This window comes from Dromiciops gliroides, chromosome 6, assembly GCF_019393635.1.
Source record: "Dromiciops gliroides isolate mDroGli1 chromosome 6, mDroGli1.pri, whole genome shotgun sequence".
In the NCBI taxonomy this organism is placed as follows: Eukaryota; Metazoa; Chordata; class Mammalia; order Microbiotheria; family Microbiotheriidae; genus Dromiciops; species Dromiciops gliroides.
Genome location: NC_057866.1, coordinates 71,530,309 through 71,674,487, shown reverse-complemented (window position 1 = coordinate 71,674,487; position 144,179 = coordinate 71,530,309).

Sequence of the window (144,179 nt, the reverse complement as noted above, 5' to 3'; positions counted from 1 at the left end):
GAAATGGCAAACAAAATGATTTCAGAAAGACCTGGAAAATATATGAAGTGATGTATAGTGAAATGAGGAGAAACAGGAGAACACTGAGCACAGTGACATCAGTATTGTTTAATGAATTGTGAATGACTTAAATGTCTTCAGCAATACCATGATCCAAGACAATTCCAAAGTACTAATGATTATATATTTATTATGTATCTATATCTATAAACACATAAACAAATAATATCATCATATGATAATGATAATAGTATGCTTTACCATGCTATCTACCTCCAAAGGAAAAAAGAAAAAAACAACAAACCCTGATATTAACTGAACACAGACTGAAGCATCCTATTTTTCACTTTCTTTCATTTTTTCCTTTTATTTGAGTGTTCTCATATAAAATGATTAATATGGTAATGTTTTACATAATTGCGTATGTGTAACCTATATCTGATTGCTTCCTGCCTTAGGAAGGGCAGAGGATGGAAGGGAGGGAAGGAGAGACAGAACTTGGAACTCAGAACATTAAATAAAAATGTTTATTAAAATTTAAGTAAAAAGATCCCCCCCTCCCAGAAATGAATCATCACAGTAAAATAAAGTTGCTGCCCAGGTCAGTGCAGGGAAAAAAACAGAATTCTGGGGAAATTGAGGTTTTACTTAGGACTGGATGCATGGATACAATCCAACACAATGACTGAATAAACACCTGCCCACCCAAGTGCAGCAGGGTATAAAGAAGTCCCTGTTCTTACATAGAGGGTCCTGATCTCATGTAGGGAGCAAGAACAGGTGCCAAAAATATTCATAGCAGCTGTTGTGTAGTAGCAAATAGCTAGAAGGGGGCATCAAATGGGGAATGACTGAACAAATTATGTTAATGAATGTAATGGAACATCATTGTGCCACAAGAAATTATGACAGGAATGGTTTTAGAATAATTTGGGAAGATTTCTATGAACTGATGCAGAACGTAGTAGAACACTTTATATAACAATATCCCCCTCCCCCTCCCCCCCCCCCCCCCCCCCCCCCCCCCCCCCCCCGCAAATGAACTTCTTTGAAATACTTGAGAAATCTCTTCACTATGACTAACCATAACTTCAGAAGACTGATGAGGAAAAGCACTACCCACATCCTGATAGAGAGGTAATTCACTCAAAATAGAGAATGAGGCATATGTTTTCATATGACCATTGGGAATTTGGGTTTTTTTTTTTACACTATGAATAATTCCTTTAAGAACTTACATTTCTCTTATTTTTCTTTTTCTTTTTTCCATATAGAAAGAGAAAATAAATTATTTCAATTAAATATATATTATGTATGTATGTATGTATGTGCCTATATCTGTGTATATGTGTATATAGATAGACATCTCCCCACCACACCACACCCCCAAGCCCTTCCATTTCTCCTAGAAACCTGAATGAAGAATTAGCATCCACCCTCTGGGGACCTGATTTGACAAAGCTAGTGAGAGCCTGGACTGTAACTCCAGAGCATGTATCACATTACTTTTGCAAATACATTTCCCTTTTAAGCCGAAATCTTCTCCTTATCTTCCCATTCTTATTTCTAACCCTGCCCTCTGGGGCCAAACAAAACCAGTCTGATCCCTCTTCAAAAGAAAAACATCCTTGCCTTCTTGTGTTCCCAGTGCTTAGCAGAGTGTTCCTCTGATTAGTTGACCTCTAACTTGCTTTCCAGGTTTAAATTCATGATCCTGCCTTTAAAAGCAATCAATAAAAACAACTCAAACAACAATAATAAATTAATTTAGGTAGTTTTATTGTTTATATTATATTGGCATGACCAAACCATGAGCCTTGGATTCTCTCTTATTTTGTGTTTTCCTCTATATATGAAAAGAATATTTTGTGCTTGTATTTATAGAAATCTTATGAGTGAGTTAAGTACCATGTAATGCATGCCTTTTATAATTCTTTTGAATGGAATTTCTACAATTAACATTTCATCCTATTTTTGTCAGTAGTGTATAGAAATACTACTGACTTGTGGATTTATTTTCTATCTTGCTACTTTATTGAAGTTATTTTTCTTGGATAATAAACATTTTTACTTATTTAAAGTTTGTAGTTCCAAATTCTGTTCCTCCTTTCCTCCCTCCCCTCCCCCCCACCCTGAGGCAGTAAAAAAATCAGATATAGGGTATACATCTGCAATTATGTAAAACATTACCATATTAGTCATTTTGTATAAGAAAACTTGAATAAAAGAAAAAAATGAAAGAAAGTGAAAAATAGCATGCTTCAGTCTGTGTTCAATAAATAGCAGTTCTTTCTTTGGAGGTGGATAGTATACTTCATCATTAGTCCTTTGGAATTGTCTTGGATTATTATGGCTTCCTCAGTTTCTTTTTCCTCCTGACATTGGGTTAATATCTCTATTTCTTGTTTCATTAATTTGGGGTTTAATATTTTTGTGAAAGTAACTAGGCTTCTAACCAGACCTGGGGCATTTTGCGTGCTTTTGCATTTGCAGAAGACTGTGTGACTTCAGAATCATGGAGAAAATGCTGGTGTGACTGTAGACCTATGTGAGGGGTAGAATTTGTGTCAGTGGCTTCAAGGAAAGCCACCATATGGTTTGAGACATTTTTATCTATCTATCTATCTATCTATCTATCTATCTATCTATCTATCTATCTATCTATCTATCTATCTATCTATCTATCCATCCATCCATTTATCTATTTATTTATTTCTTTGTTTACTTATTTTTGCTGGGCAATGAGGGTTAAGTGTCTAGCTCAGGCTCACACAGCTAGTAAGTGTCAAGTATCTGAGGTCACATTTGAACTTAAGTCTTCCTGAATTCAGGGCTGGTACTTTATCCATTGAACCACCTACCTACCCTCAAGACATTTTCACTTGAGAGTCTCAAAAAATACGTTGAAAGCTTAAGATATATAGGGAAAGCCAGCTCCATTTTTTCATTTCCAACTTGCTTCCCAGTACATTTCTTTCTTTCTTTCTTTCTTTTTTTTTTTGGTGAGGCAGTTGGGGTTAAGTGACTTGCCCAGGGTCACACAGCTAGTAAGTGCCAAGTGTCTGAGGTTGGATTTGAACTCGGGTCCTCCTGAATCCAGGGCCAGTGCTTTATCCACTGTACCACCTAGCTGCAAGGGGCAGCTAGTACATTTCAAAGCCTTTCCCTTTGGGTGAGTTTGAATCTTCTCCCTGTGCACTGAGATCTTGTCTCTGGGCAATATAACTGACTCGTGTGTGTTTTCTGGTACATTCTAATCTGTATGACCTTCATTCTGTTTGCTCTTTGCTTGAATAAGTGGATTTACTTGGTATACATTATTTGTGATGGTCTTTTGTGGAACTGGCATTTGGTATAAAGGGAAGAATTTGGATAGTGTAAACGTGGGGGTTATCCTCCTTTCAGAGCTACCACAGAAGTGACTTTTGTTTTGAATCCCTAAACTCATACTACTCTAGACCATAAATATTGGAGAGTGGTAATTAGCGACATAAACCCAAAACTCTAACCTTTTTGGAGATAGGTGAGGGAAGGAGCAAGGGCATAGCCATGGCTTTTTGTTTTTTCCCTTCAAGGTTAAAAAAAATAATTATATCCTTTGGGTAAGGGTGGATCACATTCCAGAGATACCTATCTGTTCTCACACTTCCTCACAGGGCCTTGTCTTTGTAGTTAGAGCATCCATGTGAATACATATATCTTAAAATGGGCACAGATCCTACATCTATGCTAATCTTACTGTGAGTTAATTTTGTTGGGATATAGTATGATGTGTAGTAGTCTCTGATAATTCGCATTATTTCTCCTCTAACATTATTTCACCTTCTTCACTTTTTAAATTTTGGTAGCTTAATTTTTCTCAATATTTTCTTATCAGGTTAGCTAATAGTTTATAAACCACATTAATCTTTTCAAAAGACTAAATTCAATCAATTCTTTTTTTTTTCAGCAACAAACATTTATTTTATTTTCCATTTACATGTAAGGGTAGTTTTCAACATTCATTTTTTTTTTAATTTTTTTTTTAATGTATGAGGTATTTTATTTTTTCTGTTACATGTAAAGATAGTTCTCAACTTTTGTTTATACATGCTTTACAATTTCAGATTTTTCTCCCTCCCTCCCCTCCCTCCCCCCCTCCCCTAGACAGCAGGTAACCTGATATAGGTTATATCTATATATCTATATATCATATCCATATCCATATCGATAGATATATATACACACACACACACATATATATATATATATACACATAATAACATTAATCCTATTTCTGCATTAATCCTGTTACAAGAGAAAGAATCAGAGCAGTGATGCAAAACCTCAAAATAGAAAAAAAAACAACAGCACCCAAAACAAAAGAAATATTATGGTTCAATCAGCATCTATACTCCACGGTTCTTTTTTTTTTTTTCTTGGATTTGGAGATCCTCTTCCATCATGAGTTCCCTGGAACTCTTCTGTACCATTGCATTGGTGAGAAGAATATAGTCCATCACAGTAGGTCAACACTCAGTGTTGATGATACTGTGTACAATGTTCTTCTGGTTCTGCTCATCTCACTCATCATCAGCTCACGTAAGACCCTCCAGGTTTCTCTGAATTCCTCCTGCTCATCATTTCTTACAGCACAATAGTATTCCATTGTATTCATATACCACAACTTGTCCAGCCATTCCCCAATGGATGGGCACCCCCTCAACTTCCAATTCCTTGCTACCACGTAAAGAGCATCAATCAATTCTATAGTCTTTATTTTCTCTGTTTTTCTTCTTTTTATTGTCACGGTTGTTAATTTTTAAAAAATTTCTATTATTAAATTTAATTGTTGCTTTATTGGTATTCAATCTGTTTTGAAAGGGATAAATTTTACTCCAAGGTCTGTTTTATCTATATCCCATAAGTTTTATCAAACCCCATCCTTCTTTCCACTATCTTTAACATAATTATTTATTGTTTTGTAATGAAATTCTTTGATATGCTCATTATTCAGAAGATCATTAACCTTCATTTCAGTCTATATCTTTTTCTTTTATTCATTTATTATTATTTTTAGTGCTATGGCATTTTGCTATTTTTGTCTTTTTATCTTTGTTTATGTTATCTTTATACCCAAGGACAAAATCAGGTATAAAGGTACTGTGGAATACCAAGAAATATTTGTATTCTTTAATATTCCCATTTGATAATTCATGTATCATTTAAATCTAATTTCTTCCCACCAATCTATTTAGTTCTCTGTTTTCCCTCTTGCTTGTCTTTCTTTTAGAGTCATCTAGCTTTTAGAAACATGAAAATTACTAGATTTTATTATGTTATTAACAATGTCTTTGAAATTTGCCTGAGGTCTTAGTTATTATTATTTTTTTTTGTAAAAATTACATGAAGGTGACTTACTTGATTTTTCTTCTTCCAGAATAATTGTTTTTGTTGCATGGCTATGTACCTTTCTTGTTAATTTGAGGTAGTAAGGGAAAGTGGAACCCTTGGTTATATCTTACTCTGGCATCTTCCCAAGATTCTTTACATCATGGATTCTTAATAAATACATGCTGGCTCTCAGTAACCACTTGCTCCCTTTCCAAAAGATTACAAACCATTCATTTAATAATGCCTTCTAGAATTTTGCCAGGGGTTTACAACAAGCTGATAAGCATATAATTTGAAGAACTAATCTACTCCTTTTTTTTTTTTCAAAATTGGGAAAAAAATTTGCCTATTTCCAAAACGGCAGAAATTTTCAAACATCAAAGGCTATGATTTATAAGTGAATGTTGCTCCCAGGGTCAAAGTTCATTGGAGCCAGGTGACTTAAATTCATTGAGAGAAGTGATGGGTTGCTCTTTAACCATTTATTTATTCATATTGGATTTCAACTTTCTGTAATTTTTTTTACCTATTCTTCCCATTCTGAAAATCATTCTATTTGCTTAAGAAAAGGGAAATAAAATAGGAGCTGGGAAATACTGATTTCTCTTCTGTATTTATTAGCATCATCCCATCCATACAAATAGTGGTCCTATCCCTTAATTTTTCTTCCTATTTTCCCAAGTATTTCAAAGGTATATGATTTCCTCTGTATGGTTATACTTACCATTCATGTAAATTGTAACCTTAGTGGATTATCTTCGAGACTGGTGGTAATCAAAATTAATTATCCTTCCCTAAAGTGGTATTCACTTCCTTCCAATGAAGCCCCTTATACTTTTAGAGGGTTCTAATAATTAGAAATTTTTTTCAGCTGAAATTTGCCTCTTTTAAACTTTAATCAATCACTTCAATTTCTTCTTATGGGGAAAAGACATAAAATATTTTTTTCATATTATAACCTTTTGCATTGACATATTCTCAGGTCACTGGGCCCCTTTCCAGTATGGCAGCACTGAAACTGGATTTGCACACAGATTATTGTGAAGTCAATAGACTACATGTACTTCTGGGAAAATGTGTTCCAGACATTTGGAGGTATGTTGCTTTCATTTTTCTTTTTTGCTAATTGCATCACTTTAGTAAATATTCCTTTCCGAAAACTACTCAGGAGTGGCTGAAAAAATTATTTTCAACTGAAAATCTTGCAAAGAAGCCAATTTGTGGGATATCGAGTTGATGGCATTTAAGAATCAACTCCTAGGGCAGCTAGGTTGTACAATGGATAAAGCACAGGCTCTGAATTCAGGAGGACCTAAGTTCAAATATGGCATCAGACACTTGACACTTACTATCTGTGTGACCCTGGGTAAGTCACTTAACCCTCATTGCCCTGCAAAAAAAAAAAAAAAAAAGAATCAACTCATAGAAACCTGAAGGGGAGATGATTCTTCACTGAGAGTAGGAATTAGGATAAGGATTCTCAGAGGTTATGTGGACTACATAGATATGTATTCCTGTACTAATAGATGCACATTATGAAACATACAAAAAAGAAAGTAAAAAGAATGAGATAAAGATAAAATATTTTATCCTAGAGTTATAATAAGTTTATTGAATAGGGGAGTGAAATGGTCAAACTTCTCCTTTAGGAAAATCATTTTTGGTAGAAACTTTAGGCAGAAGGTCAATTAGAAAGCAGTTAGTAGTGCAGGTGAGAGGAAAGGAATGCCTGAAGTAGGATGATAGCAATATGAGTAGAGAGAAGATGGATTACAGAGATTTGGAGGTAGAAATGACAAGATTTTGCAGCTGATTGGTTCTATAGAGTGAGTTAGAGTGAGGAATTGAAGATGATACAAAGAATATATACCTGGATAACTGGAAGGATGGTGGTACCCTTAAAAAAACGGGGAAGTTCAAAAATATATTAATGCATAATGTTTTGAGAGTTGTGATACTGATTGCATCTCATCTAATCCTATTCATCTAATCTTATTGATTTATTCTGTCACACCCAAAAGGATTTCAACATTTTAATAATTATTTTTTCAATTAATACTAGAAAGAGCAGACATCTAAATCAATACAGAACATTGTTTGCTCCTTCAAGGTATTTTAAGGTCTGGCTCTTCTAGAAGAAGCATTTGCTTTCCCCTCCCCATTTCCCCCTTACTGGAGAAAAAAGAATAAGAAAAATAAAACCCCTGCAACAAATACTTAGTCAAGCAAAACTAATCCTCACATTGACCATGTCTAAAAATGTTTGTCTTATTCTGCATATTAAGTCCATCACGACTTTCAGGAGGTATTTCCTACCCAAAATAAAAAAAAAAAAAAGGTGTGGGATCTTACCAGGCCCTGACAAAAAACATAAAGCCTGGAGCCTGCTGCATCCTTGAAGTGATCTGAAGGATAGAGTGTGTGTATGCTATAGGGGAGGTTGGAAAGAATAATTATGATGAGTGTATGGGTAATAGTTTGGGTACCTTGAGAGGCCAATGCCTGAACACAGTCATTGGAGACTACTAGTGGGAGAAAGTGGAGTAGAAGGTTGAGTGAAAATTAGTAAAGGGTATGATATAGTTCAGTTGGAGGCAAGTCTATGATGGTGAGAAGGATGGAATAAGACCTGGCTTCCCACCCTCTGATGGATTCATCACATCCCCAGGGTCTGCAAGTGGAGAATGTTCTCCTTCATTGACTTCTTTCAAATCTTGGACATGGAGGTTAGGGTGTTTGTATGGTGTGTATGTGCATTATGTGCACGTGTGTCTCTCTGTATGTAAATTTGTCATTACCCGCTTACAGTATGAGATTTTACATCCAAATATTCGATTCAACCAACATTATTAATCCTCTATTATAGGCAAGATATTTCTTTCAGGAAAATGCAAAATTTAGTTTCAATGAAAGCTCTTATACTGACTCTAAATACAGCTTTTTGGACATAAATGGTCCCTCATCTGGAACTCTGAAAGGCCAGGAGATAGGCTACTAAATCGTTGGTTGACTGTTTAATGGGTATTGGACAAGCTCAAAGGATTTTGTAATTACTTAATCAATCCTCCCAACCAGCTCTTTGAAGTAGGAGGTTATTATTATAGTTCTCCTGCTAATAGAGAAACTGAGGCACTGAAAGGCACAGGGTTTTTGCTTTTAGCACTGTTATATGTCTTCAACAAAGGAAACATCATTTCTGATTACTTTTCTCCCCCAGAACAAGTTCTTTTATAGGGGAGAGTGAGAATGAGAAATGAGGGAGAGAATATGAACCACTAAGGAAGCTAATATGGATTTCATTGGTCTGAGCCTGGAGTCAGAGATAGAGTTTCTTTGAGAAAATCCTTCTATCATCACAGTTATATTTATAACCCTTGCCTAAGACAGGAGAATTTACTGAAATGCTAAATCTTTGAATCATGGTCTACTTTAGGCGAGAGAGAGAGAGAGAATGTATGAGGCAGGTCGGGGATGCAAGCACAAGTCAAGATCTTATATTGTCTGAAAAGAACAAAGGAGGTCTTGACCCAGTTCTTAGAGACTTCTCTTTGGAAGAACTAGCTTTAAAATAGGGACAGATCGGGGTAGTTAGGTGGCACAGTGGAGAGAGCACTGGCCCTGGATTCAGAAGGACCTGAGTTCAAATCCGGCCTCAGACACTTGACACTTACTAGGTGTGTAACCTGGAGCAAATCACTTAACCCCTGTTGCCCCACAAACAAAACAAAACAAAACAAAAACAAGCAAAAAAAAAATAGGGACTTATTAGCAGAAGGAGAGATGGATTGTGGACTGAATAGAAAGGTCTCATATAATCAACCAACAGGCATTCATTAAGCTTTTACCTTGTGCCAAGCACGGTGCTAAGTGATTGGGATACAAAAAATTAAAATAGCCCTTCCTTACCTTCATTCTAATAGGGGCAGCAACATAACTGAAAACATTCAAGATACATGCAAAGTATATGGAAGGTTACCTTAATGGGATAGACACTAGCCATTGGGGAGTTCAGCAAAGCTCTCCCACATGTGATGGTGCTTGAGCTAAATCTTAAAGGAACCCAAAGATTCTCAGAAGCAGAAGTGAGGCAGGAAAACATTCCAAGTAGAGGGGCTAGCCAGACCAAAGTCATGGTGATGGAAGATTTTTTTTTTATGTGTGGGTAATAAGTAACACTGACTACAAGGCCTTTGAGATGTATTACTTATAAATCTATGATTTTCTGAGTCATAAACCCAACTATGAGACTAAGCAATTACCTCACCACCATAGGATATAGCAGCTAAATGATTGGGTGCATGACCAGGTGGCATCACCATAGCTAGGTTTGTCAGGTGTTACACTATAGAAAAGATCAAGACTGCAAAAGCAAGCAGATAATTCCTTCTAGGAACTGCCTAGGAGCCCAAATATACAATTACAGGCTCATGGCTATGCTAATTTGTAGCATTCCCAACTCTTTAGCTAAAGTTTGAAATGACCATGTTCTGAAAATAGATACATCAATTCAACAAATATATTACTGACTACTTTATTCAATGTGTTATTTCTAGGAATACAAAGACTAAAACAAAAGCATTCCTAGATCAGTCCCTGTGCTCAAAGGTGCTTAAAAACCACTGTGAGATTTAAAAAAAAATGAAAGGAAGGAAGAAAAGAGGCTGAGCAGTAAAAGGGAGGAACAGAGAGCTTATTTGAAGAGATGTTTTAAAATTTTATTTTCCTGTGTGTACTAAGTAGCTTATATGGTAGGGGTCCCATGCCCTGGACAGTGTGTTATCTATTTCTAGAACATCTAGATGTATTTAGAAATATAAAATATTAGCATGGGAAAGAACTGGGTAGCTAGATTGCACAGTGGATAGAGTGCTGCCCCTGGAGTTAGGAAGACTCCCCTTCCTGGGTTCAAATCTGGCCTCAGACACTTATTAGCTGCATGACTCTGCACAAGCCACTTAACCCTGTTTGCCTCATTCCTCATCTGTCAAATGAACTGGAGAAAGAAATGGCAAACGACTTCAGTGTCTTTGCCCAGAAAACCCCAAATGGAGTTATGAAGAGTTGGACACAGTTGAAATAAGCCAACAGCAAAAAGGGAATAGAATCTTTGTGGTCATCAGGCATGTCATAATGGGGATTATTTTGGAGTATAGATTGAAGTAGATGGACACATTCTATAATTCTGTGATCTAGAATATTTCCTCATAGCCTTCTGAAATTTACAAATTAGCAAATTAAACCAAGAAAAGTTATGACTTTCACAAGTTTACATAGCTTGTTAGGAGCAGGACCATGGCCAGAAACCACTTCTCTTCACTTCCCAGTTCTGTTGTATTTCTGTACTACTATGCCACCTCTAACTTTGATGGGAGAATTTAAACCTGCACACACTTTTCTTAGCTTACAAACTCATCTTTGCTGTATCAAATGAATCAATTTGACACTTCAATACCTTTATCTACTTTTATCCAACTTTGGATCTTTTAAGGAAGGTATAAGATAGATTGACGTCAGACTTTTTTCTTTATAAATACCACTTGAAAAGCCTTATTTTTGATGAGTTCAAAGTAAACATCTAACTTTCACTGACATCATTTCCTGTCTATCTGCTATTGGCTCAAGCTTCTTTGCAGCAATGCCAAGGAACAAGGCTGATTTCTGGTTCTAATCCATTGCTTCTTTGGCTTGGAGAAATAACTGGCAGTCTTGCAACCATCTTTTACAGCAGGACATGTAAAGTATTGACTCCTCAGTGCAATCAGATATTTGCACTCATCCATGAGAAACATTTGTTTCTGTGTTTAGAAGCAGTTGTACCATGTAGCTCTGTCTTTATCTGCGTGGCTCTATCAAGGTTGTGTGTGAGTTGTAGAAAATAAAGATGTGATTCCTAACTCCCCCAACTCCTCTCAGCCTTAGCTTTTGATAAGATTTTGAACTTTCTATTTCTTAAGGTCCTCTCACAATTATCTCAGGATGCTGAATGTCATAAAGACATGTATTAAACAATATGAATGCTAATTTTGTTCATATGGTTGGGCGTGGGGGAGAAGGAAATGGATTGTAGAGTTTTCATTTTAAATCTCTCCATTTTGGAGCAGTGGATAAAGGGTTAGGGTTGAAGTGAGGATACTCTAGGTTCAAATACCACCTCTGAACACTATTAGCTGTGTGACTGTTGATAAGGTACTTGAAATGTCTGGGCTTCAATTTTGTTCTCTGTAAAGTGGGGATAACTAATGGTAACAGTAGTACCAATCCTGATGAGTTTTTGCAAGGTACACAAGTAAACTCTTACAAAGTATTTTTCTTTGTATTGCCATATAAATACCAGTTACTGTTATTTGTCATACAAACACATTTTAACAGTTAGATATTATTTTTATTTTGGCTTTATATTAATTTTTTTTCAAAAGAGAATAAGTAGTGTGGCATAATGGAGAGATTAGTAGATTTGAGGATAGAAGACCTGGACTCAAATATTTTCTATGATGCTTACTATGTGCATGTCTCATAAACCTTCTGGAGTCTCCTAATACTTCATGGGATCATAAGTTTAGAGCCAATAAAGGCCTGAGAAGTCATCAAGTCCAATCTTTGCACTTTATAGATGAAGAAACTGAGAGAAAGAAATTGTTACCACAGATTATATAGCTAATGTGATAAAATAATGGGATTTGGCAGATGCCCAGGGGTCCCACCTGAGGATTGATTTGGAAATGATTTAATTGGGTGAGAAGCTACTTAAGGGTGATTGGATGGAGACCACACCTGGTTGACACTGAGTGACATGTTGTTCTCAGAGGCTGTGGACTACTGACGTAAGCAGGAGACCACTCTCAACCAATCAGTTTGAAGGACCTCCCCTTTTGGGGAGGGAGACAGGAACTAGGAAGTGGAGGTTAGCTCTCTGGATCTTCCTCTTTTCTGTGGAAGAACTGGCTTGGTGGCGGTGGACAGAGGGTCCCCCCTTTCAGGTCTGGACTGTGGGCTGCTAGGAAAGGAAGTTATTTTTTTTTTCTCCTTGGCTATACTGAATAGATCTATACTAGGATTTTTCATGCTATAAGGAATCTGTTCTCAATCTCTCTCTATCTCTCTTCCTAATTTTTTTTTAGAGGCAATGAGGATTAAGTGACCTGCCCAGGGTCACATAGCTAGTAAGTGTCAAGTGTCTGAGGCTGGATTTGAACTCATGTCCTCCTGAATCCAAGGCCAGCACTTTATCCACTGCACCACCTAACTGCCCCCTCTTCCTAATTTCTAATACACTTTAATAAATCCTTAAAAGCCTAAACTGTTGATGAATTTATCAGTAATTTTAGCCAGCTCCCCCCCTCCAAAAAAAAAAAAACTGGGGGGAGGGGCAGATTAGAACTCACATTTAGATTTTAAACTACACACTACTAAGTATCTGAAGTATGATTTGAACTCAAAACTTCCTTCGGGTCTTCAAGTCTAGCACTTCATCTATTAGTCCACCTACCTCAAATTAGATAAAATATGGAAAATCCTTTGAAACTTTTGAGACCTATATTAACATCAACTTAAAAAGCAAAATGATGGTTGATTTTAAAAACTAATATTACTCATTGATTTGTATCATGAAATTTTATACTTTTGAAAATCATTAGGTCATGGCTATAGATATCATTTCAATAATACATTATATAAACACAAAAGCAGTTCTTACTGATAAAGAAACTCACCATGTTGGTAGCCTGGTATCATTAATGAAAAAGATGAGGTAGAAGGTGTTTGGGGACCTAGATCATTGGCAGCAGAGTTTGCAAGATCAGATTTTCCTCTGTTCTCTGGCTGACTGGCTTAGCAACTATGAGCAATCCATTTAACCTCCTTATGCTTTTGCTTTCCAGACTAGAAAAATGGGGACAATAATCCTCCTTTCCTCTTTCCCTAGGGCATTGTGAAGATACATGAATTTGTGTCAATTGGGCAATTGGGCTTCCTCAAATGAAAAAATATATATATTTTAGAAGTCCCACAGTGTCATTATACAGATTTGCTTTAATTGGGAGGAAGAAGAAACTCAAACAGTCCCTCCTGAATGGCCTAAAGTTTTGATTTAAGTTGTTCTGTTTACTCAGCATATACTAATGTTTTCTAGTAGATATTCCAGAAGAATTTAAGCTTCTTAAGGGTAGGAACTCTTTTGTTTTATCATTGAGTCTTAGATGCCTAACAAAGAAATTGGTATATAGGAGGTGCTAAATAAATACTTTCTGGGTAACAACATTAGGGGGTAATTTGAAGCAATGGGAAAATTTCCAGTTATGAATCACTGAGAATTATGGGGAAAATCAGTAAAAAGAAAAAAAAAAGTCAGAGGCATTAAGAGAGAAACCCAAGTAATCTTAGGTGATGGTAAGAAATTCAAAAGTCAAAATTGAGAATGGGAAAAGAAGGATTAATCAGTAGAAAAATATTTATTTAGTACTTACTAAATGCCAGGCAGTATGCTAAGTGCTAGGGATACAAAGAAAGACAAGACAGTCCCTGTTTTCAAGAAGCTTACAGTCTAGTGGGGGAGACAATATGCAAACCGTGTAAAACAAGCTATGTACAGAATAAAATGGAAATAATAAACAAAGGACAGGCACTAGAAATAAGGGAGATTGGGGAAGGCTTCCTGTAAAAGGTAAAGTAAAAGTCTAAAAGAGACTTGAAGTATGCCAGGGAAGCAAGGAGGCTTAGATGAGTAGGGAGATCATTCCAGGCATGAGGGAGAGCCACTGAAAATGAAAATGCCTGGAGTTGGGAGATGGAATGTCTTGTCCAAGTAACAGCAATGAAACCAGTGTCACTAGATCACAGAGAGAGGAAAGTCAAAGCCTTTTTCAAGATAGTTGGCATCAGTCTTCATATGACACAGTGGATACAGTCCAGGCCTGGAGTCAGGAAGATACTCATCTTCTTGAGGTCAAATCTGGGCCTCAGATACTAGCTCTATGACCCTTGACTAGTCACATAACCCTATTTGCCTCAGTTTCCTCATCTGTAAAGTTAGATGGAGAAGGAAATGACAAACTCCACTGTCTTTGTTTTGTTTGTTTGTTTTTGCAGGCAATGGGGTTTAAGTGACTTGCCCAGGGTCACACAGCTAGTAAGTGTCAAGTTTCTGAGGCCGGATTTGAACTCAGGTACTCCTGAATCCAGGGCCAGTGCTTTAACCACTGCGCCATCTAGCTGCCCACTCCACTGTCTTTGACAAATAACAAGGAAAGGAAAGGAAAGGAAAGGAAAGGAAAGGGACAAACGGGTCACAAAAATTAGACATGACTGAAACAACTGAGTGAAAAAAATAATCAATCTTCAAGAGTACTACTTAGTTATTCAATAGCCTCTGCTGACTTTTATACTTTGATATCTCAAGCCTATCTTGGGATTATATACATTCATGGTCAGCTATTTTAGCCTTAAAGAGATCCAGTCCTTTGGTGGGTCAGGTAAGTAGTTCAATGGATAAAGTACCAGATTTGAAATCAGAAAGACTTGATTTTTGAAACCTGCCTCAGACTTTAATTAGCTGTGTGACTTTGAGCAAGTAACTTAACCCCTCTCAGCCAGTTTCGTCATCTTTAAAAAGTAGGTAATAAAAGCACTCACCTTCCACAGTCATTGTAAAGAACAAGTGAAATAAAATATGTAAATCACTTTGGAATCTTAAAAACATTACATCAATGCCAAATATTGTTATTATTGTTGTTGTTTTAATTTTGTATCCAAAGAAAGTGCTAAATCTTGGCACTAATGAGGGTCTTGCAGAGATCCCAGAATTCTTAGTGGGATGGGAGGGGGTCACCTTAGTCATTAGAGAAGAGTAGCCTGGATTTCATGGCATCCTCTTCCTTGTCATTGAAGCTATTTCATTTCTTAAACCAAAGAATGTCCTGAAGAATAGGGAACTTGAAATCATCATATATTTATATTGCATCGAAGTTATGTACCTGAGAAAAACAGGATTATCAAGGGATAGTGCAGACCCTGTGGGAACAGCATTACCACCATCCAGACAACAGAATTCACATGGGCATCCCTTAAAAATTGAGAGTTTGACATTGATAGATCCCATACCACTGGCAGGTTTGGGCTGTCTATTGTCTTAGGGAGGAGATAAATAGGTCCATCAGCTGTTACTAGACAAAACTGTTCACAACAGATCAAATTAACCCTGAAAAGTTGCTGCATTTAACTTGATGCTACAAAATGGGTGGGTTTTCATCTCTCAGCTGTTGGCAAATATTTACCTCTGGAAAGCAAAGAAATTGGCCTTAGCTATGGGGTCTTCAGTTATTTATAATCATTGTGCCTAGATCTGTTTTCAAAGATTCTCTTTGAAATAGTAAATAACTTACCACCTTCTTCAAGAACACAGTTCAATGACTTATTTTTTCAATTGGTCTTGGGGCAGAGGGGACCATATGGGAACCATTTAGCAAAATGACTCCAATCACTCTAAACATCTATCAAGGTAAATATAAGTCTAGTAACTGAAGATCACACTCCAGGCCTCCATGAAATCTATTATACACCCCTGTGTGGCTCCAGGGAGCTAAGTAGACACTGTGTATTATTAATTCCTAATTCCTCTGAATTCATTAATCTCTTTAACAAGCATTTATTAATTCCATGTTGTTTGTCCTTTGTTTTCAAAAAAGAACAATGGTATGCTACCACAGTCTTGGGTTCTGGGGAAGCACAGACAAAAGCATTCCTAAAGGAATGCCCATCAATTAGGGAATGGCTAAACAAGCTGTGGTATATGACTGTTATGGAATATTATTGTGCTATAAGAAAGGACAAGCATCATAACTTCAGAAAAGACTGGAAAGACTTGTATGAACTGATGTATAATAAAGTGAGCAGAACCAGGAAAATATTGTGCACAGTGACAGCAATGTTGTTTGATGAAGAATTGTGAATGATTTAGCCATTCTCATCAATACAAAGATCCCAAAGGACTAATGATGAAGTAAACTATTCCAAAGAAAAAACTGATATTTATTGAATACAGACTGAAATATGCTATTTTTCACTTTCTTTCATTTTTATAAATTTGAGGGGTTTTTATACAAAATGACTAATATGTTAATGTTTTACATAATTGCACATGTATACCCTATATCTGATTGCTTACTGTCTCAGGGTTTGGAAGAGGGGAGGGAGGGAGGAAACCATAAAATTCAGAACTCCAAATTTTAAATAAAAAATGTTTATTGTTTTAAAAATTCTTACCTTCAAGGAGCTTATAGTCTACTGGAGGAAAATATCATGAATGCATCTAAGGAAATACAAAATACAGAGAAAGTAATTTCAGAGAGAGTGAGGTATCAAATTGGGGTATTGGAAAAATCCCCATAGAGGAGCAGATGGTACTTGCCCTCAAATTAGAAGGTCATTAGGCATTGCAAGAGGTAGAGGTGAGAAGAGAGTGCTTTTGAAATACTGAGGACAACCTGTGCAAAGCCACAGGCAGGGGAGAAAAACAGCCATGTCCTAGGAATTTCAAGTAATTCAGTTAGGCTGAAAAAGTAAAGTGCATCAAGAATAATATGTAATGTTATAGGATTGAAAAGAAGCTATTGGATTTGGCAACTAAAATATCAATGGGGAGAACAATTTCAGTTGAATGATGAGGTAAGAAGCCACATTACAAATGGTTGAAGAGTGAAAAGAAGTAGAGACACCTATGTAACTTTTTTCTATAATTGTGACTGTGAAAGGAAAGATATAGGACTATAGCTTGGAGCAATAGTAGGATGAAATGAATATTATTTTAAAGTGTAGGGTAAACTTGGGTATATTTGTGGACAGCAGGAAATAAACCAGTAGACAGGGAGATAGTGAAAATGACAGAGGAAAAAAAGAGATTAGTCAGATTAAGTAGTCAACTTTCCTTGTGTCAACTCTAGCTAATAGTGTGAGTAAACTGGATGTATTCTATTACTAAATTTTTGATTTTTTCTGATGCTACCCACATTGTTTGGAAAGCACTGGTTTAGAAGGCAGCATTACACCGTGGACCTAAAAAAATTTATCTTACACATCTTCCTCCAGAGTGTCACAGAGTCCTCAGTAGTAACTGTGAAAATGACATGTCCCATTCCTAATTGTTCATCGAAACACTGAGACTACTGGATAAGCCAGATAAGAGAATTTACATAGTTCTCTTTATTTTGCACTCCATTATATACACAGAAAATAAAAAATCTTTAATAGCATTGGCAACAGATTTTGAATCTCTGAATCACAGTAGTATAACTGAGCCTTGTATCTCCACTAGGAAGAATGCTATCTTGCTTTTATTCTTTCTCTGGTAGAACAGAGCAAAGATGCCAGGCAACATTTCATTGCAGTTTGCTGGCTCTCCAATAGATGAAGAACTCACTTAGCAAAAAAGCATATAAAAACCATAAATGGACTTTGGGGTTCACCCATTGAAATACTGCTCAAAACAGCTGGAAGAAGATGAAGAGGGTGAGTTATATCAAGTAAGATGACAGCCTGACAAAAGATTGCTAACACCACTAAAACAGATGATTCTGTAGATTTTCGAGCAGATGGACATTCATCTTATATTTTCCTGAGGCTATTGGCAAGTGACTCTAGCTGAACAGTTAGAAACTAAGGTGAAAAATTATTCTGTTAGAGTTAGGCTCCGACTTCAGCATTGCTTTGTCCCTTCTAAACAATCTTATGTTGAGAATGAAGAGAGCCCTTCAGAGATGTATTAGGATAGTGGAGTCCATTTATACTCCATCCCTAATCATTATTTTGACATTTCTAATTTACATCCTTTAATATTAGAGCCATCATTGTGGGAGCACAAATTCTTGTGTTTTCAGTTCCACCAACTGAAGACAATTAGTCATGCCTCTATATCTCTGTATCTCTTTCTATCCCTCATATACCCACATTCACACATTTTCTCTGACTTTTTCCAAAACCTGGAATGCTTTCCTTCCTCAAATTCACCTATTGACCTTCCTGGCTTTTAAGAGCTAACTAAAATTCCATCTTTTACAGGAAGCCTTCTCAATTCTAGTGCCTCCCCTCTGTTAATATTTTTATGGTGGAAATAGCTTACGCTGTATATTTGTTGTATATCATTTCTCCCATTAGATTATAAACTCCTTGAGGCCAGGGATTATCTTTTACCTTTTTTAATCTCTAGGATTTAGCATAATAACTGGCATACAGTAGATGCTTAATAAATATCTATTGTGCATTCTTTCTTTCTCTCTCTCTCTGTGTGTGTGTGTGTGTGTGTGTGTGTGTGTGTGTGTGTGTGTGTGTGTAAATAATTACTCAGGGAGGAATTGGAGCACCCCAGAATTTGACCTACTAGATATATAAGACAATATAACCCAACTCATTCCCATAAATAAATTCCTCTACAACATCCTCACTAAGTGGTCATCCAGCTGATTCTTGAAGTCCTGGAGAACTCATTTTATCTCAAGGAAGCCCAGCCACCTTTGGACATCTCCTTTGCTTAGGGAGATTCACCTTACTTCAAAGCTTCATGTACGACCATACTTTCACATTAGACCTTGTGGTGCCAGCAAAAGAATTCCAATTCCTCTTGTGCATGACACCTAACACTTCAAATATTTGAACAGCTGTCTTCCCTTCCCCTGTTTTCTCTCCTCTTTAGGTCAAACAGCTCCAGTTCTTTCAAGAGATCCTCATAGGGCATGGCCTCCAGTCTCTGTAACATCCCAGGTGTCCTCAACTGGGTACCTGGGGTGAAGCTTTTCTATGTCCTGCCAAAAAAATAGAGGTTATAATAAGAAGCCTTTGTTGTTCTCTAGTTTCTTTAATCTTGCTTTCTCCTTCTTGATCTCTTAACATACTCCAAATCACTGGGAAGAGAGTAGCCTCCCAGGGAAATCATCTCCCTTTCTGAGTACAAGAAAAGGATACAAGTGTGAATCTCTCATTCTTGTGGCACTAGTCAGTGACATTAGACTCCAAGAACCCTGTTCCTCAGAGAAATTCTAATGTAGACTAGTGGTACCAAATTCAAAGAGAAATGGGCCCTCCTAAACTAGACATAAAGAGTCCTATGTGCAACATTTCCTGAGAAAATCACATATTAACATCATCTATATTTTATTGTATTTTAATAAATATTGTATTTTGTTAAATATTTCCTAATTACATTTTCATTTGGTTCTGGCCACACTTGGGACTGTTGTGGGCTACATGTGACCAGCATGTTTGAAATCTCTAATCTAGAGTATAAAAGTATATTACAAAGAAGGTGGAATTTAAAGTAAGAAAATGGGGTTCAAACTTATCTCTGACCTTTATGTGTAAAGTAGAGGAAATCATAGTTGTGTTTACTTGCCTCACCTAGTTTGAGGGCATTTGTATACATTGAATTTCTTCAGAAATTCTAGTTTTTATTGTGGTAGGCTGGTTTTCCATTTCTGTTTCTAAATATTCTCAGTAAGGGTGTTTCATATAGTCTACTTTACACAAGTGTTTCTTAACCAAAATATATCCTAGGCTGCCAACCCACTGGTGATTCTGCTCACAAATGGATACCCCTTTAGTTGTTGTTGTTGTTTGTCCTTCATTTTTTTTGGCGGGGCAATGGGGGTTAAGTGACTTGCCCAGGGTCACACAGCTAGTAAGTGTCAAGTGTCTGAGGCCGGATTTGAACTCAGGTACTCCTGAATCCAGGGCCGGTGCTTTATCCACTGTACCACCTAGCCATCCCCTGTCCTTCATTCTTGAAAAACATGACATTGGGATGATGTCATGACATGCAGTGAATTGGATTTAATTGAGTCAAGACTGCGAAAGATCACCAACCTTACCCTCTCCTCCAGAGCTATCTAGGTCTAGTGGCAAGATACATATCAGGACGACTAGAGATGACCCCAAATGTTCAAGGAAATTGGCAATAAGTGAGTTGCCCAGGGTCACACAGCTAGTAAGTGTCTGAGGTGAGATTTGAACTCTGGTCTTCAACTCCAGGGCCAGTACACTATTTAATGCATCACCTAGCTGCAACCCTTCACTTACAAAATTAGAAAATATGTATAGGCCAACGGGGCCTCACAGTCATATTTTAACTTATGGGCTACAGTGATGAAAAGAAAACTCTGTCATGAACCAAGATTAAAGCTTCTGACCCTAGAGTGGGCTTGTGAAATTGGCATATTAAGGGAAGTAGAGACAATCACTCTGCAAGTATAGTCTGGATGCATGGCCAACACACTAGGTAAATTTAGCAAGCTGAGATAGCAAGATCTGTGGAGCTGGTAATCAGGCATGGGACCTAGGTGCAGACTCTTCTAGCACCTGCCCCGAGGTGACTGGACAGGCCACACTGTTTCTTTAGGCTCTACTGGGAGTCAGAGCTGACCTGCCTGAAGCCCACCTCCAGGGCAGCTATCACTAGAGGTGCTGACACAGGAGACTAGGCCAACCTCAGGCCCGCCTTGCCTTTTTAATTAACAGAAAGCAAGGCATAGCCAGAACTGGCAGTAAAAAAGACCAGGGAAGGTATCACATGCTCCTGGGCCCTTGTCCTTCCACACAAGCTAGTGTGATTATAACTAGAATGACAACCTGATATGTTTAAAGGGTGCAGAAGGGAAGCTGTCATCAAAATCTTCATTTTAAGTTATACGTGATACACCAATTTGGCTAAAATATTCTGGCGTCTGTCACCACTACTCTGGGTAATTAGATATCTAAGGTAAGAGGACTTAACTCATCAAGAGAAAAAGAATGCCAATAGTTTATAGATGAAGGAGTCTGCCTTTCACTCCAGTGCAGACCAAGGGATGTCCTTACATATAAGTGAAGTAGGTAGTAGCCTACAAGATAGGAGTGCAAAAGAATCTTTAAATGTTGTATCCTTTCAGTAGAAGGCACTGGAGGGCAGACTATTGTTTGGTTTATCTTTGTAATGCCCAGGGTTTAGCATAATTTCTTGAGAATTATAAGAAGTAAATTAGTGTTTCTTAAGGAAAGGAAGGAATACAAAGGGAAAAGCCTCCTTTATCATTAGCACCACCCTTTAAGACTTATATTTTTATATTTATTTGTAATTTTTTTGCAGAGCAATGAAGGTTAAGTGACTTTCCCAGGGTCACACAGCTAGATAAGTGTCAAGTATCTGAGGTCCGATTTGAACTCAGGTCCTTCTGAATCCAGGGCCTGTGCTTTATCCACTTCGCCACCTAGCTGCCCCCTAGCACCACCCTTTAAAAAATAGTTCTGCCTCGGTGTTTAAAATTGCCACTATTATAGAGTTACTCCTTTTTATTAAAATCTTTCAATTTGGGGGTTTCCATTATTATTTATTCTTTCCATTAATCAGTTGGCCTAATGTGTATGTGCCATCAGATCCCAGGCTCTATACTAAGCCTTGAGGATAAAGAAAAGAAGGCAAAACTTATATTCCCTGACCTCAAGGAACTCATGTTCTAATGAATGAATTAATTAACCAATCACCAAGTTAGGCTTTGAGGAGATGGAAAAAAGGATAATTATGTTATAAAGCAGTGGAGATGGGAAGTAAAGATCTTAACACATGAGTACAGGCCTAGTATCAGGAGGCGACTGCTTTCTGAGACTGATGAGTGTCTACCTACATGTCTCCCATAGTAAGCCATTATCAAAAAGAGGCATTTATATATTTATTTAAAAGAGTTGGAAGTGGAAACTAAATAGGTATCCATCAATTTGGGAAAATTTAAACAAATTTTGGTATATTAATGGCATACTATCATGGGGCAGCTGGTGGTACAGTGAGTACATAGAGTGCTCAACCTGGAGTCAGCAAGACTCATCTTTATGAGTTTCAATCTGGTCTCAGACACTTAATAACTGCATTCCCCTGTGTAAGTCACTTAACCCTGTTTACTTCAGTTTCCTCATCTGTAAAATAAGCTGGAGAAGGAAATGAAAAACTGCTCCATTATCTCTTCAAAGAAAACCCTAAATGAGGTCATAAAGAATGGGACATGACTGAAAACAACTGAACAACAACAAATTACAATCATGTCATGAAAAATGGCAAAAGGCAGAGTTTAAGAGAAAGCTGGGAAGATGTATGAATTGCTGAAGGGTGAAGTGAGCAAACATAGGAGAATAATTAAAAGAATAAAAAATATTAAAAACAACTTTGAAAGACTATAGAACTATGATCAATGAAATGACCAATTACCATTCCAGAGGTCCTCTGGTAAACACTAGCTACTTCTTGACAGAAAAATAATGAAAAAAATATTGATAATCATACATTCATGTTTTGGACATAGATCAGATGGAAATATATTTTTTGAATGTGTATATTTGTTGGAAGAACTTGTTTTTCTTCAAGAAAGGAGGTTTTGTTGTTTTTCATTCATGTCCAAGTTTTTGTGACCCCATTTGGAGTTTTCTTGGCAGAGATATTGGAGTGGTTTGCCATTTCCTTCTCCAGATCATTTTACAGATGAGGAATTGAGGCAAACAGAGTCAAGTGACTTGCCCAGGGGTCACACAACTAGTAAGTGTTTGAGTCTAGATTTGAACTCAGGCCCATGAGTCTTCATGATTCCAAATCCAATTCTCTATCTACTGTGCCAGATAGCTGCTCAAGGAGAAGAAAAATAAATGCCAGTAATTTCTGGAAATAAAATTTAATTTAAAAATATTAAAAACAAGACATTAAAGTTTAGTGACAATGCTCAGGAGTTATGTTGAAACATCAGTAACTAAGCATGAAAATATCTGTAAATACATTAAGGAGAGTCCAAAGTAAGTCAGTTAGAGGAGCTTTCAAAGCAACTGAGTAATGTCCACTGGTCAAAGCTAGGGTGAACATAGTAGCTGTCTCCTGCATGGAGGAATGATGTGAAATCTTCCATCATAGCTACAATTTGCTTCTCAGCTCTGCCAACATTTTCTGCTTTGGCTCAAGTAGATTCCAGTACGAGACATAGATGAAAGAGAATAGCTATTCAAGACAAGCTGGCTTTTCATCTCCTCTTCTGCCAAGGATGATGTGGGAGCTCAATAATAATTCTGTGGTGATGAACTACGGTTATAGTGACTAGTAACTAAACCTAATGAGTCCGGTTGTAGGAAAGTATACACATCAAGGGTGAGAAAAATAAGCAAGAAAAAAATTGGGGTCCTAGGGCTCTTCTTGGCCTGAATACTGAGAGTTTTCTACAACTAGCCCAACTCAGACCCATCATACTCCCTAATTCCCTTTTCATGTTGTAGCCTGGGTATCGTCCCTGACCACACTCTCCTCCCTCTCCTCTACCTCTAGCTCTTGGAATTACAAACCAACATGAGAGCAGGGCTTCTTAAATTTTTTTCCATACACAACCTCTTTTCACCTAAGAATTTTTTACATGACCACAGGAATATGTATATGTGTGTGTGTGTGTGTGTGTGTGTGTGTGTGTGTATAATGCTATTTAACATAAAGATGAACCCTTAGAGATATATAAAAACCATTATCTTTTGGGATGTTTTGTTTACAAATTAGAAGTTAGAGATTGAAGCTAGAGGCCTTTGCTAATTGATAAGATGATCATGGTTAGAATGGTAGAATGTGGATATATTTAATGTTGGAAACTGAACGTTCTTTGACTTTCTTTGTATCCCTGTGTCTGGAACATAGTGAGCACATCATGAATGCATGCTGACTAAATGGATGGCCATGTTAACACTCAGAATGAAGCAAAGCATGAAGTGGTCCTCAGTCCCATATAGTCCTGCCCTACTTCTGCATGGGTGGTGGAATATAGAAGAAAGGGAGACAGAAGAGGCCAAGAATTACAGTTTTTAGATCATCTATGAAGGTTAAGTTAGTTGTCACCATAAATGTAAGTTCTTTGTCTTATGGCCAATTAATGAATTTAACAATATCAATCTTGACAATCTCCTAAGAAAGGAAACCAGAAGATAAAAAGAACTTGAAATGATTAAATTCGTTCATTGGTCAAAGGACAAGGAAAGAGGGACTGCTGACAGATTCTCCTTGGAGAGACAAATAAATGATTGACATTCATTTTAATATAGTCAATTTTGTGTGTGTGTGTGTGTGTGTGTGTGAGTGTGTATGTATGTGTGTTTCATGTGGTACTCACCATATCCAAAGCCTCCTGACATTTCTTTTTTTTACAGCAACTCATTTTCTTCAATGCATTTTTAAACCATTTTCCCTTACAAAAATGCAAAAATCTTTGCATTGAAGTCACTCAGTATTAAAGTATATGTTTATTTAATTTCGAGTATCGGAGTTCTCTGCAGAATTTCTTTACCTCTTCATGCTTTGCAACAGATGTTAACACATAAGCTGTAATTATTTTCATGGTGGTCTTTTTGAAAATGCTCATCATGAACACTGAAGTAAACAATTACCAAAGGTATCATGAAATGATGTTTCTTTTGCTTCTGGTCACATGATGAAAGCAATTTCACCAGCTTACATTTCCAAAAAGAACCTGTGACCCATGTGTCCATTGAGCTGCAACATCCTTTTGTCTCCTATGTTTCATAAAATCAAGATTGATGTGATTCAATTCTCCAGGAGTATGTCCATTCATTAGTCACTAGATTATGATCTCACATTTTGAATACTAAGAATAAAGTTGTTTATAGATATATAAAAATGTATGTGATCCTTAATAAGGTCTACTCCCTTTTTTGGCAATCTGCTATTGCCCCTGCACAAACAGAAGGGTGCACAAGATTGAGTGCTATTTTGTGTTTGTCATTGATTCATAGACTTCCATCTCTCTTCCTTGGTAAGATCATCTAATTTAAAAGTTCTTACTACTTTATCTGTGTGGGTGAATTCCAAAAAAACAGCTATCTAGTTATCTCTGTTTATCTATCAACAGCTAGATAACTATAACCTTAAACTCTCTCTCAAACTTTACTCTCCTTTATTTCCCAGTGTCTAACTGGATCTCCAAATAACCATGTCTAAGACCACATTCAACGTCATCCTTCTGACTGTTCCTTATATCCCTGTGTCCTTTAGTGGTCTCACCTTTCTACATATTAGTGTTCCTTTGATTTCTTCCTATCCTCCATTCTCCAATTAAAGTAAATTGTCATTTTGCTTCCATGCCTTTAATAACGTTATACTTCTACCCAGAATGCCTTCTGCTCCCACCACTTCTAACATGATACTCTACCTGTTTTAAAACTCAGTTTAACTTCTAGCTCTTCCATTAAGTTTGATCCATAATACTCTCTGAAGCTAGAAATTATTTCTTTTAACTCTCAAAGAACTTGGTACCTGGGCCTGTCATCAGGAAGACTCATCTTCTTGATTTCAAATCTGGCCTCAGACACTAATAGCTATGTGACTCTGGACAAGTCACTTAACCTTGTTTGCCTCAGTTTCCTCATCTATAAAATGAGGTAGAGAAGGACATGGCAAACCACTCCAGTATTTTACAAGAACACACCAAATGGGATAACAAAGAGTTGGAAGTGACTGAAATGACCAAACAAAAACATTGTTTTATAATTATTGGTGTGTTTATTTCCTCTCCTAATGGACTATAAACTCCTTGATAATAAGAATCCTGTCATATTTTCCTTTCTATCCCTTAGTACCTAGGATAGTACCTTGAACATAGCAAGCATATAACAAATGTGCATTCAATGAATGAATAAATTTTTTAATTAATGTGCCTTGGAACTTTTGTTTTTATCCAACCTATTAATTCTCTTTGATCATACTGCTTCCCACCTATAGACCAAATAGATGACTACAGGATATTTTTATTTTATTTCATAGAACTCCCCAGAAAGATGGGCCCTTCAAGTTGGTGAGAGGGAAATTCAGAGATAGGAATGGCCTGAGATCACATCACATGAAAAGCTGCCTATTTAGCTTTGGTTTTATGGGTCATAACCTTGACCACATTATCTCCCTGATTTTACTCTTGGTCTCCTATTCTCTATATATCCTTAAATTATTTTCTCTCTTCCCCATTCCTTTGTGCTCCTTTCTTCTACAATCCTCTCCTTTCTCTTTAAGGAGTATAAGGAATATTAAGTATATTTTAATATAAGAAAATAGCATCCTCATTGCCTTTGATTTTTCTTTCACTCGCCTTTACTTTTTTCTCTGCCTCTTTTGATTTCCCATTATTTTGCCCGAAGTCAAATCAATGAACACCCTCTGCTCATTTTCTCTCTTCGCTTTTCTCCTTTTAGAGCCTCCTTTTTTCCCTCACCTCCCTTACCTATTCCTTTTCATTGTCTTCAGGTTGTTTATAATTCTATTTCTCATTTGATGTAGATAACATCTAAATGTAAATGTCTCCAGAAAATCAGAGTGGTAAAAGAAAATGATGCTCAGGGACCAGACTGATGTTCAGGGCATTTACAAATCAACATGAGCTACACAAATACCTACTAATAACCCCTAGACAGCAAAGACTAGTTTATTTTAATGGAAAGTTAACTTTCCTTTTTTTTCTCTAACTTTCCCTTTCTTCAAAATAGAACAATGGATTCTTGCAGATAACCAGCGAGACTTCCAACTGAACCTTATCATGAAGTGCATGTTCATGTTTAGACAGACAGAGAAAAGAATGGAGTCTTTAGAGATATGAGTTTAACTTGCAGGTAACACATCAGTGGATCAAAGAAAATGAAAATATATTTATTCTCTCTCTGTTTCTCTGTCTCTATACACACACACACACACACACACACACACACACACATATATATACATATATATAATTTTTTTCTTTCCCTTTTTCTGGCAGGTAAACCTATGAAGGAGATGTAAACTAAGTATATTTTATATGACTAACTCTTGCTAAAAGCTCTCAAAATAATGTGATTTGGGTTGATTAAGGTTGTAGGCCCCTTGCTTTGGAGTGAAACTAAGGAAATAACAATAGGTATCTTCCACTTACAGGACTACAGTGGGATCTTTAGGGATAAGTGGATGGGAATATATGTTCCTGATATTTCTGTGGACCCCATAAAACTTTTCATAATTTCTCATCTTATGATAACAAAAGTGAGGAGTCCACTCAAGTTCCCTATACCCAAGTGTCTCAACATTCACCATCCAAACTTTGTTTTGGCAGTTACTGGCATGCCAGTAAAGGAAGGAGTACTATGCAGATAGATGTTCTAGCTGGCAAAGCAGGAGAGGCATAGTAGGCACTTAGATGTTAAATATCTGAAATCCAAGAAACCAAGAGAAAGGTTAAATAGAGAATAGCAGAGGTGAGAGCTGACAGGGTATTATTAGTCATGGTACCCAATTGCCTTGCATCCCACAGCTAACAGAAGTCATGTCAAGAAACTGAGACAGATAAATAGGATAGTTAAGAAGAAGTACCAATGGGGGCAGCTAGGTGGCACAGTGGATAAAGCACCAGTCCTAGATTCAGGAGGACCTGAGTTTAAATCTGGCTTCAGACACTTAACACTTACTAGTTGTGTGACCTTGGGCAAGTCACTTAATCCTCATTGCCTTGTCCCCCCAAAAAAGTACTAATACCCTACCCCCAAATGTTATAAGGTGGACCTGAGAATGAGAAAAGTCTTGAGAACTAAATGAGATGATAGATTTTTAGATTTGGAAGGGAATCTTCACTTCAGGGGTTCTTACCCTGAGAGACTTTGCACTCTTTTTAAATGGCTGAAAAATCATAGATCAATAAAATTTGTTTAAATTTTTAATCCTATAAATTTTACACATTTAAAAGCATTATTTGGTGAAGGGGTCCCTAGGCTTCACTAGACTTCCAAACATTTCTGTAACCAAATAAATAAATAAATAGATCCAGGTTTGACTCCCTGTCAGGATAGTAAGTCACCTGAAGACATGAATAGTCTTGACTGTGTATGTAACTTACTGTACCTACCTAGAAGTAGGACTAAAGTGTTGGCCATTGAAGATAGATATTAGTCCACAGCCACTGCTGGTACCAAACAAAACTAATGTCCTCACTTCAGAAATTGAATTTCACATCTAATGGCTTGTCACTGCCTCAAATAATTGCTGATTCTACCTAGCCATATATTAGCTACTCAGGGAAATCCAGAGTTTAGATGTCTTTGTGGTTTCCAGTCTGATAGAGCTTACAACCTAGGCACATCATAGATTTAAAGCAGAAAGGGACTTCAGAGACAGGTAGTCATGGGATCATAGATCTAGAGCTCCAGTGGGTCTCAGATACCAGCTGATCCATCCCTCCCATTTTACAGATGAGGAAAGTAAGGCATGGGTAGCTTAAAGGGATTGCCCATTGTCACATAGGTAGTAAATGACAGGAGGCAATTGACTCCAAGTGCCCTTTTAACTGTTCCAAGCAATTTGAAAAATTGCTAGTCCTGCTTCCATTCCAGACTCCATAGGTGTCATCCAGGGAAGTAACCCTATGGAAATGGTCCCTGGCAATTACACCTCCAGGTGCAGCAGCCCCTGTCGCCCTAGCACTCAAAGCTATGGAGAATTCAGAAAAGAAAGCTCTGAACACCAAAGTCTTTGGACTTATCAAATGGTTCAACATGGATATAAGGTGGCATAATAGATACAATACGGGTGCTGGAGTTAGGAGGATGTGAGTTGAAATCTAGGCTCAGATACTTACTAGTTGTGGGACCTGGGGTAAGTCCCTTAACCCCATTTTTTTCAAAGGAAGGAAGGAAGGAAGGAAGGAAGGGAGGGAGGGATGGAAGGAGCAAAGAATTTGTTTCTTTCAGTGTAAATTACATAAGAGAATATGCATTAGTATTTGCTTTGCCATAGTATCTTTGCAACTGACTCAAGCCTGAAATTTCTTCTTTGCGTTGTCTCCCTCATTGAAATGTAAGCTACTTAATAGCAAAGAATTATCTCCATTTTTGCATTTCTATCTTCAGAATTTAACACAGTGCTTTGAATATAGCAATTGCTTAATAAATGATTTTCTATTATTTAAATATTTCATATCAATCAATCAATAAACATGTACTAAGCACCTACTATATTCCAGACACTAAAGTACAGATGATCAGATACAAGGAAGAAGCCAGATATTGTTTGTTTGCTTATTTGTTTTGGTTTCCATTTTAAGATTAGTCTCCCTATCTTGCCCTATCTAATGGGCAACTAGGTGGCGTAATAGATAAAGTACTGAACTTGTAATCAGTAAGACTTATCTTTATGAGTTCAAATCAGGCCTCAGAAACTTACTGGCTATGTGACCCTGGGTAAGTCACTTAAGCCTGTTTGCCTCAGTTCCTCATCTATGAAATGAGCTGGAGAAGAAAATGGCAAAATATTCCAGTATCTTTGCCACTTCCCCCCTCAAAAAAAAAAAAAAGCCCTAAATGAAGTCAGAAAGAGTTGGACATGACTGAAACAACTGAATAACATCTTCTCCAGTCTCGATACTGATCAGCTGATGATTAGCTTTAACTTGCTTTGATGTTCTGACCTGACCAGTTTGCTCCTCCTTAAGCAGCCTGGGGACCCTCTGCTCCATGGGGGTCACTGTGTTGCTGCTGGGCTTAGTGTGGACACCAATCACCTTTAACTTTTACTGCAGCTTAGAACTCCTGAATTCAAGTGATGCCTTACCTTCCACTTGTAAGCAGGATTAAGGCTAGTATCACTAAATAGAATTGTGGGAAATATTTATAAGTAAAAATCTGGATTCCTGCGATAATTAGATGGATATTAAAATCTAGTCAAGGGAGGAGAAGGACGAGATAAAGGCTATGAGTGTTTGAGACCAGCAGATTAAAAATCAGTAGATCTGAGGGTGGAGTTATTTTTCTAGGAACCTAATAGGAAATACTTTCGGGACATTTTTCCTGATAACAAAAAGACTCTGAGGGGAATGATATCTACTCATTAATACATAAGGCTACAAATGGGTGTTTCCTTTTCTTTCCCCCAGCACCTAACTGAAAGAAGTTCACAAGAGAGACAGAAGCAGGAGCAGGAACATTAGGAATTTAGGCTGGATAAGACCTACAAGATACAGGAAACAAGGGCAGGAATGATGTGGAGGACAAAGGAGAGATCAGAAAAATGAGTCAAGGAAGCTGATGAGATTAACTCATTACGGCAGGAGGATGTTGGGTTGTGGTGCTAACCCACATTTTTGCAATGCTTCCTTTTGTGGCATGTGCTAGTCAAACCACCTCCAGTTCCTTAAGGAAAAGTAGCATTGCAATATTTATGCAGTATGCTATCAGACATGCAGCTACAGTATTGCATGCTACTTTGCATTGGGCTATTTCTAGCTTCTCTATTGCTTTCTCTGGGAAGAAATCTGATTTGATTCTGCAAACATTTAAGTGTTTACTATGTATAAGGGATTGTTAGGCAATAGAAGCAATGAAGTTGGGAGGTTTCTGGGGGGAAAAAGTCAGAGTGGCATGGATAGCTTAGACCTAAATTGGCACCATCCAGCTGTGGTACCATTTTGAAGTAATTTAACTAGCCTAAAGCATGCTAGAAGTCAGAGGGCTTCAGTTGAAGTCATTGCTCTGCCTTTTATTGGGATATGTGACCTCTCTTCTTCAGTTTCTTTACATATGTAATGAAGAAGCTGAACTAGATAATCTTTAAAGTGCCTTCTAGTTTTAATATTCTGTGATTCTCTCAATTTGTTAACAATCTCTTATTAAGCAACCACTGTGTGCACTGTGCCACTCACTGGGCATTATATCATTTGATCACTTCTTTACAAGAATAATGTTTGTAAATCTGTTTGTTCCATTGGGGTTATGATGTATGCATTCATGTGCATTAAAGTATTGTTTTGTTTCTCATCTGTTTACAAGCTTAGTACAGTGATAGCTCTGTTTCTTTGAAGCTCATCTCTTCTGTGGGAAACAGGCTAAAACACTTTTGGCTTACAAAATACTTTGCTCTTTATTTCTATATCCTTAGGGAAAGATGGTCAAACATTGCTTGATGTCTTGGATGCATCTGGACTCTTAACTTCCATCTTAGAGCATTAGTAGGCTAAGGAACAGTTAGGTACTGGGGGAAAAGAAAAGGAAATGCCCATTTGTAGTCCTTTGCATTGATCAATAAATACAGATTCCCTCCGAGTCTTTATGTTCCCAAGGAGGATGTCTCATAAGTGTTTTCTATCAGGTTCTTGGAAGAACACCCCACTGAAGGAGTCCTTACCTTAGAAAACTAATTAGAAAATAGACACATGGAGGATTCTGAACCCCAGGGAAGTTTTCCATCTGGCTTGTAAGAAAAAAATACTATCTCCAAAGATGAATCCACAGGCTTCCTGCAGCTAGGTTAGTCAGTTTAATACCACAAAGGTTCCAGAACCTCTCTCAAATTCCTCAGGCCAGGTAAGGACCCTTTTATCTAAATTTTATATGTCACATAATACATTGGCACCATTGTTTGTATTCAATAAGAGCTTAATAAATTTTGATTGATTTTGATCTTGAACCCAGATATTCAGTTCTATGTTCTTCTAGTCAATAAAAATTAAGGATCCCCTATGGGCCATGAACAGTGCCAGGTGCTGGGAATAGTAACAAAAATAAATAAGTAAATCATCCCTTCCCCCAAAGAAATTATAATATATTGAGGAAAACAACAAATACACATATAAATATATTCAAGGCAAGGATAAGATAACTTGGAGGAGGAGAATAATTAGCTTCTGGGGATAGGATCAAAATATGAAGTGGAAGAGATTAATAATGTAGTGGGAAGGCCCAGGTATGCACCAAATGAGACCTTTCATCCCTACTATTCCTTTGAAAAGGTATGAATTACATAGATACAGTTATCCTTGTCCTTGAGTCTTCCCACTGATCAGGCCTTTGTTTTGACACTAACTGATGTTCAGCACTACTTCACTAACCCAAACTCTACCTTTGGATTTGGTCTTTAAAAGAATGTTATTATTGGACAGATAAATTTAATGAAGGGTTACACATAAATATGGAAATCATTCCTCAGAGGGAAATCTCACTCCAGGGAATAATAGGACTCCCCTGAAGACAAGGAACTGGTGATAGATGGGAAGACAAATCAATGGAGAGCTAAAGATATGAAAAGGGTGGGGGGAGTGTTTGTCACTAAATGGAGATGTAGAAGAAAAGGAACCATAATGAAACAGAGACCAAAAATGTGGAAGAAAAGTAAGCCCAGCAAAGAATGATGGTGTGAAGGAGAAAACCAGTACATTGTCCCTCAGTGGGGCCTTGTCATGGTATTGTAAGGCTATGTAGAGTAATGCTATTAGGACTGAAGTACTATACAGGTTCCTGGGGGAGAAGGGTATTTACCAAGTAAGAGTGTTGCCTAATTCCCTAGCAACCCTGAATTCTTTTCTCTGGTGGGGGTAGAAATAACACTGAGGGAAGTATTTAACTTCAGGACCTGGATAGATACCTGGAAAAGGTATGATCTATTATAGGGGAGAATTTTTCTACCTAATAATGGGCTTAGGTACAAGTCTTTTGTCTCTGCTGTCAGGTTTACCAAACCTATTCTATATTTGATATTTTGTTAGCCTGAGTGTTTGCATCAGAATTAGGAGTCTTCTGAGATACAAACAAAATTTGGATGTTCCCAGGAGAAACCTGAGTGGGGGCAATCTTAGTCAAGAAATGTGTGTGACTTCCAAATGGAATTATCTCATTCCAATGAGTTTAGAGTTGTGATTCTGAACAACTTATTATAATAAGAAACTTTCTATTTCAAAATATCCTAGAATTTTGTGCCTCTAATGCTGTCTACCCTACACCAATGCCCAGGGCTCCTGAGCCAGAAAATACACAGTCATTGGTTCAGTAAGTCAAAGAACAGAACTAGAATCACATGCTTTATAAGAAGAAATATATCAGAATGAGGGGCTTCCAGAGCTCAGGGTCAGAGTACAAAAGTAAACTCAGGATAACTAACATTTCAAGTCAAATCATAGGGAATGACGTGAACAGATAAATGAAAAAAAGCATTTGTAAGCTCTTTTACTATGTACCAAGCACTGTGCTAGTTGCTGTAGATACAAAGACAAAGCAAGACAGTTTCTTTCCTCAAGCAGCTTACATTCTAATAATGGGAGCTAGCGCATATAGAAGAACAGAGAGGGGGATTTGGGTTTGGAAAGTTACATGGGTGGTGATGGAGGGTGAAGTTCTGTGGGAACACACCAGATTGGTTTGATTATGGATCCCAAACTGGAAAGTTAGTGAGAAGACAGCTTAGAAGTGAAGTGAACCATGACTAAAGCTATGGCTAGAAGTATTGAGTGATTGAGGCAAATCCCAATCAGGACAGTGGGGCCACATGGTTGGAGTTGCATGAGCTGAAGGGTTAAATCCTCCAGGGCAAGTTTTCTGATCTGGTAGCTAGATTGCTCAAGAGAATATGGTTGTGGGGCTTGAAGGAAGTAGACAAGTGGTCTTGGAAGATTCCTTAAACAAAGTTCTCTTTGCCTTTCTTTCAATAAGCAATGGATTCCCACAGACCGTGAGTGGCCAGGATTTCACAAAATCATTGAATAGGGATAGAAGGGACCTTAGAAATCATGTAACAGGAACCCCCCACTCTACAGATGAGCAAAGTGAGGCCCCAAGAAACTTTCTCATCCAAGACAACTCTGAAGGACTTATAAAAAATGCAATCAATCTACAGAGAAAGAACTCATGGTATCTGAATACAGATTGAAGCATTTTTGTTTGTTTGTTATTTTATCTGAAGGTTAATTTTTGTCTGTTTTCCTTCACAACCTGGCTAATGTGGAAATGTTTTGCTGACTACTCATGTATAAATTATATTAAATTGTTTGAGTCTTGGGGGAGGGAGAGAGGAAGAGAATTTGAAACACAAAGTTTTTTTTTAAAATGATGTCAAATTTGTTTTTACGTGTAATTTGGGAAAATAAAAATTTCTAAACAAAAAAAGGAAACTTTCTCAAGACCCTTTAAGCAAATAAATTACAAAATTGGGAATAAAATGTACTCTGAAGTCCAAATCCCTTTTTTGTTCAATTATATCATAGTGATTTAAAGACACCTCTTTACCAGAGGAAGTGAAGAAGGTTCTGACAAGTCTTTCCCATTTCTTTACCTTTAAATTCATATAAAGTTTTCAGAAGCCCCTGATCTTCCTGAGTATTTTTTATTAAGAACTATAGCTATTATAGCAAGAATGTTCTTTGAGAACAGCTTTTGTTAACAAAAGGAAATTTTGTTTGGCTTCTAGGAAATTTTGAACTTTGAATGCATTTGTCCATATAAGCATTATGATATAAAGGTGGTTAGACTTTGGTAATCTATTTCAGTGTGTTCAGCTCCATTGTGGGTTTAAATGAGCTTTTGAGATGCTGGACTAACATTTTCCCCCATGTAAAGATATATTCCATGTTTCAACAAACAACATATGAAATACATTGGTAAGCTTGGAATTGCATGGATTTGGGGCTTTGCATTTATAATGGTTCTGTGGGGTTCCTAGGGCCCACAGTGCATGCACAGCACCTAACCCAACTCACCTGTTTAAAATGATAAGCAAAATATATACAGACACCTCACTTAGCAGGTAGTCAATAAACCAGCAAATTCAGCTATCAGGAGCACAGCCAAGAATCTAAGCAAAAGGTTTTTAAAGGGTCCCTAAAAAACTAAAATATAGTTTTTAAAATCCATATACTTAATTCAAAGAAGAGACCCCCAAGGTTCTGATTCAGAACTAGTTTACTTCAATTTGAGACATAGTATTAATACATGCCAACAGATCTAAAGCTGAGAAGTAAAATGTTTCTGTAGACAAACACACTGAAAACAGCAAGAAGGGTCAGCAGGATATCAAGAGAGGAGACAAAAACACTGAAAACCAGACCTTATGCTAAAGAAAAAAAAAGTTGAACAGCCTGAGGCCATTCAGCTTAGGGGCAAACAGCCCTATGGACTCCATTAGCCTCTGTTGGCCTCACTGAATTAGAAAAAAATACAAAAAGAGGGTCCTGTGACCTTGACCAAAGTATTCAATTTGAAGAAGACAAAGAAGCGTGTAATCTATTTTAGAAAAAATTCAATCAAAAGTAGCTAAAATTACCAAATTATGGTTGCTAAAGGAGTAAGTTCAGTAATCTGGAGAATTCACTTATGTGAAACAACTTAGTCCCTAAGATTGCTTGATCAATGAGGCATCGTGTACACGCATATAAAGGCAATTAATAAAAGCCACAAGTTGAGCATTTTTCTAAGCAGTAACTCCATTTTTAATTACTCAACAAATGATAACTTTCATTAGCAGTTGGAAGTCTTGCAGCGTTTCTTCAAGACCTCCAGGAGTTTAGCTAGTCACAGATGGAGGTACAAGAGCCTGCTTTTGTGACACCAGGGTCCTATCACAATCTAACCTTTGGACCAGACAAATCCAGGCCACACAGACCTGGACCTCCTTCCTCCGAGCCTCAGGACACAAAGAGGAATATTCTACCTTAATTAGATGCTGAAGATGAAGCTAACAGCTAGCATTTATATAGTGTTTTGAGGTTTGCAAAGTACTTTAAAGACATTATCCCCTTGATAATGTAATGGCAGGGGCAGCTAGGTGGTAGAGTGGATAGAACACCGGCCCTGGATCAGGAGGACCTGAGTTCAAATCTGGCCCTCAGACACTTGACACTAGCTATGTTACCTGGGCAAGTCACTTAAACCCCAATTTGCCTCACCCCAAAAAAAAAATAATAACATAATGACAATCCAGTGAGGTTGGTATTATTGTACTCCCATTTTACAGATGAAGAAATAGAGACTGGGGAAAGGTTATGTGACTTGCAAGGGCACACAGTTAGTAAGAAACTAACTCAGGACTCAAACACAGGATTTTTCATCTTGGTTCCACAATCACTATCTACCTAAGTCACCTGGTTAGGGATAATATGAGGAGAAAGATCCACAGGGTACTTATGAGGTTTAGATGCAATAATCTACGTAACGTATTTGCAAGCCTTAAAATGCCTTGACTGTCATTATTTTGTCCATTTTATGGATGAGGAAAGCAAGACCCAGTACCTTAAGTGATTTGTCTATGGGCATAGATCCAGCAAATAATAGAGTAAAAGGATTCCACATAGAACTTGTTGATTCCAAGTCCAATATATTATCTGCCACATATTTGATATTGGGAAAACCTGGGTTCAGATTTTGCTTCTGACACTTACTAGCTGTGTGACCTTAATCAAATCATTTCCCCTTTGCCTTTATTTCCTCATCTCTAAAACACAGATGACAATAACAGGTGAATCTATATCACAGTCTTTTGTTGTAAGGCTTGTGTGATAAGATCAGTCAAATTATATGCTGAATAAAGAGCAGTTTCTTGCAGCTGAAGGTCATAGTTACTCTTATGATAAGATGGTGATCAAGATGGTGCCAAGCTGTGTTGCTTCATTAAATAGCCCAGAGAAGTATGAGCTTGAGGTATCGTTATCCACTTTTTATAGATGAAGAAACTGAGTCTGAGAAAGGTTAGATGACTTGGCCTGGGGCACAGACAAACTAGGGGTGGAACTGGACATGGAATATATCTCCTAACTCTAAGACTGATGCTTTTTCAACTACACACTACCTTATATATGTGCCTAGAAACAGCTAAGGGGTACATTCTATAGAACCATGGGTCGGGGGTCAGGTACATTTGAGTTCAAATCCAGTCTTAGATCCTTACTAGTTGGCTACCATCTTAACCTCAGTGTTCTCAACCTTAAAATGGGGATAATAACAATACCTACTTCTCATGGGTGTTTTGAAGATCAGATTAGATAATATCTGTAAATCATTTAGCACCGAGCCTAGCACATAGTAAAGTACTTAATGAATATCGCTTTCCTTCTTTCCTTCTTTCCTTCCTTCCTTCCTTCCTTCCTTCCTTCCTTCCTTCCTTCCTTCCTTCCTTCCTTCCTTCCTTCCTTCCTTCCTTCCTTCCTTCCTTCTTTCCCACTTGAGAGATATAGGGGCCATGAGGTCTTATTCAATGTGAACTGGAAATATAGGATACTATTTTGTTTTTAAAAACCTCAATATATTTTAGTGTGGTTCTCAGTGTCATAAAATATAGAACAACATTGACTATATAGCAATTCCTCCCAACTTGTGTTAAGTAGTCTCACATTAGTAATTCTCTATTATACATATTGCCTTAATTGAGTAATAAAAACATGACGGGAGTATACTTCCAGGCTATTATTGCACATCTTGGGTGGTCCTATAAGGCAAGAGGCTTAAGGCCAAGTGGTTTTAATCACCTGAGAAGCATAGCTACCCTGGAGGAATTTATTAAGTGGTTTTATTTTTATTCATCAGAATCATTAAATAAAAGGGAAACCATTGGAGCCAGGAATTTTCTATGTAGTACTATAGCCTAATAAGTTGTTGATGAAACCCTTCCTGTTAACTTTTAACCTCAGAGCTTGGCATAGTGATTCATTTATTACAGGGTTGATACCATTAGCAGAATAATAGAATCTTGGAGTTCTGAGGGGCTTCAGTGTCCATCTTGCTCAATCTATACCTGAATAGGAGTCTCTGAACAGCTATTCTTTTCTTTTTTTTTTTTAAACAGGGCAACAAGGGTTAAGTGACTTGCCCAGGGTGACATAGCTAATAAGTGTTAAGTATCTGAGGTCAGATTTGAACTCAGGTCCTCCTGAATCCGGGACCAGTGCTTTATCCACTGTGCCACCTAGGTGTCCCTCTGAACAGCTATTCTTTTTTTTTTTTTTTTTGTGCGGGGCAATGGGAGTTAAGTGACTTGCCCAGGGTCACACAGCTGGTAAGTGTCAAGTGTCTGAGGCCAGATTTGAACCCAGGAACTCCTGAATCCAGAGCTGGTGCTTTATCCACTGTGCCACCTAACTGCCCCTGAACAGCTATTCTTAACAAGAGATTATCCATACTTTTCTTAGAGACAACCAGTAAAAGGGAAGTCCACTATTCCTCAAAGCAGAATATCCTACTTTTCAACATCTTTGATGGTTAGGAGACTTTTCCTCATATCAATCCAAAATATGCCTCTTTGTAACTCCCACCTGATGTTCTCAGTTCTATCCTCTTCGACCAAGTAGACCAATGATAATCCTTTTTCATTATATCAGCCATTCTTGACATTCATTCATTCATTCATTCATTCATCCATTTATCTATCTATCTATCTATCTATCTATCTATCTATCTATCTATCTATCTATCTATCTATCATTTGCTGGGCAATGTAAAGTTGCTATCTCGCTATACTTCTAAAATATCTAATGAGTGGTCGCCAATAAATTAGGAGCTTTAGCAAGAGTTTATACTTTTAAGTATTTATTAAAGAGCATTAGGATCTAATGATCAAAGAAAAAGGTAAAAATCTAACTATTTCTAAGAGACCCCATCTGACCTGCCATAGTGAGGTCAGGAACAAAAAGGATCCAATGCTTCCTTCTTCTTCCCAGAAGCCTCCTCTGAAACTGGAAACATCCCATCCACACGCGCACACAGCTCCAAGCTAATTGGCTGATAGCTTTGATTGACAGTACCCACGAACAAACGTCACTTCCTGATGCCAAGGAACTGACCTTCCAAACCACATGGCTTGCCCTCAGATGCCTTCTCCTCATTGTGGAGTTTTCCTACAGTAATTCTCCAACAGGTGGTATCACTCCAATTGTTACAGTCCCTGCTGTGCTTCAAGTGAAGAAACATGGTTTCCTCACATGAAGCAATAACATTACAGATGCTTATGACTAACTAAGTAAAGGAAATGAAAAGAGAGAAAAAGAAATTGAGTGACAAATTGACAAAGGCTAAAGGGGGCACTCCTCTATTAGCAGGTAGACATCACAAGTAGAAAAACTAGAGGGGGCACTCCCCTTTCGTAAGTGGACATTATAAACAGTGTATATAATGTGGAAAATAAAAACAGAGAAATGTCCATTTAAGTCTTTGGAAGTCTTTTCTCAGATGATTCTTGGGATGTCCTCTGGGTGTAGTCATGGAATGAAAGTCTTTTCAGGGGTTGATGTGTAGATGCTGGTAATCAGCCAGGAAAATTTCTTACAAAATTGAGCTTAACACAACTTTAAAATAGCTTTGTCAATAATCAAATAAAACAATGAGAGTTCTTTTTTTTTTTTTTTAATTTTTTAGTGAGGCAATTGGGGTTAAGTGACTTGCCCAGGGTCAAACAGCTAGTAAGTGTTAAGTGTCTGAGACCGGATTTGAACTCAGGTCCTCCTGACTCCAGGGCCAGTGCTCTATCCATGGCGACATCTAGCTGCCCCTACAATGAGAGTTCTTAAAAACATGTCTAAGGGAATTCAGAATCTTAGTTGTTACACAAGAAACATATAATAAAATCAAAATTGAAACATTCTCTAAAACTTAATATTACTACAGTCCTCTAAAACTTAATGTTACTATAGCAATCAGGATTAAGTGACTTGCCCATGGTCACACAGCTAGTAAGTGTCAAGTGACTGAGTCCAATTTGAATTCAAGACCTCCTGAGCCCAGGGCCAGTAATATACTGTGTCACCTAGCTCCCCCCTTACTAGCCATTCTTGCAGGATTATAATATGCATTTCATTTCAGTTCATATTTAATAACCAATAATTTCTTTTATTTATATATGTGGTTTAAAAAATTAGTTGGCCAATGAGTTCTCTATTCTTGGACTGGTCTGTTTGATTAATCATTTCCTTCCCTTCTTCATCAGAATCATTCATATTTGTTCCATTGGACTTTCATTCTGGATGATTTCTGTTTTGTTTTGTTTTGTTTTGTGAGGCAATTGGGGTTAAGTGACTTGCCTAGGGTCACACAGATAGTAAGTGTTAAGTGTCTGAGGCCGGATTTGAACTCAGGTCCTCCTAACTCCACGGTCTGTGCTCTATCCACTGCGCCACCTAGCTACCCCAATTCTGGATGATTTCTAATGCACCTTGCCTTGACTTCTACTAATAATAATCTTAGGACAAATATCCTACCTCTATCCTTCCACTGAACCTTTTGAAATCTGATCTCCTCAAATCCATGGTGCATGTCAATCTATGCCAAGATTTCTTCTTCATCTCTGTCACAAATTCTGAGACAGACTGCTCGCCACCCTCCTTCCTTTCTCCATGGTTCCTTAATTTCTATTTTAGTGCCTAATTCCTCTCATTGGTCAAAATTGCATCTAGAGAAGCAGTTTCCTAACACAAGAGGAAACAGTTTATGCATTCCTTAGGTGATATGGACCTGACTTCTGTAACCTCAATTCAATCCTCTAATTTTGATTGATGGCCATCTTGCAAAATATGACCAAAAGGGGTGGGAGTAAGGATCATTAGATTAGATGTATATTTCTCAGAAATAACTACAAAGAAAGTCACAGGAGAAAAACTGCTCAGAATTGTGACTTCATATTGCAGTTCATAGAGGTGAGCACTTTTAAAGGAGTTGCCCATTTTACCAAATAATACCTCCGGTATACTTGAGGTAAGGTCTCGTTGGGCCAATTCATGCTATTCCTTTTATAACAGATGTAGCTGTGATTCTCTCTTCACCTGGCACTTCCCAGGTAAGAGTCATTCTCCTTTCCAACCTGATCTTCAAAGGCCTCCCCACCACTTTTCAAGAAGCCTCTTAACTCCCAGTCTCTTCTCTTCCCCAGCCAATTCTTGAATGTTTTTAGGGGGGAGGTAGAAAGTGCTGCCCAGCAGCTCCAGAATAGCAATACTTTTGACCCCATTGCAAAGCTTCTCTCTAGCTGACACATTAGATCACAGAAAGAGTGAGATTTTTTTGTCCTGTCGGGAGGCCATTCATTCTTCTTTTCAGTTGTTAGCAGGTGTTGCCGAATGGATTCACACTCTCTGGGGAGACAGGTTGCGCATCAGTGTCAGGGTAAGAGATTTGTTTTGGGTTAACAGTGATAGCTTGACACCTACACATACTTCACTGCCATTTCCAGAATGTCCTGGCAATGCCAGATTTGCCAAAGACATTGGTAGGAACTTGGCTGGGGAGGAATGGAGACCCAGACCTTATCTATGCTCTATGCTCTGAGGGCTTTTGTACCTCAGTGACATCATAATGCAGAGGCAAATTTCATGCTAACATTGAAAAGCAAAAAATATATATTTTCTTCTCATTCTTAGTCTCCTTATGGTTTTGTGCTAATGATGCCAGACCAATTTTAACTGATTTGGACTTGCAGAGCCTTCCCATCACTACTATTTCTCACTCCCCTGCTACTGATTGCTCCAAACTGCTTCACTGGGTTTTAAGGAGTCCCTTCTGTTCTCATTTCAGTTCTATCTGACTGTTTCCTTGATATCCTAGTTTGGGGAATTAGGCAGAGAGGGGAAGAAGCAGCTCTGTTGATTATGCTTTGTGTTCTATTTGGGGGAAATCAAATGACCAAAGTATAAATTTGATTGTGAACCATCTTGAATTTTTTTCTAGGGTTGGCATGAAATTTGCCTCAGTGTTATGATGTTAAAGAGTTATAAAGGCAACTGAAAACCCCCAGAAACACTGAACAGCAGCAATTCATCAAGGAGGAATTGCATGAGAAAATCCAAAAGATTTCAATGAAATCTGCAAATATGGTTATAGCACAATCACCTTTTCCATGCATGAGTCAGGAACAAATCCCTATAAAAGCTAACTTATTCTTGGAAAGAGAACCCCAAATTCAATCAGTAAGCACATTCCCCCTAGAAAACCTAATGGTTTCCAAAAACAATTTTTCGGTCCTTAAACTAAGTTTTCATTATAAATATTGAAAAAATAGGAAGCTAAGAAGGTATTATTATCTTTTCAAACAGACTCTAGAAGCATCAAAACATGCCAAAGCTTATAGATTTCATCAGGGATGCATGTTATTTAGCAGCTCATATTTGAAAAGCCATATTTAATCTGAGAAGTCATGTTCCCTAATGGATAGAGTGATGCCCTTGAATTCAGGAAGACTTAGGGTCATTACCTTCTCTGACAACAGTTTTGTGACCCTTGACAGCCCATTTAACTTTTGTGGACCTCAAACAACTCCACTAAGCTACAGGTGGGCTGCAATCTGCATTGGTGAAAGGTATACCACACAGTGACAAAAACATACATTTAATGTGTAAGACGGTCAAAAACAAAAGAAAGAAACAAAGCTATTATGTGTTGCCCAGGGAAAGGGGATGAGGAAGCATCGTTGTTTCTCAAAATTTCATGGGTAGTACAGTGGTCACTGTTTTCAGAAAAAAGCCTTTTAGAATTATGTAGCCCTGGGCAGCTAGATGGCACAGTGGATAAAGCACTGGCCCTGGATTCAGGAGGACCTGAGTTCAAATCTGGCCTCAGACACTTGACACTTGCTAGCTGTGTGACCCTGGGCAAGTCACTTAACCGTCATTGCCCTGCAAAAAAAAAAAAAAAAGGAAAAAAAAAATTATGTAGCCCACAAGGTCATTGCAATTTTACATAGACTGGAGGGGCTACTGAGATGAGGGTAAAAGAGTTTTCTTATTAAGGCAAAATGGCAGGGAAAGGAAAAAGTATTTATATAGTGCCTACTATGTGCCAAGCACTGTGCTAAACATTTTATACAAATATCATCTCATTTAATCCTCACAACAACCCTGCAAAGTAGGTACTGTTATCCCAATTTTGCTCTTGAAGGAACTGGGGCAAACAGAGATAAAGTGACTTTTCCAGGGTCACACAGCTAGGTAAGTGTCTGAGGACAGATCTGTACTCATGTCTTCCAGACTCCAGGCTCCAGGTCTCTATCCACCATGGCACTTAACTGTCTAAGATGTACATTAATTCCTTTTCCGTTTGAGGAATTTGCCTAAAAGGGGTTAGGACTAGGGAATTTATCCCAGTCAGTAGGTATTAATAAATTTGAAAATGGATCTATGACCATAAGTTAGGGAATGGTTAGGGGAGAACAGTTCAACTCAGGTCAGAGTCAAGGAGAACTAAATACAGTCCAAAAATGATAAGAAGAGCAGAGAAGAATGACAGAATTCTAAGAAGAGCTCCAAAGGCAGAACCAATCTCAAGATAAGCTTTTGTGCTTCTTAATTCAGTTTGGTGAAGTTGAATGATACTTAATAACACCTGAATGAGAAGACTACAGGAACCTTGATAGTTATTAAGCGATTGTGGAGAACAAGCATCCTGGACAGCTACCGGATGAGTACAGCACTTCCAGTAATCAGAAGAATGAGTTGTGAGCATTGCTGAAGATAGTACTTCAGATGGGGAGTATAGATGAAGATGAAAATCTAGTAGCTTCTCCTTGGCAATGAAGACATGCATTAATTAACCAATCCAGAGGGTGGTAAAGAAGTTGGTAAAAGAGCTATAACTACACCATACTTAGTGGATTTTTTTTTGCAACATATTTGTTGGTCTTGAATGTGCCCAAGTTGCTGACCGACTGAAACAGAGAGTAATGCTTGACAGAGAGCAGCACCAGGCATAATGGGAGTAGGTCCAACAGAGAGCAGCTCAATCACATTAGTATAAGACATCAGCAGCTTGCAGCTGTGAGTTGGCTTTTCATGCATGTGCCCTCTTTAGGCATTTTCCCTGAACATGTTATGCCTCATGTGCAGATGCTGTGTTTCTTCTATGCAGAATGCCTACACAATTCTTATGAAGTTTCACTCTTAATTTTAAATGTGTATACCCAGAAACATATGCTCAAAATTCATGAGGGAAATGTTACCTTATTTCTTTATTTACATTTCTTGTTAATTGAAATACTATCTGTGTGCAGCTAGATGGTGCAGTGGTTAAAGCACTGGCCCTGGATTCAGGAGTACCTGGGTTCAAATCCAGCCTCAGACACTTGACACTTACTAGCTGTGTGTCCCTGGGCAAGTCACTTAACCCCCATTGCCCCACAAAAAACAAAACAAAACAAAAACAAAATACTATCTGTTATAAACCAAGTTGACTTTCTGTGTTACTGGTTAAAAAAATAATTAAAATAAGATGCAGCCATAGGAGCTTGTCAGCCAAGGTTTGGAGAATGAATATTATGACCTACAAACAAGCTAGAACCTGAAATAGCTAACAAGGGATCCAGATTGAAAGGGCTCAAAAGTGCCATGATTATAACAGAAGAATTTTGATTTACACAAAAGTTTCATATATGTACATACATTCATGTATATATATATGCATGTGTGTATACACACATACACAAACACCAGAAGTTATGCATATAGCCAAATAAGACTGAATTAATTTATTTGGCCCAACCTATTCAGCAGTATCTCTAAAAATTGATACTCTCTGATAAATCAGTTCTGTTACTTACATTTTGAAAATGCCTTCTTAGAAATTGACCATAATTTCATTCTATCACCTCATATTTAGGAATAATTGAGGAGAAATATCATGTTTTTTTCTATTAATGCCAAGACACATTGAAAATCCCCAATTATCTTTCTTACTAGGAGGGCTTGGGAAAAAGGAAGAAGGAAGAAGGGATGGAGGAAGGACTTAAGGGAGTGAAAATTTATATATAAGTTCTGAACAGAGCTAAGCATGTGAAGTGTATTCATGTCGTGATCTTTTGTGTATGTGTAGTTTGTGTGCTTCTAGATCGAAACTCATTACCAATGGGGAGGTGTATCTATAGAGCAAACAAATGTGACAAAATTGCCAGAGAACATAACTGACTGGGAAGAGAAGAGGAATAAAAGGGGGAAAAAGCATGAGCAAAATCTTAAAAATATAAATCTGGCAGTAAAACAACCTTATTTTTTTTAAATAAGAAAACCTTTCCCAATTTTAATTAATGTGTTTGGAATGAACTGTGGAAGACAACCACAAGGACTGGTACCATGAACATATGCAAATACACAAACAGCATTTGTGAAGAATAAATCTTGTGAGTTTCAACTTTAGGACACGAAGGAGTTGGAATCCAGAGTCATCTAGGTCAGAGGTGTCAAACATGTGACCAAATGTGGCCCAGAACATGCCTGAGTACAGCCTGAATCAGTTTCAAATATGATTCTTAACTGTTTTAATGTGTTGGTGTATTAGTAAAAAAATAAAAGAAATAGACATGTATTTTTCTAGATGAACATTTTGCCCACAGATATCCTAATGTATGGTTTAGTAGCCCCTGTTTCTATTCAACATCAATGATGTAGGCCAATCCCTACTTGCAATGTGAATCCCTCTTAAAAGAGCTGTTTTAATTTTTTGAGCTCACACAATCTGGAGAATTGCTAAGATGTCTTGCCAAGGTCAAAGAATCATAAAATATCCCGGAAGAAACCAAATGGATCATCTTGTCCAAATGCCAGTTTTCATAGAAAGGACACTGCAAAGAGATTAAATGACTTGGCTCATGTCTCGTGACTTATTAAAGAGGGAACCAGGATCAGAATCCAAGTCTCCTGAATCCAGTCCAGTGATCTTCTCACTACATATCAAGCTGCTTGAGTTTTTAATGAGTCAATTAAAATAATGTGAAATGAATATGAATTATCTTCATATCAACGGATGTTTCTAACATGTTTTAAAACTGGAAGTTCTTTTGAGTGTCTTAGAGAATTATGAGCTAGAAAGAACCCTTCATATCATATGGTCCAACTCTTTCATTTTTCAGGGGAATGACATTGTAACATAGAGAGGCTGTCACTTTCTCATGGTCAACTAGATAGTAAGCATTAGGGTAGGGAACTGAACCCAGGTCTTCAAGCTCCGAATCCTATGAGTCATTATATATGTTTAGCTCAAATGTATTCAGAGAGAATACAAAAGAATTTGGAAGATTTGAAAAGCCCATATCCAATACAAGAATCTATGTGGCATAAGAAATAGAGAACAAGGAGATTTGTTAGTTCAAATTCTCCTTCCCATACTTACTAGCTGTGCAACTCCTGGCAAGCTATTTAACCTTGCAAAGAAAGGCTTGCCCCTGGTAGATTGACCACTGTGAGGAGGTATTTGGACTAGTAGTCCATAAAACAACAATGATAAAAAGTACAAAATGACCCTATCCTTTCTGTTCTTTTCTCTTCTTCATTTTTGTTGTCGTCATTGTCGTTTTGCAATGATAATGGGAACAGCAGAAAAGGAGTCTTTACATGCTAAGAATCAGTTTTTAGAACATCTGCCCAAGTAATATCAAGACAAGGAGAAAAATTCTTCCAGAATGTTCAGTGCAGCCCTTTCTCAAGAGATATGTAGGGGAAGCTAGGTGGCACAGTGGATAAAGCACCGGCCCTGGATTCAGGAGGATCTGAGTTCAAATCCGGCCTCAGACACTTGACACTTACTAGCTTGTGTGACCCTGGGCAACTCGCTTAACCCCAATTGCCTCACCAAAAAAAAAGAGGTATGGGAGAAAGTACATAGGTGAGTCATAAAGGATAAGAAGGTATGCTTGGTTGTGTTTTATATGATTGAAAGGGAGTATCTATAAAGTCCTAGTTCCATTGAAGTATAAGGATAAACTATAGATCAACCACTATCTAATGATTACAAATCATACTATGAATCACAGAATACCACTGTCTCTGAAGAGTTAAAAATACATGTCATCCAGATGGCAATAAAGGGGCCCAAGGTGGGTTTCAGCAGGTTACAGTACATGTCAAAAAACTACAGAGAATCAGATGAAAAAATGAAATCAAAGAAATGTGTGCTTGCAACAAAAGCTGGATGGACCATTTAATGATGGATGGCTGAAGACCTAATACCATGTACTCTACTGGTATCATTAAGATGGCAAAAGAAAGTGGGGGAAGACCCTTATCTTATCAGTGGATCCTATATGGGAAACTTAGAAAAGATGGGCAAAAATCACACAGGATGTTCAAAAATTGCACGGGATGTTTCTTTCAGTGCATATCCCAAGCCAGCCATTCTTTCTTGTTTTTTGTTTTGTTTTGTTCTTTTGGTGAGGCAATTGGGGTTAAGTGACTTGCCCAGGGTCACACAGCTAGTAAGTGCCAAGTATCTGAGGCCAGGTTTGAACTCAGGTCCTCCTGACTCCAGGGCCAGTGCTCTATCCACTATGCCACCTAGCTGCCCTGTATCATTCTTTCTTAGGAATTCCTAGTAATGGCTTAAGGTCTTCACTAGAGTAACCACTTACCTTAGTGCAACCTATGACTCCACGAACATTAAGTCTCCAAATACAAACCCATTCAAAAGTCCTTCTTTGTCTGAAATGTTACTCTCTGATAAAGGATGTCATTTTCCAGGAGACAACAAAGGAGTATTTCCCATTAGAATATTAGAGATGCATTACCCTCAGGGAATAGGATGGTCCAAATGTGGGACAAATAGTAGGCTATTTATTAATTTAGACCCCAGTGAGAACTTCAAATTGAAACAGTCTTTTAGTTGAGCTCCTAAGACAAATTGCCTCCTTTATTGGACTTTCTGATGAAATTTTGTAATAAATTACACTAGACTATAAACTTCATTTGTTCTAAGGTGCAGAGTGATTTGCTATAATAACTGTTATCCATTTGCTGGACATTTGAGGGTTTTTTTTTTAAACATGATTGCTTTTGCCATTGTATGAATAGCCCTGGAATGATGTGGGTTGTTTTCATCCTGTACTAGTATCCACCTGTTAACAAATGCAAGCCAGTCTTGATGTGTTTGTGGCAACTCTCCTATAAAGAGGGTGTTTCTTTCATCATCTCTAGTAAAGAATGCACTAGTTCCTAAGTCTCCAAGGGGAATTCGCATGGACGGTGTATTATGGACAAAACAACAACAATAAAACAAATATAGTAGGGTAGGTAATATGTTGCTTATTTTCTGTAGTAATTTCAAATGAAACAAAACAACTCTCACTCCCCTCGCAATCAGAACCATTTGACAAAGTAAATTAAGAACCTGGGACCAAATTATTCTCCTATGCAAATTGGAAATCCCCCATGGAATCACTCAAGATGAGAATCTAAAGTTGCTGATTCTTTCAAGCTCTCCTAAGAAAGGAACTCTTTTCTCAGATTCTGATGCCTCTTTGTCCATCCATCTTTAAAATACCCATGGAATGATTCTGTTGTACCTTCAGAAATGAAATTCATAGGCATGGATTTTCTCACACGGCAACTTTATATACAAAGATGAGAATAGCAGAAAGGTCATTTCCAAAGAAAGTGACATTTATTCTGCATTCACTGAAAAGCCAAAAGAGTTTTCTCATTCACCCATACCAACTGAGCCCTGCTGTCTCCTTCGGAAGAGGTGAAAAAGATTTTTCTTCTATCTGCTCTTTCATCTACCGTTCAGGCTCAAGACCTATTCAGGCAAAATGGTTTCTTTCAAGGGTGAGCCTGCTGGTCTCATCAGAGTCTGTTTTTGTCTTTGCTTCAAGTTTGTTTGCCAGGCTTTATTTACTTCATTTAAGACCAGTAAGAAAATACCCTCCCTCTCCTGAAATTTCCAAATTAGTTTCATACGGATGTTACCCTCCACTGCCTTCAGTTATAAGGTGATGCATTAGCTATGCATATTGTATATATGCATATGAAGCAGATCTTTTTGTAAGACAGGCAGCCAACCCTCAGTGATTGGTACTAATGGGGGGCAAGGATAAAGGAGGCAAATAGAATCCATAAATAATGCCCAAATCTCATTTTAGCCAAGATTTCGGATCTCCTCCTCAACAACATCTTTCCCTAGTAGCAAAAGAGATTGATTGAAGCATTATCTCTTTTCCCAACTGCTAGTTCCTTCCACTCTGGGATTACTTCTCATCTACTCTGTAGACATCTTGTATGCACCTAATTATTTATATGTTGTTCTTCCCATTAAAATGTAAGCTCCTGGAGGGTAGGTACTGTTTTACCTTTCTTTGTATCTGCAGCACTTAGCATAGTGCTTGACAGGTATGCTTGTTCCTTGACTTACTAAATAACCTTATCCCACCCCTTTTCCTTCACCTTTTGGGAAAAGATCCTAATGCAAAGGGAAATGGTCTAAAGGAGACTAGCAGGAGAGGTAAGACAAGTGAACTGAACAATAGAATTAAGTATAGAATGACTTTACATATATATGCATATCAATGTCTAATGGCAGCCATGGGGGGGGAGGGAAGAAAAAAAGGAAAAAAAGAAAAAATTGACATGCTACTTTTATGATATATTAAATGCAATAATAAGTTGTACATAACAGATTACCAGTTTCATGTACAATCATTTTTAATTATGCTATGGAAATACTTGTTTTATCCCATAAATTAAAAATTAAGAAATATTTTTTTTAAAAAGTGTGCAATTTCTGTAATATTCAGGTCCTTTTAATTAGTCCCTAATTAAGCAGATGTCTGTTGCCTCACTTGAATGTAGAACTGAAATTAAACTACCATGTTATATTATTTATTATTTGTTTTTTATTTTCTTTGTGAGGCAATGAGGGTAAAGTGACTTGTCCAGGGTCACACAGCTAATAAGTGTCAAGTTTCTGAGGCCATATTTAAACTCAGGTCCTCCTGACTCCAGGACTGGTGCTTTATCCACTGCACCACCTAGTTGCCTCTTCTTTTTGTTGTTGTTGTTGTTGTTGTTTTTGGTTTTGTTTTTTTTTTTTTTTGGTAGGGCAACAGGGGTTAAGTGACTTGCCCAGGGTCACACAGCTAGTAAGTGTCAAGTGTCTGAGGCCAGATTCGAACTCAGGTCTTCCTGAATCCAGGTCAAGTGCTTTGTCCACTGCGCCACCTAGCTGCTCCCCTTCTTTTGTTTTTGTTTTGTTTTTGTTTTTTTATGTTTTGGTGAGGCAATTGGGGTTAAGTGACTTGCCCAGGGTCACACAGCTATTAAGTGTAAGGGTCTGAGACTGGATTTGAACTCAGGTCCTCCTGAATCCAGGGCCAGTGCTCTATCCAGTGCGCCACCTAGCTGCCCCATTTTTTGTTTGTTGTTTGTTTTTTTGTTTTGGACCCTTCTTTTGTTTTTAAGAAAGGGTATAATTTCAGCCCGATGTAAGCCTTGGGATACTTCCTTAAATGCCTCATTTTTCTTCTCTTAAAGTTCTGAGAAGGTGTGGGATGTGGTAGAAAGAATATTGGTTCTAGGGCTAGTTTGAACCAATTGTAGTATGTTAATCAAATCAGCTCACTTATTTTTGAGAATCACAACATGGTATAATAAAGATATCTCTGCTCTCAAAGCTAGGAGAGACCTATGTTAAAGTCTTGTCTCAGACTTATGTTATCTATGAAACTTAACCTCTAACAACTTTAGGCAACTCTCTTAAGAAGCTAAGTTGCAAAGCAGGTACTGAGCTGTGGTGGTGGAGGGGCTTTGCTAAGCTGGAAATTATCACCAATGAAAGTGAATGGTTCTTATTTTTCTAATGTTTCCTCCTTTCAAAATGAGGGGTTTGGTGTCTCTGCTAAAGACCTAATTTCTCAAATATATAGAGTACTGAGTTAAAATTTGTAAGAATACAAGTCCTTCCCCAAAGGATATGAACAGGCAATTTTCAGGTGAAGAAATCAAGTCTATCTATGGTCATATGGACATCCCATAAATTTCCAGTTCTTTTCCACTACAAAAGAGCTGCTATAAATTTTTTTTTGTACAAATAGATCTTTTTACTTTTCCTTTTTTAAATCTCTTTGGAGTGGCTTTATATTGGGAATGGCTAAACAAGTTATGCTATATCATTATAATGGAATAATAGGGTGGTATAAGAAATAATGAAAGGGATGGTGTCAGAAAAACCTGGAAAGACTTACATGAACTGGTACACAGTGAAGTGAGCAGAACCAAGAGAACATTGCATATAGTAATAGCAATATTGTATGATGATGAACTATGAATGACTTAGCTATTCACGGAAATACAATGATCCAGGGCAATTCCCAAGCACTCCTGATGAAAAATGCTATCCCCTTCCAGAGAAAGAACTGATGAACACTGAATGCAGATTGAAGCATACTATTTTTCACATTCTTAATTTTTCTGTGGTTTTCTCTGTTCTTTTACACTATGATTAATGTGGAAATACATTTTGCATAATTGCACATGTATAACCTATATCAAATTGCTTGCAGTTTCAGGAAAGGGTGTATGGGAGGGAGGGAGGGAGGGAGGGAAGGAGAGAATTTGAAACTCAAAATGTAAAAAACAAAATGAATGAAAATTAGAGACTTGGGATAATTTTTAAGGTCTCTTTTAGCTCTGAGGGTGTCCAATTCATATGTTCCCTTTAGCTTCTATGGCCAGTAAATGTGTCCTATAAATGAACCAGTTAAGTACAAGAAATACAATCATGGATCTTAGAAATCATCTCAATTAGGGGTTCTTAACCCTTTGTTCAGGGACCCCTTTTGGTGTCTGGTGAAGCCCAAGGACCCCTTCTCGAAATAACATTTTTTAAATCATTGAAGGAAATGCTAAATTTCAGTTAGAATTAGTGAAAATAAAGATGGCATTTTTTCCCCATCCAGGTTCGCAGATCCCACGTAATTTGTGCACTTTCATGGGGGTTTGTATAGCCCAGATTAAGAGTCACTAATCTAAACCTATCTCCTCCCTAATACAGGAATCCCATCTATAACTTCACCACTATATGATCATGAATCTTCTGTAAAAATACTAATGGGGATAGAGATCACATAGTTTGGGAAGTCACCACATTCTATCCTGGGAATTGCTTTCCCTCTAACTTCAATTTAATTGGTCCTTGTTCTAATATCTGGAGTTCCTTTTTTTTCCAATGTGAAAATGTTGCCAAGAAACCTTTTCCCATTAAAGGCTCATGTCCAAATCCCTGCCCTCAGTTGCCTAGCTGCAGAACTAGATCCTAGAATAATGTTTCCTCTATCGTGAATGTATGGAGAAGGAACTATTTCACCAGGTGAATTTTCATCAGACATTTGCTGATCCCTCACCCTGCTCCCATAAATCACCCCTCCCTCTGTATCCTTAAAATCCACAGAGACAAATGTTAACAAATTGTACATATCTATTAGATTTTAATTTTATTGTGTTCTTATAGATCTATAAATACAGACATGTGTGTATGTATGTATGTATATATAGTATATGTTCCCATATTTTGCTTTTGGATCTTTCTACATTCATATGATTTGGGATAAAATACTGTAGAGGAAAGGGCATCAGATTATAAATCTATTGGAGTAAAAAATGGAGACTTTCAAGGGTACTGCGTCCCAGCTGCTACTGTGCTCCCCTCCCTAAGACCCACGGAGCTTTCAAGTCAGCTCCTAACAATGGACTGCAGTAAGTTCTTTATTATCTGGCTACAAAACGATATGTTTCTCAGATGAAGGATTCTTCAACTCCCTCCACTTTCAGAGGATTCCTAAAGAATTGCCATGATTTTCCACATCCAGGCTTCTTAAAAATGACCTTCTAGTTGGAGAGTCACATCTCAGAGCTGTGCAGTAATAGATAAGCAGACATAGCTCTGAGTTCCATGATCATCAAAAACTGCATCTTCTAGTCAATCTCTTGCTCTAGGGAGACTGACTCCACCACTGTCAGGCCACTGGAAACACCCAGATAAGAATACCCAGATGCATGGTGTCTTGCCCACCCATCTGCTTTCCTGTGAGTGAGCATCCAGAAATTCACTTCTGGGAGAAGAGTTACACCCTTAAGTCCAGAAGTTCACTTGAGGCTCAAGCTCCTTGTTCACACACAAGGCAACTGGGTGGTTGCCAGTCCTACAATCCATAATTGAGAGTAATTCTATTTCCTTTTCCTTAAGGGGCACAGCTGAAACTTGGTTTTCTAATTCAAACGGAACTACAGTTACCTGATACGTAATTCAACTGTTCCCTACAGCTCTATAGGGTTCCTTTAACTATTGTTCTAATACCAGGACAGTGAAGTTGTTTAGAAGGCTTCTGGTGGTAGCTCAGGAAAACACCCTAAAGGATGTTAGGAGTTTAGACTGACCGGTAGTTGGGTAGCGAGGTTCAAGGTTGGGGGTGGCGGGAGAGAACAGAGGAGATGTTCCTTACTCAGGAAGAGTAGGAGGTCTGGGATAATAAACTCCTTTTGGTCAAGGACCATATTAGTTCTAAGTGTCATATCTTGGTTCTACCACCTACTCATGTCTGTTGATATGATCCAATACATAAGCATTCACTAGGCACCTATTACATGCTAAGCCTTAGGAACAGAAAGACAAAACTGCTTAATAAATATTTGTTGAATGGAATTTACAAAGATAACATAGCATCAGGATATGCTGTAGGCAGGGTAAATAGGGCAACAGTCAGAAGGTTAAGAGCCACATAATTGTAGTCAGGTAAGCAGGTGTGGTACTGCTGTGCTCAGTGCTATTTGAGGTCAATGACAACTGCTGGAAATTCTTTTAGGGAGTTTCACGGAGAATTTAAACTATGTCATTGGGCACCCAGATGCTTCCAGATAGATCTTTGGCAAAAATGACTTGCCCCAGTATGAAAGGGATCATATCTTGTGAAGGACCTTAGATTTTGATAGAGCCATATCTTCAGTTTTCTCAATAACAAATGTATGGTGTTTGTATGGTGGTATCCTCAGGGCAGGCAAGTAACTCCCCAAATGTCTGACCCCACTCAGTTTCCTTAAACCTCCCATTATTGAGTTTAAGTGGGGGAATTGAGGCAGACAGCATGCCCTGGTGCCTAAGATCCCTCTATTTATCTCAAAATGTGTACTTCCAGGACAGTAGAAATACTCATTTTCAAATATAAGTACAAAATCATTATTCTTTTTAAACCTACCACTATGGGTTTTCTGGGTAACTTCTCTCTACTACAGTCAATAATTAATGAAGAAGAACTGGTTATCCTTCACTTTGGTTGTTTGTGAATCATTCTTTTTTCCTTCATGTATTCCAGGGAAATAGTTCTATCATAGAAACATCCAGCTCAGTTTAGAAATGGACAAGTTTAGAAGAAACAGTGAGACCATATTGTTCAAGGGGGAACAGAATTCCAGCTGTTGAAATAATGAACACTGAAATCAGAGAATTAGCACCAGTCATTATGCTATTACCTTCTAGACATGAACCTTGCTGGAGCTACTTTCAACTTCTTTATATTTTAAGACCTGTAAATGTCAGAGCTCACTAATTTCTTTGGCTTTCAATAAATGCCAGTGACTTTGAGAATTGCTCTTTTTTCCCCTTATTGGGCAAAAGCACAAGTTTAAAGGGTATCCAAGAACATAGGAATTGCAAAGATGACCCATTCTCTTCTCACTGGAAAATGGAGGGTGTTGGAGTCAATCAATCACTCATTCTGCAATATTTTTGAGAACCTCTTATATATATATATATAGATCATGTAACTAGGTGCTTGAGTGAATGACAAAAGGAGAAAGAAGGTCTCTTCCTTTATTGTCAATAAATAAGAGAAGGAAAATAGACACTCAGTAACATCCCATGAAACTGGAACCACTGGGGTGTAAGGCACACCATGTTTGTTATTAAGTTATCCACATAACTGAAATTTACCTTCATTAAGCACCAAACACTTACTTCAATTGCCTTGATAGTCACCTTTCTGACATATCTTACTTTTCTGCCTTTTGTTTTGTACTAGCATGATTCTAGTTATAACATGTGGGAGAAAACAAGCACCATGTTGAGATCTGCCAAGGTGAGTGGGATGCCCATTTCTTTCTACCTGTAAGATCAACTGTATTTCCCTTTGTTTGGAAGCAACACCATGTTTATGCCCATATATTCTTGTTTCCTCTTTAATTGAATTATACCTACCAGAATACTTGATCCATACATAGGTGGCTTAGTTTAAAGGTTTGTTGTGTCTGCCTTTGGCCCCAATGTATACCAGTTCAATTTTTCAGACTGCAAATCTTCCTGTCTATACAGATGTATGCCAATATATACCATCCCATGTTCATGAGCTAAGAGGCAGTACAGGTCTAATTGTCATTTTCTACTATTTTATATGCATTTGGGAGGAAGGGGCTAGCCCAAATCTTTACCTCTGCTATGGACTTTCCAACAAAGGAATTGATGATGGAGATTATCAAGTATTCTCTCTTGCTCCCTAATTCCGAGGATTGGCTTTTTAGATCTTTTTTGCCTTATAACTACTTATAACCCTGATTGTGGGATAGTCCTTTGTCATTTCACCTAGACTGGAATGACCTTAGCAAAACTTATTTCCTTGTATGATAGGATGGGGCCCTTTCAGAAACAGGTCAGCAATATTGCCAAACAACTAAGGACTTTGAAGGTCTAAACACATTTCTTTTACTGGAGGAAAGAGGTGGCTGGGGAGCAAGGCAGCGTGACAGGAGGTGCAAATCTCCCAAATATAGACTTGTACTGTGGTTTCACCAGCCAGAGTAAAGTTTCCTTAAAAGAGAGGGGCAAGCAAAGGGCTTATATAAACACTATAAGTGGCAGGGGGAGGCATTTCTTTGAATTGAGGTGTTCATCTGTAGTTACTGGTAAGCTACTCAAAACTTCCGTCCATCAGTCAATAGATTTTTATTTATTAAGAACCTACAATGTGCCAAACTCTAGTGATACAAGTATCAAGAAAGGAACCATGAGTCAGAGCTGATTTAATAACTACCCTTTGAACTTTAGTCAACCATCACAGCACACATCCTTAATTAGATTTTACAGAAATTGTTTTAGCCTTTTCAGTGATCCTAAGTAACTTGAAAAAAAGGCACAGTTCTTAGATTTAAAGTATTTAAGATTTTACTATATAAATTCAAGCTTCTATATGAATCTATATGTCTAAGTTTCAATAGCTTAAACCTGTACTAAGACTTTTATCTTTTGAATCATGACCCTAACTAGTTAGGTAAACCTAGCAAGTCAATTCACTGACTCATGATTCTGGAAAGTTCATTGATCTCACCAGACAGCCCAAGAATTCCAGGTGTGAATGTATTCTATGCTAAATGGCTTCTGACTTCTGGGCTTCTGGGCTTCTTTTGTTGTTGCTTTTGTTGTTTCATCATTTCAGGCATATCCAACTCCTTGTGGCCCCCATTTTGGTGGGGCAAAGATACTGGAATAGTTTGCAGTCTCCTTCTCCAGCTCATTTTACAAATGAGAAACTGATTTAAACAGAGTTAGATGACTTGCCTGGGGTTACGCAGCTAGTAAATGTCTCAGGCCATATATGAACTCAGGAAGATGAGTCTTCCTGACTCCAGGCCTAGTACGCTATCCATTGCTTCCACCTTACTGCCCTTCTGAGATTCTTACATTTGTTTGCATTTTTTGTTTGTTTTTGTTTTGCGGGGCAATGAGGGTTTAGTGACTTTCCCAGGGTCACACAGCTAGTAAGTGTCAAGCATCTGAGGCCATATTTGAACTCAAGTCCTTCTGAATCCAGGGCCAGTGCTTTATCCACGGTGCCACCTAGCTGCCCCGACATATGCTTAAAAAATATATTGGTTTCCTTTCTTCTCCTGTGCTATCCATTGTCACTTCTGGATGCTGACCTCTAGTTATAACCAGTCCCTCATCTGGGGAAGGAAACTAGATCACGGATTCACTAGAATTGTTTGTTTAGGAAGAGTAAATAAACTCTCAGAACTTGACAGATCCTTCTTAGAGTAAACTCGATGAGCTTTCATACCTGACTTATGAAATGTACTCTGCATACTCAGTCTATGTTCCTATATCCCCCTACCTTCTTTTTTCTTTGCTCAAATTCAAGATTTTAAAATATGTTACAAAGAGCTAAGAATGTCAGATAAATGACTGCTTTAGATGAGTGATCTATTTTGCTTTTGAGGGTGCATGGACATAGAGGCACATTTTCAAAAGGCTAATTACTGAAGTTACTAGTGTGCTGGGGATGAGGTAGAATATGATTAGAAAATCTTTAGGGGGAAATGTGAGTTCACAGCAGAAGGCCAGAGACAAAAGGTAGTATGCTAAGTGAAGGTAATGGGGTGGGGGGAGAGGGAGATTGTCAGGAGAAGTCAGGATGCTTCTAGACATGCCATTAGATTGAAGGCACTAATCATGCCATGAAAAATAAACTAACTTCATAAAGCCAACACTGACTTTGACTTGGAAGGGTGAGAGAAATGAAGAGGAAGAATCACGGGTTTAGGCTAAGGAGGCCTATGGTGCTTTTTTCCTCTTTGCTGCTAGATTCATAATTAGGCTGGGGCCACTGACACTGAAATTTCGAGGCACATAGGAAGCATTTTCAGTCCTTAAATAGCACAGAAACAACTGCGATTAGCAGCTAGGTAGCAAAAATAATTAGCTAAAATAAGAAGCTACCAAGATAGCAACAAGCTCCCATGGCAGCCCCCTTCCATCCCCACACCTCAGGGAATCTCCTCCTGGGCCTAGTCCAGCCCTATTCCCTGTCTTCTTTTCTCTGCCAGGAACCTCCTAATCACTGGCCCTATGGTGTGCCAGGTGCTCTGTTACTCCCCACCCCAAACAATGGAGTGGATGGCGAATTTCATGCCACTAACCCCAGGTACACCAACCACCAGTTCCAGCTCTATGTCTTGCTTATTTGCATGGTGACCAATTCATTCGACCTCTCCACTCTAACTTGGCTTAGTTGCAAAAGAATTCTGAGGTTAGAAGTTGTGCTTTTAAGCACTCGGGTGAAATGAGACATATCATGCCTTGTGCTGCTGCTACAGAGGAAACAATATGTTATCAGTGAAAATCTTTATGCGACAAGGTATGAGAACACATGGTCTACACCCTGGGCCTATCCCATCTTCTCCTTGTGGACATGACAGCTTCACTTTTCTGAGTTTCAGCATTCCAACTCCAGCGAATGACACATGGCGCAGTAGTGATTAACGAGGTTAGATTTTAAAGGGCTTTGAGTTCCTTGGAAAGAAGGTCCCATGTAGATATATTGTAGGAAGAATGGCTTCTTAGCATCAGATAAAACACCTCATTTTCCTGAGTCAATGTGCTAGCTCCCTGGGAAATTCTATAATGAATAACAACTACCTTCTAACTCCTGCAGCATTGTGACACACAGATGAGAGAATTTTAATGTCACCATTGTGCCAACATTCCTTTGTTCTCTGTCAGACAATGGTGACTCCATTCATTGATCAATTAAAATGGGTGCAGTTACTTGGATAGCATTTTGCAGCTTTCCATCCAAATCACCGTGGCTTGTGTATAGTTCTTCCAAATTTACAAAAAGAAAAGAAAAAAGAAACTTCCTATAACTGAAAGAGGGAGGGAGCAGAATTGGTCCTTTAGGTACAAATGGCTCATTAGTATATCAGTACTTACCTTCATCACAGATCCCGGATGCTTCCTTCCATTTCACAGCAGGCCCTACACAGTTCTCCTATCCCACCAGGAATTCAATCTGTTAGATGTTAACAAAACTGATTTATTTTTATTTTGTGTTTCAGACTTCTGTCTTATGGGCAACTCCAACTCACTATTCTGATTTAGAGGTAATTTGCCACTTTAGACATACAAGTCATATATGTGTAGGATTTACAACTAACAGAGTTTTCTATTTGTCCAACAACAGATGGGAGTCTTGCTTCCATTGTCACCCATTTGATTTATAAGTGTGCCATGGCTTGAGACTGTTCCACCTCTGTATTCTGGAGGGATGTTGATATTCTCTTGTTCTCCATGATCTTTTTAACTACATTTCTTTTGTCCAATCCTTTCCTTAGTCACTGGACAAACACTTATTAAATACCTATTACGTGTAAGAGACTATTGGGTACTAGAAATACAAAAAGAAAACCAAGAGTCTCTGACTTAGTAGAACTTTTATTCTTTTAGTGGGGGAAGGGGAACAGGAGGGAGAGATGAAATATATCATGGATAAAGAAATATAAATATCCCTTTAGAGTCATGGCTGAAAGAAATTTCAGAGAAGGAAGAGCACTGACTAGTGGCATCAGTAAGAAATGGCAGGGCAGTTAGGTGGTGCAGGGGATAGAGCACTGGCCCTGGATTCAGGAGTACCTGAGTTCAAATCTGTCCTCAGACACTTAACACTTACTAGCTGTATGACCCTGGGCAAGTCACTTAACCCCAATTGCCTCGCCAAAAAAAAAAATAAATAGAAATGGCTCCCTGTCTAAGCACTGAAGGGAGCTACAACTAATAGTGATTAAGGAGGGGAGAGCATTCTAGGCATGAAAAGGACCCATACAAAGGTATGGATGTGAGAGACGAAACATACATGGAAGAAAATGGCAAATAGACTTGGCTGACTAAAATATGAAGTTCATGAGAGGGAATATCATGAAGGAAGCCTAGAAATATAGGTTGTAGTCGACCTGTGATGGGATTTAAAAGCCAAATTACATATAGATAGATAGATATAATATAGAGTTAGAGATAGAGATGGAGATGGAGATAGATATATCCATATCCTTTCATTTGGTTTGAAACAATCTTAGATTCTAGTATGTATTAGTAAAAGATTATTTTCAGTTATTCAATTCAACAAACAATTATTATATTCAAGGCAATGGTAGGTACCAGAGAATACAAAACCAATTTCACATGACAGTTCCCCAAGGCACTTATATTCTCCTGCAGGTGTGTTTGGGTGGGGAAAAGGAGAGAAACATGGGGTACACATGAAAGAGCTTTATATCTCCATCATTCTGGGTATGCCCTTTCTTATTCAACACTATGTACCCCTTATTGCTTTGTGGCCACGTGACTGCCTCCTGCTTTATCCAAGGTTTTACCATTCCCCGGCAGGGTCCCCATACTCCATAAGATTTATTTACCTTCCCCAGCCAGATTTGCTTATTCTGTGTTCTATTCCCTGAGTACCCAACTTCCTGGTCTCTCATTTAGCAAACTCCACCTCCCTAATGAGATTCCCATCTTTGTTAGGTCATTTACATTTTGAAGGGGGCCTTATTTGACACCTTAAACCTAAAGAATGGTAAGGATTTTAGACAGAGTTGTGGAGAACAGCTCTCAGGGTAGGGGAACATTTGGCCCCCTAAAAAATCACACTAAATAGGTGTCTACCTATGACATCTAAGACATCCTGTCAATTCTTTAAGGCACAACTTCCTATCACTAACTGACCTGTACTTCACAACCCCCTCCCTACCACCCCTCCTCCCAGTTGGGAGTGAGTTTCTCCCTCATTTGCTCCTCAGAAGACCTCATATTCTCCTCCTAAGTCATTGATACTTTGAATCGCTGAATCTTTGACTTCTTTTCTTTTCCTTTTTTCTTTTTTTTGGCTGTGAACTTCCTCCATCAATTCAGGTTATTATCCCTCCATAAATTCTCATCACTATGCATTACTACCATTTGTCCTCTTGTTAACTGCTCTACCACCTCATCATAAAAGCAGTAGAGGGGCCATTGAGCATCCCCCTCTGAGGGTCAGAAACCTGGTAACAATACACACACACATATAGACATATGAACATGATATATTTTTCCTTTCTTGAGTTACCATAGCCTTCTTATGAATTTATTTTCTAATTTGTACTGTCTTTTTCTGTGGATAGAGCTCTAGGCCTGAAGTTTGGGAGACCTGAATTCGAATCCAGCCTCAGCAACTGGATGGGTTACTGTGGGCAAGCCAGTTAACCTTTATCTGCCTCAGTTTCCTCAACTGTAAAATGAGGACAATAACAGCACTTGACTTCCAAGTTTGTTCTAAGGATCAAACAATGACTGTAAAGCACTTTGCGACTGTTAAACCCTACAGAAATGCAAACTATTACTATTGCTTAGGAATCAGTGCCATTGCTAGCCACCCCTTTCCATATACCAATACCTTCCAACTGGAAAACAGAGTGAAGGCTCCCTCTTCATTGTCCTTACTTCCAAGGAGCAAGGCGACCCCTGCCCAGGCTATCTGTCCTCTGAACGCTTTCGATGGGGCCAGAAGTATCTGAAGCTAGTGCCCTTTATATAAAGCAGGACACTGGCCCAGTTCAGTCACATGTCTTTCAGTCTAATTTTCACTTCAGATGTGATTTAAAATAGACATGATTTGTGCCCCTGGTGTGCTTTTCTTTCTTGCCTCTGATTCCCTCCCTTCCTGTTAGCCTTACAGGACTTCAGCTTATCCAATTTACATCTACCCTTCCAGCGATTGCATTTGGTACAGCTTTGGATTTTTATCTCTAATTTGATCTTGGGCTAATGCTGGATCTTTTCTCGACAGCTCTGAAATATATTTCTTTGTGTGCACACAAACACCACCCATATCTAAGGATAGAGATAGGGGGGTTGCCCTCACTGAGAATGCACATGTATTTTACATGGGACACATTGCCACAGCAAAGGGGGCTTTTTAAAAGAGAAGCTACTCACTTCCTGAGCTAGATGTGATGATTTGGCTTGGGAATTATTCAAATATGTCATAGAACTCTGGACATAACTATGATTTCCTAAATAGGCTGCCCTCTTTGTAGCACACAGCTTTCTCCATCATCTGATACCATGGCATTTAGTTTTTATTATTGTAATGATTATTATATATTTATACTCTGATTTACAACATATCATATTTTGTCTTATCCTATACTATGTATTAAATACCTGAAAGAAAGAGACCTTTATTTAATCTTACAGGGCAGCTATAGTCCAAAGGAAAGACTATTAGACTTTAGAGTCCAAGGCCATAGGTACCAACTCTGGTTCTGTCACTTAGAGGTTACTTACAGATTGTGACCTTAGAAAAATCAAACATTCTAAGTCTTAATTACTCCATCTGTAAGATGACAGGTCTGGACTAAATAACCTCTAAAGTCCCACCCAGCTCAAAAGCCTTTATCCTGATGATCCCAGCATCTAATATTGTTCATTGTATATGGTAAGCACTTTATAAATGTTTATATCAAATAAATGATTATTGAATCAGAGAAAAAAGATGGAGGGCATGTATGTGCACGGACTAGACACTAAGTCTATTAAAATGCCTCTCTTCTCTCTTATCTTTTCTTTCTTACCCCTTCCCTCTCTTTCTTTTCATGTTTTATCACAGAATTTGTTTTTTTGTTTGTTTTAAATGAACTCTGGCTCTGGCTCCAGGGAGATGTTTATATCCTCAAAACTTAGTATTACGGGATGCAGTTAGTGTTATGGTGAGCCATTAGCAACTTGGAGAACTGTTAGTGTTAGTGAAGCAGTAGGAGGCAGTAGGAGTGACTATAATGGATGAGGTGTGGCCAGGAAGGAGAAGGCAAATGAAAATGTCCTTGGCAGTTGAAAATGTGCAGATATTCTAAAACGATCTAAAGAGTTGAATGGAAATAGACAGATTTGCTGGTTCCATAGCCACACATGGCATAATAAAAGCAAAAAGTCTTGGGGTGGGGTGGCTTATCATTGGACCCAAGAAGCTCAAAGCAGTATCCTAGAGTCTCAGTTCTGCATTTGATTAAAATTCTAATTATCCAAAATGAACGAAGCTACAATCCAGGGTTTTTCTTATTAACGTCTTCCAGCAAAGTTTAGGCTCTTTCTAAATTTTTGTTATGTTCTGACCTATTCTGGAGATGTGTAAAAGGAGAATGCATAGTAGATATAGTCCTGGATCTGGAGTCAAGAGATTTCAATTTGAATTGTCCTTGAAACTAATTAGACGTATGTGACCTTGGACAAGTCAGTTAACCTCTCTGAGCTTCAATTCCCTCATCTATAATAATGCCTATTGTGCCTATCTTATGGGGTTGCTATAAGGTTTAAAAGGGAGAATGTGTGTAGAACTCAAAATAAATGTCACCTCTTAATGGTGTGTAGATTTGTTTTATGCTGTTAGACGTGAAGGTCTCACTGGGTAACCCCACAATAAAGCTAATCTAAATTTCCAAAAGTTCCATTTAGAGAGAAGCCATTTATTTCTTCTTTGGATTCATGGAAATTTCCTATAATTTTAGCTCCTGGTTAGAAAACTTCTGACACTGGGAAATTTCAGCAATGAAATTTCAGTAATGAGCCAAATGCATGTCTGCTTGAGGTGGAATGAAATTTAGATGAAGAGTCTCAGATTATCAAAAAGAATGAGAGAACTTTACGTTTCTGTACCATCCAGGTCAATAGATTGGATTTTCTTCATTTTATATTTTAGTGGCAGAAGAACCAAAGCGTAGATGAATGAGTCAAAGTGATGGGGATTGTCTTCATCTCACAGTGATGTCTCCCTTCTCCAACCTCATAGAACCTACTGTCTGTAACACTCATTGTACGAATAATCATGTCCTACCTTGTTACAACTCTTGGCATAGTGTCTTGAATTGTGATTTTACTTTCCATGTGTTTATTTCTCTCCTTCCTTAATAGAGTAGAAGTTCCCTGAGAGTAAGGACTATTTTATGCTACTTTATATCCACACAGCAATAAGATAATTGCCTTCCTCTTTGCTTAGTGATTATGTTTGATTAAGAAATGAATGGCAGAATTGGAAAGGGATGCCTTTTTGCTAGATCTGTCACTCAAAATTTCCCATTTGGTTCTGAAGACTGTTTTTATCCAAATCTCACTTTAGGAAAGGATATTGAGAAGGAATCTACATTTTTTTCATAAAAGTATTTTATTATTTTCCAGTTACATATATAGAGGTAGTTTTCAACATTTGTTTTTATAAGATTTCTAGTTTCAAATTTTTCTCCCTCCCCCCTCCCCAAGACAGCAAGCAAGTACCTATAGGTTATATATGTACAATAACATTAAACATATTTCTGCATTAGTCATGCTGTGAAAGAAGAATCAGAGAAAAAAGGAAAGACCTCAAAAAAGAAAAACAAAAAAAATAGAAACAGTATGGTTCAATCTGTATCTAGATTCCATAGGTTTTTTTTGCGTTGGTTTTTTGTTTTTGTTTTTGATTTGGAAAGCATTTTCCATCATGAGTCCTTTTGAACTATCTTGGACCATTGTATTGCTGAGAAGAGTCAAGTCTATCATAGTTGATCAACAAACAATGTTGTTGATACCGTGTACAATGTTCTCCTGGTTCCCTCATCGCAGTCAGCATCAGTTCATGTGAGTCCTTCCAGGTTTCTCTGAAATATACCTGTTCATAATATTTTTTATAGAACAATAGTATTCCATCACATTCATATACCAGTTGTAAGCCATCTCCCAATTGATGGGCATCCCCTCAATTTCCAATTCCTTGCCACCACAAAAGAGCAGCTATAAATATTTTTGTACATGTTGGTCCTTTTCCTTTTTTATGATCTCTTTGGGAAAAAGACCTAATAGTGGTTTTGCTGGGCCAAAGGGTATGTACAGCTTTAAAGCCCTTTGGAAATAGATCCAAATTGCTCTCCAAAATGGTTGGATCAGTTCACAGCTCCACCAACAATGCATTAGTGTTCCAATTTTTCCACAGCTTCTCCAACATTTATTATTTTCCTTTTTTATCATATTAGCCAATCTAGGAATATACATTTTAAAGGTAAATATTCTATATGCAGAGAGAGAAGCAGAATAGAATAGTATATACAGACTTGGAAGTAGAAAGAACTGGATTCAACAGAACAAAGGCCAGGAAGAAACTCAGGCAAGGAGGACAATTCTGAAAGTATAGCTTTGGACTTATGAATTTGGTTTAAAAAAAACCCAAGATATAGATAAGAGGAATTTCTAGTTTCATGCGCAGTTTTCTTCCACAATATCATATTAGGGAGAGTTGGAAGAAAGAGGTAGCCCATAGCATGGATTTATGACTTAGACATGCCCTCACTACAGTAAAGTAGAATAAGTCCTTTCGTTGTGTTAATGATTGGGGAATTAAGAAGCTTCTTAATGGGAATTGACAGGATTCACTGTAATAGTTCAGAAGATTCTGCTATGGTCCATAGTACCCTGCCAGCAATCCCAAGATTTAGGATTCCCAAAACGCTCGTTAACATCTCAGACCATAAGGTCTCCAAAGGAGTCATTAATGGTCCACCATGTTATGATCTGGGGATAATGACTGCGTGACATCCATATCTACTGAGATAATAATGCCTCCTTATAAATTGCTATGATGTCAGCAGAAGAAAGAAAAAAAGCTAATATTCACTATAACAATCTTTAGTTCCTAATATGTCACAGTGTCTGAATTATAGTGAAATTATTTTGGAAGTCTGGTTCAATAGATGCATTGTGTTTAATGCTTTTTAGTTGAAAAAAGAATCCAATCCAATCCCAATTCTACATTTAGCACTGCTGTTATATCCTCTTTTATTGCTGCATATCTGAAAGATAAGATGAGTATTATTCTAATATCCCTGAAATACTGAGTATTAATGAAATAAAGAATCTATTGGCAGAAAACTCTGGATCAAGCTCTAGGATGTTCTGAATTTATATACCTTCTCACCCCCTTAAAAGGGGAGAAAGAGGACCACCCTATTGCAGGAAAGGGAGAGGCTCACCATTCATTCAGATGACAGGCAGTAAAGTTATACTATATGTGCCAGAACCACAACCTTGGGTATATCTTGTCCTTGAGAATTCCTAAAAGAGGGGCAGCTAGATGGCACAGTGGATAGAGCACTGACCCTGGATTCAAGAGTACCTGAGTTCAAATCTGACCTCAGACACTTAACACTTACTAGCTGTGTGACCCTGGGCAAGTCACTTAACCCCAATTGCCTCACCAAAAAAAAAAAAAAAGAATTCCTAAAAGGAAGGCAGCATGAACTGGAGTAGAACCAGGGATAATTCTGGATGTGGGTGAGAGTATCATATGCATGGTGGGCATACTTCAAATGTATTTATTAGTTAAGAACAATCTATGGCATTTAGGACAGAGAATTCTTATCATCCACCCCCCAAAAAGTTCAACTTGACCAGAACTTCATGAATTTAAGATCACTCAAAAGGGTGTAATGAATATTGACTGGTAGCCATATCTTCTTTTCATTAGTACCAAACATTTTTTCTCCATATCTTTCTTTGGCTGAAATCATCAGATCATGGGTTTAAGAGCTGAAAAAGACTTTAGAGGTCATCTAATCCAACTGCATCATTTTACAGATGAGGAAACTGACACCCACTCAAAGAGGTTAGAAGACTTGCCCAAGGTCACACAGGTGGTAAATAGCAATGCTAGTAGAGGAACCCAGGTCCCTTCACTCTATACCCAGCAGCTCATTCTACTGCAACTTATTGATTTTAACATAATGGAAGTCTTTATTGGAAGCTTATTGGAAAAGCTATTCTTTCATTATTATTTAACTCTGTAAAGTATACTGAAACCATTTCCCAATCAATTCCTATTTGGGTCTAAACAAGGAAAAAATGGAGATGAGTGTAAACAAAAACCTATTAGTGTTAGTAATGTCTTTTTATAGCTTTAGGCATTTCGTTATGTATAAACATAAGAAAGCAAATTAACATTTTAAAGAGATTTCTCTACTGGGTTATATTTAATAACAAACCAGCAATAAAGAGGAAAACCTTATTTGAAAAATCTATAGATACAGTTGAACTTGATAAAGCTGCAGAATGAGCTGAGCACAGTTGCCTGTTCTAAGCTCCTGCCACTAGAGGGGTGAGTTGTTCCTATATGATAAATGAGCACTATAGCTGTGAATTCGAATGAGGGGAAGTAGAGGAGCTAGCTACAGAGTGCCATCGGGTTGGGGTATTGAGCACAGGTGAACATTATTATAACTGCTGTGAATAAACAGGCATCTATCAGCCGTTTTGACCTAGCAGAGCCCTCCCTGCCCCAACCCCAAGCAAGTTAAAATATGTGTGAGGGAGCAAAAGAGGTTTCCAATATCAAGGACAGTGGTAGCCATCTGCAAATGGAGGCATGCAATGTGAGCATTTGCTGCAGCCTAATGGATTTATAGTCTATTTGAAATGGGATTATTTAGGATATGGTTAATAGAAGGTTATGTGGAAAGAACTCAGCCATTAAACATAATATACAGTAAGAAATAATTATTCAGCTTTGTCAGGGCAAGGAGGCCTTCTCTAGATGAGGACAGGGAGACTTAGTGAGTTGTAGGAGAGCGCTGAAAGCTCTGAGGAAAAGCGGTAAGCCCATTATGGAAGGGAAATGGTGGTATACATTTAATTCAATTGAATGAGCATTTATTAGACACCTACTCTGTTCAAGGCGGTGTGGTATACCGGACAGAGAGCTGGTCTCATAATCAGAAAGGCCTAAGTTTAGGTTCTACCTCAGAGCGTTAATGGCTGTGTAATTGTGGGCGTTTAAAGGCATTTAACCTCTCAGTGCCCTGGGCAACAATCTGAACTTATAAATTACAGTTTGGGTGCTGATCAACCTTGATAAAGGGAATTTCCTCTTCAGGACTTCTGGAAAAACACAGAGCTGACCCAAAAGAAACAAAAATGTGCAAGTCACTGTGCTAGTCCATGAATGAAATTAAAAAATTTAAAAGGCAAAAATGGAAAAAAGTCCCTGCCTCTAAAGAGTTTATATTGTATTAGAGGGAGAGGAATGACATCACATGTACACAGATAAGGATATATAAAGTACATTTCAAGTAAATAGAATACATTGGGAGGGATAGAGCAGGAATACTTAGCTAGAAGTGTCCTTGTTTACAAGGTGTCACCGGAACTGATCCTGGAAAGGAGCTAGCCATGGGGAGAGGTGGAAGGGACATCTCTGGAGCCATCTTTCAGATCAGAATCTCTCTAACCCAGTCTTTATGAACTGCCAGCACCCTGAAACTGGGACTGGAGCACTAAAATAGTATATTAGCAACTCACAAATATAAACTAGAGGGTTGGCATGTGTCCCTGTACATGAAAGATAAATAGTAGATGAGGGGAATAAGCAGACCACCAGGTTAGACTTCAAGGGAAACAGGGTCCTAGACATTTTGCCTAGATGTTGCCCTTGATTGCATTATTTTCCAGTTCTATAGAATGGGAAGAGGGTGAGTTAAATTATGGCTGAGCACCCTTCCTTCCTTAGGATTTTATGCTGTCTACTTTAATCTAGTAATCGCTCATCCGTCTCAAACTGGAATAAAATATTAAACATTTGTAGTATACTGGACAAGAGGGGAATTGTTCATCTAGAAAGCTCGGGAACAGCTGTTCCAAGATTCTGAATTTTACCTTTGAAAGGGATCTGAAATCTCCCTCTCAGGCTCTACCTTGAAGCATACATTCATATTGCTTCCCTGTGCTTTGGCTCTCCAATGAGGATGCCTGCTGCAGCAGGTGACAAAGCATCTGGCAGGAGGAAATAGCAAGGCCACTGTAGAGAGTGTGGCGAATAATCCTTATAAACGCATGCCGAGAACAATTAGATTAGGAGCATTAATAGAGGTCAGAAGCCAGGTTCTAATTCTCTTCAGGCAAATGAGAGAATGTATTGAACATGAGAAAAAGGTATCTCAACTAGCATAACTTTCTAAACGGTGCTTTATGAGCATGAAATACAGACATCTTCTTGACATTCTACTGATGAAGTGCCATAGAAATTAACACAGAGGCAGTTCAAACAAGGCACATTACCATGCAATCTCTGCCAGATTTACCATGATGCTATTTTCTCAAAGACCTTTATGCAGAACCTGCTTTCTATATACAGAACCTTTGGAATATGGCCTAGCATTCTTTCAGCTGACTAAAATTGAGCACAGCAAAAATATAAGGAGGCTTTTGAGATCACATTTTATTTGTCACTACAATTTACAGCCTAGGGTGGGGGCAAGATCCCAAATAGTCATTACAAATGTCTGCCAGTTTATTATTTATAGATTTAGAAGTTATTATTTATAGATTCATAGATTTTTGAAGATCATAAACATCTAAACCCCTAATTTTCCAGTTGAGAAACATGAATCCCAGATGGATTATGACACTTGTTCAGCATGACATGGTCCCAATGATAATATGGGTAAGATTTAACTCCAAATCCAGTGCTCTTGTCATAAACCCATTCTGCCTTGATATAGGTCCCCATCTTTGCTGGCAATGGCATTTGTAGTTATTTTCATGTTAAGATCAAAGTGATATGAAGTAGATAAAATATCCCAGAATTGCTTGAGATTCACTTAAATGCCACCAAACAAGAGCAGTTTTGAAAACTTCCTAAGTACTTAAGTGTTTATCAGATAGCAGGGTTCTTAAGTCTCCGACAATATAGAGTAAAAAACAGTAAAAGTGACTGGTTGGGACAAGTGAATACTTATAACAGATTTAATCAATACAATGAAAGACTCCACATGAGATGAATGGTATTTCTTTTAGATTAGTGCTTCTGAACAATTGCCACATTGTATTTTTTTCTGAAATCTGTCTCCTCCATATATTCCAGGGACTCAAGGCACTTGAGAATCAACCAGCAAATATTTACTGATCCCAACAAGATGGCCAAGTCCTATTATAGACTATATAGTTGATCAAGAATACATAGAAGATACAGCCCATGTTTTAAGAGATTCATAACCTACATATTAAGAAATAAAAACATATAATCATTAGTAATGATACAAAATTAGTAAATATTTTGAGCACAAACTCCTGTGCCTTCCTGTGTTTAGCTATATTGAACCTCAATTTTCCCCCCCTTCTCTAACACCCATTACTGATCTGGATCACAATATCTCTCCTTGTCCATTTGTCTTTTCCTACTTCCTTCTCATTCCATAAAGCCTTGATAGCAACCCAACACCCCCACCCCCAAACTCATCTGAACCACTGACCTAGAATAGAAGAAAAAGAAGGCAAAAATAATCCCAGAGAAAACATTCATAGGAGCACTGGCTGTTTGGGGGTAATTCAGGAGTTTCAGAATGTGTTTATAGAAGGAGTTGGGCCCCTCAGTTTTCTGGTCCTTCCCACATGTACCTCCTCCTCACAGTCAACTCAGGCTGCTGTTATTCTTACCATGCCTATATGCATTCATGCACTCCCTGGTAGGCGAAGGTTAAAAGTTCTACACCTTGACATTTTGAATAAATGTAACAATATTTTTCAAGGTTTAAAAAATGTGCTTTATTTTCCTAAAAAAAAAATGAGATGTGATAGGTAAAGCAGCTCTCTATTTATGGACTTTTCTAAGTACCTCTATGAGGTGGCATGAAATATTGAAAAAAGACTAGACTTGGCTCTGAAACTATGACCTTGGACCAATTATGCAATCTCTCTGTACTTCAGTTTTCTCATCTATAAAATCATCATAATAATATTTTCAACATATCTGTATATCTCTATCTATCTATCATCTATCCATTTATCTATATAATCTTTATTAAATTGTGTCCCCTTCTCAGTAAGAGGGGGAAAGGATGGGAGAGAATTTGAACTCAAAATTATAAAAAAATACCCAAAGGTTAAAATTATTTTTACATGTCATTGGAAGAAGTAAAATATTAAAACTTTGAAATACAAAAATAATATTTGCAATATCTGTCTCATGGGGCTGATATGAGCAAAATACTTTGTACATATCTTAGATAAACATGAGTTGTTATGATACTTTCATCATGGCAGCTACATTAATCCAAGTGAAGGAGGTGGACTAAATGATTTCTACAGCTCTTTTCAGCCCAAAGTCTCTGATCTATGACAATGGCTTATCAATATTAATTAGAAAAATTATACCTAAAATTAGACTTTTAAATTGTTTATACCATGAAAGTACTTGAGAAAAAGTTAACTTGCATATGTTTCTTTTTTAACTAACAAAAAAAGAAGTTGAATTCACTGATTGAATATTTTCACCTCAGAAGAAAGGTGTCAATGTACTACAAAGGGACATGACCAACTTTCTAGCAAGTAATGGAAGGCCATTTGGTTTGGTTTTCTACATACATGTACTCAGCAGCTAGATAATAATATCAAGTCAATACATTCTTATGAGATTCCATTCTCAAGATGGATCTTCTTTTTCCCTCTCCACAAAATGGTAGCAGGTGTTGAGTCTGCATATATTGGTGGTGTTCAAATTAGATCAGTTATCCCCAGGCTTGCTCTAGCATGACCTGAACATTAGTATAGTCAGTTAATCAACATTTATTGAGTGTCCACTCTGTGCTTGGGTACATCAGAGAAAGAATCCAGTGTGAGGAAAGTGTATGTTTTTCATTGTTTCTATTTAGTTATTCCTCCTAACCTTCCTGTAGGGGAGATAAGGCAAATCCAATTTACAGATGAAAAAACAGAAGCACAGAAGCAGTAGGGGCTGAGATTTGTCTACTGTCATACAGCAAGATTGCTGGGGAGCCAGAATTTATGGCCATAAGTTTCTGATTCCCTGTTTTAGGCAGGGCTTTGTCCAATCAATACAACTTAGGGCTTGGAACTTTAGCAACAGTGCAAAAGCAATTATTTTGAATGAAATTTAAGATAATTTTCTTTTGTCTCTAAAGCTATGATACCTACTGCCTGGCTTTCAAGATCATAATCTGGCCCCTCCCAAACCCTAAAACATTCCATTATTTTTCTCTACTCCCAACAAGCATCTTATGATCTAGTAAGACTGTCCTCCTCACTCCCCTGTTTCCCCATCTAAATTCTACTTATTTTTAGAGGCACATTGCAAGTCATTACTATAAATCATTCACTGACTTATCCACCTACACCCCTTCCCTGTACTTCTCTTATTTAACAAAAATTAATGGTATCTTTTGTTTTTATATCACCTTCATTTTCAAATATATTATTTCCATCCCTTGCTAGTGAGCCATTTCTTGTAGCAAACAATAAAAGAAGAGAGGGGCAAAAAAAATGCAGTTGAGCAAAACTAACTGACACATCAACTGAATGACACTATATATAAAGTTCCATAGACTCTGCCTCTACAGAGAAGGGAAGGAGTTGCATTTGCCTGTCTTTTTTTTTTCAGAGCCAAGACTTGGTCACTATAGTTATGCAGAATTTAGCTTTGTCTTTTTTATTGTTGTTCTTTCGATTTACATTGTAGTAGCCATGGTATTAACCTTGGGTTCTTGGTTCTGTGTATTACACTTGGCATCTGTTTCCATATCTCCTCATGCTTTTCTGAAAATTTCACTTTCATTGATTTTTATAGCATGGCAGCATTTTATTGCATTCATGTACCATGGTTGGTTTAGACGTTCCCCAAACAATATGCATGTGCTCTGTTTCTACTTATTTGCTGCTACAAAAATGCTATTATGAATAATTTGGTATAAAAAAGTCCTCCCATTTTTCTGTATTTGATCTCTCAGCAGTAGAATCTCTGGGACAAAATGCTTTCCTTGAACTCCCCTTATTTGTTTCTGTCAACTAATCAGCTCCAGGTCATTCATCCAATTTTCACTGAAGCCTCAATACCTTTTTTTTTCATTTTTGTTTGCAAAGTGAACAATCTTTACACTGAGAAAGAGAATAAAGATAACTTACCATGAGTGAAATTCAAGATAAGTGAAAATATAGTAAAAAGATATATCTAGCAATCAATGAGTTAAAATTTCTAGGCCTGGACAAAATGAAAAGTAATTTAATTTGACAAAAATTTGTCAAGAATCTGTTTTGTGCCAGGGACTGTGGTAGGCTCTGTGGTTGCAAAGACAAAAATGAAATAACCCTGGTCCACAAGGAGCTTATGTTCTATTGGACAGGGTGGTTAAGTGCAACACATGCAAAAATAAATATAAACAAAGTACATAGGAAAGGTTCTTCAATCATTTTGGTCATAGCCAACTCTTCGCATCCTCATTTGGGATTTTCTTGACAAAGATATTGGAGTGTTTTGCCATTTCCTTGCACAGTTCATTTTACAAATGAGGAATTGAGGCAAACAGGGTTAAGAGACTTGCCCAGGGTCACACAGCTAGTATGTGTCTGAGACCAGATTTGAACTTAGGAAGACAAGTCTTCATGACTCCAGGCCCAGCACTCTATCCACTGTACTACCTAGATGCCCATATAAAAAACAAATCATTTTCATGTTAAGGAGGAAAAAACTCTAACAATGGGGGGGAGTAAGGATCTTGAAAGATTGCATGAAGAAGATGGGACTGGCTTTGAGGAAGCTAGGAATTCTATAAAGGGTAGGTAAGAAGAAATGATGCCAGATGTGAGGGAACAACCTTCCCTGAAGGTGAGAAGTGCAATGTTGTATAGGAGAAATAATTAATGTGTCAACTTGACTAAAACAGAGAATGGTACTTGAAGGGGAGAAATATGAAACAAGGGCAGAAATATAGGTGAAAGTTAGATTGTCCAGAGCTTTAAAAGTCAAGCTGTGGATTTTGAATTTTATGTTTTATTCTATATATAATAGGGTGGTAGTAGAACTTTTTAAATCAGTGGACCAAGATAGGCAAATTTATGTCTTAGGAATATCACTTTATGTGTAGAATAGATTAGAGAAGGGGAAAGATGAGGCAGAGATACAAATTAGAAGGCTGTTGCAGTTATCCAGATAAGAAGTGATGAGGATCCAACTACTAACAGCCAAGTGGAGAGAAGGGAATGAATATGGCAGATGTTTTGGAGGTAGTTCTGACAGGACTCAAAAAGTGAATTTAAATGAGGGGTGGAAATGGAGTAAGGCACAGAGAAGGACTAAAGATAACTATGAGATTGTGAATCTAGGTGAATGAAAGGATAATAGCATGCGGAAGATCATATAGGACCACATATCCAGATATTGACTGGATTTCAGAAGCCATCAAGTCTAGCTCCATCACCTACATATTAAAAAAATAATTAATTAAAAACGAAAACGAAAACAAATTGAGGTTCAGAGGAAGGAAAGAAAGAAACATTTGTTAAATACATGCTATGAGTCAAACACTTGTAGAAGGAATGCTTTATAGTATTGTTTGGAAAATTTCTTAATTATCATGCTATTTAAATCTAACTAGAAACTAATTGTACCCAGAAATCTATGACCCCCAATAATACCGCAAGAAGGCTAGAAATGGTTGCAAGGAATTTGGGGTTCACCCAGGTCCTGGAGTCACCCAAAATATTCTTGTTTTGGGCCCATCCACATTTGTGTTTTGGGTTCCCTTAAGATAATTTGTGTGTGACTCATGCATAATACATTTTTCAGGTTATTTGTGTGTGACTCCTGCAGAATACTTGGTCAAAATCCTATGGGAGACACACCTCCTATCTGGCTCACTCTTCTTTACCAAACAACCTAATAAATATCTTTTGAAAACAATTTCAGATTTTCTGGTCAGTTCTCATGAACAACCAGAACACTATGCCAAGCACTTTACAAATATTTTCTCACTTGATACTGACACTAACCCTAGGAGTTAAGGGCTGTTATTATCAACCACATTTTAAAGTTGAGGAAACTCAGGCTGAGAGAGGTTAAGTAACTTGTCCAGGCTCACACAGCTAGTAAGTATTTGAGGATGAATTCTACACCAGGTCTTCCTGACTCCAAACCCTTTACTCTAACCATTGAGACACTTACCTGCCCCAGAGAGGTTTTCACCTGCTCATGGTCAGACTAGATAGTAAGTTCTTCAGGTCAAGAAACACCTTCTATGAGATGTCTCTAAGAAAACCCAACATGCAGAAAAAACTGCCTTTTCTACAAAGAACTCTCAACAAAAATCACAAATGTTATAAGCAAATTCCATGGAAATTTTAGAACATTCAGAGTTCACAGATATTTTAGGGATAGCCTGATGGTACAGAACAGATCCAAAGACAGTAAGGCCTTTAGGGCAATTTAACTCAACTCCTCTTGGCTGCCAAAATCTAAGTTAGGCTGAGACATAAGGGAAAAGGCACAATAAGAAGAAACAGGAAGAGAATTTAATTTTCTGTATTCTAAGAAAAGCCCATCATTCCCTTTGACTGTCTCCTTTAGGAGTCACATGTGAGACAAGCATAGTAGGGAATGTGTCTGACTCAGTTCACTCAATAGATCCTAAGCATCCACTGTGACTCCCTTTTCCACTCCTCTCTTCTCCTTTTCCCCACCTCTAAGGATCCTTCCAATGCTCACATTTGACAGAATTCCTTTCAGGGATGTGACACAGAAAATTGGTCCACAATCATCATAGGAGGCCAGGACTGATCACCTGTGATCAAAAATTAGATTTGACTTTCTCTTCTAAATAGTGATAAGCCTCCATAGGGCTACAGGCCTATATGGCACCAATAAATTATATTATTGACTTTCTAATGACAATGAATAAAAATGGCGTTCTTTAAGATGCTTATGGACTCTGTGTCCAGATACCTTTGAGGTCATAGAAGGGCAATTTTTTCTAGTCTTAGGGCAAATACATTATGCTAATTTTTCCCCTTTAGGTCCACAATCCATTCAGTCACTTCCTGGGACCCATGTTTGGATGAATATTGCCAAATAGATTAATTGCACTGAGGAAAAATCAAGGCACAATTTTGTGTGCATGTGTGAGTATGAGCCCAGCTGTGTGTGATTGCCCCTGTCCCAATGGAACATTTCTAGGGAGTGATAGTCCTGTTAATGAGGTAAAGAATTTGTGGATTAGTGGATAAGGAATTCAAGTCAAGGATATCTGCTGGAGCATCAGGAAAATAAAAAGAACTATCCAGTGACCCTTCATTGTAGCCACAGTCTAATGCCTCAGCTGTGAAAATTTTCTCACCCTACCACCAACAAGGAAATATAATTTTTAAATACCTCATCAGGATTACCTGATGACTCTGCCCTTCCCTATCTGATACCCTGCTCATCTCAGTGGTACTCAATTCATGATCACTAAAACATCAGAAACAAAAGACCACTGCCTATCCCCTAACTATGAGGCTCAGGATCAGTGATGCCTTAGAGTCCCCTTTAAGTAGGTTGTCGATTGCCCCATAAACCTAATTGTTGAAGCCTAAGAATGGATGTGAGACCTAAGAATTATTGTGCTGCTATCTGTGATATTTGAAAAATCATATAAAGTGGAAGTAGTACTGCAGGGCTGATAATGGGCAAATATCCAGATTTTTTCTTTCTTTTTTTTTTTTTTAAGGAAGGAAGGTGAAATCTTACTACAATCTTGTGACCTTGACTTTGGTTGCTGGCAAAATTCTAAAGTATATTATTAAAGGAATGGATTTTGAGCATAGGAAATTGTGATCACTAAGAGCAAGCATCCTTTATTAAGAATGGGTCATGCCAGACTAACACCATTTCCATTTATGACAAGGTAACTATACTGCTAGATCAGGAGAATCTTGTACATTGCATACCTGGATTTCAGGAAGGAATTAGGTAAAGTCTGTTAGGAGACTTATGATGCCTTTTCAAACAAGATGAAAATAATAGGATAATTGATTTAAGGCTAGAAGGGACCTTAAGGGTTATCTAATCGCCTCCTTTGACAGATGAGGAAAGTGAAATTCAGAAAGGGAACGACTTGCCCAAGGTCATACACCTAGTAAATGGAAAAGCTAAGCAACCCAAGTCCTCTGACTTCAATTCCAGTGCTTTTTCCACTGAACCACAGTTGCTTCTCTATGATTATACAGTTAGGTGGTTTCAGATATGGTTGACTGATTGAACCAAAGAACAGTCTATAAAGAATCAATGTCAAATTGGAGGGGGAATTTCTAGAGGAATACTGCAGGGAGCTGTCCTTGGTCCTGTGCTGTTCTTTATTTTTACAAATGACCTAGAAGAATGCACAGGTAGCATATTTATCAAAGTTGCATATGACAGGAAGCTGGGAAGGATAGCTAGCATATTGAGTGACAGAATATAAAGATTCCTAAAGATCTTGACAGGTTGAAATGAAAGGCCAAATCTAATAAGATGAAATTTAATAAGAATAAATTTATAGTCTTGCACTTGAGTTTAAAAAGTCAACTGTCCAAGCGCAAGATGAGGAAGATAGAGCTTTTAAAAAACTATTTGAATGGCAAAACCTCAGAGTTTTAGTGGCTTGTAATGTGAGTTACCAGTCCAAGGCAGAGACCCATGGACAGAGGGAGCTTCTAAAGTTTCCCAAAAGCCTGAAGATATACAAAGAAAAAGTAAGCAAGAAAAAGATAGTTACTATATAGCAGCCAGAAAACCTACTATGATTATAGGTTTAGTTAAGACAGAAATACTATCTAGAATGAGAAAAATTGTCACTTGCTTTTATTTTTATTAAGCTTAGAACATATTTGGAATATTATGTTCAGTTCCATGTGCCACATTTTAGGAAAGACATTGACAAGCTACAAAATTACAAATACAGAAAAGAGCAGTCAGAATGGTGATAGAACAGCCGACTATGCTACATGAACCTAATTCAAAGGAACTGAGGGCCTTTAGTTCTATAGTTATATCATTAAATATTAAATGGATGCTTTTACCCCAAGCATCTAATCAGTTCCTAGTGTCCTCTCTACCAAAATCCTCTTTTATTTATTTTGCATATATTTTCTTCCAACATGTGTGTATGTCATCTCCTCAAGTGTAATATAAACTTCTTGAAAATATGGATTGTTCTCAAGGATTCACATTTGTTTTGTATACCCAGCACCAAATACTGTTTCTAGTACATGGTAGCCATTTAATAAATACTAGTTGATTTAATTAAGCAGGAGAAAATAATACAATGAAAATATGCTATCTGTCTTCATGTATTTAAAGAGCTGTCACATGGAAAGTATTAGACTTGTTTGGCTCTGATCTGAAGCCCACCTTCTGCAGCAGTCTTTTGTGCTTGCCCTCAGCTTCTTGTTCATTTGCCTTTCAGATCATCTTTCAACTACTCTGTATATATCTTCTATGTACCTAGTTATTTTCATGTTATCTATCTCTCCCTTCCCTCATTGAAATGGATGCTCTGTGAGGGAGATATTTTTTGCCATTCTTCATACCTTCAATGCTTAGCAGAGTGCTTGGCACATGCTATTTAATAAATGCTTGTTGACATACATACACACATATACATACCCACACCCACACATGCCTCCACACATACTTGCACATGTGTGTGCATACATACATAGATATGTGTGCACACATGCAATGGGTGGAAGTTGCAGAGAGATGGATTTCAGCTAGATATGACAATACTTCCCAATACTTGAAACAGCCCTAATGTAGAATGAGCTGCTTGGAAGAGGGTGAGCACACTTAGGAGAGATCTCCAAGTAGCAGCCATTGAACCACTTATTTTTTCCTGTGGAGGAGATTTCTATTCAGTAATTGTTGGACTATATGTCTTTTTAGTTCCCTTCCATGTTGAGATTTTGAAACTCTCCTACATCAATTCAACCAATTTCCAAGTCCTGTCTGTGCTTCCTCAGTCACATCTCTTATTCTGTCCTCTTCCTTCTGTTCCCACTTCCAATATCTTACTTTAGTTCTTCATTGCCACCTAACTTATCTAATCTGATACCTTCCTAACACTAAGCATCCTCTCCACTTCCCTTAGCCCTCCAATCTGTCCTTCATACTATGATAAAATAACCTTCCTTATGTCTAAGTCTGGTCAAGTCATTTCCCTTTTCAAAAATCCTCAATGATCCCCTATCACTAAGTGAACAAAGCCCAAACTCTTACCCTCAAATTCAGGCCCTTACAAATGAACACTAATGTACTACCTTGCCAACCTAATTTAATGGAACTCATCTTTGCTACTTCTAAATGCCTGCTCAGGGGCTACTCTCCAAAAATTCAATATAGATTTCATGGGCCAGCTAGGTGGCTCAGAGGATAGAGCACCGGCCCTGGAGTCAGGAGGACCTGAGTCCAAATACTGCCTCAGACACTTAACACTTACTAGCTGTGTGATCCTGGGCAAGTCACTTAACCCCAATTGTCTCACCAAAAAAAATACTCTCATGCCTCCATAAATTGACTCATGGAGTTCCCTGTACCTGAAAGGCCCTCTCTCTCCACTGTGTTCCTGCTGAATTCCTAATTGTCATTTAACATTCACCTCAAATGCCATCTTCTGGGAAACTTTCCCTGACATCCCCTCCCCCATGCCAATAAACAGCCTTTTCTCCATCTGACAGCATCTCACCTTGTCTTATAATTAGTAATGCACTGATTACATGTAATACTGTGCATTGTAGTTAGGACCATGTGTCTTATCCCTCTCTAGACTATAAACTCCATGAGATCTGGAATTATGTCTTTTCTAAAATTGTTATCTCTCTCATTGTCAGCCACAGAATCCTTCACACAAACGACTTAATAAATGTTTGTTGAATAAATGTTATTGAAGAGTATGTACTCCATAAGTACTTGTTGATTGATTAATTGATTTCAAACATCTGACCTACTTCTAGACATTAGGTAAACATTTCCTCTAAGTATTTTATAGCCTATTTATCCATTTAGGGTGTTGGATTCAAATTAACAGGAAGTTGGCAAGATTAAGGGCAATAGAATGAGGCACAGAGGAATGGGGGAGTAGGGGGATGCAACTGATCAAAAATAATTACACTAAATTGAAATACAATAAAATCCTTTAAAATTTACATTAGTTTTCTCACTCTTTATACTCTACGCCCACTAAGTTGCCTATTTGTTAATGTATTGAATTTTCACAACTACCATTGCTCTTCACATAATGTGCAGCCATTTCTTAGAAATGTTGGGTAATAACAATAATAGTTCAGGGATAGTAATTTCATTGGTATGAATATTGTCTTTTACTCATACAGATCATCTCTGACAAACAGTTGGTAAGGTGGGAAAATCCATCAGCATTCAGTCAACTCAGTGATGAACTTCTATGATAGCTAGCCAGATCCCGATCCATGGATTGGGTGGGGGAGGAGGGAGGGAGGGATGGAGGGAAGAAGGAAGGGAGAAAGAGGGAACATTTCTTAAGAATTTATTATGTGCTAGTCACTGTGCTAGATGCTGGGCATACAGACATACAAATACAGTAAAGCAAGATAATCCCCCCTCAAGGAACATACATTCTAATGTAAGGCAACATAAATAGATAAGGGTCCTAGTAAGAAGGGGTTGGGGTGAGATAGTGGGAAGGAAGCATATCCTCCTGGGGGGTAATGTGTCAGTTAAGGAGAAGGAGATGGAGTCTGAAAAAAGTCAAAGTATAACTGAGGTGAATAATGGTTGGACTCCTTCCCAAGATAATAGTTCCAGGGAGGATGTCACCAATGAGGGGAAAAGAGACTTAAGGGGGTGGAGGAGATTTCCCATGATCTCGGAACTCAAAGTCTATCCAGATTAGTTTAATTTGTTGGAGTTTATACCTCACTGGCATAGCCTTCAGGATTCTAAAGGGTCATGAATCTTCCACAGTGAGAGACCTTGAAGTAGGACATTAATGAATATGTACTCATAGAAAAAAATATGTAGTAGTTTGCAATCTTACATTTCAACAAATGATTATAATAATTGTTATTATCTTCCTCCTACTCAACTGTTTTTTGAGGGAGCTGTGCTTCTATTCCCAAACAGGATGCACTTTCTATACAAGTTGTTAATAAATGCTTAGCACCAGCTTTGTAGACATGTATTATTTTAAAGGGAGATAATCTACTCTTTGAAATCTCAATTTACCTGAAGCCCCAAAGAGGGGCCTGAGGATGAAGGGGATTGCCTATTTCTTCTCTCCTTGTCAGTAACCAGCAGGATAATGATCCTGAACAGAGAACCACAGGCTTGCCATTGAGATACCATATTCATTTCTAACTCAAATGGATTGGCTCCTGCAAGTATGGTACCAGCTTGTGAAAAAGATGTGTGAGGTTTGTTTTCCCTTGTCATGCAAACATGTAGGCATGTGTGAAACATACTAGAAAGTAAAACTTCTTGGGATGGCATTTAAAGTCCTTCACAATCTGGCTTCCATCTATCTTTCCAGACTGATTTCACATTACTCCCCCTCATGCACTGCACATTCCAACCAAACTGGACTTCATATATGTGTGTGTGTGTGTGTATTCATATGTGTACATGTGTATATGTGTATTTATAGACATATATACACTCATACATGTGCTTGCACATATATATATATAAATGTATATATTTTTATATATGCATACCTATACCTATACCTATACCTCTACTCTACCTATACCTATACATGGTCTTCCATATCTCCCTGCCTTTGTATAGTAGCTTGTCTCCTGTTTTAAGAATGCTCTCATTCCTTATCCTTGACTCTTAAATCACCCATTCCTTTCAAACTTCAGTTTAAGTACCATCTTCTACAAGATTTTTTTCCTGGTTATCACATTTGCTAATGATACCACCAAAAATACCTTTCAATTTGCTTTATTTATATTTTAAGATTTTATATATGTATCCCTGTTGCCCCTCCCCCATCCCCATTCCACCCCACCCCCAGTCTCTCTGTCTCTCTCTGTCTCTCTCTGTCTCTCTCTCTCTCTCTCACACACACACACACACACACACACATATGCACACATGAACACACCTCTGTAGAATATAAACTTCCTGAGGGCAGGGACCATTTTTGTCTTTGTAGTCCAAGTGCCTAGGCCCATACCTAGTACATACTAGTTGCTTATTAAATGTTGATTGTATTGCTAAAAGGAAGCAAATACAGAGATTGTTATAGTGGTTGAGGGAAGAGTTCTGACATGGAGGAAAATAAGCTAATATGGGAAGTTTGGCAGTTGTTTACATTTGATGTGAATTTTAGATGAGTAGAGAAAGTAGTTTTCTTTTGGAAGCTTTAGAAGCAGGCAAAAGGATGAGGACTGCTGCAAGAACCTTGTCATTCCTTTCAGTAACCTCAAGGCTCTAATCATTTTCTTCATGATAGAAGAGACACTGTATAAAATGGTTTCAAAGATATTGTGATGCATAAATTTGTCCTGTAGACATTTCAGACAGCTTGGGGGTCTGGACAATGAAGGACAATGGGATGTAGAGAATGGAGGTAACTACTTGCCAGGTACTTTTTCATTTAGAGATAGAGAAGAGTTTCAGCTGGGATAAGGGACAGTCAAAGGTAGGCTTTAAAGATGGTTTAAAAATATTCTTAGTACAACGTGCTCTCAGGAGAAAGGTTGTTGGTGTAGAGAATAAAGGCAGAGTAGAGCTTCCTGGAAGAAGAGAATTTGTGTATGCCCAAGCACATGTCATCATAAAACAGGGAGGCAGGCCCAGCTGGGCCAGCTGTGAAGACCCAAAATGGAAAGGGAAGAGAAACAACTGAGCCACGAACATCTGCCTAAATGAATGCAGAGCATCCTCTGGGGACTGCTAAGAGAAGGAGAAGGTAGTAAGAGGCAGCTTTAGGAAGAGAGGGGAAAAAATAAAGGAGATATATGTCATGGTTTTGTGAAGAAAGAAAGAGCAAGAAAACAGATGAAGTAGCTAGGGATGAATAAGAGGGTCGCAAGAAAACAGCAGGAAGAAGGTAAGTCAACATGTTCATAAGAAACATTTACTGCTGAAGAGACAGTTCAGGAGTACAAAGAAGAGGAAGGAAAGGTTGGGTGTGCAAGTAACTCAGAAAATGTAACTAAAAGGAAAGACCAAGAAGAATGAGAATAATAGAACAGTGTAGCTAGAACCCACATTCCAGAAGAAGGAAAGATACGAAAAGGGAGTAGTAACATGCCTGAGGGGAAGAACAGGTAGAATATAGAGAGTAAAAGGAGAGGAGAGAAGGGGGTGTCCAAAGGAAGTCTTTGAGTACTCAATGGAACCGCATATATGCAGAGAAAGCACAATTTCGTCTGGGACATATATAAATATATTACGAATGTAGAAAGGGTGATAGCTTGCACACAGTTGTCTGGGAATGAAAAATACTGATTCAATTTGGAATTATGCCCCAAAAGTTATTAAACTGTGCATATCCTTTTAAAAAAACAACACAACTGCCAGGCTTATACCCCAAAGAGATCAGGGGAAAGGTGCTTATATGTATAAGAATGTTTATGGCAACTCTTTTTTGTAATGACAAAGAACTGAAGCTAAGGCAATGGCTATCAAATGGAGAATGGCAACATAAATTATGGCAAATGAGGCCAGCTAGGTAGAAGAGTAGAAAGAGGAAGATTGGAATTCTATTATAACCTCATATACTTATTATCTGTGTAACCCTAGGCAAGTCACTTAACCTCTATCAGCCTTAGCTTCCTTATCTGTAAAATGGGGATGATAATAGCACCTACTTTCCAGGATTGTTAGGGGAAAGAAAATGATATGATACTTGCACAGTGCTATATGAATTCTGGCTATTGTTATTAATGTGATGGAATAACATTTGGCCATAAGAAATGACAAAGAAATTTAGGAAAACATTATGTCTTGATTCAGAGTGAAGTGAACAGAACCAAGAAAACAATTTATATAAAAAGATTGTAAAGATAAACACATATCAAAGACTTAGGGACTCTGAGCAATGCAATAACTAAACACAATTACAGAAAATTGATAATACAGGATGCTATTTTGATGTTTAAAATCTTATGTGTGGTCGCCTTTAATTAGAAGCTTTAGCACCATCTTTGGGCATTAAGCATTTATTAAAGCATACTATGTATTAGTAAAAAGGAAAACACATAGAGTTCAGAAAGATAAGAAAAGGCCTATCTAGCCTAGAGTTCTAGCCTGATCTGGTTCTTCCTCAAGTCCTCTACCATGAGCCTGCTTCAACCATGAACTGCTGCAGCAAACTGAGTGTGGAAGCTTTTTATAGGTCCAGAGGAGAGGCAGTCCTTTCATACTGCTTCATGCTAATTGGTTAGCATTATCCAAATCCATTGGTGCATTGGACTTGAAGGTGGTCTTGAGTTGAGTTCAAAGTCCTTAGCTTCTGAGAACAATATCATCTTGAGGGCCATCCAGGTGTGGTTAACAATCTAATTAAATTTAAGTAGGCTAATCAGCAAAGTCAATTACTCTCACTTAATTCAATCAGTTTAGATAAGTCTCCAGGTGGGGCCTTTGAGTATCTGCCAAATCCCATTATTTTATCACACTATCAAGCACCTGAAAGAGAAATAATAAATTCAAAATGGAGAATGAGACATAGTTTTGGACATGGTCTACACATGAATTTGTTTTGCTAAATTATATATATATTGGTAACAAGGGACTTGTTTTTCTTTTTTCTTTCTTTTCATGAGGTACAGGATGAGGTAGGGAAAGAAAAGTTGATTTGGGGCCATTGAATTTTTGAAAGGCGCAGATTGGATTCAACTTTTAAGACTCACTTCTTCTAGTAACATTGAAAAAAATACATTGATTCTTTGTGAAAATCCTGGTTTGGGCATTCTCCCTACTGGTGACCAGAATTCAGGAATTTAATTGACAAAAGATAGATTCATGATTGATATAAGGGGGAAGATTCATTATCTTTTATGAAATACTTCTTTCTACTCCCAACCTTACATTCCTTCTATTCAACCATCTAAAAGTAGAAAAGACCTTTCTGAGGAGATAGTGAGTTCACCATTGTTAAGGGTTTTCAAGAAAAGACTGTTTGACTACTTATCAATTATATGGTAGAGGTTATTCATTTTCAAGTATGGCTTGAACTAGGTCAAGATCCTTTCCAGGCCTGAGATTCTATGAGGGATGAGTTTTTTTCATTTATCAGACATAATGCAGATATATAGATATAGATATAGATAGATATAGACAGATAGATATGTGTGTCTATGTGTATAGAGATGTATCTATCTATATCTATATCTATATATATGAAAATAGCTTTTTATTAGTGATTTTCCATGCAGAGAGATAACATGCCACAAAACAGCTAAAATAGGTGATTACTTTCTTATACTAACATTGTTAGTGTACCTATTTTCAAAGGAGAAAGAAATAGTTTTCACAAAACGTATTACAATCTGTGCTGGGATATGTATAATGATGGATGTAAATTAGAGGGAGGGAAAGAAAATTTCAGAAGGCATATATCCCCCAAAATAAGAATGTGAAGAGTTATTTAATGGGACAACACTTTCTAAGAAGAATACAAGAAAGGTGGTGTTATGAGGTAATTTCGGTTCTTTGGGACAAAGATGATGGGATTCTTATAACCAAAAAGTGACCAATAAAAGCCAAACACTTGTGATTTTTATATCAGAAGAAGACATGAAAGGATATTTATTTAGAGATAGCCATAAATGACACATACAAGAGTTCAAAATATGTACATGAAATAACACAACTGGTGGAATGTGTGTTTAACTAAAGACACAGATTATGAAATTAAAAGGTAAAGTATAGCTTTCTTTCAAAACATTTTAGTAACAGCTGAATATTATTGAACAGCTGGAAAATTCAGATGTATTTACAAGGATGACCAAAAAATTACTGTTGGAAAGGGAAGAATTTGGAAAAGGTTGAAGAAAAGAAGAAGCATATCTTGTTCTTACAGGAATATGTAGTGGTAGGATGTTTTCATCAATAAGCATTTATTATCGGTCAATTATGTTCTAACCACTGTGTAACATTGTGAGGCGTTGAGAAGAAGAAAGAGTTGTGAGGAGAGGAGAGGAAAGGAGGTGAGGGAAGAGGAGAAGAATGAGGAACTTATGAGGTACAGAAAATTCTCAATGGAGAGAATAAAGATAAATGTTTCAAAGAATGCATATATACTCAGAGAAGTCTTCAATGAAGAGCATAACAGATTATTAAAGTTAAATAATTTGGAGTACAAGTATGAAGATAAAGTTAATGAGAGAAGATTATGAAGACAAAGTCAAGTTGATAAGAGAGAAGTCATGTAAGAATAAAGGTACCACCTACGGACATGTTAACATGTGTAAGTGGGAAAGAGGATGATATTTAAATCTAAGGAGAAAAATAGAAAGATTAGAATTTGGTCAAAAGAAAATATTCCTGTTTCAATGTAATATTATTTTATAGAACTTTCAAGGAAAAGAAATAAAGAAAGAAGGGAAAGGGAGTGGGCTGATGCCAAGGTATTAATCCAATAATGAAGAAGCACATGATGCAACAAATACATTACAGCTAAAGAAGTGAACAGAAAGATGGAGTTGTTGACAAACCAAAATGATCTGGGACCTAATGATCTCAATTCCTGAACAAATCTCTCCATGTTATTCTCAGTGGCATATGGGAGAAAAGAGAAATGAGCAGCCCAGCAAAAGAAGTGTTAGCAAAGCTATTTTTAAATAGGAAGAAGGATGATATTAATAACTGAAAGTCACCAATGTTGTTAAACACCAATTGCAAGATCTTTGAATGAATCTTGGGGAAAAGTCTGACAATAGCAGAAAATAATATATATCATGGGGAAAGAGTTCTATAAGTAGGTAGATATTAGCTGAAGATTTAGTAAATTTGAGACAACTAATAGGGCATAACAGACGAAGGAGATGAGAATATTATGTATTGAGTTTGGATCAAGAAAATAACTTTTACTTGAATAAGGTTTTTTTTTCCATGCAGAGATATGACATGCCACAAATATAATATGAAAATACTTTTAAACAATCACCAGTGTCCCTATTATCAAAGGAGAAAGAATGAGTTTTACACAAGAGTGTTACAAGAAACAGCCTATTGGACCATTAATTTTTGTGTGTTCTGGACATTTCATAAGAAAATACTTATTTGAATGGCATAGGTAAATGTAATAAAAGAACAGTGATATGACAGATGAGCTCATTTGTAGCTTAGTAGAATGACATTACTGTGGCAATAGAAAAAAGAACAAAGCAGAGTGGTATAGTATACTGGTTCTCAAGCATTTTGGTGTCAAGATTCTTTTAAACTCCTCAAAATTATTAAATACCCTAAAAAGTTGTTTTACATGTGTTATATCTATAAGTATTTGCCATGTCACAAATTAAAACATCTTATTATTATGAAAATAGTTTTAACCTGAAGGACCCCCATATAACTGAAAATCACTGGTATAGTAGATAGAAAGTCATACTTGAAGTCAGGAAGATTTGAATTCAAGTACTGTCTCTGATTGCTGCAAGCTATATCACCATGAGTAAATCATTGAAACTTTCAGTACCTCAGGTAGCTATTCTCTCTAACTATAAGTTATAGGTGAGGGGCCCATCTATAGAAATGGAGGATGTGTCTACACAGAATGAGGGGGAGAGGGAGGGCAGGAAAGAATTAAGTTGTGAAAATGGAAGAAAAAGCAACTCTCTGAAGTAATAGGTTATTTGTTCCTGTTTATGGGGACCTTTTCAAGAACCTATGAAATATTAAGGCGAACGGCCAGAAAGCATCTTTTGTATCTTTCAGGGAAAAAAGGGAGTTCAGGGCATGGTCAATGCAGAATTATTTCATAGTTAAATGTTTTTGTGTTTCAATATTAAGAAAATACAAGATGACAATGATTGGGAGACACGCTTCAAATTCTACATGCCCTTGTTAAACACACACACACACATACATACACACACACACAAAACAAAACTGGTAGCATGGGAGTATTTTAGTGATAAATGAGATTTTTTAAAAGATAAGATGACAACCTATGAAAGGACACAATGAAGATGATAGAGGGGTAAATAAAAGGCTGAGGATCCCAGAACCATAAAATTCAGAACTGGAAGAAACTTTAAAGATAATTTAGTCTAATTGCATTTTAAGGTTGAGATTAAGTGATAATAAGGTCAAAAGACATTAATTAGCATAACCAGGGTTTAAATCCAGTGCCTGAGATATATGAGTAAAACCAAAAAGTGTTATATGAAGCAGTGTCAAAGGAGATGATGGAACCATAGATTTTAGAGTTGAAAGAAACATTAGAGGTCAATGGGTCATTGGATCTAGCTGTGAAGAATGTCATAGGATGAGATATTCAAAGCTGGAAGGGACCTTAGAGGTCATTTCTCCCAGCTTTTCACACAATGAAGGCTACTAAATTATTAAAAGTAGATGGAGAATGGTATATACTTTTAGCAATGGAGAGTTTACTATCTACTAGATTTAAATATGAGGATGTTCTATAAAAATATGCGTGTTCACATATATAAGATATGCTATATATGTTTATACACATGTATGTATGTGTGTATATACATATACCTATATAAGTATGTATATACATATATATTCACATATACACACAGAACGTTCCATTGGTCCTGGTTCTGCTCTATCTACACAGAGCAAGTTTTATCCTTAGGCTACACAACTTTTCAAATCTCTCGACATGACTATCATGATCCTTCACATTTACTCTTACTCAGGCACAACGTAGCTACATGCTTCAGTTATTTCTTATTCAAAAACTGATGGGGATGGAGTATTTAATTTAAGAGGAAAAAATTCTTTTGAAAACAGAAAAAAGAAATCTGTGCAAAAGGACAAAGTGAAGAAGATGGTAGGAGAGTGAGGGATAAAGTCCAAAGATTTTTTTTTTTTTGGTGAGACAATTGGGGTTAAGTGACTATCCCAGGGTCACACAGCTAGTAAGTGTTAAGTGTCTGAGGCCAGATTTGAACTCAGGTACTCCTGAATCCAGTGCTGGTGCTCTATCCCCTGGGCCACCTAGCTGCCCCCAAAGATATTTTAAAAAGGAAACAAGAAGGAAAGTATAAAACAAAAAAGCTCCAGAAGAAAAAGACATAAAAACTCTTTTGAGGCAGGAGGTAGAAAAAAGTAGGAGAAAGCAGAGATGTCACATGAAAACAGAAAGTCATGGCCAGTACAAAATTTCATTAATGAAGAGAAAGTACCTACCTACTTATCTTTTTTTCCTACCTACTTATAAAATAATAATAATAATAATTACATGAAAGAAGAAACTTCAAGGCTAAATTTCTGAATGTAGCATAGAAAAATATCTTGGATATACCATAGCTAGCCAAGATTATGGGGGAGTGCATGAGATTTATGGGATCTTGCTAAGTTAGTAATAACATAATAAAATAAAAAACAACAGACAAAATGGAAGAACAAATATTCAGTCTGGAGAATCATATATGAAATAACATAAATACTGAATACTGTGTCAGTATATTCAGGAAACTGGCCAGAAGTATGAGAGGAGAGAAAGATAGCTAAAGATGTTTAATGAAAGATATGAAATTGTTAATTTTAGAAGAAATTGATATCACATTTATGATATTGGGGATTTTTGTTTTGTGATTGTTGGAAAAGGAATTCTAAAGCTCTAGTGGACCTATCATTTCCTTGCTGTGTTCATTCCCTCTACTGTTACTGATTACCACCTTTATAAAACTAGTTGATGGTCTTTTAGAATTGCTTTGATGTGGGGCAGCTAGGTGGCACAGTGGATAGAGCATCGGCTTGGGATTCAGGAGGACCTGAGTTCAAATCCAGCCTCAAACATTTAACACTTACTAGTTGTGTGACCCTGGGCAAGTCACTTAACCCCAATTGCCTCACCCCCCCCCCCAGAAAAAAAAGAATTGCTTTGATGAAAAAAACAAATCATCACCTTTTACTGAACTTAGCTAAGTTGATCTTTGGACAACAAGAATACAATCTATTTATTACACTCTGAGGACTTTCCAGCTTGGGTAGGAACTACCAGAGCTTTTTCTCCATTTCCATAGACTTCAAAAACTAGGTAGTCACCTCCATGTCATAATGATGTATCAAAGGAAGATTTTAGTGTAAAATGTTGCACAATTATATTTATAATTATTTTTATAATGTGTGAATATATTGTTTCAGAACCAGAAGTCAAGCTCAAGTCTACTACACATCATAGTTTGGAAAACTTAGAACTAATCTAACATGCAACTAGACATATCAGTGTCTGGACAACAAGAATTTTTCTCATGCTTCATTTTGTCAGTATGGTTGATTAGTTCAAAGTTCTTAAGAGGCTACATTGAAAGTTTCTGACTAGCTAGAATAAGAACAAAGGAGTTGATTTATATTGCAGAGCAGGAGGAATATCTGAATGAAATTGTTTTAGCAAATATATTTGGACTAAGATGACAGAAATAGAAATACAGGGATAGAAACTGGTGAGGTTGATGGTGAGGGTAAAGGAAAAAGAGTAGGAAAAATGACAAGAAGACTGACAACATAGCAATACAATTAATAATGATGGGAAGAGAAACATCTTTGAGGCAGTGAGAATAAATTCAACTGTATTGAAGATAGCAGAGAAGTTATTCTACTCTAGAACAAAGGACAGACTAGATTATAAAAATGTCTCATTCTCCTAAGCATTGTTGTAAAGTAAGATGTGTGTATATATGTACATAAAATACATGCATATATGTATGTATATATATATAATATATAAATGCATATATATGTGCGTATATATATATATATATATATATATATATATATAATCACCATATGCTGATATAAGGAGTTTCATCTTCATATTGTTGGCAAAAGGTGAACTGTGAAATGATAAGCACACTCAAACATTATTAGTGGACTTGCAGATCTTTTAATCTGCCCTGGAAAGAAATCTGGAAGAATGCTAAAACTATAATTCAAATAGTCATACCTTTTCATTCAAAGATCCAAGAGCTAGGTCCCCACAGATCAAAGAGAGAAAAAAACGTCCCACAAACATCAAAATATTCTTTGAGGAACTTTTTTGAGTTTTGTGTTTAGGGAAAATTTATTTTTTCAAAGACCTCTTTAGGGTATTTGCTTCTCAGTGGAATCTATGAGTCAAAGGATATGGACATTTTAACCACTTTATTTGCATGATTTCAAATTGCTTTCCAGAATGGTTTTACTAATTCACAGCTTCACCAACAAAGCATTAGATCATATCTTTTCACAATTCTTCCAACAATGACTATCAGTATATGTGCGATATGATACACATACGTACACAAACCTTTATATAAATATAAAGATATTTATTTGTGAAGCAATGTGTGTATGTATATAAATATGTATATGTATATACTTTTCATATTGTATATAAAGTGTATAAGATGTGTGTTTACAACTATATGTACCTTTATATTTAAAATGTTCTAAATAGTTCATGTTTACTTATTTAATATTATCTAAAATATGTTATATTGAGAAGAATATTATGCTTTTAAAAAATAAACACTATATTTTATTTTCCTTGATTACCGAATTCTTACACTGTATAAGATACAGTTATATCTTTAGGTAGATGTCACAGTAAACCACATAGCAAAATTTGTTAGAATTCTTTGTAAACCATTGAATAAAATATAAAGTGTGGGGCTTTTAAATCCTATCATAGCCTGGTCTCAACCTACGTTTTCAGGTTTTGTTTTGTTTTTTAGCTCCACGTGCCCTACTGTAGTGTCACTGGTGTCCTTGCTGTTCCTTGAACAAGACTCTCCATCTCTGACTTTCTGTTGGCTAGCTCTCATGTATGAATTCCTTCCTTCCTCATCTCCACCTCCTGAATTCCCCAGTTTTCCTTGAAGTCTCAGCTAAATTCTATCTTTTGCAAGATTTTCCAATACACTCCACCCCATTCTTAATGCTAGAGCCTTCTTCCTGAGAATATTTTCAGTTTATCCTTTATGTATCTTGTTTGTACAAAGTCATTTGTGTGTTTTCTCCCCTGTTATACTGTGAGCTCCTTGAGAACAGGGACATTTTTTGCCTTTCTTTGTATGTCTGCCACTTAGCACGTGGTCTAGCACGTAGTAGGGACTTAACAAATGCTTGACAAAAGCCTCTAAGTGAAAGCTCAAGCACCTGTCTTTAGTACCTAGACATTGTGACAGTTACATGAGGTGGTAAGAAACCATTTTTCTTTACCTATTTGTTCAGGAATCTATTTTAAAAGGTTGAACCTATTAGAAGTATGATGGCTAGATAGAGAAGGTATTAACAGCATTATTTTTTTTTCCAAAATATAGAATCATAGTGTTGAAAGAGAATTTAGGGTCCTAGAATATCGAGCTGGAAAGAATTTTAAGATCATCTACTAAAAGTACCCTGCTTTCAATTTTTACTGTTTGATACTTTTTGTCTTTTATATTGCCTTCTTTTTGAAATTTGTCCCTCCTACCTCCCCTAACCAGCAAGCTATACCTTGCAATAAAGAATAAAAAGAGAAAAAAAGCAACTCAACAAAACTGACCAACATATCAACCAAATCTGACAATAAAGAAAAGAAAATTTTTCATATCCATTAAACCCTATTCTGGGAAGAAGAGAGGGAGATGCATATTGGTGGAAGGGAAGAGGGAGGAAAAGGAATAAGCATTTACATGGCACTTACTATGTCATAGGCACTGTGCTAAATGCTTTAATTTTAAAATTGTAATTTAAGTAATTTAATTTTCTCATCTCTTCAGGATATTCTTGCTCATGATAATGTTATAATTAAAAGTATCTTTTTGTTATTTTCACTTACATTGTTATGGTCATTATATATATGCCTGCATATGCATGCACACACATATAAATAACATATATGTGTATGTGTATATATACATATATACATATGTATATATGTGTGTGTATGTGTATATATGTATATATGTGTGTATATGTATGTGTGTATATATATATATATATATATATTTACTGATTCTGCTTACTTTGCTATGGATCAGTTCATGGAAATTTTCCAATATTTCTTGGAATTCTTCACATAGATTTTTTCATGGCATGATAGTTACATTCTATTACATGAATGCACCACAATTTTTTAAGCTACTTTCCAGTCAATAGAAATATACTTTACTTCCAATTCTTTGCTTTGACAAAAGTTCTTCAAGAATATTTTTGTGTTTGTGGAATCTTTCTTTCTCTCTTTGCTCCATGGGGACCTAGCTCTTGGATCTCTGAATCAAAGGGTTTGGCTATTTTTGTTACAATTTTAACATACCTTCAAATTTCTTTCTAAGGTAGATGAGAAGATTCACAACTCCACTAATAATGTTTGAATATGTGTATCATTTCACAGTCCATTTTTGTCATAATGTGAAGGTGAAACTCTTTATACATAGCAAATTGGTTTAGTTTTCATTTATCCTTTTAGCTACTTGGAGCAATATTTCATATGCCAGTCTTCTCATTTATAAAATGAAGAAGAGATCCAAATAGGTCAAATAATTTGAGGATTATATAGTAAATTACAGAACTGGGAATTGACCGCAGCTCTCTTAAACTATAAATACATATGTATACACATATATGTATGGATGTATGGATGTATATTAGTGATATCTTTTGTTTTTAGATTCCCACCCGCTCTCTCTCTCTTCCCTTCCAGAGTCATCCTATATAAGATTTTTTTTTGTAAAATAAGGAGAAAAATCAACAAAACCAATCAATGCACCAAAAAATCTGACATTATATGCAATTTTCCCACACATGGAGATGGGGTCCCTTTTCACATGGTTGCTTTTCTTTGGTCCAAGCTGGTTCCTTGTTCCCTATAATTTCACAACCTTCATTTTTTATTTGTTTTGGTGGTGGTTCTCTCTATTTCCATTATTATAGTAATTGTGTATGTTGTTTCCCTGGTTCTGTTTACTTCATCTTGCATCAGTTCAAATACATATTTCTATGTTTCTTTGTATTTATATGATGTTCATTGTTTCTGACAGTAAAGTTATATTCCATTATTTTCATGTACCACAATTCATTTGTTATTTGTCCTTCTTTCTCAAAGAGGGTCATGACATCAGGGTGATGCCATGAATTTCACTGGATTGTATTTAAATGAGGCAGGGCTGTGCAAGGTTACCAAACTCACTCCCTCTTACAGAGCCATATGAGTTCAGTAGCAAGATATACATCACAATTACTGGAGATAGCCCCAGATGTTTGAGGCAATTGGGGTTAAGTGACTTGCCCAGGGTCACACAGCTACTAAGTGTTTGAAGTGAGATTTGAACTCAGGTCCTCCTGACTCCAGAACCAGTGCTTTATCCACTGTGCCACCTAGCTGCCCCACATAATTCTTTTAGTCATTCCCTAATGGATGGACATTTATTTTCAGTTCTTTGCTACAACAAAAAAGTGCCACTCCAAATATTTTTGTGTTTAGGAAAACTTTTTTTCAAAGACCTCTTTAGGGTATTTGCTTCTCAGTGGAATTTCTGAGTCAAATAATATCGGCATTTTAACTATAATATTTACATGATTTCAAATTGTTTTCTAGCATAGTTGCATTACTTCACAGAATTACCAACAAAGCATTAATTCATGTCTTTCTACAATTCTTCCAACATTGACTATCACTGTTTTTCTAAAATATTTTTCCTTTCTTTTTTTTGAAGTATCATGTGGTATCTTAACAAATTCCTTTAATGACATAAGTAATGCTTTGATATATGAACTAGGGAGAATCAAAACACAAAGAGAGAAATATAGACTAATATCTATAATAAATATTAATTTAAAACATAAATAAAATATAAACAGAAGTTATAACAACATATGACAAATATTATTTGCAAATAGATGTTGAAACTATTAGAAAAAATATAAGTATATATTATTGTATTTTGATTTTATCGGTATTATATTAGTATGTAATATATAATATGCAATTATTATATTAATAACCATAATGACATAATCATATGATATAACATCAAGAGATGACATTATACCAAGTGATGTCAAAAAAGCTTTTGACAATGTATCGCCAACTTTTATTTATCTTTGTCAATTTGCCAGGTAGGAGGTATAACCTTGAGGCTCTTTTGATCATCTTTCCTTTTATTGATTTGAAACAGTCTTTCCTATGGTTGTTAGTAGTTTACAGATCTTTGGAGGACTGTTTTTTCATACCCTTAGACTACTTATCTATGGTGAAGCATCACTTTAGTCCAAGTCTCTTAACTAGAGAATACACTGTTCCTTCTACAATATCACCCTGCTTCTCTTAGTGGTCATCTAATCCAACTCCTACCTGAAGTATGAACCTCTTGTACAAATTTATGTCTCTGCTTGAAGGGTTCTATTGACAGAATGATGTCAATGAACATTTGTGTAATGGCTCTTCTGTCAAGGCTGGACTGTTTCCAAGGAGGCATAAGTTGCTGAAGTCCCTGGCAGTTTTGCTTCTTCCAAGTGGAAAAGACAGGACTCACAATGAAGGATCAGGATTGGAGGGTGAAGATTTCAATACAGGAGGACTTTTAAAAAGCTCTTATTTCTACTTTAAAGGGAGGACCACCCTCCAGCTTATCCTGCAATTTCTCCAGTTAGAAGAAATACAACTCCTAGGCACTTTACCAATAACATATGCCTTCTTGAAGAAAATCTAGCCTTGTCAGAAAAGCTTGTATATGCATTAATCACATTCTTGATGAAGAACACCATGCTAGGCTCTGAAAATAAGGATAAAATAAAACATGGACTCTACCTTCAAAAAGCTTACAATCTGATAAGGAGACTATTTTTAATAAAAGGGAAATGGAGAGAAAGGCCACTTCAGTGAATATGTAATCTCAGGGAGATAAGCTTCCAAGTGTCCTACAGATTCCATTTTGGCATCAATCAAATAGGATAATATATAGAAAGTATTCTGTGAATCTTAAAGAATCATAAATTCCATATATTATTATTGCCCACTTAGTGTAGGCCTGAACTATTTTAAAATGTGGATTCTTTGAGATTCTTTTCCTGAATGCTTACAATGACAAATAGTGAACCTGAAAAGTATATTTAGGGATGAGGGGGAGTTATTTATTCTTGCTTCCTTCATCTCTGTTTACTTCTCTGGTCACTATGCCCTCAGTGTTTCAAGGCTGCATACAATCAGAGTGAATCTGCCTTTATTATTTAGGAGCAGAAAGCAGTAACTAATCGATTTGGCTCAAGTAAGGTCTAATTCAACTCTTTTGCACCTAGCATTTTTTCGCCTGGTCCATAGCTTGTTTGGAATTCAGTTAACTTTATCTAGTGCTTCATTTTCACACACTTCTAAATTTCCTGGTTAAAGAAAGAAACTTTCTCTGATCCTATATAGATTTTAAGTGACCAGGGTTCAGAAAAGCCAATGCAAGACCCAGGGAATGAGTAGAAAACCAGGACTGGAACTCAAAGGATGAAAGTCAAGCATTCTGTCTTTGTGGATTTAGCTGGGAAAGCAGATGCTCCCAGGCAGGTTAAGAATTATGCATGTCACAACTGTCCGGTTTTGCATACTGACTTTTATCATGCTATTCATCCTTCTCCTTCCTTAAGAAACACTACTATGTCTCTCCTCTGCTCAAGAATTCCTGACTCCCTATTTCCTAACATTTCAGTTTACCTCATGTTACTACTGTACAAAAATTAATTATTAATAACCATAACTAACCTGGAAAAATATATAATTAGATTTATGAAATATATGATTATATGAAAAATTACAAGCTTAGAGAAATTATAATTGGGACTTAAGTCTTGCCACAGTCGCCATTCAAATGTAGAAATATTTTGACTGATTGGGCCTGATTTGGGGCGATTAATCTGACTGGAGTACTTAATCTGGGATTGTTGACTATTTGGCTATCTGACTGCTATTAACTTAATGTTGGCCGTTTATAAAGTTCCACCACACTGCTCCACTCCCAAAATTGATAAGCAAAAGATTAAGAAGCTTCTTAACTAAATAATCAAAGTTTATTTATGAGATACTATTTAAAATTAAGAATACAGGGAAATAAAATGTACAAACTGACTGCATTGGGGTGCATCTCTTTCCCACCTGCTGTGCCTGGCACTTCTTTAATACAATAAGGGCCTTAGTCGCCTCTTGCCTTAGGGCACTCAGGTCCTTTATTCTAACTCTGAGCCCCTTTCACTTTGTAAATCCCTCTGCTTCTAACTTTCCTCTCCTTACTGCCAATGCTGAACCCCTGGGTTTCTCTCTCACTGACCTTCTGTCTGTCTGCTCCATAAGTCTGCCCTTCAGCCTCCCTTCTCTCTGCTCCTAGTCCTTTAGCCTTCTCCTGTGTCCTTGTAGCCCCCCTCTCCTTCTCAACCTTTCTAATGTCATCAGCCGCCCCCTTGAGTCTAACCCCCAGGTCTGTATATATCTTTCTTTTCTCCACTCAAATCTTGGGCCTTTTTTTGCACCCACACACCAAGCTAATCCGCCAGCCAGAGCTGTGGCTGGGGCTGGGGGTACACTTGAGCATCACGTGCCTCAGCACAGGCTATGCCAGAGCCCCAGCCTGGATGGACTGGGATCTCTTGGATAGCTCCGCTCAGGGTGGAGGGAGCTGGGTGCTTTTCTTCCCCCAGCTGTTTGACCTGGTGTCTTGTATAGCTCACGGGGCTTTTTGGCTCAGCTGAAGCAGAGGGGGAGGGGCATTAGCACCCCTGACACAGAAGAGACCCAGAGGGCCTAAGGCTTTCCAGTCTCAGCCTAAAGGTGGGGTCCCCAAATCTAAATAAATTTCCACACTACCTAACCAAAATTATTTGTCACTCTTCCCTAACATGGTCCTTCCTTTATAATCAGGTATACCTCTTCCCTTTCTTACAAAGGTATCATTCTCATTCCCCTACCCTGTGCCTTTATTCATGTCATTATTCCTATCTTGAAGGCCTTCCCTTCTCTTCATCTAGCCAATCCGACTAATCCATCAAAATCCAAGTCAAGTCTCACCTCATCCAGGAAGTTTTCCCTAATGATTCAGTGCTATTTTATCACTTCTTTTGGACTCTGGCAACACATACTTTTAGGACCTCGAGTTTTGTCCTTAATTTTAGACTAGTTTATTTTGTATTGGCTTCCAGTTATTTACTTTTCCATAGGCTCCTTTCTCCAACTTGAGATGGTCAGCTTCTTGCCAGTAGAGCCCATATATTCCACAGCTTCAGACCTCTCCAAAGTAAAGCTACTTTGGACACATGGTAAGTAAAGACTCTCATTCACCAACTGGTTGAAGGACAACAAAATAACAAAAAGAAGAATGTCTATACTATGAGCTGTCTATACCTGGTTATGTGTATATGTGAACCAGTTTGCCTCCTTATTTTCTCTTTCTTCCTTATCTCTTATCCTCTGGATGATGATGTTGGTGGTGGTGGTGATTTTTAAAATGGCCTACAATTATCTGGCACTTTAAGGTTTGCCAAGTGCTTTACAAATATTGCATTTTATCCCCACATTGGCCTTGAGAGGTAAATGAGGAATCTAAGGAAAACAGAGGTTAAATGATTTGTCTAGGGTAACACAACTAGCAAATGTCTGAGGACTATGTCTAGTGCTCTATCCATCTGGCTTCCTCCAGGTATCATCTTCTTGCTGACAATGAAAAATATTAATAGACAGAATTTAGCTTGAAATCAACTTCTCTAGGATAACCACTCTCATAGAAAAAACAAGTTCGTTCACTGGCATCCATTACTTAGGCTCATATGTATACAAGATACAAAGGCCAGGGAAGATGTAACTATAACCGAGGACCCATGGAGATGTGTATGTGTATGTGTTTTTATAACTGTATTCCTCATCTATAAAAGGAGCTGGAGAAAGAAATGATAAATCACTCTGGTTTCTTTGCCAAGAAAACTTCAAACGGGGTTATGAAGTGTAGGATACAACTAATCAACAAAACAAGTATTTCATTATACTTAATTCCCTTTATAATCCTAATAATTCTATTTTATACTTATGTGTATATATACATATGTACATATATACACATGTATATACAGATATGCATATGTATATATGTGCATATGTACATGCATGCATGTGTATATATGTATGTATATGCACATACATATATAGACATGCATACATGTATAGACATGCATACATCCATATATATATATATATATATATATATATATATATATATATATATATATATATATATATATATTAGAGAGTCAATCAGGCAATAATCATTTTATTAAGGACCTAGTGAATGCCAGGCATTGTACTAAACACTGGGGATACAAAGAGAAGCAAAAGTCCCTGCTCTCAAAGAGCTTACAATATAAAGTTTAACACTTATTTTTTTTTTATTTTGAGTTACAATTTTTCTCTCTTCTTCCAGTCTGTCCCCAACCCATAATGTTTCTTATTATGTATGTGAAGTCATATAAAACATATTTCCATATAAGTGTGAGAATTGGAATGACACCCACTGCTGGGAGGGACATTGTGAGCTCTGGCCTTAAAAGAAACCATGTTACTTTAGCGTCTGGAAGTGACCTTTCCTGTGGTTTTGAAGGTCAGATTGGCACCAGGAAGTGATGTTTGCTACCTGTGGGTCCTGTCAATCAGTGCTACCAACTAATTCATTTGGAGCTATGTGTGTGAATGGCCCTGTTTCCTGTTTCACAGGAGGCTTCTGGGAGGAGCAAGGCCTTTCATTTCAGGACTGCCCCTTAGTGGGAGGAGAGATGCTGGGCTGTCTTAGATAGTTAAATGAAGTTTGCTTTTTACCTTTCCCTCTCTCTTCACTAACTTCTGATGCACTTTAATAAATACTTAAAAGTCTAAACTCTTGCTAAAGCCGCTAATTTAAGGTGACCACTCACTTGATTTTAGACATCATAGCTAGAATTTTAGGCCCTTACATCAGCCATGTCTAAAAAAAACCAGAAAGATAAAGAAAGTGAAAAAATATGCTTCAATCTCCATTCACAGTTCATGAGTTCTCTCTCTGGAGATGTTTCATATTTTATAGAATGAGTCCTTAGGAATTGTGTTGGATCATTATATGGATCAGAATAGTGAGGTCATAGTTCATCAGTATTACAATACTACTATTATTATGTACAAAGTTCTCCTGGTTGTGCTCACTTCACTTTGCATTAGTTCATAAAAATCTTCCCAGGCTTTTCTAATCCCATCCTCCTCATAATGTCTTCTGTCATAATAGTATTCCATAACAAAAACACAACACATTTTTTTCTAGTCATTCCCCAACTGATGGGCATCTCAATTTCCAATTCTTTGCCACACAAAAGTTCTTCTATGTTTTTTAACAAATAGATCCTTTTTTAATTTTCTTTCATCTCTTTGAGATGAAATTAATAGCCAATAGCTAACACTTATATAGCACTTATTATATGTGAGACACTGTGCTAAGTTCTTTACAATGATTATTTCATTTGATTTTCACAATAACCCTAGGAAGTAATTGCTATTATCTCCATTTTACAGATAAGGAAACTGAAGAAAACAGAGATTATGTGATTTGCCCAGGGTCAGGTTGCTAGTGTGTGAAGATAGATTTGAACACAGATCTTCATGACTCCATATTCCACACTTAATCTACTGCACCACCTAATGCCTCTGGATTCAGGTCTAGTTAGCAGTATTACTAGCTCAAAGGGTATCTACAGCTCTATAGCCTTTTGGACATAGTTCCAAACTTTTTTCTAAAATGGTTTGACAAGTTCACTACCACCAAAAGCACATTAGTGTCCTTATTTTTCCATATCACCTCTCATCTTTATCATTTTCCTTTCCTATAATGTTTGCCAATCTGAGAGATGTGAGATGACACCTCAGACCAGACTTATTTTAATTTGCATTTCTCTAATTATTAATGATACAGAGCATTTTTTCATATAACTGTTGATAGCTTTAATTTCTTTTTCTGAAAACTGTTAATATCCTTTGGCCATTTATCAATAGGGAAATGGCTCTTATTTTTATAGAATGGAATCAGTTTTCTCCATCTTTGATAAATGGGAACTTTATCAGAGAAACCTACTGGAATCTCTCCCCATCTCTTGATTTCTTTATAATTTTTGCTGCATGAGTTTTGTTTGTGTAAAACCTTACCCCCCATTATTATTTTTATCTTGTATTTTATATATTTAAAGGTATGATTCTGAGAAGGGGTCCATAGCCTTCACTAGAATTCTAAAATGATCTGTGACAGAAACCCAAAAAGTTCATACCCTTCAATTATCTCATATCTTCAGAACCATTTTGATTATTATAAGTATCAATATCTTTTTTTTCTTTCCATTGATATTTTATGGTTTTGTATATATTTTTCCTAATTCTGCTTCTTTTGTTCTAGACCAGTTTATGAAAATCTACTACCTCAAACCCTGCTCTACCTAGTTTGAATAGAATGTTTTCAGAACACATTACCATATAGGACTGGTTATTGTCAAATTACAGTAGTTAAGTGACTTGCCCTGGGTCACACAGATAGCAAGTGCTTGAGGTGGGAATTCAAGCTTCATTTTCCTGACTTCTAATCCAGCATCTGTCAACTGTAGCCCATTATCTCTCAAAGTAAGTCATTTAAGTACTCTAGCTAAATAATTTCACATCTCTGGATTTTGGTCTTCACATCTGTGAAATGAAGAGCTGTTGAACTAAATGATTTCTCAAGTATCTTCCAGCTTTGACATTCTATGATTTGCTTACTAAATTTATGCCACACCCACATAAGGAGCGAACACATCACAGCCTAGCAAAAGGCTACTTCAGAGGCACACGTGTTTCTACACTGACCTAGGGCCAAGCTTAATGAATCCCCCACAATTTGATGACTAATCAATCCTACTTTTTTAGTTTCCAAATTTCAGTGAGAAGAGAGATTTGAGTGAGAAGACATTTGCTCAGAGATTCCTCCTGTTTTAGATGGAAGATAACAACAAATAATTCAGAAACAAAGGGGCAAAAATTACCAGAGAAGAATATTTGAAAGCAAGAGAGAAACATTTTAATAAATGTTCTGGTTCTGATGTATTGATAGATGGAAATTCCCCCAAGGTATTTCATAAAGTAGGCCACAGCTCTCCTCCCTGACTTGGAGTCTCTTCCAACTTTGTAGCTATTGGGGATATAGAACTATTACATTATTAGCTCTGGGGTGAGACCTCCCAATGCTGTTGAAATATTCTCAATTTAAATTCTATTCTGTATTGCTGGGTCTGAATAAGTTTTTATATCTGGAATATTTTACATTTTAATGCTAGCCTGACTTTTTTTAATTTTTGTATTTTAAAGGATTGTAAACCTTGCTCCAAAAAAAGGAAAATAGATCTTGATATTATATTTTTATTTCTTATCATTAGAATAGGACAAGATTCTGAGTCAAGGTTAAAAGCAGACCTTGTAGCATCTTTAGGCATTTTCTTCACAGTAGCAAAACTAATGCGAGGTAATGTGGTATGGTGGTTGGGGGCCCACTTGGAGTCAGGAAGACCTGGGTTCAAGTCCTGACTATGAAGCATATTATCACAGAGAAGTCACTTAACTTCTAGAGGTCCTAGACAGTTCTCTACAGAAAAGCTACAAATTGCTCATCAGTATCAGCGTTTCCCATAATAAAGAAACCACAGTTCCAAATTGTGTACATTTTTGTGTTTGTGTGTGCACACACATGTCTGTGCACACATATATGTATGTATCTGGGGGGGGGAGAGGACAAAGCCTGAGACCAAATGGATTAGGATCTCCTTTTTAAACCAATTCCTTGATTATTATTTTTCTACCTATTCTCATACCTCAGCACAATGCCTAGCAATAGTAAGAGCTTGATAAGTATTGTTAAAATTCATTTTCACTTGTGTTTTCTCACTGTGGGTCTGCTATCCCCTGACTGGGACAGTAGCCCTGTCCACACCTTAGAAGATTTTGTTTGGTTTGATTTTGTCTTGTCTTGTTTATGAGTTGCAATGGCCAAAATGGTTCATCACCTGGTGTAGAAACTTCTGAATAGAAAAAGGAGGGTCCTTGGATGACATTTATTCAGTCTGTCATTATGCCCATACTTGAAACCTTCTCAACTTCCTCACAGAACCTGCCAGAGCTTATGTTCCCAAGGTCAGCTCCATTTTATGATGAGGCACCAGAGCCAGCTCTTGGCAGAGGTTCCATACTAGTTATTATAGAATGTCAAGTGACCCGTTTGAGCTAAAGAAACCTTTCCTTAAAGAAGCCAGCTTATAAACTTGAGTATTCTGACAGCTGAACCTTGGCCTACTGGGCCCAGAGCAGCCATACTCAAATCAACAGAGGTTCTCTCTAATTTGCTGTTTAAACATCTGCTAATCAGATAGTCATAAAAGCATAGAAATTTAGTTCCTTGGAGTTCACTAGTTCAACCCTCCCAATTTACAAATGGGGTAACTGAGTCCCATAAAGGTTAATCAACTCTTTTGTCTCCATAGCCCAAGTACATAGCCCCAAACTTACCTATATTAAGTAGACCTTTGTCAAATACTCACTCATTGAATTGAATTGAATTGCCCAAGGTCACACAGCAAGTTTTAGTGGTAGAATTGGGATGGTCAGACTAATTATTGTTCCCTTCCACTATACCATATCACCTCTGAATGGGGATAAGTTGATTTCTGAGTAGCAAATTAGCCCAATTCCTCATTTCCCCTTCTTTCCTCCACTATACCCTCCCCTTGGGAAGGAAGCAAGAAGCAATTTCAGCCTGTAAAATTCATACACACAATGCACTTCTGGCCCTAGATCTAAGGCTTACAGCATAGCTATGCTTCTCCCTCTTATTTTTGTATTCTATAGGTAGGCATTAGAGCAACATAGGCCACAAACTGAGAGTAGAACACACAACCACGAATGAAGTGGCACAGGGGATAGAATGCGAGGCTTAGACTTAGGAAGACCTGAGTTCAAATATTTCATTAGACACTTACTACTTGTGAGCCCCTAGGCAGTTCATTTAACCCCTCTCAGACTCAGTTTCTTCATCAGTATGAAAAAATGAGGTGCGAGGCCTCTATAAAGGCCCTTGAGTTCTAAATTTATGACCTTATTAGAATATACATAATAATTATGACTTTGGAAAGGAGACCCAAAAGCAAACCCACTCCTGCTGATGTCCAGGCTCTGCTTGTCTCTTCCCATGAGCACTCTAATAACTCAGGCTATATTATCTGATTATGAAGTGATCTAAGGAGAAGGAGACTTTGTTAACTAGTGTGCTCACTAGAGACCCTGAAGAACATAATGGAATAGAAAAGTAGGTGGATTTTAAAAGACTATGGAGAGGGTTAATTGTGTGTCATGATGAAAGTATGAGGAAAAATATCAGGAGAAAATACTTTATCCTCAATGGTGACTAAATCATAGGGATAATAGAAACAGTATGTGGAGGTGTTAACAATCACAAAATGAGAGGAATCAGTTGATAGGGTCTAGGACTCTGTAGAGTCTTGTGATGACTGATCCCACATCGGTGTAGGCTTTGTGGAGGCATCTAATTCCATGGCTTATCACTTCAACCACTGGAGAATCAATGGTGATAGTGTAAAGGGTATGAAGAATTTTTCTCTCAGAGTATATGGGTTCATATATACCTGGTATTCTATCCCTTTGGCTAAACTGAACTCATGCTCAGTGCCAACTTTAACATTTCATTATAATATGTTGGAAAATGAGGAATACTCAAAAAGCACCCCATAAATGAAGCACTCAGCTCCAAATGTGAGTACAAAGAGCACAACCCTCTCCTCCCCTAGAGTACTCTTTCTGCTCCCCTTACTTTCCATCTACCTTTTATGCATATATTGTCTTTTCTAACCAGAATGTAATCTCCTTTAGGGAAGGTCTGTCTTGATTGCTTATGTTTGTATTTCTGATGCTCAGTACAGTGCATGGCAAACAGTAAAGGCATAATAAATGTTTCTCCTATCCATTTGTCTAGTACCTTGTCTAATTCTCAGGCACATAGTGTCCAACAGACCTTCTTAGTATCTTTAATGGATGAATTGCCTCTGGTTCTGTAACATCCTGAATTGTGATTTCTCTCATAAGTGGCTTACTTCCTAGTTTATTTCTCATCTGAATTAATCAACATTAATGATTAAGTACCTACTGTAAGACAGCCATTGTGCCAAGTACTAGGAATATGAAGAGAAACAAAATAGTCCTCAAGGAGCATATCCTTTCCTTTAATCCTCACTTCTCCTCTTCCTCTCAGGGTCCTTTCCCTAGCTTTCTTCCTGGTACTTAAGACTCTTGAATATTACTCCTTTTCTGCCACCCAGCCACCCTCACATTGTTTTTTTTTTTTTCCTCTGGGGAAGGAAGATAACTTTTCAGGAGATATTAAGCACTGTGAGCCTTTGAACAGGAAGCTGAGGCTCTGTGGCTTAAGGCTTTGAGAAAGCACAAGTTTCGTGTATAAGAATCTCAGTGCCAGACTGTGTATCTATATTAGAGTTTTTAATGTCTGCAGTGTCAGGGGAATTAAGAACAACACAAGGTATTGAAAACACCCTTTAACTGGTGGATAGGGTGCAGAGCCTGAAGTCAGAAAAATCAGGGTTCAAACCTGGCCGCAGACACTTGCTACCTGTGTGACCCTAGACAAGTCACTTAAGCCAGTTTGCCTCAATATTCTGCTCTGTAAAATGAGTTGGAGAAGGAAATGACAAACTGCTCCAGTATCCTGGCCAAGAAAAACCACAAAAGGTGTCACAAAGAGTTGAACATTACTAAAAATGATGAAACAATACAAGAAAGTTATGTTCTGGTATCTGAAATACCATCAAATGTGATAAGAGTGAGATATGTTCTGTTTGGCCCCAGGATGATGAGTGAAAGAAGCAGAGTGGCAGGTTTAGGCCCAAAAGAATATGAAGTATTTCAAAATTGGAAGAGGGCTCATAGGTCATCCAACTCAGCTTCTACTCACTCTGGAAATCCCTTACAATATCTGGGACATAACTTCTTTTAAAGGAGTTCCAGAGATAGGGAAACCGCACTCTCTTCAAAAGAATTTTCCAGGGCCCGTGCTCTGTCCACTGTGCCACCTAGCTGCCCCTGGAAACACATTAAAAATTTTTTTTTTCTCTTTGACAATTCCTCAGTCTGAAGTTTTGGGAGTTTTTTGACTGTTTTCTCTTGCAACCTAGCTAATGTGGGAATGTTTCCCATGACTACTCATGTATAACTTATTTTGAAATGCTTGAGTTCTAGTGGGTGGGGGGTAGGAATGGAGGAGGAAGAGAAGTTGGACCACAATTTTTTAAAAAATTGATGTTAAAATTTGTTTTTACATATATTTTGGAAAATAAAATTCTATTTTAAAAAAGAGGTCAGGCAAGACTCCCTCAAGTGGGGGGCCTCTGGGCCCCCCCAAATCTATTACTTTCTCACAATATACAAAATTACTAATATGGTAATGTTTTACATAATTGTACATGTATAACCTATATCTGATTGCTTACTGCATCAAGGAGGGGGAAGGGAGGGACGGAAGGAGGGATAAAAATTGGAACCTAAAACTATAAATAAAAATGTTTATTACTTAAAAAAAACACAAAAAAGAATTCCTTCTACTTTTGGACAACTCTAATCATTAAGAAGTTTATCTTTTCTTTATATGCATCAAACCTAAATTTTCCTCTCTACAAGATCTAGGCATTCACCTTAGTTTTACCTTCTCAGGTCAAGTAAAGGCACAAGCCCTCCATGTGACAGTCTTTCAAATACCCTGAAGTCAGTGATCATGTCGCCCATCCCCATCAAGCTTTTACTTTTTTTTTTTTTTGGTGAGGCAATTGGGGTTGTTCCCCCCATTGCGCCACCAGCTGCCCCAAGTTTTTACTTTTCCAGGCTAAACATACCCAGTTCTGTCAGTCACTTCTTATTTAACACAGTCTCTGGTTACCTCACTGTCCTCTTGCCCACTTCTAGATCCATTTTAGTTTTTTTTTTTTTAATTTTCCCCTTAAAATGTGGTGCCTAATATTGAACACAATATTCCAAATAAAAGATGATCCTTTAGGCAAATGGTTGATAACCTACAACTTCACTTCATAAATCAATAAGCATTTATTGGGGCAGCTAGGTGGCACACTGGATAGAGCACCGGCCCTGGAGTCAGGAGAACCTGAGTTCAAATCTGGCCTCAGACACTTGAGACTCAGACACTTGAGAGTTACTAGCTCTGTGACCCTGGAAAAGTCACAACCCCAATTGCCTCACCAACAAAATAAAATAAAATAAAACAAATCAAAAAGCATTTATTAAAGCACTTACTGTTATTGATTAAAAATGTACAAAAAGAGTGGGAAAAAATAAAACACTGTAATCTGTCCCAAGCCTGTGCTAAAGATGCAAAGGAACTGACAAAAAACAAACAAACAAATCCAAGTCCTTACCAACTAGGAGCTTACATTCTAATCCAGGAGACAATGTGTATATAAATAGGTACTTAAAATATATATGCAGAATAGATGGAAGGTAACCTTGGAGAGGAATTAAGACCACGAGAGTCTTAGAAAAACCTCAGAATAAGGGGGCATTTGAGCAGAGTCCAGAGGGAAGTCAGAGGTTCTCACAGGCACAGGTTAACAGAATGTTCTTGGCAGAAGAGACAGCCTGTTCAATGGCCACCAAGACCAGAGATGGAACAACTTGTTTGAGGATCAGCTGAAGTCGTCCTCTAATGCTCTATCATGGTTGTGGTGGGGATAAACTAGTACTCTCACGTCTATGCTAGCAAAACCTATGATCTGGCAGGTTCTACCAAGCTAGAACTTTGAGTATGGGTACAGTGACTCTGAATCTATGGTCTGACGGTCATCCTAGCTAAATTCAGAGAAAGATGATCATGAATAGAATGATTTATTTTTAAGCTATATCAGTTCTCTAAGACTATCTATAAAGAGGAAAAATGAATTCGATTTCAAGATAAGGCAAAACCTAATAATACTATTCAAAACTGCAAAAGGATATCTATCTCAGGAGGTAATGGTTTTCTTGTAACTGGAAGTCTTCTAATGGAAGCTATTTGACCACTTATATAGGATTGAAAGATTTCTATAGATAGAGATTCTTGTTGAGGTAGTTTTCTGCCCTGTCTGTGATCACTAATTTGTTCTTCAGATAATTGTTGCTGTTTAGTAATTCTTCAGTCATGTCTGACTCTTCCTGTCCCCATTTGGAATTCTATTGACAAGGATACTGATTATGGTTTGCCATTTTCGTCACCAGCTCATTTTACAGATGAGAAACTGAGGCAAACAGGGTTAAGTGACTTGCCCAGGGTCACACAGGTGAGGCCTTATTTAAATTCATGTGGGTCTTCCTGATTCCAATCCCAGTGCTCTATCTCTTCAGGTGATTACTACTGTCAAGTTGACAAACTGTCAGAAGAGTAGATTTAGCCAAATAAACTCTCCAGTGAAATAAATAATTCCAAATGCTAGAAACTCTTTAGTTGTTTTGAATACTGAGAGAAATGTATCAATTTTCTGAGTCTGTATCATGATTTTGGCTTGTACGTCAGTATTGACAGTCTCTTGTCTGACATTTGTAAAAGGAATGAAGTCAGATGTGACAATAGGTCCAGTTTCACTCAATATTTATTGAACTTCTATTACGAACAAGACCCCATGCTAGTATAATCATACTAGGTAAGTCAACGCAGCTGAGCTATTGAGGCTGGAGTGGGAAACCACAGCTGTGGGTCCTAGATCTAAGATTTATAGCAGCCTCTATCCTATTCTGGGACTGCCTGTAGACAGCAGGAGAAAGCAGAAATTCTGGAATGGTATTTCTAAGATAGATGCATTCTCCATTCTGTTGCAGATGATCTTAGAAGCTCTCAGTGGTAGAAATATGGTGCTTAGGGGCAGGGGCAGGAGAGTTGGAAAGAGGATTCTGTTGTTCCTGAGGGGGTTTTCCAGTATTCCCGTGTTGTGTGAGTTTCCCTGAGGAACCCTAACCTACTGGGCTGAACTTTGATCTGCTGGAGTTCTTGGGAAAATATAATGTGGAAAAGGTTCAGTGGAGATAAATCTATGTCACAAGATTAGCCACAGTTTAGGATTTGACAGCACTATTCAAACCATTCCCAATTATCTGGTGTGCCTGTGTCAGAGGCTGTTGGACAGGGCAATTAGACACAGTGGAAAACATTATGAAGTGTATGACATACTCTCTGCCTTTCGGGAGATCAGAATCTATGGGGAATGGGGCAAGAGAGGGGAAATTATATGCATATGGAAAGGACACTAACTGTACCTGAAAGTATGGTGAATGATTTAAGAATAGAGGGGCTAGGGTCAGCTAGATGGTGTAGTGGATAGAGCACTGGCCCTGGATTCAGAAGGACCTGAGTTCAAATCCAGCCTCACTTAAACCCCATTTCCCTGGGAAAAAAAAAAGAATTGAGCGGCTATTGAGTGAGAGTACTAAATACCTGAAGTGACCTACAGACTAGCTAAAAATGAGTAGGAGAGGAAGGGAAGGGAAAGGGAAGGTAATAAGCATTTATTAATCACCTACTACATTCCAGGACCTATGCTAAGTGTTTTACAAATCTTATGTCATTTGATCCTCCTGTGAAGTAGGTGCTATTATTTTCCTCATTTTACAGAGGAGGAAACTGAGACAGTGATAATGCCTTATCCAGGTTCTCACAGGTAGTAACTGTCTGAGGTTCAATTTGAACTGAGGTCTTCCTGACTCAGGACCAGCACTCTATCCACCGGCCACCAATCTGCCTAGAGCATTCTAGGGGAAAGAAATATATTTTAGCAAAGCTATGGAATCAAGAATGTGCAAACCATTTTCTAGGGAGAAAGAGTAGTCTAATCTATCTAGAAAAGAAGGTGGTGTAGGGACAGAGGAGGAGACAAAGTTTAAAGGTGAGGGTCAGAGTTAAGCTTTCAATTCTAATCACTTTCCTCTAGGAAGCCAACAGGCAATCTGGAAGTTACTATTAGGAGGCATTTTGGGGATCCTCTGGGAAATTATTCTACCTCAATAATCTGTTAGTTACTGTGAAAATACCCTGAGATAGTGTGAGGAAATAGCTTGTCAAAGACTGTGGATTTGAATTTGAATGGGTGTGAGATGCTTTTCTCTCTCCAGTGTATTGGGATGCCTAGTCTAATATTTGAATAGGTTTTCTTGGCACAAGATGACAGAAGCACAGCATTACAGGCTCTCAGAGTTGGAAGGCATCTTGGAGGTCACCTAATCATAACTGAACAAGAACCTACTTTTAACACACCTGACAAATGACCTCTAATAAAGAGAACCCCCACTCCTAGTCTCCTGTGCAATCCATGGTACTTTGGGATAGTTCCAATTGTTGTCCTTACATTAACCCTCTCTCTCTGCCACTTTCAACCTGTGCTCCCAGCTGTCACTGGGGCCAAGGAGAATGAGTTTTCCACTTGTAGCTCTTTAGATACTTGAATATGATTATCATATCTCTACCCATCTTCATCCCTCCCCTCTTATATTAAGTCTTTTCTAAATATCTTTAGTTGTGCCAATTGGTTATTAGATGAGATAATCTCAAGGTCCTTCACCATCATCATCACCACCACTACCACCACCAACATCATAGTGTTATTACTATTATAGCTGGCCCTTACATAGCACTTTATGTTTGTAAAGAATTAATTGTTATTTGAGGTTTTATGCCTCCGTGTGCACTGGCCTGGCCTCTGCAAACTGCACGGTGTTCCACCCACTGGTTGTAACCATTGCCAGGGGTCTGGCACCTAACCTCAACTCACGTCATCACCACTCACCAATGCCTACATGGGCCTGGCAAAATTATAATGATTGGAAGCCTAGTGAGGGCAGTCATGTGACTGTCAGAGCAGCCATCCCATTGGCTGGGGCTGTGTGGGGTGTTTCTAGGTTTGGGGGAGGAGAATTGGGCATTCTAGGTGGAAGCTGGAAAGGGACAGGCATTCTGCTGTGTATTTTCAGCTAATTCCTGGGTGGTGGTATTTTTTCAGGTATTATAATTTCCCTTTCCCCATTTTATTTCCTTTCCCTTGATCCTACTGATCCTGTTTGTGTTTTTTTAAGTTCATTCTTGTTAAAATAAATCTTTTTCTGTTTTGAGGGAGGCTGCCCGTCTCCTTCCTTGCCCCAATATTGTGGTGAGCCACTTAGCTAGCACTCCCCAATTAAAAAATTGGTCCCCACATGTTTTACAAAGCACTTTTCCATATTGTCCCACTTGATTGTCAAAAAAAAAAAAAAACCAAAACCCATTTTACTGATGAGAAAACTGAAGAAGGCAGAGATCAGGTGACTTGCCCAGGGTGTCTGAGATTAGATTTGAACTTCCATCTTCCTGACTCCAGTCCAATAATTTATTCACTTTGCTACATAATGGCCATCATGGACATGGTCCTCTGGATGCGCTCCAGTTGATAAATGTTTATTCTAAAATGGAGTGCCCATAGGGAGCAGCTAGTTGGTGCACTGAATAAAGCACCAGCCCTAGATTCAGGAAGACCTGAGATCAAATCTGGCCTCAGACACTTAGCTGTGTGACCATGGGTAAGTCACTTAAACCTCATTGCCCCACAAAACAATAAACAAACAGATGAATGAATGAATAAATAAATGAATAGATAGATGGATAAAGGAATAAATAAATGAATTAATGGATGGATGAATGAACAAGAAAACAAATGAATAAATGAATGAATGAATAAAATAAAATTGAGTGCCCAAATCTTAATATGGTATTCCAGAGTTTACCTGACTAGGGCAGAGTACAGTGAGACTTTGACCGCCATAATTTTTAATATTATATCTCCTGATATATTTGTATTATTATGTTTGATTGCCACATCTAATTATTAACTCATATATAGATTTTTCAGCTTATAAGGTTGATTTTCTTAAACTAAGTGTAAGATTTTACATGTATTCCTCTCCCCATTAAATTATATCTTATTAGAACTGGTGAACATTCTATCCTATTAAGTTCATTTTGAATCCTGTTATCCAACATCCCAACTCTCCCTTCTAGATTTATGTTATCAGTAAACTTAATATTAGTGTCATCAATGTATTTAAGTTATCAATAGAAATGTTAACTACATATGACTACATGCAGATCACTTGGGCATTCCATTATAGACTTCCTTCCAAGCTGATGTCAAACAGTAATGCCTTTATCAGTCATTAAACCCTTTCTGATACCATTGAACAGTACAGTCATTTGACTCACCTCCATTCTGTCTTGCTCATAAGAATAGCATGAGAGATTTCCAAGTACTTTGCTAAAATCTAGAAAACAATATAAGGGATATTCTTTGTATCCAATATAGTGAACTTAACCAAAATGAAATGGGGTTAATTGATGATGGACTATTCTTCCTGATACCATGCTGGCTCTTTGTGATCAATTTCTCTACTAGATGATTATTAATGATTTAATAATATCTTTGTTAATATATTCTGCAATCTTGCCAGGATATGAAGGCAATTTGAAGACTCCTTTCTTTTTCTTTGTTAAAAATTGGAGCATTTCTTCTCTAAGTGGCATAGTGGATAGAGAGAGAATGGAAGAGTTCAAATCTAGACACTTACTAGCTATGAGACCTTGAGCAAATCACTTTCTGTCTCAATTTCTTCACCTGAAAAATAGGGATAATAATAGCACTCAGGTCTCAAAGTCATGAAGATCACATGAAATATTTGTAAAGCACTTTGAAACCCTTAAAACGTCATGCCCAACTCTCATGACACCATTTGGGGTTTTCTTGGCAAAGATATTGGAGTGATTTGTCATTTCCTTCTCCAGATCATTTTACAGATGAGGAAACTGAGGCAATCAAGGTTAAGTGAATTGCCTACAGCCATACAGATAGTAGGTGTCAGAGGCAAGATTTGAATTCAGGAAGATGAATCTTCCTGACTCCAGGCTCAGTGCTCTATCCACTGCACCACATAGCTACCCACTATTGTTATAATTCTCTCCAATCCTGTTGTACCTGTCAGACTAGAAGTGGTAAGGGGGAGAGTAAAGGGTGAAGAGAATGAAGTTAGTACTGTTAGGAAGCTACCTGCAACAACCCAGTCAGGTGGTATGTGTTGTAATAATAATAGATAGCATTTTTATAGTGCTACATTTCCAGGATGTTTTAAATATATTATCTGATTTCATCCTCCCAACAACCACATTAGGTAGGTACCATTTCCCCCCATTTTAAAAATAAAGAACCTGAAGCTGAGTGGGGTTAAGTGACTTGCCCATGGTCACATGTCTGAGTCAATATTTAAACTTCTATATTCTGACTTCAAGTCCAGTGTTAGATCCAATACTTGACTGAGCTGCCAACTATACTGTCTACTACCTACTATTGCCATCTAGCTTCAAGGAAAAATATCATTGGCCTAGAGAAGTAGCAGTAGAAATATAGAGGAGGGGGTAGCTTTAAGATACAGCAGAGGGTAATTGGATATGAGAGGTAAAGGAAATGGAATAGTCAAAGATTACCTTGAAATTGGAGACTGGATAAATGGTGTTACCACTAAATGAAATGGGGAGATCAAAAAGGGAAGCAGGTTTTAAAGGGAAAAATCTTAAATTTGGTTTGGAACATGTTAAATTTTGTGCCCCAGTGGAACATCCCTTTGAATTATTAATATATGATCCAAGTGTTTGGGGGTGGGGATGTGGTGGCGGGGTGGGGATGTGGTGGCGGGGGTGGAGGCGGTTAGAGAAAGATGCATGATCTGCAATTTAAGAAAAATAGAGATCTGGAAGTCATCAAAAGCTGAAGCTGTGGGAATGCATGAGATTGCTTTGCCAAGGAAGAGAATGTGGAGGGAGAAGAGAAGAGATCCAAGGGCATACCTTTGGGGAATACCCATCTTTAAGGGTTAGGAAAATGGGCAAAGGGTGAGGGTCAATAAAGGAGAAGAAATAGTTAAGGGGTAGGAGGAGAAACAAGGGAACATGATATCTCTGAGGTAAAGGGAGTGGTAGGAGGGAGTGGTCAAAAAGAAGGATTTTTTTTAAAAGTCTTGAATTTGGTGATTAGGGGTGTCAGCAGTGACTTTTTAAAAAGAAGTTTCAGTGTCATGAAAAGGATAGAATCTTGATTAAAAAGAAACAAAAAGTATGTATCAAGGACATTGAGGCATGAGATACAGCTCATTTGTTAAGTAATTACAGATTGGCTAGTAGACAGAGATCTAAGAACCTTGGGGAAATCCCAGAAACCACAGAAAGCCCGGCACTGAGTGTTGGCAATAAGGACTTGGTGATTCCTAACTAGGAGACTGTGAGATTTGGGGCTTCATGAAGTAATGAGAACAAGAATGTGAAACCAGATTGGAGGGGAGAGGGGAGTTCAGGGTTCTTTTTGTTAACTTCAATTAGGATAATTCTATTTTTTTTTTTTTTAGTGAGGCAATTGGGGTTAAGTGACTTGTCCAGAGTCACACAGCTAGTAAGTGTTAAGTGTCTGAGGCCGGATTTGAACTCAGGTACTCCTGACTCCAGGGCCGATGCTCTATCCACTGTGCCACCTAGCTGCCCCAGGATAATTCTTTTTTTTTTTTTTTTTTTTTTTTTAGTTAGGCAATTGGGGTTAAGTGACTTGCCCAGGGTCACACAGCTAGTAAGTGTGTGTTAAGTGTCTGAGGCCGGATTTGAACCCAGGTACTCCTGACTCCAGGGCCAGTGCTCTATCCACTGCGCCACCTAGCTGCCCCAGGATAATTCTTTATGGAGAATCATTGAGGACTTTCTGTATTCCCATGATTCTTCTGAAACATAACAAAAAATGAACTTACAAAAAGCAGGAATCACTCTGGAGAATTAGCATAGCATCATGGACTAACAATTATCCCAAAGTAGATAAAGGTCATGTATCAACTTGCCTGGAAACAGACAAAGGCGTTCATTAACACCATAGATGCTAATCACCCAGTGCTGTTACACATGGCACCACCATGTTAAGGATATTCTATTAGACATGGGATTAGAAATTAATTAAAATGCAACAACATTGAAATGAATAAAGACTGGTGTGACACCTACTATGTGCAAAGCACTATGCTACTAATTGCCTCCTACATGCATAGAAAGTAGATACTGGGGATAAGTGTGAGGGTATAGGGTAAGAAACAGAGATACATAAAAAATGGTTCCTTCTCTCATGAGAATTACAATAGAAAAGGGAAAGACAAAACATTCACAGATATTTATAATACAAAGTTGTATGACTATAAGTCATGGAATACTATAATAAATAGAGAATAAAAATAGAAAATGAAAATGAAGGGCAAGAGAGAAGACTTGGTGGGTATGAAGGATGGAAGGAAAGAGGAAGCAAACATTTATTGAATACTGTACTATATTCTAGGCACTGTGGATACAAGCAAATATAAGCAAAAAATAAAGACTTCTTTTCCTCAAGGAGCCTAAATTCTAAATAGGGGAAGAAAATACACAAAAGGAAAGTAAAAAGGTAAGATGGAGATTTGAAGGTACTTGGTACAATGTTTTGAAGTCTGGGTACCAAAAACTGGACTGTATGAATAAAAACTCACCTAGGCCCTTCTGAAAAAATAAAGCCTCCCCCCATCCCAGTAACTTCCTAATGGAAGAAAGGGCAAGAAATTGCAGTATGATTAAGTTCTGTTGCCAAGAATTACACACCCAAAAAAAATTAGTCTAAAGTATGTCATCAGAAATACTTATGACCAGAAAAGGAGATATGTTGATCATGTGGCAACAGCAAAGGATTATGGATTGACAGTCCTAGTGTCCATCTTTCCAATGGTATTTGTGTAGGCAAGAGAACTAGAGAAAGGCCCCAGAAAGTAGGGTGAACCGCCTCCAGAGGATTTATGGGAGAATGTGGACAAGGATCCTCAAGATCCAAGGGTGTTAATGGCCAAGGAGGTATACCACCTCCTCCAGTGGAAAAATGGAACATCAAAATGACAAATAGAAACGTGTTACAGAAGAGAAATACAAACAAGGGCTGCATGAGCTTCTATTAGGTAAATATAATTTCCAACTTCAAAGATTGGGAAAAGTTCATGAAGGAGGTAGCATTTAAGATGGGCCTTTAAAGCTGGATTAGCCTTTAAGGGGTCATATGAGATAGAGAGAAAAGAACAGTTCAGGCATTAGGGAAGACTTGCAAACCAGCTGAGAGGTAGGAAGATATAAGATATATTTAAAGAATAGAAAGTAATAAAATTTTTGTTTTTGTTTTTTGTTGTTGTTGTTTTTGGTTTTTTTTTAGTGAGGCAATTGGGATTAAGTGACTTGCCCAGGGTCACACAGCTAGTAAGTGTTAAGTGTCTGAGGCCGGATTTGAACTCAGGTACTCCTGATTCCAGGGCCAGTGCTCTTTCCACTGCGCCACCTAGCTGCCCCAAAAGTAATCAAATTTGATGGAACATAGAAAATGTGGAGGGGATCAGCTAAGATACCATTGACAATGTAGTGGGGTACCAGCTTGTATAGGGTCTTGACTTGGACTTGATTTGTTTGGGTAGTAGAGAACTACTGAAGGATTGGAAACAGAATACTAGAATGAAAGGGCCTACGCATAAGAAACATAGCCACTTGCAAGGCCTTTTCTGTACCCATGCTCCAGACCAAGCTCACATTTTGCCAAAAGTGCCACTTATTGACTCAATATATACAAATGAGGGCTGGACTTAATATGGAATGAATACATAGCTTAGTCCGGTCACTATCTATGTGCTACCTGAACTGATAATATGGAAATATTACAAAACTCTATGGTGTATGTGGTATTCGGGGAAGACCAGCAGCTCTATTCTGAGGCCTTGCTGAGCCCTTTTCAGGGCTTCTCATCCACCTACAGTGTCCACTTGGCACCCAGTTCTCTCTTGTGGCTCTAAGAAGCTGTAGCATGCACAGCAGCGACATCCCAGTAAAACTGTCTTGGCAGTCTGGCTAAACCAGGTTCAGGATAACATACAGGCCTCAAAATCTTCAGTGAGTTAGGGGGCTGTCTACCCCAAGCATGTGAAGCCCTCCACCAGCACAATGGGCAGATGAGAAAAATTCATTCCAATGGTCACAAAGGTGGCTGATGAAGGTGCTGCCAGACAATTAGAGATTGGATAGACTTTGAAGACCCCAAGCTCATCAACGACATCCCAGGATCATCACCAGTTGTTCTGACTTTTGTCCTGCCTCTGGACTTTGATGACTCTGGAAGAAAGAGGGAGGCTGATGACTTTGTGCAATTCTGCTTCACCTAAATCCAGTCCATGTGCAAGTCAAGACATCATCCTGTGAAGTCCTTAGATTTCTTTGAAAATGAAGGATGAACAACAAACCGTATAACTCCTTGAATCTCAATTTTGCTAAGCAAACCTCACAAAGAAGATGAAGCCCAGGACAGCCAGCCAAAGTCAGAACAACTCATGTTAGATAGACGACATTCCAAAGGCTGAGTGAAGTGTGTCCTGGGGCCATGTGGCTGAGTGGCTGATTGCTAAGTGGTAGCAGCTACAGCTAGATCACTCCAGCAGGCAGCTGTCAGAAGAGGTGGCTCAATCCACAAGAAAAATGCTTTAAGGCAGAGAGGTGACTGGGCAGAATGTGAAAGACTCTGTGAGTGACATCAGGAGGCGCTGACCAAAGAGAAAACTGCATGTATCCCTTGTGTGGGAAAAACAGTCATCCAGTGGGCTTGTCAGTCAATTCATACACAGGTACCACAGCAATACTTTTCATTGTAGAAAGAAAAGTATTAATGAGGCCAGAATCAAAGGATCACAGATTTTGAGCTGGAAGGGGGCCATCTCATATTAAGGTAAGGAAACTGAGGTACAGAGAGGTTGACTTGGTTAGGATTATACAACTATTAAGTCTCTAAGATCAATTTGAACCTAAGGTTTTCTGATTCCAATTCCAGTGCTATATCTCTTACTCCATTATGCCTCTCATGGTTTGAGCCCTTTGCGGATAAAATTTTGCAATATCCTCAATCCAGATTCTCTCTTTGACTTGAGACATCAGTTTCAACATGCATATTTAGAGAGGGGTATTCAGTGTGAGAAAAAGAATATGTTTATTCCCTGGTAAAAGTACATCCCCAATAGAGGAAAAAAGGGTACTAGCAAAATTATACTTAGTAGAAATAATTCTCCACTTCAATACATTTTCCACTCTCATCCTATCAGAACAAGTTGTGTGAGGGGGATGTCTGGAAGAAGTACAGAAAGAAGATACATGACCACTACAGAAAGGTTAAGGAAATGAGTGGAGTGGGAGGGATGCTAATGATGGGCAAGTTAAGGTGGGGCTTGCCATTAGTTTGTTGGGGTTTTTGTTGTTGTTGTTTTTTACATTAGGTACTTGAGCAGTTTGCTTTAGGCTGATCAGATGGCTTCAGGAGGCAGTAGCCCAAAATAGGTTGGTGCAACCAGGCTAGGCTCAGAGGTAAAGTGGTGTTGTGGTATAGATAATCAAGCTTGGAATTGGAAAGGCTTGGGTTTAATTATCACTTTTGACACATACTGACTCTACCCTGGAGAGCAAGTCCCTTAACCCATCAGTATCCTGGGTCACTCTATTGCAGAGATTCTTAACTTGGGGTCTGTGAATTTCATGTTTTTTTAAATTTATCCTGAGAAAGAATCTGTGAACTTTGCCAGACTGCCCAAGGGGTCCAAGACACCAAAAATGGTTCAGAACCCCTGCTCTACTGTAGGAGAACAGGTTGTAGGAAAGGATATGTATTAGCAGAGGAAGATTCTTCTCTGGGATTTCCCTGAACTCATAACATCATAAGACTGGGACCATTTTTTTTTTTGAGACTGGATCTCCATCTAGCTCAGGCAAGAAATATGGTAGCCACTTCCCTGCCCTCATCTGATCTACACAGAATTTCTGCTCTGCTCAGTTTCTGACCTGGACCAGTTCAGCCCACCTTAAGCAGCCTGGTACTCTCTGCCCCACTACTTGGAACTCACCATAATTGTGCTACACTTAGTGTGGACCTCCTATTGTCTTTGGTCCACTGCACCTCAGAACTCCTGAGCTCAAGCAATTCACCAGCTTCAGCCGCCTTAGTAGCTGAGATTGTAGGCATGTATCACCACATGCAGACAAAAACGAAAATGCTGACTTGGCTAATTCAGCTCATAACTCAGAGTATGTCCCTGAGTCTTCCCTAATTTCTACTTTCCAGAAACTACAGCCTGAGGTGACCGAGGTTCTTTTCTCATAGTGGGTCAATACAATAATTTTCAAATACAGTGAATAGCACCTTGTCTCTGTTTCTGTGGCTTTCTTTTTTTGCCCTCTTCTAGTGACTATTCTATGGCCTTAGAAGTCGCCTAATTATGGTAGTGATGTTAAACTTATACTCAGTTCTTATGGCTCTCCACCCCCCATTCTAGCCCTTTCCATGTGGGTCAAATATCTAATTGTCTCCATCCCAGAGGGTAGGTTAGCATTAGCTCTTGGTAGTCACCTGGAATACTAGTCTGTTGGCTATATAATATCCCCCATCCTCAATTCAGATCTCTGTGTGTGTGTGTGTGTGTGTGTGTGTGTGTGTGTGTGAGTGAATACAAAAGAACTTTAAGTGATCTGTCCACGGCATTGAAATACCAACCTTCCTTGGTACTTTGAAAACTCAAAGCCTTTTACAAGATGAATAGCAAACTGTGGATGACAGCTCCCGCAGAGTCATTATTGAATTGCAGCAGTGATGACTGCATTGCTTTGGATTTAGATAAAAGACTCCATACAAGACAAATGGTAGGAGGACATCAAACAAGACTGTGTCCATGCAGTGACAGAAGCAATTCAATTGAAGAGGCTGTTGATTTCCCCAAGGCTACCTACTATTTCTTCCTGAGTAATTTATATTAAGGAACTAAAGATTGTATATTCATCTTCTATTTATACTTTTCTCTAAAAATACGGCCAGGTCCAGTTGTCAAACCAAAGTTGTGCATCCGCCCTTGCCAGGAAGGGAAATATCAATATGGGAACATGTTAATTATTTTGTACCTGGTTTTATTTAACCACAATAGCGGTATGTGTAAAGGTTATAGACAGAGAGTTGCAATCTATAATGATCAGATAAAAAGATTAGTCAGCAGATCGATAGTGCTCTGTACCAACAGGAAGCTCTATGCACTCAAGGCAACAATGAGCACAAAGGGTACAGATAAACATCGGCCACCTTTATTTAGATGAAAGCAGATTCTCAAGCCCATCTCCCGGCTCATTAATTATGTACCAACCTTGTGGAGTCTAAGTTGCTAAAGCATCATTCAACCTCCTTAGGGTTTTTCTTTTTTCTTTTTCTTTTTTTAATGCTTTTTTCTTTCTTTCTTTCTTTCTTTCTTTTTTATGTCTAGAAGTATCCCTTGTATGGGAAACTATGTAAAATGAAAGCTGTTCTTTCCATTGTGCTCACAGATGTTGTACCCACCCAGTTCATCAAAATGGAAGGGGTGTTAGGCACAGCGCTTGCAAAAAAAAAAAAAAAAGTCCTTTGTCTCTCACTGTGTATATGCAAGTACATGACAGGATTTGGCCTCAGAGGTACTATCAAAGTTGCTCAAATGAATTTAGATGCTGATATATTTAACAGTGAAATAAGAGCTATCGGGAGAGTTTCTCAGCTGAGAGAATGTGTTTTGGTCCTGTGCTGCTTCTATCTAAGTTGACACTCTTTTCATTTTCCATATTTTTAATTTCCATCACTTATATCCAGTTGTCAGTTTCCACTCTTGAACTTTCATCCTTAAAAGTTTCCTTTGTTCTATTTGCTCCCATTTCCTTTTCCTGATTTTCCTTGCCCCTGGGGTTCTCTCTCTCTCTCTCTCTCTCTCTCTCTCTCTCTCTCTCTCTCTCTCTCTCTCTCTCTTTCTCTCTCTCTCTCTCTCTCTCTTTCTCTTTCTCTCTCTCTCTCTCTTTCTCTCTCTCTCTCTCTCTCTCTTTCTCTCTCTCTCTCTCTCTCTCTCTCTCTCTCTCTCTCTCTCTCTCTCCTTGATAATGCAGACAAGGCTGGAACCAGCTTACGTGGTGACATGGGGACTTGCTAAGCCTTGCTATTATATTATCATATTCCAATTGCTTGGCTCCTTCAGGCTATTCATACATTCCTAAGTACATTCTATAATCATTTTTATTTACCCAGCCACATTTTTGGAATTCTCCACAAAGCTTTACTTTACTCTGGCAGAGAAGTAACTATAAGTTTTTGAAACTGTGTTAGAACTCACACAACTCTGACATGTTCTACCATGCCAGAAATGCCTCCTAGTATGGTCTGAGCAACAGGTTATATCTGCTTTTTGAGAACCATCAAGGGGAGGTCTTATCTGTTGTACATATTTAGCCAGGATAAAATGTAACTAACTGACTCATGGCCATATCAAACTGGATGTTAAACTCACTATGTCCAAATTTGAACTAATTTTCTTTTCCCCAAAGCTCTCCTCTCCTTTACAACATCTTTTACATATGCTCCCTCTTCTATTCATTCATCCAGCTGCCACCTTGCTTCTGGCCTCCATGATGCCACACTTGGCCCACTAGTTGGTCTCCCTGACTCAAGTCTCCACCCATCTCAATCCATCTTCTACTGTGATTTTCCTTATGAAAAGTTCTGACCAAGTTAAACCTCTCCAACAACACACACCTTTGAATCCCCTATACTAAATAAACTGCAGTGGCTCCCCATTACCTCCAAGAGCAAATGGGAAATCATGTAATTAGTTTTCAAAGGCTTTCACAGCTTTCTACCTTTTCAATATTCCTACATTTTACTCACCTCCACATAATCTTAGATTCCTTGGTTCTGGTCTTCTTGCTGTTCCTTCCATTCTATTTCTCTCAACTCCAAACCTTTTTACTGGCTGTCTCCCAAGCCTGGTTTGTTCTCTCCTATTAACTCTACCTACTAGAATCACTGGCTTCCTTTAAAACTCAGATCAAATCCTATCTTCTTCAAAAGGCCTCTCCTCTCCTAGACAGTGCTTATGCCTTACTCTGAAATTACCTCTCATTTATGTGGTATTTATCTTGTATGGACATAGATGTCTGTACATTGTCTCTCCCATTAGAAATATAATCTCCTTGAAGGCAGGGATCTTGTTTGCCTTTTTTTATACTGATTACTTAGCATACTGCCCAACTCCTAGGAGACACATAGTAAATGCTTCTTGAAAATAATGTCAGTGATGAAGTTGACATGAATAATAAGGCAATAAGGGATCAATACTCAAGGCATCTGAAAGTAGGGAGAATAGCATCACTGATATATCTATTTTCTTACCTCTATAAAATCTTGATGAAGATATTCTACACATGTATCATGTGCTTGAAGGTTGGAGAATGGAATAGAAAGTCTTTTACAAGTGACATTCAATAGTAAGTCCATATCTCTACCATCACACAATTGACTGAAAGGTTCAGAAAACAAAATCTCACAGTACTCTTTTACTATCTGTGTGACCCTGGGCAAGTCACCTCAATTGCCTCACCAAAAAAAAAAAAAAAAGTCTTGTGCAGAATGAGAATACTAGTATGGACAGTAATCTTTTTCACTGGAGAGAGAAAGTATCCACATTAATGAAATCACATATTTATCAAAGCATTGAAGAAGTCATTTGAATGGGGACTCCCTACAATGTTCTTTGACCCTTTTTTCCATATCAGCCTCTAGCTTTTTTTGAAAAATTTTGAGGACTATTTCAGAAGGAAAGCCAAACAGCATGTTTTTGGATTAGATTCACTCAAAAGAACAGGTTTCAATAAGCTAAACTTAAAAATAGCTTCATTGGTGTCTAATCTGTGATTCCTGCTTGGCACTGATAATTAAGACTAAAAAAAAGGCACCCAAAGAAAGCCGACATGATTGATCTCAATGAAAACAGTTTTGTTTTGTTGTCCTGAAGCCATCCTCAGAATACTACTTCATGAGATTGCTTTCTGTATTTTTCCATCCACTCTTTTTTTGGTGTTAAAATGAATATATTTTGATTGACTTGATCTGGATCAAATTACACCCTTAGAAGTGCATATACAACTTGGTCACATTGAAATCTGTAGGAAGTATATGTGTGTATGCACACACATGTGTGCATTTGCATACTTGTGCATGCACACACTCAAGTACATATGCATACATGAACTAGCATAGTGCTAGATTGTCCCCACTGCCTATAGGCTTTCTTAAATATGAAGCTCCAGGATGTAGTATGTATTTTTCTTATAATTTCAGTTTTGCCAATCCTCAGTGCTGATGAACAAAAGTAGCTACTGCTAATTTTGAGTCCCTATAAAAAGGAAATTTGACTTCCAATACTCTCAATATTTGGCAATATGTTTTAATTTGACAGTCACTTTAGGTTGAACTAGTTACTGCTATAGGGGATGTTGTGTTGTGGTCAGTGGAATGCAAGTCCTTGAGTATGGAGTAATAACAACTGGCATAGAATAATTTTAAATTTATTAAAAAGCTAGTTTGTGCATTGGATAGATCACCAGATCTGGAGTCAGGGAGAACTCAGTTAAAATCTTACTTCAGATACTTACTAGCTGTGTGACCCTAGGCAAGTCACTTAACCATGTTTGCCTCAGTTTCCCCATCTGTAAAATGAATTGGAAAAGGAAATGGCAAATCACTCCAAGATCTCACCAAGAAAATACCAAATGTGGTCATGAAGAGTCAGACAGGACTAAAACAACTAAACAACAATTCACTTATTCACTCACAAATCTTTACAATAACCCTGAGAGCTAAGCACACTAAAATATCCCATTTTACAAATGAGGAAACTGAGGCTCAGGGAAATCTGTGGAAGGAGCTCTGGCTCTAGAGTCAAAGGCCAGAGGTCCAAATCCTTCCTTTGATTCTTACTACCCTGCCACCCTAGGAAAATGACTAGACCTTCATGGAGTCCAATTTCCTCATTTGGACAAAGTCCCATAGTTACTAATTATAACTAACAGGTGTCAAACTCAAATCTCTTCTTGCTGAAAGTAGAATGCTTTGACTACTGCATCATGATGTTGGGCTCTAGTCCTGAACTTGATGTATAGCTGTGTGACCATGAACCTGTCACCTCACATCTCAGTAGCCAAGGAAACACCACAGACTGTAATTATAGAGAAAATTGGCTGAGCCATGGAAGGAATTTCCCTGTTAGGAGTTATCTACCATGATAAAATCACAAGTCCATTACAAAAGTCAAACAAGAAGTTATCATTATTGCTTTCTATCATCAGCAGAACAATTTCACAGAAGAGTTTTGACTCAACAGTTGAATCAATTAGCTGCCATCTGGTGTGACTTGCCAAGGTCAGTTGTATTAGTAATCTGATTACAACTCCATGATATAGATCAGCAGTTATTTTCAGAGCCACAAGGTAACTAACTCTTTTGTCGCCATGTTTGTAGATGGCCCACAAGTCTTCAATTATTCATTCAGCAAGTATTTGACTGTCTATCCTCATCAGATAGCAAATAGAAGAAAGTGAAGAGCTATAAGAAAGTTACTATTCCAGTTTCTAAGAGGCAAAGAATCCTGGCTCCCTAATGCACTTGTTGGTATATGCTATAAATAACATTTTTTGAGAAACCAACATTGATATGGCCTAAAACTCTTTGCTGTCAAACTATGTAATAGAAGAGGACAGAAAAACAAATCTGCAATGATAATTATAGCAATTTAATATTTCTATAGGACTTTAATAGCTAGGTAGCAAAGTAGATAGACTGCTGGGGCAGAACAGAGGAAGATCCATCTTCCTGAGTTTAAATTTGGCTTAAGACACTAGCTGTGTGAACCTGGGCAAGTCACTTAACCCTGTTAGCCTCAGTTGCTCATATGTAAAATGAGATGGAGAAGAAAATGGTAAACCATTCCATTCTTTCACCTCTCCCTCCTTATCCCCTTCCCCTCCTTCTTTCCTAAAGGGTTGGATAGATTACTCCACCCAATTGAGTGTCTAAATTATTCCCTCCTCCAGCCAATTCTGATGAGATTAAGGTCTTTGAGCTAATTCTGATGAGTGTGAGGCTCATGCACTTCCCTACTCCTTCCCCATATCTCCCCCCACTCCATAAGCCCTTTCTTGCTTCTTTCATGTGATATTTCACCCCATTCTACCTTTCCCCTTTCCCCTCCCCCAGTGCATTCCTCTCCCCCTCAATTTTACCCTAAAGATGTCATTATGGGGCATGTAGGTGACACAGTGGACAAAGCACCTGCCCTGCACCAGGAGGACCAGAGCCCAAATCTTGCCTCAGACACAAGACACTCACCAAACCCATCTTCCCGTGCCAAAAAACAAAACAAAACAAAACAAAACAAAACAAAACAAAACAAAACCCATATAAACAAAAATTAAATGCTTTACAGATATCATTCCTTCGAAATTCAATCCCACCTATGCCCTCTGTCTAAATTTATTTCTATCATCTGCCCTAATACTGAAAAAGTTCTTATGAGTTAGAAGTATCATGTTCTCATGTAGGAATGTAAACAGTTTAACTTTTTAACATCTCTCATGATTTCCTTTTTCTGTTTACATTTTTATGCTTCTCTAGGGTCTTTTCATCACAATTGCCTGAAAGGCATCCTTTTCATTGTAGTCCCATTTTCCCCTGAAAGATTATACTCGGTTTTGCTGAGTAGGTGATTTTTGGTTGTAATCCCTATTCCTTTGCCTTCTGGAATATCATATTCCATGCCCTCCGTTCCTTTAATGTAGAAGCTGCTAGGTCCTATGCTATCCTGACTGTGACTCCACAGTATTTGAATTGTTTCTTTCTGGCTTCTTGCAATATTTTCTCTTTGACCTGGAGCTCTGGAATTTGGCTATAATGTTCCTGGAAGTTTTTCAAGTTGGGATCTGTTTCAGGAGGTAATTGGTGGATTCTTTCAATTTCTATTTTACCTTCTGCTTGTAGATATCAGGCCAATTTTCCCTGACAATCTCTTGGAAGATGATGTCTAAACTCTTATTTTGATCATGGTTTTCAGGCAGTCCAATAATTTTCCAATTATCTCTCCTGGATCTATTTTTCAGGTCAGCAGTATTTCTAAGAAGATATTTCACATTGTCCTCCATTTTTTATTCATTTGGATTTGCTTTATTGTGTCTTGGTTTCTCGCAAAGTCACTAACTTCCATTTGTTCAATCCTAATTTTTGGCAATTATTTTCTTCAGAGAGCATTTCCATTTGGCTTTTCAAGCTGTTGACTTTTTTCACATGACTTTCCTGCATCACTCTCAATTCTCTTTCCTTTTTTCCCTCTACCTCTCTTATTTTATCTTTAAATCCTGTTTGAACTCCTCTATGCCTGAGACTGATTCATATTTTCTTAGAAGCTTTGGATGTAGGAGCCCTGACATTGTTATCCTCTTGTGAGGGTGGACCTCAATCTTCCTTATCACTAACGAAACTTTCTATGGTTTTCAAGTTCCTCTACTTGCTCATCTTGCCTGCCTTTTACTTGACTCTCAGCTCCTTCTCAATGTGGGGCTCTGCTTCCAGACTATACTCTTCCAAGCTTCAGGGTGCCCCAGGTGATATGACTCAAGGAGGGGCAGTTTCTTTACTCACCTGACCTATGCTCTGGTCTGTAAGTAACCCCAGGACAACTTGCCAATTAACCTGGCAACAAAATTTTGTTTGCTGTTGTTGTTAGTTCCAACAAGCCTCTGCCCCTCTGCCACCTGAACCTGCACTGCTCAAGATTTCTTCCTGGTTCCTGCTGTGATAGGACAGCCGAATTCCTTCTCAGCTCCCACAGATACCCTTGAATTTCCCCCCTGGCTAGCCGTTCAGTCACCAGACTGTGAGCTTAGTTCCAGAAGATACTGGCACCACAGCTGATTTGGGGGCTACAAGTTAAGTTTCTCTGGTGCAGCCTGCCTGAGGCTGGATCCATGTCAGTGTGATAGCAGGGCTGAACCCTATTCCCACCCTGGTACATCAGACCCCTCCTGCCAAACTTCTAAGCTATCTTTCACTGGAAAATAATATCAGCCCATATTTTTGTGGGTTTAACTGCTTCAGGAGTTGTCTTATGGCTGAGTTTGGAGTTTTTTGGAGTAATTGTGTCAGGAGTTCTAAGCATTTACTGCCTTTCCTCCACCATCTTGGCTCCACCCTCCCTAGGTCTCTTCTGATTCCAAGTACAGTAACCATGTTTTCTTTTTCAAGACAATCAATCAACGTCTCTCTCTCTCTCTCTTTCTCCCTCTCTCTCTCTTTCTTGCTCCCTTCTCTCTCCCTCTCCCCTCTCTCTCCACTTTATCAACAAAGAGAACATTTCATTATATTTTAAAGGTGGGCATATGCCTCCCAGTTCAGAATGATGTAATATCATGAGGGTCAAAATGTTACCATGAGATATAAAAAGAACATTAAGAAATTTTTTTTCAACTGCACAACAAAATGTGTGACAAATATTTAATCAATTTGAAGAAAGTGTAGGGCCTTGACCACTGGATGAAGGAAGCTGATACTATACAGGAAACATCTTGTGATTGGTTGAAAGAATCAGTAAAGCTCCTTAGGCCTAACATTTCATCTTGCAATGGAGGAATATAAGCTTGGGATCACTTTAGGAAGTCTTCATCTATATCAGAGGCCAGCAAGGAAGAAGAGGTAGATTTCTCCACCCATTGTCCTTATCATCAGAACTGCTGCATAATTCAGAGACAATGAAATGAGATATCTGATGTTATGGCAGCAAATGGAAGTTGTGTATGTATGTATGTGTGTGTGTGTGTATATATATATACATATATATGTGTGGTTATATGTATGTACATGTATTTTTGTATATATATATATTATATATATATACACATACATAAACATTGTGTATCTATGTATGTATTTATGTATTACATGGGCATGTGTGTATATGTGTGTACGTATATATACATATATTTATTCACAAACCTATCAAGACTTAAATATGGCTCAGCTCTAGGTCCAATAACTTTTTTTTTGTCCTTTTATTTTTTATTTTTATTTTATTTTTTTACATATAAGGTATTTTATTTTTTCCGTTACATGTAAAGATAGTTCTCAACTTTTGTTTATACAAGCTTTACAATTTCAAATTTTTCTCCCTCCCTCCCTTCCCTCCCACCTCCCCTAGACAGCAGGTAATCTGATATAGGTTATATCTATATACATATACATATATATATGTGTATGTATATAAATACACACACACACACATATATATATATATATCTCCATAATAACATTAATCCTATTTCTGCATTAATCCTGTTATAAGAGAAAAAATCAGGGCAGTAATGCAAAACCTCAAAATAGAAAAAAAAAACCAACAGCACCAAAACAAAGAAATAGTATGGTTCGATCAGCATCTATACTCTACAATTCTTTTTTTTTTTTTTCTTGGATTTGGAGGTCCTCTTCTATCATGAGTTCTCTGGAACTCTTCTGTACCATTGCATTGGTGAGAAGAATATAGTCCATCACAGTAGGTCAACAATCAATGTTGATGATACTGTGTACAATGTTCTTCTGGTTCTGCTCATCTCACCCATCATCAGCTCACGTAAGACCCTCCAGGTTTCTCTGAACTCTTCCTGCTCATCATTTCTTACAGCACAATAGTATTCCATTGTATTCATATACCACAACTTGTCCAGTCATTCTCCAATTGATGGGCACCCCCTCAACTTCCAATTCCTTGCTACCACGTAAAGAGCAGCTAAAATATTTTTGTACATGTGGGTCCCTGTCCCCTTTCCATGATTTCCTTTGGAAAAAGACCTAAAAGTGGAATTGCTGGGTCAAAGGGTATGCACAGCTTTATCGCCCTTTGGGCATAATTCCAAATTGCTCTCCAGAATGGTTGGATCAGTTCACAGCTCCACCAACAATGCATTAGTGTTCCAATTTTCCCACAGCTTCTCCAACATTGATTATCTTCTTTTTTTGTCATTTTAGCCAATCTGATAGGTGTCAGGTGGTACCTCAGAGTTGTTTTAATTTGCATCTCTCTAATCATTAGAGATTTAGAGCATTTTTTCATATGGGAATAGATAGCTTTAGTTTCTTCATCAGAAAACTGCCTGTTCATATCCTTTGACCATTTCTCAATTGGGAATGACTTGGATTCTTATAAATTTGATTAGTTCCCTATATATTTTAGAGATGAGGCCTTATCAGAAGTACTGGCCTCAAAAATTGTTTCCCAGATTTCTGCCTCCCTTCTAATTTGGATGCATTGCTTCTGTTTGTACAGAAATTTTTTAATTTAATATAATCAAAATCATCCATTTTGCATTTTATAATATACTCTATCTCTTGTTTGGTCCAAAAACTGTTTTCCTTTCCAAAGATCTGATAGGTACACTATTCCTTTTCTCTCCTAATTTACCTATGGTATCACCTATTATGTCTAAATCGTGTATCCATTTTGACCTTATTTTAGTATAAGGTGTAAGATGTTGGTCTATGCCTAATTTCTGCCATACTATCTTCCAGTTTTCCCAGCAGTTTTTGTCAAATACTGAGTTCCTATCCCAGAAGCTGGACTCTTTGGGTTTATCAAACACTACATTACTAGTGTCAATTACTACTGCATTTCCTGAGCCTAGCCTATTCCATTGATCTACCACTCTATTTTTTAGCCAGTACCAGATAGTTTTGATGACTGCCGCTTTATAGTAAAGCTCCAGGTTTGGTACTGCTATCCCACATTCCTGTGAATTTTTTTTCATTATTTCCCTGGATATTCTTGATTATTTGTTTTTCCAGATGAATTTTGTTATTATTTATTCTAGCTGTATAAAATAATTTTTAGGTAGTCTGATTGGCATGGCACTGAATAAGTAAATTAATTTAGGCAGTATTGTCATTTTTACTATATTAGCTCTGCCTATCCATGAGCAATTGATATTTTTCCAATTATTTGGATCTGATTTGATTTGTGTGAAGAGTGTTTGGTAGTTGTGTTCATAGAGTTCCTGTGTTTGTCTTGGCAAGTAGACTCCCAAGTATTTTATATTATCTACCATTACTTTAAATGGAATTTCTCTTTCTATCTCTTGCTGCTTGCTTTGTTGGTCATGTATAGAAATGCTGATGATTTCTGTGGATTTATTTTATATCCTGCTACTTTGCTAAAGTTGTTAATTGTTTCAAGTAATTTTTGACTTGATTCTCGAGGATTCCTTAAGTATACCATCATATCATCTGCAAAGAGTGATAGTTTTGTTTCCTCCTTGCCTATTCTAATTCCTTTAATTCCCTTCTCTTCTCTGATTGCTAAAGCTAACATTTCTAGAACAATATTAAATAATAGGGGTGATAATGGACATCCCTGTTTCACCCCTGATCTTATTGGGAAGGCCTCTAATTTATCTCCATTGCATATAATACTTGCTGATGGCTTTAGGTAGATACTGTTTATTATTCTAAGGAAAGCTCCACCTATTCCTAAACTCTAGTGTTTTTATTAGGAATGGGTGTTGTAATTTGTCAAAAACTTTTTCTGCATTTATTGAGATAATCATATGATTTTGGTCAGTTTTCTTATTGATAAGGTAGATTATGTTAATAGTTTTTCTAATGTTGAACCAGCCCTGCATTCCTGCTATAAATCCCACATGGTCATAGTGTATTATCCTGGTGATCACTTGCTGTAATCTCCTTGCTAAATCTTATTTAAGATTTTAGCATCAATATTCCATTAGGGAAATTGGTCTATAATTTTCTTTCTCTGTTTTTTGCTTTGCCTGGTTTTTGGTATCACCACCATATTTGTGTCATAAAACGAATTTGGTAGAACTCCTTCTTCACCTATTTTTCCAAATAATTTGTATAATATTGGAATTAATTGTTCTTTAAATGGTTTGGTAAATTCACCCGTAAACCCATCTGGCCCTGGGGACTTTTTCTTAGGGAGTTTCATTAATGGCTTGTTCAATTTCTTTTTCTAATATGGGTTTATTTAAGGATTTTATTTCTTCTTCATTTAACCTGGGCAGTTTGTATTTTTGTAAATATTCATCCATTTCATTTAGATTGTCAAATTTATTGGCATACAGTTGGGCAAAGTAATTCCTAATTATTGATTTAATTTCACTTCATTGGTGGCAACATCACCCTTTTCATTTTTGATACTGGTAATTTGGTTTTCTTCTTTCTTTTTTTAATCAAATTAACCAATATTTTATCTATTTTATTGTTTTTTTCATAAAACCAGCTCTTAGTTTTATTGATTAATTCTATAGTTTTTTTGCTTTCAATCTTATCAATTCCTCCTTTAATTTTCAGGATCTCTAATTTAGTGTCTAATTGGGGATTTCTAATTTGTTCTTTTTCTAGCTTTTTAAGTTGCATGCCCAATTCATTAATCTCCTCTTTCCTCTTTTTTTATTCATGTAGCATTTAGAGCTATAAATTTTCCTCTAAGCACTGCTTTGGCTGCATCCCATAGATTTTGGTATGTTGTCTCATTATTGTCATTCTCTTGGATAAAGTTATTGATTGTTTCTATGATTTCTGTTTGGCCCATTCATTCTTTAGAATGAAATTATTTAGTTTCCAAACGATTTTCATTCTACTTTTCCCTGGCACTTTCTTACATGTAATTTTTACTGCATCATTGATCTGAGAAGGATGCATTTACTATTTCTGCCTTTCTACATTTGACCATGATGTTTTTGTGCCCTAATACATGGTCAATTTTTGAAAATGTGCCATGTACTGCTGAGAAAAGGTGTTTCCTTTCTATCCCCATTCAATTTTCTCCAGACATCTATCATGTCTAACTTTTCTAGTAATCTATTCACCTCTTCACTTCTTTCTTATTATTTTTTGGCTAGATTTATCTAATTCTGAGAGGGGGAGATTCAGATTCCACCACTAGTATAGTATTACTGTCTAATTCCTCTTGTAACTCATTTAACTTCTCCTCTAAGAATTTGGAATGCTATACCACTTGGCGCATACATATTTGATATTGATATACTTCATTATCTATAGTACCTTTAAGTAAGATGTAATTTCCTCCTTATCTCTTTTAATGAGATCTATTTTTGCCTGCACTTTGTCTGAGATAAGGATTGCTACCCCTGCCTTTTTTACTTTAGCTGAGGCATAATATATTCTGCTCCAGCCTTTTACCTTACTCTGTGTGTATCTCTCTGCTTCAAATGTGTTTCTTGTAAACAGCATATTGTAGGGTCTTGGTTTTTAATCTACTCTGCAATTCGCTTCATTTATAGCAGAATTCATCCCATTCACATTCACAGTTATTATTACTGACTGTCTAATCCCCTCCATTCTATTTACCCCCTTTGTACTTTTCCCCCTCTTTCACCCTATTCCTCCTCACCGACGTTTTACTTCTTACTCCTGCCTCCCTGATCTGCCCTCCCTTTTGATCACCCCCCTCTCTTTCTTTACCCTTTTCTGCCTTGCTTTTGTCCCTCCTTTCTCTCAGTCCCCCCCTTTCCCTTCCCCTTTTGTTCCCTAAAGAATGAGTTAAGTTTCTCTATCCCAATGAACATATATGTTGTTCCCTCTTTGAGTTCAAATCTAATGAGAATAGGGTTGAAACAATGTTCCCCCCTCCTTTCTTTCCCTCTATTGATAATAGGTTTTTTTCACCCTCTTCATACGATATAATTCATCCCCTTCTACCTCCCCTTTCCCTCTCTCCCCATAGACTCCCTTTTTAACCCCCTTACTTCTTTTCTATCATCACATCAAAGACAATTTATATTTATACCCTCTATATATAGTCCTTCTCTCTGCCCAAATACATTTACAGTTCTTAAGAATTATGAGTATTATCTTCCTGTGTAGGGATATAAACAGTTTAACCTAATAGGGTAACCTTTTTTTCCCCCTCTGTTTACCTTTTTAAACTTCTCTTGAGTCTTGTATGTTGAGATCGAATTTTCTAATTCAGTTCTGGTCCTTTTCACCAGGAAAGATTGAAAGTCCCCAATGTCATTAAATGTCCATCTTTTCCCCTGAAGAGAACGTTCAGTTTTGCTGGGTAATAGATTCTTGGCTGCAATCCAAGCTCCTTTGCCTTCGGGATATCATATTCCAAGCCTTGCAAGTCCCTTTAATGTTGAAGCTGCCAGGTCCTGAGCAATCCTGACTGTGGCTCCATGATATTTAAATTGCTTCCTTTCTGGCTGCTTGGAGTATTTTCTCTTCACCTGATAATTCTGGAATTTGGCTACAATATTCCTTGGAGCTTTCCCTTTGGGGTCTCTTTCAGGAGGTGATCGGTGGATTCTTTCAATGATGATTTTATCCTCTGATTCTATGATATCAGGGCAGTTCTCCTTAAGAATTTCCTGGAATATGGTGTCTAGATTCTTTTTCTGGTCATGGCTTTCAGGCAGTCCAATGATTCTCAAATTGTCTCTCCTGGATCTGTTTTCCAGATCAGTTGTCTTTCCAATGAGGTATTTCACATTTTCTTCTTTTTTTTCATTTTTTTAATTCTGCTTGACTGATTCCTGGTGTCTCATGGATTCCTTATCTTCCAACTGCCCCACTTTAATTTTTAAGGCATTGTTTTCTTTAGTGAGATTATGCACCTTTTTTTTCCACTTGGCCAAGTGAATTTTTTAAGGTATTGTTTTCTTCAGTGAGATTATGCACCTTTTTTTCTATTTGGACAAATGAATTTTTTAAGGCTTTGTTTTCTTCAGTGAAATTATGTGCTTCCTTTTCCAAGCTGCTGATTCTTTTTTCATAGTTTTCTTGTTTTGCTTTCATTTCTCTCCCCATTTTTTCTTCTACCTCTCTCAGTTGATTTTTGAAATCCTTTTTGAGCTCTTCCAGGAAGGCTTTTTGTCCTTGAGACCAATCCACCTTCCCTCGTGAGGCTTCAGATGTAGGCAATTTGAGTCTGTTGTCCTCATCTCAGTTTGTGTTGGCTTCTTCCCTATTGATACAGAAGCTCTCAATGGAGAGGGCTCTTTTTTGCTTCTTACTCATTATTGCAGCTTATTTATTTATTCTTTAAGTTGAGGTCTGCTCTGGGGGCACCAGGGTCCCTGTTTTCGGCTTCTTGTGCAGGGGTATAGGTGCTGTGTGACCGGGTTTTTACTCTGAGGCCTTTATGGTGTGTGGAGATCCCCCACCCTGCACTTCCTGTCTGATTGTGCTCGGCCAGCCAGGCGCTGGACCCAGGCGTCTGATCCCGCCTGACCCGTTCGTGGCCCTCTCAGCCGGTGCAGGTAGGTTTTTCCCCTGTCCTTCTTGGCCACCAGATTTTTGAACCAGGTTCCAGAGGCCTCAGTTGTTTGCCTGTGGCCCGCAGCTCCTGCTGACTTGCCCCGACCCCCTCGGCGCTGGGTTGCTGCCCTGTGCTGGGCCTCCCTTTTGTCTGAGTCAGACGGACCTTTTCCTGAAGTCTTCTAAATTATCTCTGGTTGGAGGACTGTGTCTCTCTGTCTCTTTGCAGGTTCTGTAGTTTCAGAATCTGTCCAGAGGCTTGATTTAATGTTTGTTTTGAGGGAACAGAAGGAGAGCTCAGGCAGCTTGCTGCTTCCTCTCCACCATCTTGGCTCCACCCCCAATAACTTTTTTAGTAGCCACATCAAAGTCATTCTCTTGCTCCATCATCCCCACATAAACAAACTCACTCAATGAGAAGGGCTCATTAATAGGGGTGCAGGGGAGGGTCACCTGATCATCAACCAGAGTCAAAAATTAGCAGCTAGAAGGGATTCTAAGGATCCCACCTTGTTACCCCTTTTACTTTGCAAATGAGGAATCTAAGGTCTGGAGAGCATAGATAACTTGTTCAGGGTTATCCAGGCAGTAAATATTATAGGTGATATTTAAGTCCCAGATCTTCTGACTCCAAATGCTATCTGTTCTTTCCACTCCACCTGTCATTTGGCAAAGGTATCATCTCTATGCCATCTTGTGATCTGTTCATCTTGAAGTTTCAGTCCCTTAACTGACTTCTGCATGCCAGGCCTGAGTCCTCTCAGCTCTACTACTTTCACTCTGCATCACTACAACTTCTACTTGCTGCCATAACCTCAGATGTCTCTTTCCCATCCCCACATACCTTCCGTCTCCCCATCTCCTATTTCCAAACATTCTTGTTCTTCAATCAGGTCCTACGCTTGGACATTATGGGAAAACAACTCTTTCCACGGTATCTCTCTCTCTCTCTCTCTCTCTCTCTCTCTCTCTCTCTCTCTCTCTCTCTCTCTCTCTCTCTCTCTCTCTCTCCCCCTCTCTCTCCCCCCCCCATGCCTGTGGCTCCCCAAGTCTTTCACCATTGTTAAAATCTCTAAGAAAAAATGCCTTCATGCATGATCAATATGGTTCACGTAACCCATGACATCAGTTGTAATACTAGAAAGAACAGGCAGTAAAAGACAGGGAATAGATGAAGGGAGTGAACTTTAATTTTATTTTTTCTAACAGAGCTTTTTAAAGGCAACTACTGAATGAGACAGTACTGTTATCATTGGAAAGTCAGGATGGTGCTAGCTACTGGGAGACTAAAAGATGAGGACAGAAAGCTCAGGAGGAGGATTATTGGCAGCCTATAAAAGCTGTTGTTCCTGAGCTTCCCCTTTTCTCACTCACTCCTTCATTCCAAAAGTGGTTCATGGGAAATGCCTTTTGCCATGACAGTTTACACTGAGTAGTGAAAGAGAGTGCCAAAAAAGTTCTCAATTCCAACAAGCATAGGGTGAGAAAGAGAAAGGTGAGAAATTTGTTCTGATATGCTACTCAAATTGTTTTGTTTTGGGCCAAAGCAGTCTACAATGAATTATGTATGTATGTTTGAAATACACATAGGCCTCTGCCAGAAGAAAAATCAAAAGAGTAAAAGGGACATGATAGGAGGCTCCAGTTTATTTAGACCAACAATAAAGTCTTGACTCCTTGAGGGTAGGGAATGTTTTGTTTTTGTATCCCCAGATCTAAGTACAGTAAATGGAACCTAGTAAGTGGCTTTTAAAAGACTCTAAAAGGACACAGGGCAAACCAAAGGGGTAATTAAAATCAAGAGGTTAAAAAGTAGAACGGTATAACTGGGGTTTGCTCAAGCCACCCCTGGCTCTGCCAACCATTAGTAAATTTTCAGTACAAAACATTTTTTACCTGGAAAATAGCAAATGCAGCAATTTGGTGCTTGATTTATTACTTTGATGATCTTCTAAACTTAAGAAAGTGATGTAGGAAATGTGAATAATGCAGATTAAACATAAAAGCCATGGGTGTTCCCCCCCACACCCATACAACCTGTAGAGCTGATTGTTAAACATTTATAAGAACATCACTGAATATACTTCATACAAGAAGAAAAGGGGAGTAAAAGAAAAGATGCTGAGTAGCTGGAGCATAGTAGGTAATGTGTAATTTAAATTTCTAAATGTAGGTTCTAATCTGTCCCCCCAGTTTTTGGGGAAAACTGACTAAAATCACTGATAAACAAGTTTAAGTTTTTTAAGGGTTTATTGAAAGATAGTAAAAGAAAGAGAAAGATTGAGAACAGAATTCCTACAACCTGGCAATCCTATCTTTCCTCAACTCCTCTGTGTAGTCTTTTCCTCAGCTCCTCTGTGTAGTCCTCTCCTTAACTCCTCTGTGTAGTGTTCTGCCGCCACCACGAAGTCGGGAACCAAAAGAGACAAAGCTCCCTGTTCAGGCACTCCTTCCTCCTTCCTGTCCCCTCCCAGAAATGGATGGTTCTTCAAGCTGGTAGGTTGACTGGGCCAGAAGTTCAAAGATTTTTAGTTTCTGAGAACCATGCTTTCTTAAGTACTCTCAAGTACCAACCAGATGTGCTGATAATCTAGTCAACTAGTAATCCAGTCAGATCAGCCAGTAATCTACTCAGGAGGGCTCTTGAGTATCTGCCAAATCTCATCTATCACATTCCATTATCTTGACAGTAGGATGATTTGCCAACAAAGAATCAGGGTGGCTCTAAGCAAGAGATGGCACTTCTTTTTCTACAGAGAGAAATGAAGGCTTCAGTGATGCAAACATGACATGCCTACTCTAACCTATGAGTGAGTTCATCCATTAGATCCAGTAGATCGGAGGATGAGATGGGTATATGAAATGTGTTGATCTATGGGAATAATGAAGGATGTGTGATAGCTTCCCAGCATGCATATTAAAAATGTGACAATGTCCTGAAACTCAGTCAACATGAATTTATTAAGCACTTACTATGTGCCAAGCACTATGTTAACTGCTGAGAATGCAAATACAGTCACAGGGGGGGAAATAGTCCCTTTCCATGAGCTTACATTCTAATGGGAAAAGACAAGACAGAGTTTGAGAAACCTGCTAAAACTTGACTGCTCACCTATTCCAGTTCTTTGTGTGGGATCAAATGATGCTACCAGAAGACATAAAGGAAGTATCTCTATGTATTGATTACCAAAAATGGAAAGAAAATTGAGGTATTTCTTATGTGCACTTGCAGATGTTTTCTCAGTGCTAGTAATTGAAGGTAAGAACTTTAGAGGAGAAAGTAGGATATAAGAACCTGACTAAGGTGGTTTTGGAGGACAGCATCTGACTTTCTGGATTATTTGCATAAGGTACAAAATTCTTGGTTCTGTGGCTTTGGATGGAACATAACTACCCAGACTTAGGAAGGTATTTTATGGAGACTGACTGATTTTAAAATGACTATAAAATAAGAATTGAAGGGAAGGGAGAAGAGGGTCCAAATATAGTTGGTGGTTGCCATCCATCACTCACAACATGTGGGCCTAACTCCAGCCATGTTTCAATTTATTCCCTTGTCATATTGTTCCTACCTGCTTTCACCTTGGATTCTCCTAATATCCCACAAAAACTCTCTTCTTTCCCCCTTCCAGTTATGGAACTATTACAAGATGAATTCTGTATTTGCTTCAAGAAATAGTATGTCATAGTACTTCCCCATGGCTCTAATCACTCTCCCAATGGCTTTTCAAATCAAAATATCCCTTCTTTCCTGACCACCATCCCTCTTAGCTGTGTTTTTTCATGCTATTAGTATGTCTGCTCCTTGAGGATAGGTATGTTTTTCTTTTCATATTCATATCATAACTAAACATAGTGTTTCATATGTCATAATACTTTTTTTTCATTAATTCAATGAGATGTTTCTAAAGCTCCTAAGATATAGGAAGAAGATTAGTAGTAGAGCTACTCGGTAATTATTAAGAGACAGGGATGGGAACATGGAAGAGAGATAATGCTCATGAGATTAGAAGCCTAGAAATCGCAAAGAAGAAAAAAAAGAAAAAATGTCTTAATAACTAGCTATTCCAAATGTCTTAACAACTAGAGGCTTCCTTGGGTTGCAATAGATCTTCATTGGAAGTATTCAAGCAAAACACCTGTTATTTGTTATTTGCTTTGAATATTTTAGAGACAATATCCTTTGAGGGTTATAGATTAAAGTAACTTCAATTCAGAAATTCTGTGCTTCTGTGTATACAGTAATGTATGGAATATGCCTAATAAAGTGATCCAGGTATCAATGTGATGAAGTGAATGCAAACTTATACAAAAGAACGGTGGAATGTATCTTGAAAGTGGTATACAGTGATAGAGGAGAACACTATATAATTTGTGCAAAAGAGACAGGTCAAATCAAATGTCCTGTGAGGTAGTATCATATATCAAGTAGATAGGTACTTGTATGGAACAGGGAAAGATGGGAAAATTCTGAGGGACAGCATTTAGATGAAGGAAAGAAGTAGAGATAAATACAGACAAGATTATAGTGGGAATATCCTATAGGCCACTTGGTCAAGTAAAGATAACAGACAATGAGTTCCTAACAAAGAACACAAAGTTGGAACAAAAGCAGCATAAATTTGCTATGAGGAGTAGAGGTTGACTTTGACCTACTCAGTATTTACTCACCTGACTTTTGTCTTGCCACTAGACTCCTGAAGACAGAGTGAGGTTTGTGACTGATGACTTTGTGCAATTCTGCCTCACTTAAATTGATTCACACACACTAGGCAAGACATCATCTGTTATGTCATTGGTCCTCTTTGAAAATGAAAGATGAACAATAACAACATTTACTGTACCTCTCACTGTGTAAAAAGCTAAATAGCTGATAAATTCTTAATTTCCCTTGATAATTACTTCCTTTCATAAAGCAAAGGAAGAGACAAAGAACTGAAGGGGATCCTTTATTTTTCTAGAACTCACTTTGATTAGTAAATAAGGTCATAGGATCAGAGACATGGAGCTAAAAGGAATGTCAGAGGTCATCTAGTCCAATCCCCTCTTTCACAGATGATGAAACTGAAACCCAGGGAGAATAAAAGATTTGCCCAAGGTTACACAGGTAGTAGAAGATTAGTAAAATAAAAATGATGGAAAGCTTAGATTCAAAGAACACACCACAAGAAAGATGAGAAGGGAAATGTTGGGCAGAGTTACATGTATACTTTGGGCCCACATTTCTTAATTGTTGGTCTGGAGAAAATATTTACCAGTTCATAAAACTAACTACCAAAGGTTCCTACTTTTTAAAAAACATAAAATTAAAATGAAACCTTCTCCCTGTGTCTTCTCCTTCAACTTCCAATTCTCCTCCGATCATCTAAAAGTATATTTTTCTCCCACTCCCCCATCCTATTTCTCCAATCTCCATCTTATTTCAGATTCCCAGTCTCCATTCCATTTGATTCTGAGAGATACTGAGCTGAAACTAGGGCATATGACATGGAAAGTCAATGGAGAATTTAGATATATTACTGAGCTTCAATAGAGTTTAGAACTAGAGACATTGCCCTAGATTTTTGATGAGTGGTTTTCAAAGAGTTCAGAAATATAATAGGTTGAATCCTATGTCCTGAATCTCTAAGACAGAAGTCAGAACAGGAAACTTAGAAGACTCTCAAGAATCAAATTGTAGAGACCAAGTCAAAAATGATCCTTATGAGAAATAAAAAGAAGGTGGGACTCTGAATTCAGATTTTAAAAAGACATGAACAAGAAATGTAATTTAAGGCAGTAAATGAAGATGAAAACAAAATGTGACCTGATCTTGTATCAATAAAATGAGCAGGAAGGGACCTTAAATGTTATTTAGTCTAAAGTATAATAGAGCATGTTTATAATGACTCCAAAAAACAATAACAATAATAGACTGTTTTTAATTATATTAGGGACAACAGGAAGATCAAGGAATAGAAACATGATTCCAGACAGAAAGTAGATGGAATAGACTCTACTATTTTTACTAAAAGTTAGAACAAAATGGTAAATAGAGACTTGCAACCCAAGATTATAGGATCATTAGTCTAGAATTGGAAAAGAATGTAGAGGTTAATCCTTTCATTTTATAAATAAGGAGAGACCCAAAAAGGTAAAGTCATTTGCCCAAGGTCACACAGATCATAAACATCAGAGGTAGGATGAGTAAAAAGGTTGTAAAACAGTGCCTAGATGATCCTAATGAATCCAAACACAGTACATGGTATACTGGTGGAAAATTTATTACTTTTTCATTCATTCATTAAAGTGAACCAAGCTTAACAAACTACATTCCTGATAATAATAACTATGTCTAACATTTCTAGAACTGCACTTTCTTCCCAACAAATGTGTGAAGCACAGAGTGAAGAGTAACATTTCCCACATTTTGCAGGTGGGGAAACTGAAGCTTAGAAAGGTTAAATGAATTACCCACACTGGCTCAGCTAGTAAGTGTGGGAGCCAGGATTCTAAAAAGGCCTTTCATGACTTGAGTCTACAATGTTGCCCAGTGCTTATACTCTCATTCCTCTGGCCTCATTTGCACCATACCCTAGCCTGCTTACTAATGCCCAAATGAGACATAAGTACATAGTATTAAATGCATTTGGGCATTGCGAGTAAATGAATCCCAAGAAGATGTGATTGCTGAATCACTTTCAGCTATCTTTAAGGAATTATGGTGAATGGGAGAGGTATTTAAGGATTTGGAGATGGGTAAATGTTGCTCACTTATTTTAAGGAAGAAAATAAATTTCTTGGTGAAATTTTAGGCTTCATTATTACAGAATGGTTTGTGAGCACATGCAAGGAAAGGGAAGTTGTCATTACAATTGAGCAGGGGTTCATTAGGAACAAGTCACTCCTTGTTCTTAATGAACCTTATTTCTGTTTTGATAGCGATAGCAATGAACAATCAGGGAATATATGGAAAGAATTTCATGGACAGCTTGAAATCCATACAAGTTGGAAATGGACAGCCATCAGGGGAATTTCAGAACTTCTCAACTCATAAGAGGACAGTAAGGTTTTGCTTATAAATTTGTAAGCTGTTCCTTCCTGAAGATGACATTGTTCCCTAATAGGAAGCAGGTGATGTCTCTACTCTCTGACATTTTGTGTCTAAACTCCAACATTATACCAATGAAGCATTAGTTTCTATTCACAGTGATATACTAGCACTGACTCCATCTTGACATTTCTAATACTGTTTAACATTCTAGGAAGCATCCCCAGGCTGGCAAGTCCAGCACATGGAATGCCCTTTTTGTAATAAACTACTAAGCACCTCAACCATGGTTGCCTTTTGTAGAAGAAAAACTCAGTAGAAGTTGAACAGTCCTAGGAAAGCCGGAAGTTCTTAATTTTCAGAGTAGGTACATCATGTGTGACACACTTTGGGTAACTGCTGTAAGCATAGATGCAGAACTCAGAGTAACACTGCACATTCTAAGTTCACAAGCTCTTTTTCTCACTCAAATGTATTTATCTTTAATTTATATATGCTTAAAAAGGTCCTTATCCATATTAGGCAAGTAGTAATTTATTTTAATTGAATATCTTAAAAAATCTGGGAATTCCTGAAGCCTTCACAAGATTTCAATCTTCTTTTGATCAGTTTAATGTTGTAAGTGATCCCTGTGATGATAATGATGATTGATAATAACGATAACATTTATATTATGCCTTAAGGTTTGCAAAGCACTTTACAAATAATATCTCATTTTATCCTCACAGTAATACTGAGAGTTTTGCACTATTGTTTTTCTCATGTTACAAATGAGGAAGATGGAGAAGACAGAAGTGAAGTAACTTGTCCAGGACCATGAGGCCTTAGACCAAGTGTCTAAGGTTATTTGAACTCAGGTTTTCCTGACTCCAAGTCTATTCTATCCCCTGTGCCTACTAGAGTGTCCTAAAAGAAATTAAGGATCATTCTAGAGTTTGGCTTATTAAGCCACATAAGAAGGACTCAGCAGATGAAGAATGCCTATTATCTAGACTATGATATATAGGAGATTGGACAAAGCAAAGAGCAAAACTGCTCACATGTATATCTTAGACAGATACTCCATACCAACAATAGGTAGAATTAAGATTTAATAGGAGAAAGTCAGTAAACTGAAGACCTTTGGGAAATCAAACATTTTTTAATGACCCCTCCACCATGACCCCAACCTTCTCCCTGAAATGAAGGCCCATATTTTTAACAGCAATATTCTTCTATTGACCCCATATGACTACAATTCATGAAATATTACAGTCTCCAAAGGAAAAAAAAACCACACACGTTAGGAGTCATCCAAAAGGCAAAGAACTGTACAAAGGTAATGACATAAAGGATGACACCAGAAAGATGTATGACGAGACATATAGATTCATTGATCAAACAGTAAGAATGAGGGCTAACTAGTAAACATGGCTAGTGGCTTAGTCCATTGGAATCTACAATTTCCAGAATTCTAGAGGAAGAATCACAGCATGTTGGGTAGAATCTCTAAAGCAGATTTATGGGAAGACATATGGACAAGAGTAACACAGAAGGAGAAGGCACAAATTGATAGCAATCTCCATCGTTAGAGGGAATGCCCACATGAATGAGATCATTCATCCATGAAAACATGAATAATAATGTTAAGTGTTAATAATTTATTATTGGTTCTTATTAGCTATTAATAAGTATTAATAATGTCCACTAGCATTAATATAGCCCTTTAAGAGTTCAAGTGCTTTACAGATATTTTCTCATTAGATCTTCACAACATCCCTGAGAGGTAGTGCTATTATTAACCTCATTTTATAGTAAAGGAAAAGAAGTGAGACAAAGATTAAGTGACTTGCTCAGAGTCACCAGGTAGTAAGTGTCTGAATCTGGATTTGAACTCAGGTCTTCAGCACTCTATTAATTGTACCACCTAGCTGCCTCTGTAGAATAAAAGAGAACCACTAGCTGCCTCTTTTGAAGATGCTGATAAGAACACCAGATCCCTGAAAAACAGGATCTCCACAAACAATTAAAAAGTTTCAGAGGCAGGGGCAGCTAGGTGGTGCAGTGGATAAAGCACCGGCCCTGGATTCAGGAGTACCTGAGTTCAAATCTAGCCTCAGACACTTGACACTTACTAGTTGTGGGACCGTGGGCAAGTCACTTAACCCCCATTGCCTTGAAAAAAAAAGTTTCAGAGGCAAAATAAATTTTGTGACAAAAGCACTGAATTTGCAATGCCCCTCTCAACACCGATGATCACTTAGACACATATAGTTGCATGATTGATAATCTGCTGTCAATAAATCTGAGCAATGTCAAGTTTGGCAAAGGCCATCCAGTAAGAACATCAATGTGTCAACTGACTGCAGGCATGAGGATATGTTTTTCTAATTTAGTGCCTGCTCTGATGGAACAGGATGGGGGTTTGGAGGTGGGGAGTGTGACAGGAACTGGAACTTGAGGAGGGAATGAAGTAGGACAAAGACCTTCAGCAGGGGAGAGCAGAAATGGAGGTGGTGGTGATAGAACAAGATAACATAGAACAAGGAGTGAGCCACAGCAGGAAGGGAGAGTAACAGCCTTGGGTAAGAAGTTTTATATGAATGGGAGACCAGGAAGAGCAGGCTCTCAACACTTTAGCTAGATGTCAGTGTCTTGCTTGTGGGGAGCCTTCTTGCACCTATGGACACTTTGGAAATATTACTTCAGCCACTACTGTTATCTTCAAGATGGCCTAACATTGTGAAATTTGTGGGATTGTTGTCACAAGGGGGTTGCTACATACAGTGTGGAGCTGTGCCATCTGTCTGTAGGGATTTGTTAGATGACATGTTGCAGGATCACCTTGTGTAGAGAGTTCATTATGAAGCCTTCAAGGAGAGCCTCTTGAGTAAACTAGATTTGACATCTATAATGGTCCAAGACAAGGCCCTAGCCAGAGAGACCAAATCACTACATGTCACAGAAATTAAAGGAGCAGCTTCTAATAAAAATACTGTCCATAATCTACAGGCAGAGAATAATTACCAGCAGAGTCAGCAGAATGCAGAAAATTCATTGTAAGCAAGTGATTTCCCTTCTTTAGCCCTCTATCTTCTCATCCGTAAAGTGACAGAATGGGATTAATGCTCTTTTAGTTCCCTTATGGGACAGTTAGGCCAGGCAGTTAGTAGATAGAGAGCACTGGGCTTGGAATCAGGAAGACTCATCTTC